Source organism: Maylandia zebra, linkage group LG15 (assembly GCF_041146795.1).
Source record: "Maylandia zebra isolate NMK-2024a linkage group LG15, Mzebra_GT3a, whole genome shotgun sequence".
Classification (NCBI taxonomy): domain Eukaryota; kingdom Metazoa; phylum Chordata; class Actinopteri; order Cichliformes; family Cichlidae; genus Maylandia; species Maylandia zebra.
Genome location: NC_135181.1, coordinates 21,749,096 through 21,891,368, shown reverse-complemented (window position 1 = coordinate 21,891,368; position 142,273 = coordinate 21,749,096). Strand labels below are relative to the sequence as shown.

General features: G+C 40.4%; 7 protein-coding genes, 3 long non-coding RNA genes and 1 pseudogene across 21 annotated transcripts; 7 read left to right on the top strand and 4 right to left on the bottom strand.

Annotated features, from left to right (window-relative positions):
* Positions 1-20,741: 20,741 nt before the first annotated feature.
* LOC143412668 (inositol polyphosphate-4-phosphatase type I A-like) lies at positions 20,742-38,077 on the bottom strand. 4 transcript variants are annotated; one of them, XR_013093190.1, is made up of 9 exons: positions 37,552-38,077; positions 37,194-37,382; positions 36,998-37,082; positions 36,463-36,646; positions 36,187-36,397; positions 23,458-28,936; positions 22,639-22,738; positions 21,496-21,540; positions 20,742-20,937 (listed from the first exon to the last, which is right to left on the bottom strand). XR_013093190.1 is itself a non-coding variant. In XM_076874109.1 (7 exons), exons 2-3 carry the CDS (start codon positions 36,673-36,675, stop codon positions 36,344-36,346), a joined length of 267 nt encoding a protein of 88 aa, XP_076730224.1. In that variant the 5' UTR covers positions 36,676-37,382; positions 37,552-38,069; the 3' UTR covers positions 20,742-20,937; positions 21,496-21,540; positions 22,639-22,738; positions 23,458-28,936; positions 36,187-36,343. The 4 variants fall into 4 exon arrangements, 1 of the variants encoding a protein (XP_076730224.1); XR_013093189.1 differs by having other exon boundaries at positions 36,463-37,082; XM_076874109.1 differs by having other exon boundaries at positions 36,463-37,382; positions 37,552-38,069.
* A 350-nt stretch (positions 38,078-38,427) lies between these two features.
* Positions 38,428-51,068, top strand: LOC143412667 (inositol polyphosphate-4-phosphatase type I A-like). 2 transcript variants are annotated; one of them, XM_076874108.1, is made up of 8 exons: positions 38,428-38,711; positions 39,084-39,169; positions 41,424-41,607; positions 41,673-41,883; positions 42,931-43,071; positions 49,075-49,174; positions 50,270-50,314; positions 50,873-51,068. In XM_076874108.1, exons 1-4 carry the CDS (start codon positions 38,589-38,591, stop codon positions 41,724-41,726), a joined length of 447 nt encoding a protein of 148 aa, XP_076730223.1. In that variant the 5' UTR covers positions 38,428-38,588; the 3' UTR covers positions 41,727-41,883; positions 42,931-43,071; positions 49,075-49,174; positions 50,270-50,314; positions 50,873-51,068. The 2 variants fall into 2 exon arrangements, 1 of the variants encoding a protein (XP_076730223.1); XR_013093188.1 differs by lacking the exons at positions 38,428-38,711; positions 39,084-39,169; positions 41,424-41,607; positions 41,673-41,883; positions 42,931-43,071 and adding an exon at positions 47,909-48,355.
* Positions 51,069-56,552: 5,484 nt separating this feature from the next.
* On the top strand, positions 56,553-64,958 carry LOC143412665 (uncharacterized). Of its 4 annotated transcripts, none has more exons than XR_013093185.1 (8): positions 56,553-56,693; positions 58,213-58,359; positions 60,953-61,038; positions 61,173-61,262; positions 61,552-61,638; positions 61,713-61,741; positions 61,899-61,943; positions 63,668-64,958. It is a non-coding gene; the product is annotated as an uncharacterized LOC143412665 (long non-coding RNA). The 4 variants fall into 4 exon arrangements; XR_013093187.1 differs by having other exon boundaries at positions 56,558-58,359; positions 63,668-63,723; positions 64,644-64,958; XR_013093184.1 differs by having other exon boundaries at positions 56,564-58,359.
* Positions 64,959-75,867: 10,909 nt separating this feature from the next.
* Positions 75,868-81,425, top strand: LOC143412781 (uncharacterized). Its single transcript, XM_076874565.1, has 10 exons — positions 75,868-76,158; positions 76,888-77,223; positions 77,348-77,617; positions 77,781-77,870; positions 78,190-78,300; positions 78,428-78,517; positions 78,609-78,637; positions 79,027-79,083; positions 79,173-79,247; positions 80,346-81,425. Exons 1-10 carry the CDS (start codon positions 76,104-76,106, stop codon positions 80,460-80,462), a joined length of 1,230 nt encoding a protein of 409 aa, XP_076730680.1. The 5' UTR covers positions 75,868-76,103; the 3' UTR covers positions 80,463-81,425.
* Positions 81,426-85,024: 3,599 nt separating this feature from the next.
* On the top strand, positions 85,025-88,903 carry LOC112432859 (uncharacterized). Its single transcript, XM_024801293.2, has 8 exons — positions 85,025-85,303; positions 85,385-85,714; positions 85,834-86,073; positions 86,662-86,748; positions 86,850-86,878; positions 86,987-87,043; positions 88,171-88,239; positions 88,429-88,903. The coding sequence occupies exons 1-8, from the start codon at positions 85,243-85,245 to the stop codon at positions 88,567-88,569; spliced, it is 1,014 nt and encodes a 337-aa protein (XP_024657061.2). The 5' UTR covers positions 85,025-85,242; the 3' UTR covers positions 88,570-88,903.
* A 715-nt stretch (positions 88,904-89,618) lies between these two features.
* LOC143412664 (uncharacterized) lies at positions 89,619-93,275 on the top strand. The gene is made up of 5 exons (XM_076874105.1): positions 89,619-89,726; positions 89,910-90,245; positions 92,069-92,167; positions 92,342-92,431; positions 92,521-93,275. The coding sequence occupies exons 1-5, from the start codon at positions 89,663-89,665 to the stop codon at positions 92,526-92,528; spliced, it is 597 nt and encodes a 198-aa protein (XP_076730220.1). The 5' UTR covers positions 89,619-89,662; the 3' UTR covers positions 92,529-93,275.
* An 11,192-nt stretch (positions 93,276-104,467) lies between these two features.
* LOC143412663 (uncharacterized) lies at positions 104,468-108,913 on the bottom strand. 3 transcript variants are annotated; one of them, XR_013093183.1, is made up of 5 exons: positions 107,835-108,580; positions 106,536-106,652; positions 105,761-105,831; positions 105,286-105,627; positions 104,468-105,035 (listed from the first exon to the last, which is right to left on the bottom strand). XR_013093183.1 is itself a non-coding variant. In XM_076874104.1 (5 exons), exons 2-5 carry the CDS (start codon positions 107,890-107,892, stop codon positions 104,944-104,946), a joined length of 609 nt encoding a protein of 202 aa, XP_076730219.1. In that variant the 5' UTR covers positions 107,893-107,954; positions 108,599-108,913; the 3' UTR covers positions 104,468-104,943. The 3 variants fall into 3 exon arrangements, 2 of the variants coding, with proteins under 2 accessions (XP_076730219.1, XP_076730218.1); XM_076874104.1 differs by lacking the exon at positions 105,761-105,831 and adding an exon at positions 108,599-108,913 and having other exon boundaries at positions 107,835-107,954; XM_076874103.1 differs by lacking the exon at positions 105,761-105,831 and adding an exon at positions 108,599-108,913 and having other exon boundaries at positions 107,835-107,939.
* A 225-nt stretch (positions 108,914-109,138) lies between these two features.
* On the top strand, positions 109,139-118,939 carry LOC143412661 (uncharacterized). Of its 2 annotated transcripts, XM_076874102.1 has the most exons (11): positions 109,139-109,276; positions 110,259-110,333; positions 110,442-110,680; positions 111,003-111,106; positions 111,221-111,483; positions 111,588-111,785; positions 111,874-111,960; positions 112,119-112,217; positions 112,428-112,647; positions 114,842-114,902; positions 116,950-117,083. In XM_076874102.1, exons 1-10 carry the CDS (start codon positions 109,174-109,176, stop codon positions 114,897-114,899), a joined length of 1,446 nt encoding a protein of 481 aa, XP_076730217.1. In that variant the 5' UTR covers positions 109,139-109,173; the 3' UTR covers positions 114,900-114,902; positions 116,950-117,083. The 2 variants fall into 2 exon arrangements, with proteins under 2 accessions (XP_076730217.1, XP_076730216.1); XM_076874101.1 differs by lacking the exons at positions 110,259-110,333; positions 114,842-114,902 and having other exon boundaries at positions 109,156-109,276; positions 116,950-118,939.
* A 448-nt stretch (positions 118,940-119,387) lies between these two features.
* On the top strand, positions 119,388-122,538 carry LOC143412662 (calcineurin B homologous protein 1 pseudogene; annotated as a pseudogene).
* Positions 122,539-132,581: 10,043 nt separating this feature from the next.
* LOC143412780 (uncharacterized) lies at positions 132,582-133,653 on the bottom strand. Its single transcript, XR_013093320.1, has 4 exons — positions 133,603-133,653; positions 133,361-133,450; positions 133,252-133,277; positions 132,582-132,657 (listed from the first exon to the last, which is right to left on the bottom strand). It is a non-coding gene; the product is annotated as an uncharacterized LOC143412780 (long non-coding RNA).
* A 4,102-nt stretch (positions 133,654-137,755) lies between these two features.
* Positions 137,756-141,159, bottom strand: LOC143412779 (uncharacterized). Of its 2 annotated transcripts, XR_013093319.1 has the most exons (5): positions 141,070-141,159; positions 140,551-140,886; positions 138,628-138,726; positions 138,080-138,453; positions 137,756-137,949 (listed from the first exon to the last, which is right to left on the bottom strand). It is a non-coding gene; the product is annotated as an uncharacterized LOC143412779 (long non-coding RNA). The 2 variants fall into 2 exon arrangements; XR_013093318.1 differs by having other exon boundaries at positions 138,080-138,726.
* Between the last annotated feature and the right edge of the window lie 1,114 nt (positions 141,160-142,273).

Genomic DNA, 142,273 nt, shown 5'->3' with positions numbered 1-142,273 from the left:
CTTACAAGTATCCTGTTTATTATGAAGCGCTCACGATTGTAAAAGCCACTGAATGTGGTTGTGATCAGAGCTGGACTGTGAGAATTTGTAATGGAAAGTACAAGAAGTTTGTAGAAGTGTGTATGTATGAACTGGAGTATCTGCTCGAAATCCACCGAGCAGCTGCTCACTTTAGTCTTAGTTCCAGATCCCTCGCCATCGTGGAGATGCTCGCTGACCTCTCTGCATTCCTTCATACATAACTGGTATGATCTGGTCCAATTTCAAATACTGTTCCAGATCATTTTCTAATAACTTCATTTCATTGTCTCAGCCACAGATGATAACTGGAGACAGACAAAGCTATAAATAAAGCTACAGTAAAATCAGCTGGTGGCCTATTGAAACCATGTCCTCCACCCTCTGGAAACATGGGACCACAGAGCTCATAGAAGCAGCATAAAAATGACGTCTACAGTGAGTCTGAGTTTGACAATGAAACAACGTCCACAACCAAATTTGGACTATAAACAGCCCGTACACGGAGACCCTACAGATGTCAACACTTGACGTTTAGTAGACATCAGAAAAAAAACGTCGCCTGACGTTCCAAAACAACCCTTCAGTGGACTGACGTGTACAAGACGTCACTCTGACGTCACCTTGCGCAGTGGGGTGCGTCGCGTTTTGTTAATTCGTGATTTGTTGTTCAAATTCTTTTGCTTTGCATCCCGCTGGTTTTCTTTCAGTGTGTCAGCTGCTGGGACAAGCTTAACAACTTTATCACAAATATTTAATAATAATTTCAGTGATTTAAAGGCAGATGACAGCATCAATGATCCACTTTCCCAAGACAAACCCTCACATGTGGGGTTCAAACCAACAACCTTTCACTTATAAACTTCTGACTCTCAGTCCTCTGCTGAACCACATTTAGCTCAACAAATTCAAAATCATCTGTGAAATGTTGTTTACAGCATCAGAAACAAACATTTAGAAGTTTTTGTTCTGTTGGATTATTGAGTTTTGTACTCACTGTGTTTTCATCCATCTGTGTTTTCTTCCCTAAAATGAGAAAAAAAAGTCAATTTAATATTAAAGTGAAAATTCAAAATCATTCAAACTTCTCATGATTAAATTTACCTTTAGTTTTTGTCCACATGTTGACTGTCACAGCTGTTATTAAAAGTGCTGCCAATCCCACAGAGACAATTATGAACCTCAAAGATACAAAATCTGAAAAAAGTGAATCAAAACTTCTAATTATTCACATGACTTCTTTGCAGTTTTCTGTTTAAATTATTTAAATTATTTATTATGTAATATTTAAATGTAAAGTACACAGTAAAGTTAAACACCTGAAAGTTTGAGGGACTCAAATTCAAAAGCATTTTCTAGTTTAAAATATGGAAAAAGGCTAAAGATGGCTGCCATGTTTACACAGTCAGCTGGTGAAAAGTTATATGAAGAGGAAAATACAGACGCACATAATCAGAGACATTTGCTTTCATTCACATTATGTGAACCAAAGTCAGTTATTCCTGTCTAAATATCTGATGAACAGAAACGTTTGAGTTCAGACGTGTGATTTTTCTCACAGACAGTGATTAAATAAATAAATATATCTCCACCCACAGCCATGATACTCAGAGACAAATATTTATGTTTAATATTTATGTTTAATACAAAAGTGAAAACATGTTCAGACCAAAAGTTTCCATCTTATGTTTCCTGTAGGATACATGTCTGACTGTCACTCAGCTAAATGTACATAAATGTAATTAAACATCTGATATAAAAATATAAAATCCAAAATAGAAACATAAAAAGTAAAATATAATTTACAAGTAAAATATATTCTACTTTTTAACTTTTTTAAAAATATTTTTAACTTTTCATTTGTTGTTTTTGTGTCACCTGAATAAATGAAACAACACAACAAAACTTTTCCATGTTTTTCATCTGTTGTAACTTCAAGCTTCAGCTGATTTTAGTCGTATTAAATAGTTGATCATGATCTCACCTGTTTCCTCACCTGAGGTCTGACGGCTGAAGGTAAACAGCTGCACTTCTCCTGTTTCAGTATCAGTCACTTCACACTTCAGTGTTTTATGACGTGATGAGTACAAAAAATTATTCTTCAGAACAGACACAGTGGCAGCGCAGTGAGTCTGTGAAGTCACTAATTGTTTGTTCTCTTTGTCCACATCTCGACCTGTAAGCAGCCACTTCACTGTGTGATGACACTGTTCATATGTCAGCACAGAGCAGCTTAACTTCAGCGTATCATTGTCCTTATGTTCAGTCACTGGTGAACATAATGTAACAATGTGAGACACAAAAACGTGTATTAGGACACTTTAACTGATTATTGTTTAATTATTATAAATATAATTAATGTGTTTTTGTTCCAAGAAGAATTTGAGCTAAAACTATTTTGATGTAAATACTCACAGGTAATAACAGAGAGACGAGCCAAAGACTGATGAACCTGAGTGTGTTTAGATGGTGTTTCTTTGACTTCGTATTGTTGACAGTAATAAAGACCAACATCCTCGACTGTGAGCTTCTTTATGAGCAGAGAACAGTTCACTGTAACACTCAGTCTGTCTGATTTAGTTTTAGCTTGTTCACCAATCTGTCCAAGTGTGATCAGCTCTACGTAGTCCCATCACAGTTATTCTGCTCATCTATCACATTCACACAAGGCAGAGTGACGTCATCTCCAACTTTCATAAACATGGAGGCTTCAGTTACAGATACTGTTGAGAAGATTGAAGAGAAATATGATAGACATTAGAATACAGCACTTTTACAGTTAGAGTGAAGATATTTTAGACACAAGTTCATAAACAGAGCATGCTCAGCTCTCTTATTTACTGTAAAGGTTGTTGACTGTAATAATATGAACAATATTTAGTTTGACTGCTATTTAAGTGTTTCCTGTATTCTTACCTGCGATCTGAATCATGAGCATCAGACATGAAAACATTTGAATCCATCTGAATTCATCCATCGTGCTTCTCTGTCTCACTTCTTTCTTGTTCTTGATCTCGACTGTCACACCCTCTGAACTGTTGACTCTGTAAGACTGTTTGTACTTCCTGTCATCAGTGAGATGTCACTTCCTCATCACAGCTTTAGGGATCCAGTTGTTATTTTTGCTGATGATAATGTTTCATAGGTTGAGTATGTCAGCTTTTCATGTGTCTGAAATTCATGATTTTTATAAACATAATTTATTGTAATGAGAAATCACATTCAGCAGGTGCACTTTGTGTCTATTCCCACAGAGCATTTGTGACAGACTGACAGTGATTTAAATACTGATTGTTAGGATGAATTGAAGATGATTAACTGATAAACAGAATCCAGTCAAGCTATTTGGTGATTGGACTCTGATGGCCTTCACGGCTGATTGGATTCCAGCTGATGAAAGAATTTAGGCAGGACCCCCCACAGTCCAGACATGGTGGTGGTTAAGATGGAGAATTGGATGGAGCGCTGAGTAACATGTCTGGAAGGGAGATTGAAAGATGAGCAGGGAGATTTAAAGTACATGAAGTGGAGGCTGATTGTCTTGAAGAAGGCCGGGAGAAAGACGATTGGACTTGACCAGTGATGTCAGCAATCAGCTGGACAGTGTTCGAAAGTGGAAGTGATGAAAAGCTCTGGCCACTAAACACCCAGGAAGTAGACAGAAGTGTGATTATAAGTCTTCCTCATTGTACTCGTGAAGGCTGAACTTAAGCTTCATGTGTTTCACTCCCTGAAAATAAACAGACGACTGAGGAAGTTGAATGTGTGAAGTTTAAGATAAATGTTTCTATTAATGCAGCTTCTCTTTCTTTAAAATGTAAGAAAATGAAAGCACATAACAAGGTTCTGTTGAAGGGTCAAACACCTCCGCCACCACAGTTGGACTTTTGATGTCTAATAGATCATTTGATTACACAGCTGCAGCTACAGAACATAAAGCAGGTCTGAGACGCTCCTCTTCCTCATTGTTGAACTGAAGACGTTTCTGAGAACTGAAAGTGTTTTGGTGAGAGTGTGGCTACAACAGCAGCAGAGCTCATGAGGTTTGACTTTATAATAACGGACAGTTAAACATCAGAAACACAAACTATTATCACAATTGTTGAACGCTGACAGTATGAAATCGGTTTAAGGGTTTAGAGAGTTTGTGTTCAGTCTTTCACAGTTGTGTGAGGAGAGCAGGAAGGAGGCAGGACAGACTCAAACTATCTGTTGGTGTTTTATTGATATATTTAAAACAGAAATTGTGACCAAGCAAGCAGAAGATGTGTACCAGGGTTGTGAAGCAAAGGTTTCTGCAAAGGACACATCTGTGCATCCTTGATTGTAACTCCTGCAGCAAGTCTCCTCTCCTCTCTTTCCTCTGAGTTAAAACATCCTTTAACATGGTTTACTTGGTTTACTGAAAATGATTTGCAGCTCACGAGCAGGAGGACACAGGAGACCTGCACACCTCCAGGACACTGCGGAGTGCAGCTCGGATCTCAGCTGACCCTTCTCACCCTGGATACAGTCTGTTTGACCTGCTCCCCTCAGGCAGGAGGCTCCGGTCCATTCGCACCAGAACCTCTCGCCATAAGAACAGTTTCTTCCCCTCTGCTGTTGGACACATGAACAATAAACGTACGACTGTCCCCGCCACTAACTCATGACCCTACGCTGTGTTCACTGCATGATTCCATGTTTTGGCACTGATCACCACCTGCACTCATGTATATATCTTTCTACGTAGCACTTTGAATTCTTATTCTCATGTATATATCTCATGTATATCTCATGCATATATCTTTCTACGTAGCACTTTGAATTCTTATTCTTACTTTTATTTTTTTCATGTCTATTTAAGCGCAATTTATGACAGCATGTTTGCACTGAAGCACCGCAGCAATTTCCTAATGTTGTAAACCTGCTCAACATTTGGCAATAAAACCCATTCTGATTCTGATTCTGATTCTGAGATGAGGAGGCACAAAATTGAAAATTGAGACAAGTCTTGGGAGTGGTGTCATTAAAGCTGCTGGTAGAGTGCTCAAGGCCTGCGCCGACCAGCTGGCTCCTGTGTTCACCAGACTATTCAACCTCTCCCTGACACATGCCTCTGTCCCTCACTGCCTGAAATTGTCAACAATAGTCCCAGTCCCCAAGTCCACCACCATCAGTAGCCTCAGTGACTACAGACCCATCGCACTGACTCCAGTGGTTGCAAAGTGCTTTGAGAAGCTGGTCCTAAAACACATAAAGGACTGCCTCCCACCCAGCTTCGACCCCCACCAGTTTGCCTACAAGGCAAATAGGTCCACAGAGGATGCAATTTCCACTGCTCTCCACTCCGCTCTGCATCACCTGGAGAATCCTGGGACATCAGTAAGGATGCTCTTCGTTGATTTCAGCTCAATACTATCATCCAAGACATTCTTATAGACAAGCTGGTAAACTTGGACTCCCCCCCTCCACATGTGCATGGATCAAAAACTTCCTCACAGACCGTTCACAGTCAGTCAAGGTTGGCACCCAGCAATCATCCACCCTGTCACTCAGCACTGGCTCACCACAGGGATGTGTGCTGAGTCCATTATTATACCCCATCTACACCAGCGACTGCACCCCTACGCACCCCTGCAACATCATCATCAAATTTGCAGACGACACCACTCTAATGGGGCTCATCACCAACGATGATGACACCGCCTACAGGGATGAGGTCCAGCGACTGTCAGAATGGTGTAACTACAATAACCTCACGCTAAACACCAAGAAAACCAAGGAAGTGGTCATGGACTTCCGCAAAACAAGAACTGACCCTCCTCCCCTCTCCATAAAAGGTGACTATGTGGAGCTCTAGTGAAGAAAGCCCAGCAGCGCCTCCATTTCTTGAGGGTGCTGAGATGGAACAGGCTGCAGACTGACCTCCTAGTGTCCTTCTACCGTGCCACTATAGAGAGTGTGCTGGTGCACGCCATCCCTGTGTGGTACGCTGGTTGCACAACAGCTGACAAGAAGAGACTACAGAGGGTCATCAGAACTGCAGAGAAGGTGATCGGCTGTCCACTCCCCTCCCTGGACTTAATTGCCAGCTCAAGATGTCTCTCCAGAGCCAGGGCAATTATAAAGGACCACCTCCATCCTAACCACCACCTCTTCAACATCCTGCCCTCTGGAAAAAGGCTCAGATCCATCAGGTGCAAAACCAACAGACTAAAGAACAACTTCTTCTCGTGGGCTGTCAGAACTCTTAATGCAAACTAAGAGTGTGTAAAGACTTCCCCAACACATCCACCCTGACACTGCTGTTGATCATCTATGTGCAATATCTCAGTCTTTCCATGTTCTGTGCAATATTTTTGGCTTATGTGCAATTATTTTGGTCCCAGTCTGTTTCAATGTTTCCTACACATACACCATGTATATAGTTCCACTCACATATGTATACATATACACTGTTTTTTATTTTATTCTATTTATTTAATTATTTATTTATTTTCCGCCTTCGTTGTATATTGGTTTCTCTTCTTACTTTAGCACCTTTGTGGTTCAGCTACCCAATTTCGCTGTGCAAGAAACTGCACAATGACAATAAAAAGCTCTAAGTCTAAGTTTCTAAGTCTCTAACAGGTGACTGTGCAAATACTGGAAAACTGAGGACCTCTGGCGGACAAAAGGAATAATACACAAAAAAGTGCTCAGACATAAACTGTGAGAGTTTAAAATTTGTTCTGCAAAAATAGAATTTCACCAAATTAATAGAAATGCATATTTTCCAGATTACATTACTATAAAAAAGAATATTCAAGATATTGATTCAGATTCTATTTAATCATCATGAAAGACATGTTATAAAACTCATACTGGACTTTTGACACTGCACATATTTCACTTACACAAACTATAAAGGCATTAAAGGCATTTAACAACAGTCATATTATAAGAGAGGATTAAGACTTGAATACACATCTTCTATCAGATTAAAATAACAACAGCGTGAAACTCAAAAACTATTAACATTGCTTTAAAGTTCTCATCTAGTTTATATTTACCTATAAAACCAGATGAGATGACATTGATAATATAACAGCAGTTTTCTCTGCTGAGTTGATGTTGCTGATCAGTGGCTGGACGACAAAAACAAAACATAATCAGAATCAGAAAAATGTATTAATCCCTAAAGAAATGATGTGGTTACACAATGATAATAACATCATAAATGTTGCTTTGGCTCATTGACCTCAGGTATTTGAATTTCTCCACCTATATTACCTCTACTCCCTGCAGCATCTCTGTTAAACCTGTCTCCCTCTCATTCACACAACTTCTCTCCAGAACACTCCTCCACCGCTACAGGCCATCTTTCACCTGTTTCTTAATGTTGTCCACAAACATAATAGACCAGAGACTCCTGCCTGACCTCAACTGTCAACCTACCCATCATCATAAAAATGAGAACAAAATAAAGAGCATAGATTCCTTTCAATACTTTGGATTTCTTTTCTTTTGACAGAGGAAAAATTCAAAATAAGATGAACAGTAAAAACAGGTAATAAATAATAAAAATAGAAGCTAAGGAAGATCTTCAGAACACAAATTTGAAACTCAAATACAACTCAAAACTCTAGGACCATGGCACTGAATCCTGTGTGCTGTTCAATAGTCTAGCAATAGCAATAGTTTTAGTTGTATGTTTTCTATCCAGCCTTCTCTTAGAGCAACTGCTCATATCCATAGCAAAGAACTCCTAGTACCAATTATATTTTCATTTAAAAAAAGGAAAAATAAGTGTATTATAATGTAGCTGGGCACTGTCCCAAAAACTGGTGTTTCTTTAAATCTGTTGGACCCATAAACAATATTCAAGAATTGTCTTTCCATTAAATGCAAATTCTTTTTTTTCAACAGCTTGAACTATGTTATTTTAAAATTGACAGTAGAGCAGAAGTCACTGCATCATTTCATCATCAACACGAACCTGAAAAAAGCTGTCTGATATATAGATAAAATAATAACAAACAAACAAACATATCACTAAACAAAACACCTTATCTTGGTTTTCTAGGTGTTGCTGATGGTGACATAGGAAACTTCAGGATCCACCTAAACAATGAAGAGAAAAACATGCTGACTCCTCAGTAATATCCATCCATCCACTTATCCTTTTTAGTGTCGCGGGGGTGCTGGAGCCTATCCCAGCTGTCATAAGGCGAGAGGCGGGGTTCACCCTGGACAGGTCGCCAGTCTGTCGCAGGGCCAACACACAGAGACAGACAACCATTCGCGCTCACATTCACTCCTGCATTCACACCTATAGGCAATTTAGATTTTTCAATTGACCTATACCTTTAGAAGTGCTTGTATGAATGGGTGAATGAGGCATGTTGTTTAAATGGCCTGCATTTGTATAGCGCTTTTCTAGTCCCTAAGGACCCCAAAGCGCTTCACACTACATTCAGTCATTCACCCATTCACACACACATTCACACACTGGCGATGGCAAGCTACATTGTAGCCACAGCCACCCTGGGGCGCACTGACAGAGGCGAGGCTGCCGGACACTGGCGCCACCGGGCCCTCTGACCACCACCAGTAGGCAAACATGGGGTTAGTATCTTGCCCAAGGATATTTGGCATGCAGCCAGGAGGCAGCCTGGGATTGAACCACCGTCCTTCTGATTAGTGGCTGACCTGCTCTGCCACCTGAGCTACAGCCACCCCTACAGTGCCCCTACAGTAGTCAAAGCACTGGGAGAGTAGAAAATTGCTATATAAGAATCAGTCCATTTACCAATTAAAAAAAAACACTGCAAAACACACAAAACAAAATAGAAATAAGAAAAATGGTAACAGACATAGGAAAAAAAACGTAAATAGGAAAAACGAAAACAGAAATAGGAAAAAACAGATTTCCAAAAGCAAAGGGAAGTGTTTCTGGGGAGACAATAACCCGACGGACCAGTTGCAGGGACGCAAAACATGCTAGGTGTGTTTTATCATGATTCATATAATACTGATGATGGATTTTTAGGCTAATAGTTAGGCTAACACATATACCACTCATCTTTTCTTTCCTCACAAAACCGATAAATCCTCCACTTCTTTTAAGTGTCTCCCAGCGCAATTCTTAGCATATTTTGGTTCCTGCAACTGGTCCGTCGGGTTATTGTCTCCCCAGAAACACGTTGTGCTTTTGGAAATCTGTTTTTTCCTATATCCGTTGTCGTTTTTCCTCTTTTCGTTGTGTTTTGTGTGCTTTTGCAGCATTTTTCTTATTGCTGGTGTTTTCTTAAGTTGCAGTGGCCTCTCAGGGCCACCGTACAACTGAGTTCCTAGTCTCCACTATGGCCTAATCTCCTCATGTGTATTTAAAGCCCCAGTTTGCTTCTGTTCTTTGTTATGTTCTATGTTCCTTAGAGGCTAGTTTGTGACTTCCAGATTTTTAGTGTTGCCTGAATTATTTTGTGTTTTGCATTTTGGCCTGCTAAGGTCAGCAATAAAGCTGCTTTTTAAGTTTAACATGGATTTGAGTTCTGCACTTGGATCCTACTTTGCCAACAGCTATCCTTGAAAATATGTCTCACTGTAATGCAACATAAACAACTCTTCATTCATCACTTTAATTTCTCAGAAATGGTGTCTCAAGATATTGCATTTGTGTTTTGACCTCTTACTTCAGGTTTTACGATTCATGGTGTGGTCTACTGATTTTATTTTTGGCCTAACTTTCTTATCTTTTGGATGCTTTTTCAGTTAGTGTCATGCATTTACAATTTTTTAGAGAATAAGAAGAAGTGTTTTTAACTCTGGGTGTAGTGGGTGATCTCACCGAGTTCTGATTGGTTTGAGTCTCTGCAGGGTTTGAACTCAGTCCCTGAAAAACAGACAATAGTGCGGCTACATCTAGTGGAAAAGCATTTCTATGAAGGCAGTTTAGTTCTTGTTAACACTCCCTCAAAGATGAGCGGTTTATTTAATTGTCTTTTTAGTGGCAGATATAGGAATATTTAATTATATGTTTCAAAACTCACAGGATTTTCATTCTTCTGCATTTTGTTTCCTGGAAAGACAAAAACAGTCAACTCTAACATTCATAGAACAACTTACAAATGTTGTATCTGTAAATGTTCTCACCTTTCATTCTTTTCCTTATGATGAGACACACAGCTGTTATCAGCAGTGCGACCAAACCAATAGCTCCATTGATGTACCACGAAATAGCTGCGATAAAGCAGACAAAACAAATTTGAAACATTTTTGCATGTTAATGTTTGAAAAACGTTTCACACCATTTAACAGCCATGATACTCAAGTGAACAATGTTTCCTGCCAAAACCACACCATCATATCAAATGTTACATCTTAAGTTTCCTATAGGATAGGTAAGTGATTTTCTGTCATCAAAATGTAAATAATATTCATTAGGAAAAAAGATGTAAACTAAAGTATGAACTCTCCTTAAAACTCTAAAAGAAAACGTGTTTTTCCTGCTTAATCATCATAATCTTACGTGATTTTGAAGGATTGCTGATTGTGTTTGGTTCTGATTTTGTGCTGCTTTCAGTTTTTCTCGCTGGTTCCTTTGTTGTGTTTGCTTCAGCTGAATAAATGACAAAAGCAAACCAAAAAGTGTGTCATTATTTCACAAGTTGTTAATGAAAAAAAGATCTTAAAAATGTAAAATCTATCAAACTAATATTTGAGGTCATCTTAAACAGTTGATCGTGAGCTCACCTGTTTCCTCACCTGAGGGCTGAGGGCTGAAGGTAAATGGCTGCACTCTTCCTGTGTCTGTATCAGTCACCTCACACTTCACTGTGTTGTATCCTGCTGAGTAAATAGGGTAATACTTTATAACAGAGAGAGAACATTTCACCTCAATAATCAATCTGTCTGGTTTAGTTGTGGCCTTTTCACCGATCTGTCGAAGGTTGATCAGCTGTGCTGTTAGTTTCTTGAAATAAAAAAACATTTAGTACCATCACAGTTATTCTGGTCATCACATTTAGACGAGGCTGAATGACGTCATCAACAATCTTCATTGAAGAAAACCAATTAAAAAAACATTAGAATACAGCACTTTTTACAATAAGAGTGAAAATCAATTTAGAAACAACTTTATAAACATGCTTCCCTGAAACAGCAGATCATGCTCAGCCGTCTTATTCATGTTATTGGTAAGTGATTGTAATAATATTGATACGATTATTATTTCACTGCTATAAAAATGTTTCCTCTATCCTTACCTACAATCTGAATCATCAGCATCAGACATAAAAACATTTGAATCCATCTGAATTCATCCATTCTGCTTCTCTGTCTCACTTCGTTCTTGTTCTCAGTCTCAACTGTCACAGTCTCTGAACTGATGACCCTTCAGGACGGTTTGTACTTCCTGTCATTTGTCATGTTTCACCACAAATTTAGCAATTTTTAGTCGTCTCTCATTTATGTTGATGATAATGTTACACAGCTGGAGTAAATCAGCTTTTCTGAAACATTTTTTCTAAAGGAAATTTATATGAAGACTTGGCAGGTTCATATTTTTGTCATTCTCACAGTTGATTTGTGACATTGATGTGTTTGACATTGAAAAGAAAATAATGAATAAAGAAGTCGAATGTGAGATATTTTTTGGAATAATGCAGCTCCCCTTTTTTAAATATTTTAAATCAGAAGGTGCATGACAGTTAATGTGTCAGACTCAACTCCTTAACCAACATAAGTGAGATGAATTGATTTTACAACTGCAGGTACAGGAAATATAGCAGATAATGCTATTGGAGTGAAACCCAACAGTTCCTCACCGTTAATCTTAAGTAATTTCCCCCTGATGAGGTGGAGAGGAAGTGTGTTCGTTACAATGTGGTGTGCTCATTTTACTGTTTTTTTAAGAATCTGCTGTTACAAGTGAAAATCTAAACAAATTAAGGGAAGGTAAGGCCCCCAAATGTTTTGGGTTCGTAGCGACACTCTTGGTTTCTGACAGAAAACGGTAAGTGGTGAGAATAGAGGCTGTGGTTCAGGGGTTATCAGCAGTAGCATTTAACAATAATCTGTGAAATTGGTAAATAAGTATGCTCATTAATATGTTATATATAATATATTAATATGCTCATCAATGTGCTCTAGTGTTTAAAACCCTAGAGTTCAGCAAATTAAATTCAACAAATATATCACGAACACCTTATTTGTGATAACCAGTGTTTCAGTCACAGGCCTGTCGGTATTATTCAAGTTACACAGTGGATTTTTTTCTTTTGGCTAAATACAAAATAAGAACAGTAAAAACAGGACACCCAAAATCAAAATCCAGCTTGACGCAAGGAAGATAAGATTAGTTAGGGAAACTATCACAGCAAAGGCAGTAAACTAAAAAGGGCAAAGGGAAGACAAGACACAAATTGGGAGGCAGAAACCGGTGAAGGTAAATACACCCAGCTCAAGGCAATCACGGCAGAGTTGGCAAAGGTGTTAGTAAAGCTACCAAGAAATGAAAGAAAACTAACCAAAATAAAATAGGAAATGAAAAAAGACAAATAAATCTAGAGACCAGACAAACACCTAATGAGCCAGGCATTCATTTAGAGCAAAACTAGTTGTGGGCAGATAACAAATGAATAGAAAAACATTTTATCTCCAGATGACATTATTGTAAGCAATAAGAAGGAAGAAACTGATACAGATTTAATGGTATTTAATGGTCAATAAACTCATGCTACAAAACCCATAACGGTCATTTAGAAATCTAAAACAAACAAAAGCCGAGCGCTACCCCCAACTCACTAATTGAATAAACAAGGGAAAAAAATGATAGAAAATAATAAGGCAGTTCTCTCTTTCTGCTTCAGTGCTTAGTTAAAAGTCAAAGTATCAACACACTAAATACAAAACTTGGCAGTTCTCTGAAATCACACACCCAGATCTGTCATAGATGGTTTGGAGGCCAAGGACGGGCCTGCTGCTGCTGTCAGCTACTGCCGGGGAGACTGCTGGAGAGGATTTTTAAAACAGCCACTTGATGATGGAACCAATCAGCAGCTGCCAGCAAAATCCAGCCACTGTGATTCAAAAGATGGCCAGAGCCGTAACAATAGGATTAAATCTATTAAACTAGATAAGATTATACTGATAATACAACAGCAGTTTTTTTCTGCTGAGCTGATGTTGTGGATCAGTGGTATCTGACAGAAACACCAGAGCCTCCAGTGCTTTCATACTTTATTGAAACATCATCTTTATCATAATGTACCTGTGAAAAACAAGCAAAAAACCCAAAACCAAATGTATCAGATTGTGAGACAAATAAATTGGCATTGTGTTTATTATTACCTGTGGTTTCAGTTATATTCTTTCCATTAGTTCTTAGTTTTCTTTTCTTTTGTGTTTTTGAGTGTTAGGTTGAAATTGTTAAATGTTACCATTATTGTACTGCCAAGGTCTCCCCTTCCATCCATCCATCCATCCGTTCGCTTCCACTTATCCTTCTTAGGGTCGCGGGGGGTGCTGGAGCCTCTCCCAGCTGTCATAGGGCGAGAGGCGGGGTACACCCTGGACAGGTCGCCAGTCTGTCGCAGGGCCAACACACAAAGACATCATTCGTGCTCACATTCACACCTATGGGCACTTTGGATTAATCAATTAACCTATCCCCACAAGCTGACAGAGGCGAGGCTGCCGGACACTGGCGCCACCGGGCCCTCTGACCACCACCAGTAGGCAACAGGTGAAGTGTCTTGCCCAAGGACACAACGACCGAGACTGTCGGAGCCGGGGCTCAAACCGGCAACCTTCCGATTACAAGACAAACTGCCAACTCTTGAGCCACGATCGCCCCAAAATTATAAACACAACAAAAGCTATTTTGCCCAAACACCTGAAATACATCTAATTAATATTTTAGCTATTTTTAGTTGTTTTAAACAGCTGATCGTGAGCTCACCTGTTTCCTCATCTGAGGTCTGACAGCTAAAGGTAAACAGCTGCACACTTCCTGTGTTAGCATCAGTCACGTCACACTTCATTTTCTCATATCTTGATGGATAGATATAGTGAGACTTCCAAAGGGTCACAGTAGTGGAGCAGTCAGTCTGTGAGGTCAGTATTTCTTTGTCATCTTTGTTCATATCTTGACGTTTAATCAGCCAATTCACGGTGTGATGACACTGTCCATATGTCACCACAGAGCAGTTTACAGTTTTTCTCAGTTGCTTTGGTGCATTTCTCACAACAGAATTGATCTCTGCACCACTACTAAGGCTCTTCTCAAAACAATTGGTGCAAACTGCAAAACATGGTGGATAACTCGCAAAAGTGAGTCACCTCATCAAAAAGAAAAGTCAGTTGCTCAAAATAAGTAGTCAATGCTTCAAAAGCAAGTCCCTTAATCAAAACAGATAATATATTCATCAAAAGCAAGTACTTATATCAAAGTGTCAGGGCTGTCACAATTACAAGTCATTACACCAGCACCTTTGGTCACAAAATCAAATGGTTTGAACAGGTTCTCATTGTGACGGATTTCTTTGTAGGTGCTTCCCAATGACTAATAATAAAAAGATTAACCTGAGACAGATGAACCAGAGCGTTTAGAGTTTGTATTTCTCCTAATTTGTACTGTAGGCATGAATAAAGACCAACTTCCTCAAATGTGAGCTTCTTAATAACCAGAGAACAGTTCGCTGTAACACTCAGTCTGTCTGATTTGACTTTGTCTGTCCAAGTGTGATCAGCTCTACTGTTGTTTTGTGTCTTGAAACAAAGGTCCATTCAGTACTGTCACAGTTATTCTGCTCATCTATCACATTTAGACAAGGCAGAGTGACGTCATCTCCAACTTTCATAAAAATGGATATTTCAGTTTCAGATACTGTTGAGAAGATTGATGAGAAATATGAAAGATAAATTAGAATGCAGCAGTTTTACAATCAGAGCGAAGATTTTAGACTCGGGTCTGTAAACATGTCCCATATTTCCCTAAAACAACAGTACATGCTCAGCTTTCTTATTTACTGTAAAGTTTATTGACCATAGTAATACTGATAATATTTAGTTTTGTTGCTAATAAAATGTTTCCTGTATCCTTACCTGGAATCAGAATCATCAGCATCAGAGATAAAAACATTTGAATCCATCTGAATTCATCCATCGTGCTTCTCTGCCTCACGTCTTTCTTGTTGTCGATCTCAACCGTCACAGTCTCTGAACTGATGACTCTTTTTACTTCCTGTCATTAGTCAGATCTCACTTCCTCACTGCAACTTTAGTCATTTGTAGTTCTTTCTTTCTTCTTGTTGGTATTGAGTATGTGAGCTTTCTCTGAAATTGATGAATACATTTAAATATTAAACAAAGATGACACAAATAAACACAAAATGCAATTCCTAAATGAAGTTGTTTATTATTAAGAGGGGAAAAACCTATATGGCCCTGTGTTAGACCAAGTTAAATGTGCGACAGTGTCAAAGTGCTATAGACAAGGGTGCAGGGATCAGGTCTCCAGGGAATCTGCAGGGAAAAGCAGGGGGAACACACTCACTCTCCTTCTGTCTCTCTTGGCGTCTCACCAGTCTCTCACTCCTCTCTCGTACCAGAATTTCTGTAAGGAACAAGGGCAGGTCCAGGGTGTCTGTACACAGGGAAACGACGTGTTAGCACAAGAGTCAAAATCCAAGAGAACTAGATTACTAGTGTCCTAGCCAGGACTTCACTAACATGAGTCAAGCAACAATCCAGCAAAGAGCAGTCTAACTTCTTCCCGTAAGTAGAGGCTGGTTAATGAGACGCAGGTGTTCACCATCTCCCAGGTATGTAGGCCAAAGGCGGGAGCCCACAATGGCCTCCGCCCAGGCGATAGAGGGAGAGAAAAGGAGAGAAAAACAATACCAAAGCCCACTTGTAGCAGAATATTTCTCAGGCAGACGGTGACACTATAGTTTTTAAACATAACAAAAATCAGACGACGACTGGTTTGATTTAACTGTGGTGATGTTTAGATTGCTCGAGTTGAAAAACCTGTTGCCGTCCAGTTTGTGTGAAGTCAGCATTACAAAGCAAATGCAACAACATATTAACAAAAAGTCCTTATATTTACTGTGATAGTTGACCTGCTGCACTCTTGGTCTTAAAGCAAATTAGTGTTGTTTTAAGCTTTAGAAAATGAGAAACAGTAATGTTAAATATATATGTATCACAATGGAGTGGACTTTGAGAGATAGTTTTATCTACTCTGCAGCATAAGCTGAAAAACCAAGGCAGGATCCATGAAGCTGAAACACGTCAGCAGAAGGAGGAAAAGGTGGTGAGGCAGGAAAAAGAGACTAAGAAGGTACCTCAGGCCACCAGGGTGGAGAGAGACTCACGGTCGAATTATGAGGTACAGTAAGCCTGAAAAGACAGGAGCGCTTCAGCTCGCTGTGTCGTTGTCAAAGAATGACAAAGAAAGAATCTAGTTGTCGTCCTGCAGAGGCAGCCCTCTCCGCCCATCCCAACCTTGCAGAAAAAGCTGGCAAATCTTGCGCCATCTAGGCCCTCCTCTGTTTTTAGCCAGCGCTCGTCTAGAACTCTGAGTAACTCATTGCAAAGACTGCAAATTTTTTCACATTTTGCCCTGTATGACAACTCTATAAATAAATAAAAATGCATTCACAGAATTGCTCAGTGTCAGCACCAAACCACCCACCACCCAATGAAATTCCCAGCCAGCAGGGTAAGATTTGTGCAAATTATAAACCTTTATTTTCCTGATCCCTGCCCTGCCTTCAGTCCCCTGTTGTGCTTCAGATGATCAACAGGAAGTGTTCAGAATGCTGTCAGCCTTACGTTGGTGTCTGAGGAAAGAGCGGTGACAACTGGAGGTTCAGATGGGTTGCACAGATTCACACGAGACCCACTACAATCTGGTGGTGCCTGACTGCAATCAGGTATTGCAGTCAGGCACCACTGAACAGCAGGGTAATGTGTGCAGGAATAAGATGCCAGAACAACAGGGATTTCTATCTTTTGTGCCAGGCTTAGAATCAGTCATTTAGAGACGCTGCTATGTTGAATTTAACCCAGTTAACCCCCAGATGTGGTGAGGCAAAGACACGATACTAACTCTGGGCTGTTAACGTGTGATCTTAATTTGATATTCGTAGTGAAGAATGTATTCAGTACAATGTTTTACAAGACATTTATTCATCTGTGCTTGTATTCAAGTTTACAGCAAATCATCTGAGAAATGCCTTTGAACTGGTGCCTGTTTCTGGGCTTTTCTTTTGTCACAAACTGCTCACAAAGAAGGACGAATGCTTTAGGAAACAAAAGCTTTGGAATGTATTCTGCAAGTACAGGTCAAACGTAATAGCCTCATTGTTTTATAGCAATGCTGAATTAACTTATGTCACTGCAGGACAGTGCAGCCAGTGGGGCTGATTGTTATAGTCACTGTGCACGACAAGAAAGCATTTGACATGGTGAACTGCTGCCACGGTTTTAGAGAGACGTCTGTTTGTTATTAGAAGTAGTTGTTCTGTTTAATTTGGGGTTTTTCTCCTTTGCTTCTGCGTAGAAGACGACCAATCTGCACATCGAGAAGCTGTCCTGTCTTCAGCTAGGAGTCCTTCTCCAGCTGCTGCACATGCTAACAGGCAAAACATCAGGGAGTAATACAAGCTTTTAATGCTTATGTGAACCACAGGCGTGCTTATAATGTATCAACCTGCAGTGAGACTGTAAAAGCAAAATCTTTCTTGATTTAATTTTCATTGCACAAATAATAACAGATTCAGGAATGTATTCAAGGAAGAGACTGGCAAAGAAAGAGTGGGATAGTCAGGGAGCTGAAGGAAGGAGTACTAAAAGGCTAGGTGCACAGCAAAGAGAGAGGTGTCACTGGCACAGGAAAAGGCTTGTAGTGAGTTGTATGTGAGGCTGGACACTAAGGAGAAAATGATTTTTAATGAATGGCAAGGCACATAAATTGTGCTGGAAGAGAGTAACCAAGTATAGAGATGGAAATGTGCTAATGTGAAGAAAGTGTGTTGAGAAGGGAGAAGGAGTACTTTGGACGAAAATTGAATTAGAGAAGGAAGTGAGGCAACTCTGAAGAGGATGGAGACGGGAGGCATAGAGAGGGTAGGAGTGAAGGCTATGATAAGGTGCGAAGAGAGTAACTGTGGTGCTGCATAAGAAAGTCCTGAGGGGCAGAGAAGTATGTGATGGGTTGAGATTACATCAGAGAGAGGCTCTGAGCCCCTTCTTGTTTGCACTGGTGATGGAGAGGCTGACAGATGAGATCAGGCAAGAGTCTCCGTGGATGATGTTTTCAGACAACCACAGAAAGGATTTGTGGATGTAGTGAAGGTGGACATGCAGGGGGTTGGTGTGACTGAGGAGGATGCTAGAAATAGAGAGATGGAGGCGGATGATCCACTGTAGCGACCTCTAAAGGGAGCAGCCGAAAGAAGAAGAAGCACAAATAATTCTAATCATGCTTTTCTTTTATTCTCAGTACTAAGCTATGTAAAGGAAGTCAAGGTTGTTTCCTCCTACAATCACTTTGGTCATGCTGTTCTTACAAGTGTGGAGGTGCCAGATGGTTTAGACTTGTTTAGATTGGTGCTCTGTCTCCCTTTATCCAAACTAAAACTTTGATGGGGTTTTTTATCTTCACTAAACACTTTTTTGCTTTGTGTTTATTATTGTGCTACTGCAAGTATTTCATATATTAGTCAGTTGATTGTTACTGTAGGGCAGCTCTAGGACAATCCTTGATGTGATGTAGCTTGCTTTTATCCAGCAGATACGACATCTCATGAGGAGGTTCGAACCCTGTACCCTGACCCTCCTGCTGACGCACAAAGTCTGGACATCCAGCAGCAGGCCCTTCTACGTGAACAACAGCACAACAGTTTCTATTTCTTTTAATATTAGAAGTCAGTTATTCATTAATGAATACAAATGGTGACTGAAGTTATTTAGACAGGACATTAAACAATAAACTTCCAATAAATTATGAACAATGTGTGACTGAATGTGTTCAGTGAAAGACTTTGAAAATATCGCAGCATAAAACCAGTGTAAAAGTACTCAGACTACTTTTGGGGGTATTTATTTGATGATGCAACCAGAAAATGTGCAGGTTGTGAGTTTAACATTTTCAACACTGGAGAAGAAGTACATGTACACAGACTAGCTAATGACAAACATTTTTTTTAAATTAACCTTTATTTAAACAGGTTGTTCATTTTTCTGAGCTTATCTGGTGTCCAGTTTCGGTGGCAGTAGCATAAGCAGAGAAGACCCAGACCTTACTCTCCCGAGCCAGCTCCTCCATTATTTGGGGGACACTGAGGCATTCTCTGCTGAGTGCTGTGATCTCCCCAACATGTCCTGGGTGTGTCCTGTCTGTCCTGGTGGGACATGCCTGGAACATCTCACCCAGGAGGCGTTCAAGAGGCACCCTTGTCAGATGCCTGAACCTCCTCAACTGGCTCGTTTAGATGTAGAGGAGTAGCAGTTAACTCGGAATGAGACAGACAGCACCTACTGCTGGGGTGGGCCTACAGGAGGGAGAGCTCATGTCGTCTCTTCAGGACACATCACTGGACCCCAAGAAGCTCTCCCCGGAGCTCCCTTTGGCTGCTGGGGTCGGCATACGTTCAACTTTAAAATCACTCTTGGTTCTTGGCTAGCTTTGTGTTAGCATCCTTTGTGTACTGATGCTTGCAAGAAGCTAAAGTTGCTTTGGCAGAATTTTCTTTCTCATATATGCACACATAAGGAGAGAGATGTTTTATAAGCTTTAGTCATCACCGTGCACTTTTCCTGATTCACACAAAATACAGCAATCTGGCACCTTCCCACAGGGTCTTGCACGAGTATTAAACATGTTCATTTGTGCTTTGGACTGTCACCAGATTTCTTCTAGAAGTTTCTTGCCAGTCAGCAACTATCTTGGCAACACCACTTGAGTTTGTGTGTTGCATGCTAACATCCTTATATGTGTAATAATACTAAAGCTTCAGCTTATGCACACACAAAAAACAAATATGGCTCCTTCGTGCAGGGTTTTCTGGTATGTTCATTTATGCTTCCCAATTAAAAAAAAAAAAAAAGAAAAAAAAAAAGAAGAAAAAGCAAAGTTCTTGCTTCTCAGCCACTGCGGCCACATCCTCACCGTTTTTTAGGCAGTTATATAAACATACTGTGAGTGAGTCATAAGCTTAAATACAATAGTTGAAGGAACAAAAACTTAATGTTTAAAAATACCAGTCAAATCTGATTAAAGTAAATAAATAATAAGTATACAATGTAGTTTTAAGACTTCTCAATGTTTCGTAACATTAATGTTCTATGAACTCGTGAGTCCAGAAATCTGAATGTCATGAAAAGTATTTATTATTCGTGTATTATTATTTTACAATACAAGGTTGTTTTTTCCTGATACTTCATGCAAACCACATTTCTCCAGGCCTGTCCTAATCAGCTTACTCAGTATCACTAGATCCAATGCTGCTCCTCCAGCAGAGCACACAAAAGTAGGAGAGACCAGAGATGCCATGGCTTAGTTAGGAGACTGTTTGCTTCAAGGCCACTAGAGGGTGCTGCCATAAAACTACAATAAATGAATTGACCTTTTGACCTGCTCACACTCTTTTATGCAAAACCCTGTTGATGTTACACACACACACACACACACACACACACACAAAGAGATTCTAGGTCTGACCAACCGTGGGCAAAAAGATGACAGTCAATAAAATTCTAAAATTTTATTTATAAACACAATGAATAGTAGTTAAAAGTCCAGTGTCCCATTTAGGTACAAAGTAAAAACACACAGTCCAAGGCCAGAGCCAGCTATGCCACAAAGCCAGTTGCACTCCACACGTTGTTCACTTCAACAGGGGTAGCAATTGTCCTCTGAGACCCACCACCCTGTAAGTAGAAAGCCTGCACAGAGCGACAAAATAAGACAATTCACTATATAATTCACAGCCCATCCATCCCAAACATATCAGATCATTAGAGGTTTTGTCACATTACATACCTGCACTGAGAGACAAAATAACACAGCAGTGTTTGTAATGTGGGCTATAAGTAGACTAGCATATCAGTGCAATCAATTACACCTGCCTCCAATTAGTCCAGCCCTTTTACAGTCATTGACTGGGTGAGAAAACACGAGCAAATCAACCCAAGAGACAAGCAGGAAGACTCTCTGAAGGCTCCTGTGGCTGCACAGGCAGTCTTACAATTACGAGGTTGGAGAGTTGTTGTTTCAAAATGTTCACACTGATTTCACATGCTCATTAACTCACAACCAGCTGACCATATATATTTCTGCTGCTGAGCTGCTTTTTGATGGAGATTTTCTGAATTTATTTTGCTACCATAAGAGCAGACTCCATGCTGAAAGCATGTGCACTGTCACTTGCAATGAGTGGCACTAATGACGCTAAATTTAATTACAGGTCATGGACAGCCTTCATAAATGCTCATATTACTCACCCACACTGAATTCCAGCACAGGTTCATCTGGGTCCTGACTATTTCCTGCAAAGTAACACAAACGTCATCAGAACATTAAGTCAGAGAAACAACATTTGGAGCTTTTGTACATGATAAATTATACTGCAGTAGTAAAACAAAGTCAAGCAGCAGTACATTTATTAAAATCACCTTCAGCTGTAATATTTAAACTGATTTAGTGTCAATTTAGATTATGTTTAGATTAAAATGAAACTAGTACCCTTGTAATGTCTTTTTAAATTAGAGGTAAATATTTGTATATTTTTTACATAATATAATTATATTTACTGGATTTTCTCTCTATTGTAGTTTAGTATTATAGTTATTACTTGTTTTTTATTGACTTGTCTTGTTTTTACAATGATTTGCTCTGAATGCAGCCTTTAAAGAAAAGACTATCTGTTCAGTAACTATCCATCAGACTGGGTCCATGTTACCAGCCAAATGGGTAATAATTAAAGTAAGTTTTGAATTACGTATATTTGGGTGTTTAGGTGACACTTTTGCAAAAAAATATATATATATAATTAGGTTTAAAAGAACTAAACATGTATGTATTTAAAAACAATAAGTGTGTTAGAATTACTACAGCAACAGCTTGTAGCTCACTGTACTATTTTTGAGCACAACTTTGGTGCTTTTGCCTCATTTTTAAATCAGTGATCCCAGTAGCACAGTCTAAGCAGAGACCTCAGTGCTTGGCAAACAATCAATAGAATCAATATAATTATTAAAAAGAAACAAAATAAATGCCAACCATATAAAAAAAAACATAAACTTAAGGAAAAAACTAAACTTGATTTTGTGTCTTTAGGCTATTGTTAACAGCAAGCATGAGGTTAGTGCATATGTATTATTATTGGAAAGATTACTGCAAAGAAAAAAAGGTTGAACCAGGAGGGGGCGATATTGCTCTTCTTACCATGAGTTACATGCAGGCTATTACTTACCATGTCACTCACATTTATTTCACAAAACAGCTGAACCCACTTAATTCGATTTAATTGTATTTATGCAGAGCTGAATCACAACAACAGTCTCCTCGAGGTGGTATAGATTGTAAGGTAGAAAGTCTACAATTAAAAAGAAAAAACCTCAATACAGTGGGAAGGAACAACTCACTTTTAACAGGAAGCACCCTCTGGCAGAACCACGGTCAGGGAGGGGCGGCCCGCTGCGACCCTTTGGGGATGAGGAGACGAAAAAGGGGACAAAAGACACACTGTGGACGAGAGCCAGAGATGAACAAGAACTAATTATTGAATGCAGAGAGGTGTATAAACACATGGTGGGAATCCCCCAGCAGGGTAGTCCCAGGGTAACTAAGGGAGGATTCATGGTCACCTGATTCAGCCCTAGCTATATGCGTTGGCAAAAAGGTAACTTTGAAACTTAATCTTAAAAGTAGAGATAGTGTCCGTCTCCTGCATTCAAACTGGGAGCTGGTTCCACAGAAGGATGATCCCCTTCTACTTCTAAATATCCTAAAAACCACAAGGAAGCCCACAGTCTGAGAGCAAACTATCAAACTACGAGGTCTTTAAAATAAGATGATTATTCAAGACCTCATGTGTGATGGGAAGGATTCTGAATTTGATGCTGGACCCACAAATCATAAAAGAGAAACACTAACTCACACACACCAGAAAGTGCCAAGAATTATAATTATATGTAATTTAGTTTTGCGTTCCTTTATAATGCTTTCAACTATACAAATAAGACACTTCATGGGGGCGCCTGAGCCTTGTAGACACAACAAATACCGAACAAACCTCATGCGCCCTGTTGTTGACAAAACGATAAAAATGAATGTGTACTTCTGTCTTATTTAGGTCATTTTTGTAGTTTTTGTAGACAGACTACTGTAATTTCTCAATAAAATGTCGCTTATTATCGCTCACTCTCAAGAACAAAAACGTGAGTAATTTCCCAGTAGCTCACCATATTTGGGATCTTCTAACATCCACACTTCATGTTTAAACGGTGGTGCGGAGGCGGTGTACCGTCGCAGGCCGGATGTAGCATTCAGCGCGGTGTGCCTTTTTTTTCAGTTGCTAAGCAACAGATTTGTCCCGCCCCTTTCGTTATGACGAGCCGGGCCAGTCCTTTGACTGGTGACGTTTCTTTGTAACGTCACCTGACGTTACAAAGAAACCTTAAACCGACCTTATATATAGACCTGGCTGTTCAGTTGAAACGCATTCACACAGCGGGACAGCAGCGCTTTAAACGTTCAAACACGGAGTTTAACACAAAACAACATTTTAGACATAAAAAACAAAAAAGTGAAATGGCAAGCTCGAACTGTAACACAATGACAAATGATGAAACAGTTCAGACCAATGGGGATAATTCTACAGTACATGCTTTGGTATCCCTCTTGAATAACTTGTTCAGTAGTTTTTCGAACAAGCAGTGGGGAGAGCTTATCTCAGGCTATCCGGATTGCTTCACCGCTAAGCGGCTTGTAGGTTTTGTAGAGGACGTAATGGACCTGTGTGAACAGTCACTAGCAGTATCACCACTGAGGTCTTCCCAGAACTCCCCTGTACATGAAAACTGTTCTGTCCACACCACTACTGGCAAAACGGTTTTGTCACGTGTGAAATTTTTGGACGATTCTGCTGAGCAGGAGTTTGATACAGCACAGAATATAGATGCTAACAGCCAAGAAACAGCTAACACAGAAGAAAGCTGTCAAAATGCTGACCAACACAGTGCTGCAAAACCAGAAAACAATCCAATTCCAGATCCCCAGCAGCAGAAATCCTGTGTTGAACATGAAGCCAGCATCCCACCGTTAACAAACGTAAGTCAAACGGAGTCATATAAAAAGATACAGCATCACAGATCTTCTGTAGACTGTGAGCCACCTGAAAAAACAGACTTTGAAAGATGGTTAGAGACATTAATTCAGGCTGTGCTTTCAAAGCTTGGTAAACTTTTAAAGTGCCCTCATTCTCACCAAAAACGTTTGTTGGATCTACTCTTGGACAAATTCAAGGGGATGGATTTGCATTTAGACCGAAAAGTGCAGAATTATTTTGACTGCATTGCTAATGCGATTTTCACTGATATTTGTGACAAATTACATAAATTGTCACTAATATCATTGGAAATGGGGAGGAGTGGGGAGGAGGATTCAATGAATTTAATGGAACAACCAATATTTAATATCATAACTACTTCAGTATTCCAAGAACACCTGTTGGCAGTAACAGTTACTGATAGACTGGAATCATATGAAAAGAAAGAAAGATGCAGATTTTCAGTGGAAATCTTTGTGGAAGGACTGATTTCCCAGGTTTCAAAAAAATCAGGCACAGTCTTCAGCATTGAAAGTGCTGAAGCTATCTCCAACCGGCTTACCATGAAAATCTGGACTGAAATCAGGGCCGGATACGACAAAATCCCACCAGAGAAGTTCAAGAAACTCAGCGAGAGGGTTTTCAAATCCCTCTGTAAAAGATGGAAGCATGCAGCGGTTATGGTGACAATCTTGCAATTCAACTTCCAAGATCTTGATGAAGATATTGTTAAAACTTTCAAAAGAAAGATATTCCCAGAACCAAGTTGCATATCTAAGTGCTTCTCATCGGTGCGGGCATTTTTTGGGAGGTGTAAGGGAAGAAACAAAGTTTCCACTTTATAGTGACATCGTGATATCAACAGCAAAATATTTTCTAAAACTCACTGGACACTTTAAATGAGCTAGTTTTACATTTAGATCAGATCAAGTCATTTTTGAAATCCCCAGGAATGGTCGCGGCAGATGGCCACCCCGCCCTGAGCCTGGTTCTGTCGAAGGTTTCTTCCTCTTAAAAGGGAGTTTTTCCTTCCCACTGTCGCCTCGTGCTTGCTCAGAGGGGTTTGTTCTTTTGGGGTTTTCTTTTTAATACTGTAAGTTGTTACCTTACAGTGTGAAGCACCTTGAAAACACCATTGTTTCCTTTGGTGCTATACAGATTGAAGTGACTTGCACTGATAACATAACTAAGCTGGAACTTTAATTTAACATCAATAAAATTATAAAAATATTACATCTTGATTTCTGCTTGTTTTCATTGTCTGTGACTTAATGAATACAAATGTGTAATTTAACAGATTTTTTCTTTATGTTAGTCTGACCGGTGACTCCACGTTGGCCTTAGGTGTTGGCGCGGATACGCTGCAGCCCCTGAGCCATTAATGGCCCAGCACACTACAGTAAAAACAAAACAACAGCCATCTGTCCAACTAGGAAAGGAAAATAATAAACTGCCTCCTTGGAGGCAACCTGACCGACTGCAATCACTCTCAGGCAGATTGATGAAGATCTGCAAATAACTGTTGTCTAATTTATAAACGCAGACAGATTGCCAACACGTCTGTTCACAATAGAGGACTGTACTTACATGGTTGCAAACTGGTTGTTATCTTGCTTATATGAAAACATTGCTTTGGAGCAATGAAACTCAAACACATTCATTTTTAAAATGCTTCAAAATGAAATTTTGAAATATTTGGCTTTATGCTTTGAAAGTGCCGTTGTGAGTGGGAGTGTGAAATCCTTACTTGATGTGTTCCCTTTGCCTTTACTGTTTTCAGTTTTATCAGTTTTCAGTTTTATTTGTCATATGCAAGTTAGCACAGGGTCAACATTGCAATGAAATGTGTTTGACGAGCAGCAGTCACTCAGCAGCATGGTACAGTAGAAGAAAATATAATAAAATATAATAAAATAAAATAAAAAATAGAAAAATAGTAAAGAGCAAAATATTAGAAAGACGTGGTAAAAGAGAAAAGATGACTAAATATATATATATGTATCTATAAATATATGTACACTAGTGATTAAATAAGAAAATCTTGAAAAGAAATATGACGGGAGGTCAGATGGGATATTGCACAGGAATGAGCAGCAGAAAATTACAGTATTACTCAGACTTTTAATAGTCATATTGTCAGTTTTGGCCGACGGTCATGGGTCACTTCCACTAAAATAGCACGAGACTGGAGTAAAATGTACTTTATTAATGAGAACACATGGTGATACAGCAAAGAATCCAACCCTTCTGAAAAGCAAATGGCTTCCTGTTATACTCTACCTGATTCAGGTGAGCATCTGGAATAGACCAAGTCTGGGGGTCAGCAAACCAAAGGGAAACAAAACCCTCCCCATAAGAAAACCACTACAATATAACCAACACGTTCTCACTCCCAAAGCGTAACATTTTACGCTAGGTGACAAATCGTCACCATATTACGTTTTTGGCTACCCACCACGTTTCTAAATGACGACCTCGGAAAAAAGAGGAAATATGAGAACTGTCTGGACTGAATCTACACATGTTTGCCCTTTTTCTTCAAATCGCTTAGAAACACGCTATTTAACATCATTAAAGTCCTGGTTAAGGTCAGGAATAAGGTTATGGTCAGGGCTAGGGATAAGGTTAGGTTTAGGGCTGGAATACAGGGCTGGAACGTCTATTACCGCGGGAGCGTCATTGAACTGGATTCCAGCCATAGCCCGCCGCGTACCATAAGAACGCCGAAGGTCTCCTTTCACGTTCCTCAGGAACGCTGCGGGACGTGACAAAACGTCGACATGTTACGCCTCGGGAGTGAGAACGGGCTGATATAACACATCATAGACATATGAAGATTTGTAACAAGTCCTATAAATAACTCCATAACATATAAACGTCAGTCTCTTCTATATACATTAAAACAGCGGTCCCCAACCTTTTTTGCGCCACGGACCGGTTTATGCCCGACAATATTTTCACGGACCGGCCTTTAAGGTGTCACAGATAAATACAACAAAATAAAACTAGTACCGATACCGGAAAAAAAGAAGATTTATTCATAACACACGTGAAAGACCCAGGAAAACAGAGTTAACGATAAAAACGATAACAAAATAACGATAAAAAAATGATAAAAACTCTGAAAACCATACATTTCACACCCGAGCCTCATCTCTCGACCAAACGACGGTCCGTGGCCCGGCGGTTGGGGACCGCTGCATTAAAACACCTTAACCACAGTTAGGTTTCAGCCCTCGCTGACTCAGAACAAAGTAAGACAATCAGAGTTCGATTGGTTTTTGCTTGTGCAGGGGAAGCCTGGTCGGATTCTCAGAGTTGCAAGCTCTACACCCAAACTCAGACAACTCCAACTCCAGCCTCCACTCGCAGCCTTTTATTGAATGAAAACAGTTACACAACCGCCCATTGTAAACCCCATATGTTGTGTGGTAAAAGCTAAGGCACTGTGTGTGTGTGTGTGTGTGTGTGTGTGTGTGTGTGTGTGTGTGTGTGTGTGTGTGTGTAAACAGTTACACAACCGCCCATTGTAAACCCCATATGTTGTGTGGTAAAAGCTAAGGCACTGTGTGTGTGTGTGTGTGTGTGTGTGTGTGTGTGTGTGTGAGTGAGAGAGAGTGTATGTGTGTCTGTATACGTGACTTCCTGCTTACAAACGTTTTAACCGCATCTCTAGTCATAAAAGGGTCATCTCCCCTCAACCTCGTATATGGCTTAACCTCTAACAGTCCACCATTTACATGGTGAGCCCATAAAGGGCAGGAAGTGAACATTCCTTACCAAATAAGGAAACCAGAATCTTATATAGATTGTGCCTGCAGTTGAAAACTATAGCTAGTAACATCCCCAACATCCTACATGTGGGGGAGGAACAGAAAATATCTGAACATACAGTTCAAGACAAGGTCCAAGCACAATAATGACAACTTTTAACAAAATCACTCCAACACACACTCCCCTAGCCTGGCACATTGGTTTTCTCCAGGAGCTCATAAGCAGGTGATTGAGCTGCTTTTACTCTTTACAAAGTGAGTACTGTTAACACTTCTCTTTTTACATATACAACTAATTTAGGTTACAGACAAATGATTAAATGTGAACAGCTCTAACACGGGTTCTTTTCCTGACACAGGTAGGATGGCCAGTCCCCCTGTCTCTTCACCTTTAACGAGTCACTTAAATAACAACCCAAAAAGCCTAATAAAGAATCACAATCAACCAGTGTGTGTTTTTCTTCATTACGGTTTTTAAATACAAATCAGTCAGTCAATTAATAAAAATACAAGTAAGGGTAATGGAACCCCTGGTCTCCATTACACACATAAATACCATAAAGACACTAAGTCGTAGAGCTCTGAACTCCTTGCTTCTATGATATTTACACTTCTTCTTGGCCTTCTCCTTCACTCTGAGTCACTCCAGGATAAACGCATCAGCTCAGACATACAATAATTAAAATATGTGTAGGTGACCGTTTGGCAGAAGACGATGTCGAGGCGGTACTGCAGTGACACGTCCGTGGCTATCGTCGGGGCGGTGTCCTGCATCAGAAGGAAGTCAATAGACTTCTTGGCTTTGTTGCTCATCATGGCGCTGTAGTCCGTGGGCGTGGCCTGCAAAAAGTGTAAATAAACCATCAGAGACCAAACACAAATATGCCTTCCAACCACTAGTTTAGACAACATCTTGCAAAGAGTGTGTATTTCAGAGTGCAGTTGTTTTTAAATTTGACAGAAACAGAAATAAAGACGGAAGAGAAGGACAACAGGGAAAGCAGAAGCACCGACACACTGAAATCTTTTAGGGTCAAGCTCCAGAACTAGCCACAAATCCTGCTGGAAAGAACCTAAAAATACTTAAAAATACTTGCAGAGATCGAATGGAGCCGTTAACGCAAAAGCCTGGTGTCAGGCATGTTCTTTAATAAATAAGAAACGAGCTGATATGTTACAGACCCCAGTCTTTACGTAAAGAAAAAGCTGACATTTAGAGCGGTCTCGCAGCAGATTTTAAAACAGTGACACTGATTTGTGGGGTTTTTGGGCACAAATTTGAACCTTTTTGTTTTATCCATGTCCTTGAACACAGCTCGTGACTTGGGCGCTTTCATATGTACACAGCAAAATCGCCAGTGTTAAATTGACACTGTGAGTGTTAAATTTAACACTAGAAAAGTGTCTATATGTGTCCACTCTTTTGAGTGTTAAATTAACACTTTTCAAAGTGTTATACTTTTAACAACGAGCTAGTGTTATTTTAACACTGCACAGAGTTAAAAATTAACACTGAGTAACACTGACCAGTGTCAAAAATATTCTACACTGGTGTTAAGTGTTAAAAATTAACACCGAATAGTGTTGGTGGTACTTTACACTAGCCCTGGTGTTAAAAAATTCAACTCTGAATAGTGTTAATTTTCTAACACTAACACTAGTGTCAGTCAAATCATTAATACCACCAGATTACAATAAACTCCCATTAATCTCTGATATCTCTACTGCTACAATTAACCCCCAACATCCACCCATTACAAAGAAATACAAGACATTAACGTTCCAAAATACTTTGTATTCAGATACACCACAAGTAAACAAGTCATACAAAATTACAGTATGGGACAATGTACATTTTGTCATCAGTGCCATTTGAAAATTGCCTATCATAAGGTCTATAGTACACCAGATCATCTACAGAGATCAGTGCAAAGACATCTAATCCATCCTCAATAACAAATGCATTTAAGTGATCATTGAAATATACTGTTGAGACCTTACAAGTTAGAAGATAAGTATTGAAATCGCTAACAATTATACTGACAATCTTACTGAACAAAGGCATCTCATTTTCAACACCAGAACAAACATACATCCCAACTTGATATTCTGTACCATAACTTTTGACCCAGGAAGTTGTAGAAACAATAGAAGAAACATCAAACATTTTATTCAGTGCTTCACTGCCTTTTAAGCTGCTGGCCAAGACTTCATTAATGGGGCCGAACTGTAATCTTTTAAAATAAAAATTTTCAAAATGAAAGGCTAATTGATTCTGATGTTTTTTTACTAGTGTTTTTGTGATATTTTTAAAGTTCTTTACAGATCTTTTGAAGAACTTGTGCTTTGCTTCAAATCTCATGCACCACATATGTATGAGTGGCCCAATTTTTCTAATGCAGCGTGGGTAATGGATCATTAGGTGGTGCTTTGGAATCAAATTCCGTTCTGGAAAGAGAGATTTGAAAGCCTTGTGATGATCGGCAATCAGATGTTTCAAATAGCAAGTCATGCCATGAGTTATAATGGATGAAAAAACAATGTTCACAATTTGAACTAACAAAAGTAGCAAGTTCCAATGTCCATCATTTCTGCAAACGATATCTCCAAAAATCAATGGGCTATTCCGCAAAAGACACCATGACTGCACAGCATTAAGCCCAAGATCTTTGCTGTTGTCATCCAGTTTTAGCCCACCTGGCCTGTTCCTTCTCTGTGCATATCCGTAGTTAAAGCTTATAATTCTCTGTGACAATGAATTCAAGGATATCAAAGAGGTCTTAATCAAGTACTGAAACACAAGCTTTAACTCATACTGCACCACTCCCTCTAGTAGATCATGCATTATGTCTACAGCATAGTTGTCTGAAATATGGAACAGCCGAAGTGAATTGAGTAAACAATTTCTTTTTACACCAAATGTTGAGGCCAAAGCAGGATTTTGTTGAATGGCACCACAGTGTTTGTAATGAAGTTCTTTGGAACGCAGTGTTAAGCCTACATGATCTTCACTAAAAACTGACTGCAACTCTGTCTTATCAGTTAAACAAAATCTACAACAATAGTTTGCACTAAATGATTCAACAAAACCAAAAATGCTATGTAAAGCCAAGTTGTCACCTGTAATCTGAAAAAGCGAACCTCTCACAGGTGTGGCTGAAAAGGGCACTTGCATTCCTTCAGTTTCTAAAATCTTTAGATCATCAACAAGTGGCTTTAGGATAGGATCAAACCCATATTTTTTTAAGTCTTCTGAATGAAAAAGGGCTACAAGATGAATGTTCATCAACACAGAATTTAACTCTGGTGGCAAATTTCTCAAAACAAAATAAATACAACCAAGTTTGTGCACCCCCTTTTTTGAGCCTAAAGGATTAGCAGTTTCAAAATCGTCATAGTAGAGCTGGATCTGGAGAGCATGTTCTTGTTGTGAGAATAAACTGTGATTTTTGAAGTAGGAGCCGTCATTTAAATCTCTGTACAATCCCTCCATGTTTAGTTTTTTTTTCTGGAAACTGCTACAAAGTTCACTGTTTCGAAACATAGATGAAAGGGATCCCATGATAGGAACGTACATGAATTTATCATTGACAGGAACTTGCCTGTATGTCCCTGTTGTTCTATCTTTGCGTACATCAAAACGCACACCAAGAACATGCTCTATGGGTTCAACTATTTTCCATTTTTGCTCAAAATATCTTATCCTTTTAGATTCTGTGTTAAGACATGAAAATGGATTTTCAAGCTGATCAAAGCAATCCTCAACTTTTTCTAAGGTTTCTCTTGATGTATCAGTTGACAAACAGTCGACAACAGATTGTTTTGCATGTGCATGGATGTCATTAACCAGTTCCTCCAATGAACCAACTAAACACTGTACAGTACTTTCAGGAACTCCTGATGATTGTACTTGAGCAATAACAGAGCTGCACATGTTCAGTATTTGCCTTTTTTCAACTGGAACCGGTGTAGTTATTGTCATGGGATGAGCCACATTTACAGGCTGTGAAACAGAGGTTCCATCGTTAGGTACAGGCTCAAAATTGTTGATGACCTCAGAGTGAACGCAGTCTCCATGTGCTCGGAATAAGTGCCGCTTGTAACCAGAGTACGTGTGAAAGATAAATGAACATCCAGGCTCTCCACAGGTCAAACGTAAAAACTTTCCTGGGTACAAACCATGCTGGAACTTCAAATGTCTAAATAACACTGAGCAACTTGTGTGGTGTATCTTGCAAATGTAACAGATGAACATTTCCAGTCAAAGTGCTGAATAGTGGATATCTTTAAACCGTACAGTGAAGACTTCCTCTTGTTTCATTGACCCGAGGACTGTCCTTCACGCTGCCAACATCAATGCCATACACTTGATGGTCTGGATGAATGTGTAGAAGTTGTCCAATGCCTTATCAAAGGACACGGCAAATTAAAAAATGTGCCTTGAAAAGTTTTGCCTTGTCAAAACCTGCATCTCCCATCTGTGTCACACAGGGAATGACCTTTTGATCTAGGACAATGTAGAAACTTTGGGTAGAAACTTTGGATGATGTTCTTTCTTTCTCCAACCCACAGGACGAATGGCTGAGTGGGGCCAGCCTTAAGAAAAGCCTCTGTGCTACCTCCCACCTGAGGGAGAGAAAGAAACCAAGTGATTCACATTAAACAAAATTGATAATCTGATGTTGAGGCATTGCTGTTTGAAATTATGACAATATTAAAATGTTTCACTCCGCGCGCACAATTATTTTTGTTTCAATGTGTACATTTAGTTTTAATAGAAACAATGACATGTCAGTCCTGCAACACCAAGCTTGTCTGGGATAGATACATCTGCTGCAGGTTGGATCACCTTGCCATCTTAAAATATCAGCCGTTGATAATTTGCATCTGTTCTCATCAAAAGAGAAATATACAATTCTAAAAAGCATACCTTGATGAATTTCATTAGGTGGTGAGCAGCATCTGATGTGCTAATCTTTGAAGACGTCCTTCCCTTAGATGATGGAGTGAAGTGAAGCAGCAAAAGAGGGCAGCCGCCTCGCAGTCCCAAACTACAGAATAGAAATTAAGATCATCACAATTACTGTCATTTAAAGGACCACAGCAGTCATTTTTCCACGTTATGTAATACCATGATGACATTTTAGACACCTGATAATTTTTCTAATAAGGCAGTTTTCCAGCGCCTTGGTATAAAAATTCATTTCTAGAGACTTAAAATCTTCTGGCCACCAAGTGAAGTAGATATCGAGTCATAACAATAGTAAGATTATGTAACTTTTTTTGTGTTCAAACTACATTAAATGTCATTTCAGGTTTAACATGTTTGTAAGCTTGTTTTCATACCATACAGAAATGAGTGATATATTGTGTTGTGGGAATTAAGCAAATGCTGTAAAGGCATGCAAAATCTACCATTTCCAACTTACACTTACCAGCCTCGTTAGAGTAACGCTGTGCAGAAATGAGCAGCTCATCCAATTCTGTACTCTGGGACAGATTTTTGCAATCTTTGATGATCCTTGGCTTGAAGAATGTTGGCCACTTTGCAAGGAACTTACCAGACACTTCCTCCCCAAAAAACAGCATTGTGAAGTCTTGGTCAATCTTAAACACAAAGTGTAACAACAGAAACAACACATTAACAAGAAAACAAACAAAGGAACCACAAAGCAGTCATTAAATTATTTTATGCCTTACCAAGCCAGGTGTATCCAGAAATCTTGGGAAAAGGTTCAGGACAGTAGAAGCTATGGCAGGTTCTTGAACCACTTTTTGCCTATGTTGAAATGTCACCTTCATGTTGTCTTTGACATGTTTCATGTCAGTTGAGTGCCTCTTCCTTGCATTTATCACCTGACAACGGCCTCACATTTGAACACAAGTTGCGAAGAGTCTTGGGGCTGTCTTGAAAAGCTGACTTTGATTAGTTCATCTCTTCTCGGGAACCAGCATATCACCACCTGCCAAGAGTAAAATAAGGTCCAGCATATAACACCATTTCTTTGCAAAATATCTAGCATGTCTAGTCCCTTTAGACTGAGTTAAAATTAATTTTGTTAAGAAAAACATCCTTGATCCATTTTTTAAGTAGTACAAGCTGTGTAACATGACTGCAATACAGTATTCTCTCAACTATCACAGGGGTTAGTAGGAACCATATTTCTATTTTATTATTTTTTATATATTTTAAGCGATAAAAACCCTCCCCACAAATATTCCTGACAATGTAGCGTTTGGTTTGTTCGTTTTTAAATTTCAAATATTGTATAACAAGACAAAACTGCAAATATGAACGCATCCCCCCCTCTCCCTCTTAACTAACCGATGCCTTTAATTGAACTACCAAATTAACACAATGGTCCTCTCTTTCTGGTCAGACACTTTGCAGCACTTCTGCTGTAATTTTATTCATATTTAACAAAATAAAAATGCAGAAATAAGTGTACACATTAGTTTTTGACTCTCACTGAACTAACAAAGCCAATCCCTCCACATGTTTGTACTCTCTTGTTACCTCGGCCAGGTCCGCGGCTCTGAACCGTGGTAATGACACCTCTGGCCAATACGCTGGGTTGTCGGGCTTGTAGCTTTACTGTCAGCGAACACAGTGTACAGTCGAATCTTAACAGCTTTCTTACAACCAGGCACTCATTTTGGCGGCAGTGGTTATTATTATATTTACATGCTCTCTTCTTCCATTTCTCATCGGTAACAGCTCTTACTTTCTCCCTCTCTCGCGCTCAAACACACAACGGGAGGGGCAGTTCCACACGTTCTCCCCGCAGCACGGACTACACTACCCATGAGGGCCGGTAACACTCTGCCCTCATTGCCTTTATATTAAATCATTTTTGGCTAATGACAAAAAAAAAGTCACTTTAAGGGCCAAATTGCATTATACTTCTTCACCTCACCTGACGTGGGTCGCAAGTGGCCTTTGGCCCACGAGTGGCCTCTGGGCCGCGAGTTTGAGACCACTGACCCTAAGGCTTTGGCAGTTTAATTCGGAAATAAATAAAAGGCATTTAATAAAAACTGTGAAATATATTAACATGTAATATTCATTACAGTCTGCCAATAGCCAGATTATGCTAAATGAATATTAGGAAAGAAACTGGTACTTTGCCGAGTTCTAGCTAGCAGTAGCCCAGCTTAACAAAAACAGTTAAAATTCAAATATGACACTTAAAGATGATGTATTTTGATATAAATACTATTTCTTTTACTAGTTATCATGTTACTTGTTCTAACATCAATCTAAAACTTAATATTTAACCGAATAAAACTTACCGCATCAGCAAGAAAAAATGGCGACCGAAGATTCTGGATTGCGAAGCTCCACAGGAAATGAAGGTGTGGTCTAATTTAACACCCACAGTGTTAAAATGCAGTAACGACTAAAATCTACACTTACACTTTTCAGGAATCAACTCCCGATGTGTTATTTTAACTCGATTAAGTGTTGAACTAACTCGGAACTCTGTTGAAATCTACTAACACTGAAAAATCAACACTGGCATTTTTGCTGTGTACCGATTCATTTAGGTTTGTGCACTGAGGCCAGATTTAGGTATTAAAAACGAGTCAGTCATAACACTTCTTACATTAGTTAAAAAGCTGAGCTTACACTAAACCAACATTTAAATTTCCCCTTGTGGGACTAATAAAGGTATATCATATCATATCATATCATATCATATCATATCATTACTAAAGTATTGCTGCAACATTGTAAAGACAAAGATGACACACAGACCAGACATAAAACACTGAACACTTTTTAAAGACGAGTCATTTAAGAGTATTTTCTCATAGAATAAAGTCGGCTGATATGGTGAAGGAAAAATCTGCTCACGAATCCTCCAACTTCTTAAAAGTAAGGAGTGACCTGAGCTGGAAATCAACATGAGAGGGATGACTCAAGAAGAAGAAGAAGCAACAAGAAAAGAAAAACAGAGTTCAGAGTGTAGTTAAGATATCAAGCTGTATCCACAATGTGTGCCAAGAAACTAAGCTTGTCTGTTGTCATGCTAAAGAAATAAAAAATCTGGAATCAGAAAACAGCCAATAACTGCTGATCAACTCACCCACTCCTCTTCGTGCCAGTCCACGTGCAGTGACGACTGGCTGTTGTGACCGCTGTACTTTGCTCTCAGCGTATCCTGGTCATTGCGGAGCACTACTTGTTCAGACTCAGCGGAAGGAGAAGCTTTGGTTGCGATGTACTCGTACTGCGTTCAGGGCCTAAATAGCTGAAGCTAGCAGCTTGCAGCCGCACACTGCCACCAGCTGACGGGTCTGAAAGGAAGAGGGTATGAATGAAATATGAAGCGTCCCCACGTAACGTCAAACACTTTTAGTACCTTGTCAACCAGACTGGCGAGCGTCCACTCCAGTCCGCTGGCCGATTGGTCTTTGGCAGCTTGAGACAGCCTCTCTGCGTAATAGCTGACCTGAGTCTTCAGCGTGTTGACGTAGGCGATGATCTCTTTGGCTCGGACAGTGTCCTGGGGTATGTGGATGATGACTGAGCTGGAGAGGGCACTACTGCAGGGAACAAAGACACACCGACACATCTGTATCCGAGCTGGGACTGAGGACACTCACCAGCCACTTTATTAGGTACATGTGTTCAAAAGCTTGTGGCAGCAATTTAGTGCATTTAGTCAAATAAAGACAATAGAGTGGCCTGCAGGTGTATATTTTTGTAATGTTTCTGTCTTATGCCTGAAATATGCTTCAGCAGGAAATATACGCTGTAACTGGAAACAACAGCATGATGGACCGGTTTAGTGTTAAGAGGTGTTACATCTGAAGTTAGAACGTAAATTTCCTGCAGAAATCTAAATCAAGCTTCAGAGGTACTGTTCCAAAAATATAGGGAGGGACGTTACCCACCAGATGTAAAAACAAACACTGTCTGCATGCACATGCCTGCTCTCAATGAGCCTAATCGTGGCTGCAAGTCACCGGGCCGTTTAACCTGCAGTTAATTGCAAAGGTAAGAAGTACATGGAAATACTGTTAAATGCTGTTGCTGAGGACGTGAATTTAAATTGTTACTCAATGCTGATACTTTATGTAGCTTTCTTACAGTATTTTCCAGATTCCGGTAATAAACAGAGTCAGATTTAGGGAGACTAGTCTTCTTCTTCTGGCATTTAAGGCTGAACGGGGAGTTGTGGTATAAAAACGTATAGTTTTGTAAAGTTGGCACAGTTGCTCAAATTAGCCAAGCATGATCGACCTTTTTAATCCCCAACCTGCTGGCAGAAATGTCCACCTATTAAAAAACACATATCTCTCTTCAGAACTATGACGCCTAAATAAAAAAACCTTAGTTTATATGGTGAAAAATTATTTGAGAGAATCTTGAAGAGCTGCTGCTCCTCCACATCGAAAGGAGCCAGATGAGGTGGTTCGGGCAACTGACAAGGATGCCCCCTGGATACCTCCTGGGCGAGGTTTTCCGGGCAGACCCAGGACACGCTGGAGAGATTATATCTCTCGGCTGGCCTGGGAACGCCTTGGTGTTCCCCCGGATAAGCTGGAGGAGGTGGCTGGGGAGAGAGGTCTGGGCTTCTCTGCTTGGGCTGCTGCCCCCGCGACCCGGCTCCGGATAAAGTGGAAGAAAATGGATGGATGGATGAATGAATCTTGAAAATGAACAAGTCTTCCAGTACAGAGTAAAATGTGAGAGTGAAAATATTGCGTGTACTTAAAACCCCTGGAGGGTCTTGGGTCGATTTGTGGCTATTTTCAAATTTTGATTACATGCCATTTGCACAGTGTTGAATGGACTATAGCCAAATTCTCCAAAAAAAAAGTTTGATATGATTTTATTTCAAAATTCAAGTCTGACTTCCTTCAATTAGCTTCAGTGGCTAAGCTACAGACAAACTTACACTATTGTGCTTAGTGGTCGATTTGTGCCCCATTGAAACCCATTATAAACGCTATTTTTCACTGCAAATTAATTATGGTCAAAGGGATCGTTGATGTTTAGCGTTCATTTTCATTTTGCAGGACGGGCCTTAGAGTTGTAATTTTTTTATTTGTCCACCGGGTGGCGCCCTTGCTCCACATTTGACCCCGGGCTGGAAAACAGCGGGCTGCTTAGATAGACCTGCGGGAAATGAAGCCTCATTTCCGGCGTGCAGCAGCGGCTTCGCCCGCTGATCGGGCGGGACAATTTTTTGGTCCCTAGGACCGTGAGAGGGTACTTTTTTTTTTTTTTTTAGTCAACAGGAAATGACGTATTTGTTGTCACGTGGTATCGGGCGTGTGTGCTGGAAAAGCGGGTCCCCGGTGATCGTGCCCCGGTAACAATGGCGTGTCCAGCGGGGTGGCCTGGGGGGGCACAGGCCACCCCCCAAACCAGACTGGCCAGCCCAGGTGCCACCCCAAAGGCAAAACAATAAAATTCAATCAAATATCAAATGTCCGATTATGTTTTCACGGTGACGCTCAGATATCCGAGTGTAAGTGAATGCAGCATCGCTTCTGCGCTATGCGCATCACGTTAGCAAAGGTAGGAGAGCCAAGCGCAAAAGATGGCACTGCAGGAAACAATTTTTCGGTGAAAGAAAATGAGGACAGAATAAATGTCCCGGTAAGTAATATCAAGTTTGTTGAGTTTAGTAAACTTCGGTGAAATTAGAATACCAAGGAAAAAAATAACACTTAAAGAATTATTGCAGCTGTGGAATATTTCAGACAGTAGGCTACTGAGGGCAGCTAACATAAGAGTTATGCGTTATAAGATATAATCTAAGTCGTAACATTGCTGTATGGAGCTGCAGATTTGGTTGCAGGTTAACATAGCTGGACTGGCCATCGGGCATACCGGGCATATCCCCAGTGACTTATTTTTTATTTTTTTTGTAATGGCATGAACAATGAGAGGTGGTGGATTGGCCAGATGCAGGTCGATGTGTAGAAATAACTCCGTTGTTTGGTGGTGACTATGACGGGGCTTCCACAGAGGCAACAGGTGGATGAGGGAAGGGGAGGCAGGAGGAGAGACCCGAAGCAGCCACCAGTCCGAGTGTCAGGTGAACTGAACTTCAGGTAAGAAGTTATGACCTGCAGTCTATCTGGGTCAGATATAAACCAAGTTTAGGTGGAGTTTATTTTCATGTTGCTGACTTTTTACTGTCAGTTGCAATAACTCATACTGCGTTCTAGCCAGTTTGACGGAGTTTTTATACAGCTGGGTGGGTGCTATGATGTTACTGATAGTGAACTTTATTTTATTCATAAGGTTAGTAGAGTTGCCAACGGCTCCTTAAAAAAATGGAATGGTCCCTCATTCAGAGAAAATATTACACGTTTCGTATTGAGCTGAGAAGAGACGCAGTTTGTCCCGGACTTTAGCTAGAATGGAAAAAAGACACAAAGCTGGATTTATTCTGTCTTTATGCTGCACAGCTGCCTCTTCTCTCATTCTCTCCCCCTCCCTCTCCTGTTGCTACTTCAATCATGAAACTGATCAATGATCAGCTGATCGGCTTTTCTCTCTTGTTTATCGCCCACTTTGCGCCAGAAAGAGGAAACCAGCAGATGTTGCGCTAAACAACAGCAGCACGTTTAAGCTTGATCGGCTGTTGTTAGAATGTATTTAATATTAATTTCTAGTATCAGCTGATGTTTGCTGGAGCCACAGCTGTAAAGCTGCTGGTCATGATGTCAGTTTAGATATGTGGTGAGAGGGAAACATGAAGATGAAACCAGGAGATGTCCTTACTGAACCATCAGAGCTGAACAGGTGATGGAGAAACAGGTTTACCTTTTAGGTGACATGAATGAGTTGAAGGGAAGTTATGAACTGTTTCTGAGAGACAAATAACACCAGGATCCTTTTTTATGTAGCAGACAGCTGGTAACTGTGCAGGGGCGGGTCTAGCAAAGTTTTGCCAGGGGGCCAGGTAGGGCATTAACAGGGAAAGGTGGGCACAAAGAAATACTTTTCTTTCTTATTCTCATTTAAAATACCTAGTTTTTATTAAATAATTATCTAAATCTTACAACCAAAGTTTTTATCTGACGTAAAATGTATAGAAATCATACATATACCAACAAGACTGTACATCACTGTCACAACAGGGTTTGTTTTCAGTCAAAGTCTTTATGGCTTTACTACCTGGTGGGTCGGTCTGTAGTAAAAATGCCCAATTCTTTTGTCCCAGTCCAGCCCTGCAGGTTAATACTGGCAGTGTCACCATGCCAGCTGACTGTATTTTATCATCAGCCAGTGTTGTTCTTTATCAATATTACCAAAGTTTACGATAAGGCAGCATAGAAAGTATTTACTTGCTTTCAGGTTTCATTCAAATGTTAGTCTTTTCAGTTGTTTCCCCACTTTTTTCCTGTTTCAAAATCAAACACCAGTTTGTGAGAAGATTATCTTCTTTTTTTAACAGGCAGATAAAGTTTTGCATTGGCATTGGCTAATTTGTCAATTGTTTGTTACAAATGTTCGTATTTTAATATTCAAAAATGTTTTTGCCCAAAACATATGTGCACTATATGTCAGTAAAAATACTATGCAAATATTGTTGTCCTTGACTGCTGAGTAAACACTGACAAAGCACTGATTGTATCTCTTGTACTTTATCAACGCAGTATCTAAAAACTTTGCACCGTAGTGGTTAAAATCTCATTCTAATAAGAGTTAAAAGTGCATTTGGTTATTAGGTTTATAGGATTATTGAATTATGGTTAAGGGTTGGTAGAATTTTTTTTTAAAACATTATCTGCCAATTAAATCTGCCACCCTTCTCCAAATCTGTGCCCCTACCTGGCCCCCCCAACAAAAATTTTCTAGACACGCCACTGTACACAGATGGTCTGAATTTGTGAAGCGAGTGGTATCGCATTTATCAAAGTCGGCTCCTCGTTGTTTTTTCTAAGCCACGATTAGGCTCATTGAGAGCAGGCATGTGCATGCAGACAGTGTTTGTTTTTACATCTGGTGGGTAACGTCCCTCCCTATATTTTTGGAACAGTACCTCTGAAGCTTGATTTAGATTTCTGCAGGAAATTTACGTTCTAACTTCAGATGTAACACCTCTTAACACTAAACCGGTCCATCATGCTGTTGTTTCCAGTTACAGCGTATATTTCCTGCTGAAGCATATTTCAGGCATAAGACAGAAACATTACAAAAATATACACCTGCAGGCCACTCTATTGTCTTTATTTGACTAAATGCACTAAATTGCTGCCACAAGCTTTTGAACACATGTACCTAATAAAGTGGCTGGTGAGTGTCCTCAGTCCCAGCTCGGATACAGATGTGTCGGTGTGTCTTTGTTCCCTGCAGTAGTGCCCTCTCCAGCTCAGTCATCATCCACATACCCCAGGACACTGTCCGAGCCAAAGAGATCATCGCCTACGTCAACACGCTGAAGACTCAGGTCAGCTATTACGCAGAGAGGCTGTCTCAAGCTGCCAAAGACCAATCGGCCAGCGGACTGGAGTGGACGCTCGCCAGTCTGGTTGACAAGGTACTAAAAGTGTTTGACGTTACGTGGGGACGCTTCATATTTCATTCATACCCTCTTCCTTTCAGACCCGTCAGCTGGTGGCAGTGTGCGGCTGCAAGCTGCTAGCTTCAGCTATTTAGGCCCTGAACGCAGTACGAGTACATCGCAACCAAAGCTTCTCCTTCCGCTGAGTCTGAACAAGTAGTGCTCCGCAATGACCAGGATACGCTGAGAGCAAAGTACAGCGGTCACAACAGCCAGTCGTCACTGCACGTGGACTGGCACGAAGAGGAGTGGGTGAGTTGATCAGCAGTTATTGGCTGTTTTCTGATTCCAGATTTTTTATTTCTTTAGCATGACAACAGACAAGCTTAGTTTCTTGGCACACATTGTGGATACAGCTTGATATCTTAACTACACTCTGAACTCTGTTTTTCTTTTCTTGTTGCTTCTTCTTCTTCTTGAGTCATCCCTCTCATGTTGATTTCCAGCTCAGGTCACTCCTTACTTTTAAGAAGTTGGAGGATTCGTGAGCAGATTTTTCCTTCACCATATCAGCCGACTTTATTCTATGAGAAAATACTCTTAAATGACTCGTCTTTAAAAAGTGTTCAGTGTTTTATGTCTGGTCTGTGTGTCATCTTTGTCTTTACAATGTTGCAGCAATACTTTAGTAATGATATGATATGATATGATATGATATACCTTTATTAGTCCCACAAGGGGAAATTTAAATGTTGGTTTAGTGTAAGCTCAGCTTTTTAACTAATGTAAGAAGTGTTATGACTGACTCGTTTTTAATACCTAAATCTGGCCTCAGTGCACAAACCTAAATGAATCGGTACATATGAAAGCGCCCAAGTCACGAGCTGTGTTCAAGGACATGGATAAAACAAAAAGGTTCAAATTTGTGCCCAAAAACCCCACAAATCAGTGTCACTGTTTTAAAATCTGCTGCGAGACCGCTCTAAATGTCAGCTTTTTCTTTACGTAAAGACTGGGGTCTGTAACATATCAGCTCGTTTCTTATTTATTAAAGAACATGCCTGACACCAGGCTTTTGAGTTAACGGCTCCATTCGATCTCTGCAAGTATTTTTAAGTATTTTTAGGTTCTTTCCAGCAGGATTTGTGGCTAGTTCTGGAGCTTGACCCTAAAAGATTTCAGTGTGTCGGTGCTTCTGCTTTCCCTGTTGTCCTTCTCTTCCGTCTTTATTTCTGTTTCTGTCAAATTTAAAAACAACTGCACTCTGAAATACACACTCTTTGCAAGATGTTGTCTAAACTAGTGGTTGGAAGGCATATTTGTGTTTGGTCTCTGATGGTTTATTTACACTTTTTGCAGGCCACGCCCACAGACTACAGCGCCATGATGAGCAACAAAGCCAAGAAGTCTATTGACTTCCTTCTGATGCAGGACACCGCCCCGACGATAGCCACGGACGTGTCACTGCAGTACCGCCTCGACATCGTCTTCTGCCAAACGGTCACCTACACATATTTTAATTATTGTATGTCTGAGCTGATGTGTTTATCCTGGAGTGACTCAGAGTGAAGGAGAAGGCCAAGAAGAAGTGTAAATATCATAGAAGCAAGGAGTTCAGAGCTCTACGACTTAGTGTCTTTATGGTATTTATGTGTGTAATGGAGACCAGGGGTTCCATTACCCTTACTTGTATTTTTATTAATTGACTGACTGATTTGTATTTAAAAACCGTAATGAAGAAAAACACACACTGGTTGATTGTGATTCTTTATTAGGCTTTTTGGGTTGTTATTTAAGTGACTCGTTAAAGGTGAAGAGACAGGGGGACTGGCCATCCTACCTGTGTCAGGAAAAGAACCTGTGTTAGAGCTGTTCACATTTAATCATTTGTCTGTAACCTAAATTAGTTGTATATGTAAAAAGAGAAGTGTTAACAGTACTCACTTTGTAAAGAGTAAAAGCAGCTCAATCACCTGCTTATGAGCTCCTGGAGAAAACCAATGTGCCAGGCTAGGGGAGTGTGTGTTGGAGTGATTTTGTTAAAAGTTGTCATTATTGTGCTTGGACCTTGTCTTGAACTGTATGTTCAGATATTTTCTGTTCCTCCCCCACATGTAGGATGTTGGGGATGTTACTAGCTATAGTTTTCAACTGCAGGCACAATCTATATAAGATTCTGGTTTCCTTATTTGGTAAGGAGTGTTCACTTCCTGCCCTTTATGGGCTCACCATGTAAATGGTGGACTGTTAGAGAGGTTAAGCCATATACGAGGTTGAGGGGAGATGACCCTTTTATGACTAGAGATGCAGTTAAAACGTTTGTAAGCAGGAAGTCACGTATACAGACACACATACACTCTCTCTCACTCACACACACACACACACACACACACACACACACACACACACACACACACACACACACACACACACACACACACACACACAGTGCCTTAGCTTTTACCACACAACATATGGGGTTTACAATGGGCGGTTGTGTAACTGTTTTCATTCAATAAAAGGCTGCGAGTGGAGGCTGGAGTTGGAGTTGTCTGAGTTTGGGTGTAGAGCTTGCAACTCTGAGAATCCGACCAGGCTTCCCCTGCACAAGTAAAAACCAATCGAACTCTGATTGTCTTACTTTGTTCTGAGTCAGCGAGGGCTGAAACCTAACTGTGGTTAAGGTGTTTTAATGCAGCGGTCCCCAACCGCCGGGCCACGGACCGTCGTTTGGTCGAGAGATGAGGCTCGGGTGTGAAATGTATGGTTTTCAGAGTTTTTATCGTTTTTTATCGTTATTTTGTTATCGTTTTTATCGTTAACTCTGTTTTCCTGGGTCTTTCACGTGTGTTATGAATAAATCTTCTTTTTTTCCGGTATCGGTACTAGTTTTATTTTGTTGTATTTATCTGTGACACCTTAAAGGCCGGTCCGTGAAAATATTGTCGGGCATAAACCGGTCCGTGGCGCAAAAAAGGTTGGGGACCGCTGTTTTAATGTATATAGAAGAGACTGACGTTTATATGTTATGGAGTTATTTATAGGACTTGTTACAAATCTTCATATGTCTATGATGTGTTATATCAGCCCGTTCTCACTCCCGAGGCGTAACATGTCGACGTTTTGTCACGTCCCGCGGCGTTCCTGAGGAACGTGAAAGGAGACCTTCGGCGTTCTTATGGTACGCGGCGGGCTATGGCTGGAATCCAGTTCAATGACGCTCCCGCGGTAATAGACGTTCCAGCCCTGTATTCCAGCCCTAAACCTAACCTTATCCCTAGCCCTGACCATAACCTTATTCCTGACCTTAACCAGGACTTTAATGATGTTAAATAGCGTGTTTCTAAGCGATTTGAAGAAAAAGAGCAAACGTGTAGATTCAGTCCAGACAGTTCTCATATTTCCTCTTTTTTCCGAGGTCGTCATTCAGGAACGTGGTGGGTAGCCGAAAACGTAATATGGTGACGATTTGTCACCTAGCGTAAAATGTTACGCTTTGGGAGTGAGAACGTGTTGGTTATATTGTAGTGGTTTTCTTATGGGGAGGGTTTTGTTTCCCTTTGGTTTGCTGACCCCCAGACTTGGTCTATTCCAGATGCTCACCTGAATCAGGTAGAGTATAACAGGAAGCCATTTGCTTTTCAGAAGGGTTGGATTCTTTGCTGTATCACCATGTGTTCTCATTAATAAAGTACATTTTACTCCAGTCTCGTGCTATTTTAGTGGAAGTGACCCATGACCGTCGGCCAAAACTGACAATATGACTATTAAAAGTCTGAGTAATACTGTAATTTTCTGCTGCTCATTCCTGTGCAATATCCCATCTGACCTCCCGTCATATTTCTTTTCAAGATTTTCTTATTTAATCACTAGTGTACATATATTTATAGATACATATATATATATATTTAGTCATCTTTTCTCTTTTACCACGTCTTTCTAATATTTTGCTCTTTACTATTTTTCTATTTTTTATTTTATTTTATTATATTTTATTATATTTTCTTCTACTGTACCATGCTGCTGAGTGACTGCTGCTCGTCAAACACATTTCATTGCAATGTTGACCCTGTGCTAACTTGCATATGACAAATAAAACTGAAAACTGATAAAACTGAAAACAGTAAAGGCAAAGGGAACACATCAAGTAAGGATTTCACACTCCCACTCACAACGGCACTTTCAAAGCATAAAGCCAAATGCTTCAAAATTTCATTTTGAAGCATTTTAAAAATGAATGTGTTTGAGTTTCATTGCTCCAAAGCAATGTTTTCATATAAGCAAGATAACAACCAGTTTGCAACCATGTAAGTACAGTCCTCTATTGTGAACAGACGTGTTGGCAATCTGTCTGCGTTTATAAATTAGACAACAGTTATTTGCAGATCTTCATCAATCTGCCTGAGAGTGATTGCAGTCGGTCTGAGTTGGACTGCAACTGTTTTGAGTCAGGTTGCCTCCAAGGAGGCAGTTTATTATTTTCCTTTCCTAGTTGGACAGATGGCTGTTGTTTTGTTTTTACTGTAGTGTGCTGGGCCATTAATGGCTCAGGGGCTGCAGCGTATCCGCGCCAACACCTAAGGCCAACGTGGAGTCACCGGTCAGACTAACATAAAGAAAAAATCTGTTAAATTACACATTTGTATTCATTAAGTCACAGACAATGAAAACAAGCAGAAATCAAGATGTAATATTTTTATAATTTTATTGATGTTAAATTAAAGTTCCAGCTTAGTTATGTTATCAGTGCAAGTCACTTCAATCTGTATAGCACCAAAGGAAACAATGGTGTTTTCAAGGTGCTTCACACTGTAAGGTAACAACTTACAGTATTAAAAAGAAAACCCCAAAAGAACAAACCCCTCTGAGCAAGCACGAGGCGACAGTGGGAAGGAAAAACTCCCTTTTAAGAGGAAGAAACCTTCGACAGAACCAGGCTCAGGGCGGGGTGGCCATCTGCCGCGACCATTCCTGGGGATTTCAAAAATGACTTGATCTGATCTAAATGTAAAACTAGCTCATTTAAAGTGTCCAGTGAGTTTTAGAAAATATTTTGCTGTTGATATCACGATGTCACTATAAAGTGGAAACTTTGTTTCTTCCCTTACACCTCCCAAAAAATGCCCGCACCGATGAGAAGCACTTAGATATGCAACTTGGTTCTGTGAATATCTTTCTTTTGAAAGTTTTAACAATATCTTCATCAAGATTTTGGAAGTTTAATTGCCAGAATGTCACCAAAGATGCATGCTTCCATCTTTTACAGAGGGATTTGAAAACCCTCTCGCTGAGTTTCTTGAACTTCTCTGGTGGGATTTTGTCGTATCCGGCCCTGATTTCAGTCCAGATTTTTATGGTAAGCCGGTTGGAGATAGCTTCAGCACTTTCAATGCTGAAGACTGTGCCTGATTTTTTTGCAACCTGGGAAATCAGTCCTTCCACAAAGATTTCCACTGAAAATCTGCATCTTTCTTTCTTTTCATATGATTCCAGTCTATCAGTAACTGTTACTGCCAACAGGTGTTCTTGGAATACTGAAGTAGTTATGATATTAAATATTGGTTGTTCCATTAAATTCATTGAATCCTCCTCCCCACTCCTCCCCATTTCCAATGATATTAGTGACAATTTATGTAATTTGTCACAAATATCAGTGAAAATCGCATTAGCAATGCAGTCAAAATAATTCTGCACTTTTCGGTCTAAATGCAAATCCATCCCCTTGAATTTGTCCAAGAGTAGATCCAACAAACGTTTTTGGTGAGAATGAGGGCACTTTAAAAGTTTACCAAGCTTTGAAAGCACAGCCTGAATTAATGTCTCTAACCATCTTTCAAAGTCTGTTTTTTCAGGTGGCTCACAGTCTACAGAAGATCTGTGATGCTGTATCTTTTTATATGACTCCGTTTGACTTACGTTTGTTAACGGTGGGATGCTGGCTTCATGTTCAACACAGGATTTCTGCTGCTGGGGATCTGGAATTGGATTGTTTTCTGGTTTTGCAGCACTGTGTTGGTCAGCATTTTGACAGCTTTCTTCTGTGTTAGCTGTTTCTTGGCTGTTAGCATCTATATTCTGTGCTGTATCAAACTCCTGCTCAGCAGAATCGTCCAAAAATTTCACACGTGACAAAACCGTTTTGCCAGTAGTGGTGTGGACAGAACAGTTTTCATGTACAGGGGAGTTCTGGGAAGACCTCAGTGGTGATACTGCTAGTGACTGTTCACACAGGTCCATTACGTCCTCTACAAAACCTACAAGCCGCTTAGCGGTGACGCAATCCGGATAGCCTGAGGTAAGTGCTTTTAACTGCTTGTTCGAAAAACTACTGACCAAGTTATCCAAGAGGGATACCAAAGCATGTACTGTAGAATTATCCCCATTGGTCTGAACTGTTTCATCATTTGTCATTGTGTTACAGTTCGAGCTTGCCATTTCACTTTTTTGTTTTTTATGTCTAAAATGTTGTTTTGTGTTAAACTCCGTGTTTGAACGTTTAAAGCGCTGCTGTCCCGCTGTGTGAATGCGTTTCAACTGAACAGCCAGGTCTATATATAAGGTCGGTTTAAGGTTTCTTTGTAACGTCAGGTGACGTTACAAAGAAACGTCACCAGTCAAAGGACTGGCCCGGCTCGTCATAACGAAAGGGGCGGGACAAATCTGTTGCTTAGCAACTGAAAAAAAAGGCACACCGCGCTGAATGCTACATCCGGCCTGCGACGGTACACCGCCTCCGCACCACCGTTTAAACATGAAGTGTGGATGTTAGAAGATCCCAAATATGGTGAGCTACTGGGAAATTACTCACGTTTTTGTTCTTGAGAGTGAGCGATAATAAGCGACATTTTATTGAGAAATTACAGTAGTCTGTCTACAAAAACTACAAAAATGACCTAAATAAGACAGAAGTACACATTCATTTTTATCGTTTTGTCAACAACAAGGCGCATGAGGTTTGTTCAGTATTTGTTGTGTCTACAAGGCTCAGGCGCCCCCATGAAGTGTCTTATTTGTATAGTTGAAAGCATTATAAAGGAACGCAAAACTAAATTACATATAATTATAATTCTTGGCACTTTCTGGTGTGTGTGAGTTAGTGTTTCTCTTTTATGATTTGTGGGTCCAGCATCAAATTTAGAATCCTTCCCATCACACATGAGGTCTTGAATAATCATCTTATTTTAAAGACCTCGTAGTTTGATAGTTTGCTCTCAGACTGTGGGCTTCCTTGTGGTTTTTAGGATATTTAGAAGTAGAAGGGGATCATCCTTCTGTGGAACCAGCTCCCAGTTTGAATGCAGGAGACGGACACTATCTCTACTTTTAAGATTAAGTTTCAAAGTTACCTTTTTGCCAACGCATATAGCTAGGGCTGAATCAGGTGACCATGAATCCTCCCTTAGTTACCCTGGGACTACCCTGCTGGGGGATTCCCACCATGTGTTTATACACCTCTCTGCATTCAATAATTAGTTCTTGTTCATCTCTGGCTCTCGTCCACAGTGTGTCTTTTGTCCCCTTTTTCGTCTCCTCATCCCCAAAGGGTCGCAGCGGGCTGCCCCTCCCTGACCGTGGTTCTGCCAGAGGGTGCTTCCTGTTAAAAGTGAGTTGTTCCTTCCCACTGTATTGAGGTTTTTTCTTTTTAATTGTAGACTTTCTACCTTACAATCTATACCACCTCGAGGAGACTGTTGTTGTGATTCAGCTCTGCATAAATACAATTAAATCGAATTAAGTGGGTTCAGCTGTTTTGTGAAATAAATGTGAGTGACATGGTAAGTAATAGCCTGCATGTAACTCATGGTAAGAAGAGCAATATCGCCCCCTCCTGGTTCAACCTTTTTTTCTTTGCAGTAATCTTTCCAATAATAATACATATGCACTAACCTCATGCTTGCTGTTAACAATAGCCTAAAGACACAAAATCAAGTTTAGTTTTTTCCTTAAGTTTATGTTTTTTTTTATATGGTTGGCATTTATTTTGTTTCTTTTTAATAATTATATTGATTCTATTGATTGTTTGCCAAGCACTGAGGTCTCTGCTTAGACTGTGCTACTGGGATCACTGATTTAAAAATGAGGCAAAAGCACCAAAGTTGTGCTCAAAAATAGTACAGTGAGCTACAAGCTGTTGCTGTAGTAATTCTAACACACTTATTGTTTTTAAATACATACATGTTTAGTTCTTTTAAACCTAATTATATATATATTTTTTGCAAAAGTGTCACCTAAACACCCAAATATACGTAATTCAAAACTTACTTTAATTATTACCCATTTGGCTGGTAACATGGACCCAGTCTGATGGATAGTTACTGAACAGATAGTCTTTTCTTTAAAGGCTGCATTCAGAGCAAATCATTGTAAAAACAAGACAAGTCAATAAAAAACAAGTAATAACTATAATACTAAACTACAATAGAGAGAAAATCCAGTAAATATAATTATATTATGTAAAAAATATACAAATATTTACCTCTAATTTAAAAAGACATTACAAGGGTACTAGTTTCATTTTAATCTAAACATAATCTAAATTGACACTAAATCAGTTTAAATATTACAGCTGAAGGTGATTTTAATAAATGTACTGCTGCTTGACTTTGTTTTACTACTGCAGTATAATTTATCATGTACAAAAGCTCCAAATGTTGTTTCTCTGACTTAATGTTCTGATGACGTTTGTGTTACTTTGCAGGAAATAGTCAGGACCCAGATGAACCTGTGCTGGAATTCAGTGTGGGTGAGTAATATGAGCATTTATGAAGGCTGTCCATGACCTGTAATTAAATTTAGCGTCATTAGTGCCACTCATTGCAAGTGACAGTGCACATGCTTTCAGCATGGAGTCTGCTCTTATGGTAGCAAAATAAATTCAGAAAATCTCCATCAAAAAGCAGCTCAGCAGCAGAAATATATATGGTCAGCTGGTTGTGAGTTAATGAGCATGTGAAATCAGTGTGAACATTTTGAAACAACAACTCTCCAACCTCGTAATTGTAAGACTGCCTGTGCAGCCACAGGAGCCTTCAGAGAGTCTTCCTGCTTGTCTCTTGGGTTGATTTGCTCGTGTTTTCTCACCCAGTCAATGACTGTAAAAGGGCTGGACTAATTGGAGGCAGGTGTAATTGATTGCACTGATATGCTAGTCTACTTATAGCCCACATTACAAACACTGCTGTGTTATTTTGTCTCTCAGTGCAGGTATGTAATGTGACAAAACCTCTAATGATCTGATATGTTTGGGATGGATGGGTTGTGAATTATATAGTGAATTGTCTTATTTTGTCGCTCTGTGCAGGCTTTCTACTTACAGGGTGGTGGGTCTCAGAGGACAATTGCTACCCCTGTTGAAGTGAACAACGTGTGGAGTGCAACTGGCTTTGTGGCATAGCTGGCTCTGGCCTTGGACTGTGTGTTTTTACTTTGTACCTAAATGGGACACTGGACTTTTAACTACTATTCATTGTGTTTATAAATAAAATTTTAGAATTTTATTGACTGTCATCTTTTTGCCCACGGTGGAGACGGTTGGTCAGACCTAGAATCTGTGTGTGTGTGTGTGTGTGTGTGTGTGTCATCAGCAGGGTTTTGCATAAAAGAGTGTGAGCAGGTCAAAAGGTCAATTCATTTATTGTAGTTTTATGGCAGCACCCTCTAGTGGCCTTGAAGCAAACAGTCTCCTAACTAAGCCATGGCATCTCTGGTCTCTCCTACTTTTGTGTGCTCTGCTGGAGGAGCAGCATTGGATCTAGTGATACTGAGTAAGCTGATTAGGACAGGCCTGGAGAAATGTGGTTTGCATGAAGTATCAGGAAAAAAACAACCTTGTATTGTAAAATAATAATACACGAATAATAAATACTTTTCATGACATTCAGATTTCTGGACTCACGAGTTCATAGAACATTAATGTTACGAAACATTGAGAAGTCTTAAAACTACATTGTATACTTATTATTTATTTACTTTAATCAGATTTGACTGGTATTTTTAAACATTAAGTTTTTGTTCCTTCAACTATTGTATTTAAGCTTATGACTCACTCACAGTATGTTTATATAACTGCCTAAAAAACGGTGAGGATGTGGCCGCAGTGGCTGAGAAGCAAGAACTTTGCTTTGTCTTTTTTTTTTTTTTTTTAAATTGGGAAGCATAAATGAACATACCAGAAAACCCTGCACGAAGGAGCCATATTTGTTTTTTGTGTGTGCATAAGATGAAGCTTTAGTATTATTACACATATGATAAGGATGTTAGCATGCAACACACAAACTCAAGTGGTGTTGCCAAGATAGTTGCTGACTGGCAAGAAACTTCTAGAAGAAATCTGGTGACAGTCCAAAGCACAAATGAACATGTTTAATACTCGTGCAAGACCCTGTGGGAAGGTGCCAGATTGCTGTATTTTGTGTGAATCAGAAAAAGTGCACGGTGATGACTAAAGCTTATAAAACATCTCTCTCCTTATGTGTGCATATATGAGAAAGAAAATTCTGCCAAAGCAACTTTAGCTTCTTGCAAGCATCAGTACACAAAGGATGCTAACACAAAGCTAGCCAAGAACCAAGAGTGATTTTAAAGTTGAACGTATGCCGACCCCAGCAGCCAAAGGGAGCTCCGGGGAGAGCTTCTTGGGGTCCAGTGATGTGTCCTGAAGAGACGACATGAGCTCTCCCTCCTGTAGGCCCACCCCAGCAGTAGGTGCTGTCTGTCTCATTCCGAGTTAACTGCTACTCCTCTACATCTAAACGAGCCAGTTGAGGAGGTTCAGGCATCTGACAAGGGTGCCTCTTGAACGCCTCCTGGGTGAGATGTTCCAGGCATGTCCCACCAGGACAGACAGGACACACCCAGCACATGTTGGGGAGATCACAGCACTCAGCAGAGAATGCCTCAGTGTCCCCCAAATAATGGAGGAGCTGGCTCGGGAGAGTAAGGTCTGGGTCTTCTCTGCTTATGCTACTGCCACCGAAACTGGACACCAGATAAGCTCAGAAAAATGAACAACCTGTTTAAATAAAGGTTAATTTAAAAAAAATGTTTGTCATTAGCTAGTCTGTGTACATGTACTTCTTCTCCAGTGTTGAAAATGTTAAACTCACAACCTGCACATTTTCTGGTTGCATCATCAAATAAATACCCCCAAAAGTAGTCTGAGTACTTTTACACTGGTTTTATGCTGCGATATTTTCAAAGTCTTTCACTGAACACATTCAGTCACACATTGTTCATAATTTATTGGAAGTTTATTGTTTAATGTCCTGTCTAAATAACTTCAGTCACCATTTGTATTCATTAATGAATAACTGACTTCCAATATTAAAAGAAATAGAAACTGTTGTGCTGTTGTTCACGTAGAAGGGCCTGCTGCTGGATGTCCAGACTTTGTGCGTCAGCAGGAGGGTCAGGGTACAGGGTTCGAACCTCCTCATGAGATGTCGTATCTGCTGGATAAAAGCAAGCTACATCACATCAGGGATTGTCCTAGAGCTGCCCTACAGTAACAATCAACTGACTAATATATGAAATACTTGCAGTAGCACAATAATAAACACAAAGCAAAAAAGTGTTTAGTGAAGATAAAAAACCTCATCAAAGTTTTAGTTTGGATAAAGGGAGACAGAGCACCAATCTAAACAAGTCTAAACCATCTGGCACCTCCACACTTGTAAGAACAGCATGACCAAAGTGATTGTAGGAGGAAACAACCTTGACTTCCTTTACATAGCTTAGTACTGAGAATAAAAGAAAAGAATGATTAGAATTATTTGTGCTTCTTCTTCTTTCGGCTGCTCCCTTTAGAGGTCGCTACAGTGGATCATCCGCCTCCATCTCTCTATTTCTAGCATCCTCCTCAGTCACACCAACCCCCTGCATGTCCACCTTCACTACATCCACAAATCCTTTCTGTGGTTGTCTGAAAACATCATCCACGGAGACTCTTGCCTGATCTCATCTGTCAGCCTCTCCATCACCAGTGCAAACAAGAAGGGGCTCAGAGCCTCTCTCTGATGTAATCTCAACCCATCACATACTTCTCTGCCCCTCAGGACTTTCTTATGCAGCACCACAGTTACTCTCTTCGCACCTTATCATAGCCTTCACTCCTACCCTCTCTATGCCTCCCGTCTCCATCCTCTTCAGAGTTGCCTCACTTCCTTCTCTAATTCAATTTTCGTCCAAAGTACTCCTTCTCCCTTCTCAACACACTTTCTTCACATTAGCACATTTCCATCTCTATACTTGGTTACTCTCTTCCAGCACAATTTATGTGCCTTGCCATTCATTAAAAATCATTTTCTCCTTAGTGTCCAGCCTCACATACAACTCACTACAAGCCTTTTCCTGTGCCAGTGACACCTCTCTCTTTGCTGTGCACCTAGCCTTTTAGTACTCCTTCCTTCAGCTCCCTGACTATCCCACTCTTTCTTTGCCAGTCTCTTCCTTGAATACATTCCTGAATCTGTTATTATTTGTGCAATGAAAATTAAATCAAGAAAGATTTTGCTTTTACAGTCTCACTGCAGGTTGATACATTATAAGCACGCCTGTGGTTCACATAAGCATTAAAAGCTTGTATTACTCCCTGATGTTTTGCCTGTTAGCATGTGCAGCAGCTGGAGAAGGACTCCTAGCTGAAGACAGGACAGCTTCTCGATGTGCAGATTGGTCGTCTTCTACGAAGAAGCAAAGGAGAAAAACCCCAAATTAAACAGAACAACTACTTCTAATAACAAACAGACGTCTCTCTAAAACCGTGGCAGCAGTTCACCATGTCAAATGCTTTCTTGTCGTGCACAGTGACTATAACAATCAGCCCCACTGGCTGCACTGTCCTGCAGTGACATAAGTTAATTCAGCATTGCTATAAAACAATGAGACTATTACGTTTGACCTGTACTTGCAGAATACATTCCAAAGCTTTTGTTTCCTAAAGCATTCGTCCTTCTTTGTGAGCAGTTTGTGACAAAAGAAAAGCCCAGAAACAGGCACCAGTTCAAAGGCATTTCTCAGATGATTTGCTGTAAACTTGAATACAAGCACAGATGAATAAATGTCTTGTAAAACATTGTACTGAATACATTCTTCACTACGAATATCAAATTAAGATCACACGTTAACAGCCCAGAGTTAGTATCGTGTCTTTGCCTCACCACATCTGGGGGTTAACTGGGTTAAATTCAACATAGCAGCATCTCTAAATGACTGATTCTAAGCCTGGCACAAAAGATAGAAATCCCTGTTGTTCTGGCATCTTATGCCTGCACACATTACCCTGCTGTTCAGTGGTGCCTGACTGCAATACCTGTTTACCAGATTGTAGTGGGTCTCGTGTGAATCTGTGCAACCCATCTGAACCTCCAGTTGTCACCGCTCTTTCCTCAGACACCAACGTAAGGCTGACAGCAAACTGAACACTTCCTGTTGATCATCTGAAGCACGACAGGGGACTGAAGGCAGGGCAGGGATCAGGAAAATAAAGGTTTATAATTTGCACAAATCTTACCCTGCTGGCTGGGAATTTCATTGGGTGGTGGGTGGTTTGGTGCTGACACTGAGCAATTCTGTGAATGCATTTTTATTTATTTATAGAGTTGTCATACAGGGCAAAATGTGAAAAAATTTGCAGTCTTTGTAATGAGTTACTCAGAGTTCTAGACGAGCGCTGGCTAAAAACAGAGGAGGGCCTAGATGGCGCAAGATTTGCCAGCTTTTTCTGCAAGGTTGGGATGGGCGGAGAGGGCTGCCTCTGCAGGACGACAACTAGATTCTTTCTTTGTCATTCTTTGACAACGACACAGCGAGCTGAAGCGCTCCTGTCTTTTCAGGCTTACTGTACCTCATAATTCGACCGTGAGTCTCTCTCCACCCTGGTGGCCTGAGGTACCTTCTTAGTCTCTTTTTCCTGCCTCACCACCTTTTCCTCCTTCTGCTGACGTGTTTCAGCTTCATGGATCCTGCCTTGGTTTTTCAGCTTATGCTGCAGAGTAGATAAAACTATCTCTCAAAGTCCACTCCATTGTGATACATATATATTTAACATTACTGTTTCTCATTTTCTAAAGCTTAAAACAACACTAATTTGCTTTAAGACCAAGAGTGCAGCAGGTCAACTATCACAGTAAATATAAGGACTTTTTGTTAATAGGTTGTTGCATTTGCTTTGTAATGCTGACTTCACACAAACTGGACGGCAACACGTTTTTCAACTCGAGCAATCTAAACATCACCACAGTTAAATCAAACCAGTCGTCGTCTGATTTTTGTTATGTTTAAAAACTATAGTGTCACCGTCTGCCTGAGAAATATTCTGCTACAAGTGGGCTTTGGTATTGTTTTTCTCTCCCTCTATCGCCTGGGCGGAGGCCATTGTGGGCTCCCGCCTTTGGCCTACATACCTGGGAGATGGTGAACACCTGCGTCTCATTAACCGGCCTCTACTTACGGGAAGAAGTTAGACTGCTCTTTGCTGGATTGTTGCTTGACTCATGTTAGTGAAGTCCTGGCTAGGACACTAGTAATCTAGTTCTCTTGGATTTTGAATCTTGTGCTAACACGTCGTTTCCCTGTGTACAGACACCCTGGACCTGCCCTTGTTCCTTACAGAAATTCTGGTACGAGAGAGGAGTGAGAGACTGGTGAGACGCCAAGAGAGACAGAAGGAGAGTGAGTGTGTTCCCCCTGCTTTTCCCTGCAGATTCCCTGGAGACCTGATCCCTGCACCCTTGTCTATAGCACTTTGACACTGTCGCACATTTAACTTGGTCTAACACAGGGCCATATAGGTTTTTCCCCTCTTAATAATAAACAACTTCATTTAGGAATTGCATTTTGTGTTTATTTGTGTCATCTTTGTTTAATATTTAAATGTATTCATCAATTTCAGAGAAAGCTCACATACTCAATACCAACAAGAAGAAAGAAAGAACTACAAATGACTAAAGTTGCAGTGAGGAAGTGAGATCTGACTAATGACAGGAAGTAAAAAGAGTCATCAGTTCAGAGACTGTGACGGTTGAGATCGACAACAAGAAAGACGTGAGGCAGAGAAGCACGATGGATGAATTCAGATGGATTCAAATGTTTTTTATCTCTGATGCTGATGATTCTGATTCCAGGTAAGGATACAGGAAACATTTTATTAGCAACAAAACTAAATATTATCAGTATTACTATGGTCAATAAACTTTACAGTAAATAAGAAAGCTGAGCATGTACTGTTGTTTTAGGGAAATATGGGACATGTTTACAGACCCGAGTCTAAAATCTTCGCTCTGATTGTAAAACTGCTGCATTCTAATTTATCTTTCATATTTCTCATCAATCTTCTCAACAGTATCTGAAACTGAAATATCCATTTTTATGAAAGTTGGAGATGACGTCACTCTGCCTTGTCTAAATGTGATAGATGAGCAGAATAACTGTGACAGTACTGAATGGACCTTTGTTTCAAGACACAAAACAACAGTAGAGCTGATCACACTTGGACAGACAAAGTCAAATCAGACAGACTGAGTGTTACAGCGAACTGTTCTCTGGTTATTAAGAAGCTCACATTTGAGGAAGTTGGTCTTTATTCATGCCTACAGTACAAATTAGGAGAAATACAAACTCTAAACGCTCTGGTTCATCTGTCTCAGGTTAATCTTTTTATTATTAGTCATTGGGAAGCACCTACAAAGAAATCCGTCACAATGAGAACCTGTTCAAACCATTTGATTTTGTGACCAAAGGTGCTGGTGTAATGACTTGTAATTGTGACAGCCCTGACACTTTGATATAAGTACTTGCTTTTGATGAATATATTATCTGTTTTGATTAAGGGACTTGCTTTTGAAGCATTGACTACTTATTTTGAGCAACTGACTTTTCTTTTTGATGAGGTGACTCACTTTTGCGAGTTATCCAACATGTTTTGCAGTTTGCACCAATTGTTTTGAGAAGAGCCTTAGTAGTGGTGCAGAGATCAATTCTGTTGTGAGAAATGCACCAAAGCAACTGAGAAAAACTGTAAACTGCTCTGTGGTGACATATGGACAGTGTCATCACACCGTGAATTGGCTGATTAAACGTCAAGATATGAACAAAGATGACAAAGAAATACTGACCTCACAGACTGACTGCTCCACTACTGTGACCCTTTGGAAGTCTCACTATATCTATCCATCAAGATATGAGAAAATGAAGTGTGACGTGACTGATGCTAACACAGGAAGTGTGCAGCTGTTTACCTTTAGCTGTCAGACCTCAGATGAGGAAACAGGTGAGCTCACGATCAGCTGTTTAAAACAACTAAAAATAGCTAAAATATTAATTAGATGTATTTCAGGTGTTTGGGCAAAATAGCTTTTGTTGTGTTTATAATTTTGGGGCGATCGTGGCTCAAGAGTTGGCAGTTTGTCTTGTAATCGGAAGGTTGCCGGTTTGAGCCCCGGCTCCGACAGTCTCGGTCGTTGTGTCCTTGGGCAAGACACTTCACCTGTTGCCTACTGGTGGTGGTCAGAGGGCCCGGTGGCGCCAGTGTCCGGCAGCCTCGCCTCTGTCAGCTTGTGGGGATAGGTTAATTGATTAATCCAAAGTGCCCATAGGTGTGAATGTGAGCACGAATGATGTCTTTGTGTGTTGGCCCTGCGACAGACTGGCGACCTGTCCGGGGTGTACCCCGCCTCTCGCCCTATGACAGCTGGGAGAGGCTCCAGCACCCCCCGCGACCCTAAGAAGGATAAGTGGAAGCGAACGGATGGATGGATGGATGGAAGGGGAGACCTTGGCAGTACAATAATGGTAACATTTAACAATTTCAACCTAACACTCAAAAACACAAAAGAAAAGAAAACTAAGAACTAATGGAAAGAATATAACTGAAACCACAGGTAATAATAAACACAATGCCAATTTATTTGTCTCACAATCTGATACATTTGGTTTTGGGTTTTTTGCTTGTTTTTCACAGGTACATTATGATAAAGATGATGTTTCAATAAAGTATGAAAGCACTGGAGGCTCTGGTGTTTCTGTCAGATACCACTGATCCACAACATCAGCTCAGCAGAAAAAAACTGCTGTCGTATTATCAGTATAATCTTATCTAGTTTAATAGATTTAATCCTATTGTTACGGCTCTGGCCATCTTTTGAATCACAGTGGCTGGATTTTGCTGGCAGCTGCTGATTGGTTCCATCATCAAGTGGCTGTTTTAAAAATCCTCTCCAGCAGTCTCCCCGGCAGTAGCTGACAGCAGCAGCAGGCCCGTCCTTGGCCTCCAAACCATCTATGACAGATCTGGGTGTGTGATTTCAGAGAACTGCCAAGTTTTGTATTTAGTGTGTTGATACTTTGACTTTTAACTAAGCACTGAAGCAGAAAGAGAGAACTGCCTTATTATTTTCTATCATTTTTTTCCCTTGTTTATTCAATTAGTGAGTTGGGGGTAGCGCTCGGCTTTTGTTTGTTTTAGATTTCTAAATGACCGTTATGGGTTTTGTAGCATGAGTTTATTGACCGTTAAATACCATTAAATCTGTATCAGTTTCTTCCTTCTTATTGCTTACAATAATGTCATCTGGAGATAAAATGTTTTTCTATTCATTTGTTATCTGCCCACAACTAGTTTTGCTCTAAATGAATGCCTGGCTCATTAGGTGTTTGTCTGGTCTCTAGATTTATTTGTCTTTTTTCATTTCCTATTTTATTTTGGTTAGTTTTCTTTCATTTCTTGGTAGCTTTACTAACACCTTTGCCAACTCTGCCGTGATTGCCTTGAGCTGGGTGTATTTACCTTCACCGGTTTCTGCCTCCCAATTTGTGTCTTGTCTTCCCTTTGCCCTTTTTAGTTTACTGCCTTTGCTGTGATAGTTTCCCTAACTAATCTTATATTCCTTGCGTCAAGCTGGATTTTGATTTTGGGTGTCCTGTTTTTACTGTTCTTATTTTGTATTTAGCCAAAAGAAAAAAATCCACTGTGTAACTTGAATAATACCGACAGGCCTGTGACTGAAACACTGGTTATCACAAATAAGGTGTTCGTGATATATTTGTTGAATTTAATTTGCTGAACTCTAGGGTTTTAAACACTAGAGCATATTGATGAGCATATTAATATATTATATATAACATATTAATGAGCATACTTATTTACCAATTTCACAGATTATTGTTAAATGCTACTGCTGATAACCCCTGAACCACAGCCTCTATTCTCACCACTTACCGTTTTCTGTCAGAAACCAAGAGTGTCGCTACGAACCCAAAACATTTGGGGGCCTTACCTTCCCTTAATTTTTTTAGATTTTCACTTGTAACAGCAGATTCTTAAAAAAACAGTAAAATGAGCACACCACATTGTAACGAACACACTTCCTCTCCACCTCATCAGGGGGAAATTACTTAAGATTAACGGTGAGGAACTGTTGGGTTTCACTCCAATAGCATTATCTGCTATATTTCCTGTACCTGCAGTTGTAAAATCAATTCATCTCACTTATGTTGGTTAAGGAGTTGAGTCTGACACATTAACTGTCATGCACCTTCTGATTTAAAATATTTAAAAAAGGGGAGCTGCATTATTCCAAAAAATATCTCACATTCGACTTCTTTATTCATTATTTTCTTTTCAATGTCAAACACATCAATGTCACAAATCAACTGTGAGAATGACAAAAATATGAACCTGCCAAGTCTTCATATAAATTTCCTTTAGAAAAAATGTTTCAGAAAAGCTGATTTACTCCAGCTGTGTAACATTATCATCAACATAAATGAGAGACGACTAAAAATTGCTAAATTTGTGGTGAAACATGACAAATGACAGGAAGTACAAACCGTCCTGAAGGGTCATCAGTTCAGAGACTGTGACAGTTGAGACTGAGAACAAGAACGAAGTGAGACAGAGAAGCAGAATGGATGAATTCAGATGGATTCAAATGTTTTTATGTCTGATGCTGATGATTCAGATTGTAGGTAAGGATAGAGGAAACATTTTTATAGCAGTGAAATAATAATCGTATCAATATTATTACAATCACTTACCAATAACATGAATAAGACAGCTGAGCATGATCTGCTGTTTCAGGGAAGCATGTTTATAAAGTTGTTTCTAAATTGATTTTCACTCTTATTGTAAAAAGTGCTGTATTCTAATGTTTTTTTATTGGTTTTCTTCAATGAAGATTGTTGATGACGTCATTCAGCCTCGTCTAAATGTGATGACCAGAATAACTGTGATGGTACTAAATGTTTTTTTATTTCAAGAAACTAACAGCACAGCTGATCAACCTTCGACAGATCGGTGAAAAGGCCACAACTAAACCAGACAGATTGATTATTGAGGTGAAATGTTCTCTCTCTGTTATAAAGTATTACCCTATTTACTCAGCAGGATACAACACAGTGAAGTGTGAGGTGACTGATACAGACACAGGAAGAGTGCAGCCATTTACCTTCAGCCCTCAGGTGAGGAAACAGGTGAGCTCACGATCAACTGTTTAAGATGACCTCAAATATTAGTTTGATAGATTTTACATTTTTAAGATCTTTTTTTCATTAACAACTTGTGAAATAATGACACACTTTTTGGTTTGCTTTTGTCATTTATTCAGCTGAAGCAAACACAACAAAGGAACCAGCGAGAAAAACTGAAAGCAGCACAAAATCAGAACCAAACACAATCAGCAATCCTTCAAAATCACGTAAGATTATGATGATTAAGCAGGAAAAACACGTTTTCTTTTAGAGTTTTAAGGAGAGTTCATACTTTAGTTTACATCTTTTTTCCTAATGAATATTATTTACATTTTGATGACAGAAAATCACTTACCTATCCTATAGGAAACTTAAGATGTAACATTTGATATGATGGTGTGGTTTTGGCAGGAAACATTGTTCACTTGAGTATCATGGCTGTTAAATGGTGTGAAACGTTTTTCAAACATTAACATGCAAAAATGTTTCAAATTTGTTTTGTCTGCTTTATCGCAGCTATTTCGTGGTACATCAATGGAGCTATTGGTTTGGTCGCACTGCTGATAACAGCTGTGTGTCTCATCATAAGGAAAAGAATGAAAGGTGAGAACATTTACAGATACAACATTTGTAAGTTGTTCTATGAATGTTAGAGTTGACTGTTTTTGTCTTTCCAGGAAACAAAATGCAGAAGAATGAAAATCCTGTGAGTTTTGAAACATATAATTAAATATTCCTATATCTGCCACTAAAAAGACAATTAAATAAACCGCTCATCTTTGAGGGAGTGTTAACAAGAACTAAACTGCCTTCATAGAAATGCTTTTCCACCAGATGTAACCGCACTATTGTCTGTTTTTCAGGGACTGAGTTCAAACCCTGCAGAGACTCAAACCAATCAGAACTCGGTGAGATCACCCACTACACCTAGAGTTAAAAACACTTCTTCTTATTCTCTAAAAAATTGTAAATGCATGACACTAACTGAAAAAGCATCCAAAAGATAAGAAAGTTAGGCCAAAAATAAAATCAGTAGACCACACCATGAATCGTAAAACCTGAAGTAAGAGGTCAAAACACAAATGCAATATCTTGAGACACCATTTCTGAGAAATTAAAGTGATGAATGAAGAGTTGTTTATGTTGCATTACAGTGAGACATATTTTCAAGGATAGCTGTTGGCAAAGTAGGATCCAAGTGCAGAACTCAAATCCATGTTAAACTTAAAAAGCAGCTTTATTGCTGACCTTAGCAGGCCAAAATGCAAAACACAAAATAATTCAGGCAACACTAAAAATCTGGAAGTCACAAACTAGCCTCTAAGGAACATAGAACATAACAAAGAACAGAAGCAAACTGGGGCTTTAAATACACATGAGGAGATTAGGCCATAGTGGAGACTAGGAACTCAGTTGTACGGTGGCCCTGAGAGGCCACTGCAACTTAAGAAAACACCAGCAATAAGAAAAATGCTGCAAAAGCACACAAAACACAACGAAAAGAGGAAAAACGACAACGGAAATAGGAAAAAACAGATTTCCAAAAGCACAACGTGTTTCTGGGGAGACAATAACCCGACGGACCAGTTGCAGGAACCAAAATATGCTAAGAATTGCGCTGGGAGACACTTAAAAGAAGTGGAGGATTTATCGGTTTTGTGAGGAAAGAAAAGATGAGTGGTATATGTGTTAGCCTAACTATTAGCCTAAAAATCCATCATCAGTATTATATGAATCATGATAAAACACACCTAGCATGTTTTGCGTCCCTGCAACTGGTCCGTCGGGTTATTGTCTCCCCAGAAACACTTCCCTTTGCTTTTGGAAATCTGTTTTTTCCTATTTCTGTTTTCGTTTTTCCTATTTACGTTTTTTTTCCTATGTCTGTTACCATTTTTCTTATTTCTATTTTGTTTTGTGTGTTTTGCAGTGTTTTTTTTATTGGTAAATGGACTGATTCTTATATAGCAATTTTCTACTCTCCCAGTGCTTTGACTACTGTAGGGGCACTGTAGGGGTGGCTGTAGCTCAGGTGGCAGAGCAGGTCAGCCACTAATCAGAAGGACGGTGGTTCAATCCCAGGCTGCCTCCTGGCTGCATGCCAAATATCCTTGGGCAAGATACTAACCCCATGTTTGCCTACTGGTGGTGGTCAGAGGGCCCGGTGGCGCCAGTGTCCGGCAGCCTCGCCTCTGTCAGTGCGCCCCAGGGCAGCTGTGGCTACAATGTAGCTTGCCATCGCCAGTGTGTGAATGTGTGTGTGAATGGGTGAATGACTGAATGTAGTGTGAAGCGCTTTGGGGTCCTTAGGGACTAGAAAAGCGCTATACAAATGCAGGCCATTTAAACAACATGCCTCATTCACCCATTCATACAAGCACTTCTAAAGGTATAGGTCAATTGAAAAATCTAAATTGCCCATAGGTGTGAATGCAGCAGTGAATGTGAGCGCGAATGGTTGTCTGTCTCTGTGTGTTGGCCCTGCGACAGACTGGCGACCTGTCCAGGGTGAACCCCACCTCTCGCCTTATGACAGCTGGGATAGGCTCCAGCAACCCCGCGACACTAAAAAGGATAAGTGGATGGATGGATATTACTGAGGAGTCAGCATGTTTTTCTCTTCATTGTTTAGGTGGATCCTGAAGTTTCCTATGTCACCATCAGCAACACCTAGAAAACCAAGATAAGGTGTTTTGTTTAGTGATATGTTTGTTTGTTTGTTATTATTTTATCTATATATCAGACAGCTTTTTTCAGGTTCGTGTTGATGATGAAATGATGCAGTGACTTCTGCTCTACTGTCAATTTTAAAATAACATAGTTCAAGCTGTTGAAAAAAAAGAATTTGCATTTAATGGAAAGACAATTCTTGAATATTGTTTATGGGTCCAACAGATTTAAAGAAACACCAGTTTTTGGGAGAGTGCCCAGCTACATTATAATACACTTATTTTTCCTTTTTTTAAATGAAAATATAATTGGTACCAGGAGTTCTTTGCTATGGATATGAGCAGTTGCTCTAAGAGAAGGCTGGATAGAAAACATACAACTAAAACTATTGCTATTGCTAGACTATTGAACAGCACACAGGATTCAGTGCCATGGTCCTAGAGTTTTGAGTTGTATTTGAGTTTCAAATTTGTGTTCTGAAGATCTTCCTTAGCTTCTATTTTTATTATTTATTACCTGTTTTTACTGTTCATCTTATTTTGAATTTTTCCTCTGTCAAAAGAAAAGAAATCCAAAGTATTGAAAGGAATCTATGCTCTTTATTTTGTTCTCATTTTTATGATGATGGGTAGGTTGACAGTTGAGGTCAGGCAGGAGTCTCTGGTCTATTATGTTTGTGGACAACATTAAGAAACAGGTGAAAGACGGCCTGTAGCGGTGGAGGAGTGTTCTGGAGAGAAGTTGTGTGAATGAGAGGGAGACAGGTTTAACAGAGATGCTGCAGGGAGTAGAGGTAATATAGGTGGAGAAATTCAAATACCTGAGGTCAATGAGCCAAAGCAACATTTATGATGTTATTATCATTGTGTAACCACATCATTTCTTTAGGGATTAATACATTTTTCTGATTCTGATTATGTTTTGTTTTTGTCGTCCAGCCACTGATCAGCAACATCAACTCAGCAGAGAAAACTGCTGTTATATTATCAATGTCATCTCATCTGGTTTTATAGGTAAATATAAACTAGATGAGAACTTTAAAGCAATGTTAATAGTTTTTGTGTTTCACGCTGTTGTTATTTTAATCTGATAGAAGATGTGTATTCAAGTCTTAATCCTCTCTTATAATATGACTGTTGTTAAATGCCTTTAATGCCTTTATAGTTTGTGTAAGTGAAATATGTGCAGTGTCAAAAGTCCAGTATGAGTTTTATAACATGTCTTTCATGATGATTAAATAGAATCTGAATCAATATCTTGAATATTCTTTTTTATAGTAATGTAATCTGGAAAATATGCATTTCTATTAATTTGGTGAAATTCTATTTTTGCAGAACAAATTTTAAACTCTCACAGTTTATGTCTGAGCACTTTTTTGTGTATTATTCCTTTTGTCCGCCAGAGGTCCTCAGTTTTCCAGTATTTGCACAGTCACCTGTTAGAGACTTAGAAACTTAGACTTAGAGCTTTTTATTGTCATTGTGCAGTTTCTTGCACAGCGAAATTGGGTAGCTGAACCACAAAGGTGCTAAAGTAAGAAGAGAAACCAATATACAACGAAGGCGGAAAATAAATAAATAATTAAATAAATAGAATAAAATAAAAAACAGTGTATATGTATACATATGTGAGTGGAACTATATACATGGTGTATGTGTAGGAAACATTGAAACAGACTGGGACCAAAATAATTGCACATAAGCCAAAAATATTGCACAGAACATGGAAAGACTGAGATATTGCACATAGATGATCAACAGCAGTGTCAGGGTGGATGTGTTGGGGAAGTCTTTACACACTCTTAGTTTGCATTAAGAGTTCTGACAGCCCACGAGCAGAAGTTGTTCTTTAGTCTGTTGGTTTTGCACCTGATGGATCTGAGCCTTTTTCCAGAGGGCAGGATGTTGAAGAGGTGGTGGTTAGGATGGAGGTGGTCCTTTATAATTGCCCTGGCTCTGGAGAGACATCTTGAGCTGGCAATTAAGTCCAGGGAGGGGAGTGGACAGCCGATCACCTTCTCTGCAGTTCTGATGACCCTCTGTAGTCTCTTCTTGTCAGCTGTTGTGCAACCAGCGTACCACACAGGGATGGCGTGCACCAGCACACTCTCTATAGTGGCACGGTAGAAGGACACTAGGAGGTCAGTCTGCAGCCTGTTCCATCTCAGCACCCTCAAGAAATGGAGGCGCTGCTGGGCTTTCTTCACTAGAGCTGATGTGTTTGTGGACCAGGATAGGTCCTCGGATATGTGGGTGCCGAGGAACTTAAAGGAGGACACCCTCTCCACATAGTCACCTTTTATGGAGAGGGGAGGAGGGTCAGTTCTTGTTTTGCGGAAGTCCATGACCACTTCCTTGGTTTTCTTGGTGTTTAGCGTGAGGTTATTGTAGTTACACCATTCTGACAGTCGCTGGACCTCATCCCTGTAGGCGGTGTCATCATCGTTGGTGATGAGCCCCATCAGAGTGGTGTCGTCTGCAAATTTGATGATGATGTTGCAGGGGTGCGTAGGGGTGCAGTCACTGGTGTAGATGGGGTATAATAATGGACTCAGCACACATCCCTGTGGTGAGCCAGTGCTGAGTGACAGGGTGGATGATTGCTGGGTGCCAACCTTGACTGACTGTGAACGGTCTGTGAGGAAGTTTTTGATCCATGCACATGTGGAGGGGGGGAGTCCAAGTTTACCAGCTTGTCTATAAGAATGTCTTGGATGATAGTATTGAGCTGAAATCAATGAAGAGCATCCTTACTGATGTCCCAGGATTCTCCAGGTGATGCAGAGCGGAGTGGAGAGCAGTGGAAATTGCATCCTCTGTGGACCTATTTGCCTTGTAGGCAAACTGGTGGGGGTCGAAGCTGGGTGGGAGGCAGTCCTTTATGTGTTTTAGGACCAGCTTCTCAAAGCACTTTGCAACCACTGGAGTCAGTGCGATGGGTCTGTAGTCACTGAGGCTACTGATGGTGGTGGACTTGGGGACTGGGACTATTGTTGACAATTTCAGGCAGTGAGGGACAGAGGCATGTGTCAGGGAGAGGTTGAATAGTCTGGTGAACACAGGAGCCAGCTGGTCGGCGCAGGCCTTGAGCACTCTACCAGCAGCTTTAATGACACCACTCCCAAGACTTGTCTCAATTTTCAATTTTGTGCCTCCTCATCTCAGAATCAGAATCAGAATCAGAATGGGTTTTATTGCCAAATGTTGAGCAGGTTTACAACATTAGGAAATTGCTGCGGTGCTTCAGTGCAAACATGCTGTCATAAATTGCGCTTAAATAGACATGAAAAAAATAAAAGTAAGAATAAGAATTAAAAGTGCTACGTAGAAAGATATATGCATGAGATATACATGAGATATATACATGAGAATAAGAATTCAAAGTGCTACGTAGAAAGATATATACATGAGTGCAGGTGGTGATCAGTGCCAAAACATGGAATCATGCAGTGAACACAGCGTAGGGTCATGAGTTAGTGGTGGGGACAGTCGTACGTTTATTGTTCATGTGTCCAACAGCAGAGGGGAAGAAACTGTTCTTATGGCGAGAGGTTCTGGTGCGAATGGACCGGAGCCTCCTGCCTGAGGGGAGCAGGTCAAACAGACTGTATCCAGGGTGAGAAGGGTCAGCTGAGATCCGAGCTGCACTCCGCAGTGTCCTGGAGGTGTGCAGGTCTCCTGTGTCCTCCTGCTCGTGAGCTGCAAATCATTTTCAGTAAACCAAGTAAACCATGTTAAAGGATGTTTTAACTCAGAGGAAAGAGAGGAGAGGAGACTTGCTGCAGGAGGTATAATCAAGGATGCACAGATGTGTCCTTTGCAGAAACCTTTGCTTCACAACCCTGGTACACATCTTCTGCTTGCTTGGTCACAATTTCTGTTTTAAATATATCAATAAAACACCAACAGATAGTTTGAGTCTGTCCTGCCTCCTTCCTGCTCTCCTCACACAACTGTGAAAGACTGAACACAAACTCTCTAAACCCTTAAACCGATTTCATACTGTCAGCGTTCAACAATTGTGATAATAGTTTGTGTTTCTGATGTTTAACTGTCCGTTATTATAAAGTCAAACCTCATGAGCTCTGCTGCTGTTGTAGCCACACTCTCACCAAAACACTTTCAGTTCTCAGAAACGTCTTCAGTTCAACAATGAGGAAGAGGAGCGTCTCAGACCTGCTTTATGTTCTGTAGCTGCAGCTGTGTAATCAAATGATCTATTAGACATCAAAAGTCCAACTGTGGTGGCGGAGGTGTTTGACCCTTCAACAGAACCTTGTTATGTGCTTTCATTTTCTTACATTTTAAAGAAAGAGAAGCTGCATTAATAGAAACATTTATCTTAAACTTCACACATTCAACTTCCTCAGTCGTCTGTTTATTTTCAGGGAGTGAAACACATGAAGCTTAAGTTCAGCCTTCACGAGTACAATGAGGAAGACTTATAATCACACTTCTGTCTACTTCCTGGGTGTTTAGTGGCCAGAGCTTTTCATCACTTCCACTTTCGAACACTGTCCAGCTGATTGCTGACATCACTGGTCAAGTCCAATCGTCTTTCTCCCGGCCTTCTTCAAGACAATCAGCCTCCACTTCATGTACTTTAAATCTCCCTGCTCATCTTTCAATCTCCCTTCCAGACATGTTACTCAGCGCTCCATCCAATTCTCCATCTTAACCACCACCATGTCTGGACTGTGGGGGGTCCTGCCTAAATTCTTTCATCAGCTGGAATCCAATCAGCCGTGAAGGCCATCAGAGTCCAATCACCAAATAGCTTGACTGGATTCTGTTTATCAGTTAATCATCTTCAATTCATCCTAACAATCAGTATTTAAATCACTGTCAGTCTGTCACAAATGCTCTGTGGGAATAGACACAAAGTGCACCTGCTGAATGTGATTTCTCATTACAATAAATTATGTTTATAAAAATCATGAATTTCAGACACATGAAAAGCTGACATACTCAACCTATGAAACATTATCATCAGCAAAAATAACAACTGGATCCCTAAAGCTGTGATGAGGAAGTGACATCTCACTGATGACAGGAAGTACAAACAGTCTTACAGAGTCAACAGTTCAGAGGGTGTGACAGTCGAGATCAAGAACAAGAAAGAAGTGAGACAGAGAAGCACGATGGATGAATTCAGATGGATTCAAATGTTTTCATGTCTGATGCTCATGATTCAGATTGCAGGTAAGAAGACAGGAAACATTTAAATAGCAGTCAAACTAAATATTGTTCATATTATTACAGTCAACAACCTTTACAGTAAATAAGAGAGCTGAGCATGCTCTGTTTATGAACTTGTGTCTAAAATATCTTCACTCTGACTGTAAAAAGTGCTGTATTCTAATGTCTATCATATTTCTCTTCAATCTTCTCAACAGTATCTGTAACTGAAGCCTCCATGTTTATGAAAGTTGGAGATGACGTCACTCTGCCTTGTGTGAATGTGATAGATGAGCAGAATAACTGTGATGGGACTACGTAGAGCTGATCACACTTGGACAGATTGGTGAACAAGCTAAAACTAAATCAGACAGACTGAGTTACAGTGAACTGTTCTCTGCTCATAAAGAAGCTCACAGTCGAGGATGTTGGTTTTTATTACTGTCGACAATACGAAGTCAAAGAAACACCATCTAAACACACTCAGGTTCATCAGTCTTTGGCTCGTCTCTCTGTTATTACCTGTGAGTATTTACATCAAAATAGTTTTAGCTCAAATTCTTCTTGGAACAAAAACACATTAATTATATTTATAATAATTAAACAATAATCAGTTAAAGTGTCCTAATACACGTTTTTGTGTCTCACATTGTTACATTATGTTCACCAGTGACTGAACATAAGGACACTGATACGGTGACGTTAAGCTGCTCTGTGCTGACATATGAACAGTGTCATCACACAGTGAAGTGGCTGCTTACAGGTCAAGATGTGGACAAAGAGAACAAACAATTAGTGACTTCACAGACTCACTGCGCTGCCACTGTGTCTGTTCTGAAGAATAATTATTTGTACTCATAAAACAGTGAAGTGTGAAGTGACTGATACTGAAACAGGAGAAGTGCAGCTGTTTACCTTCAGCTGTCAGACCTCAGGTGAGGAAACAGGTGAGATCATGATCAACTATTTAATACGACTAAAATCAGCTGAAGCTTGAAGTTACAACAGATGAAAAACATGGAAAAGTTTTGTTGTGTTGTTTCATTTATTCAGGTGACACAAAAACAACAAAGAAACCAGCCAGAAAAACTGAAACAACCACAACAATTAAGACGCTTCTAAAATCAGGTGATGTTACTAAAACAAAGTTGACCAGAAATATTTATTTATTTTTCAGTTCAAAGTGGCCTTTTAATGTGATTTACTGCACATGAAAAATACTTTCTCTCTTTTTTTAACTTCTAATTTCAGATGATACAACAGCAAAAACTGTGGAAAGTGAAAACACGACACCAAACAACAAATCATCTGCAGATTCACAACATGGTAACTCAACCATGTGACTGCAAATGAAAAGTTAAAAATATTTTTTAAAAAGTTAAAAAGTAGAATATATTTTACTTGTAAATTATATTTTACTTTTTGTGTTTCTATTTTGGACTTTATATTTTTATATCAGATGTTTAATTACATTTATGTACATTTAGCTGAGTGACAGTCAGACATGTATCCTACAGGAAACATAAGATGGAAACTTTTGGTCTGAACATGTTTTCACTTTTGTATTAAACATAAATATTAAACATAAATATTTGTCTCTGAGTATCATGGCTGTGGGTGGAGATGTATTTATTTATTTAATCACTGTCTGTGAGAAAAATCACACGTCTGAACTCAAACGTTTCTGTTCATCAGATATTTAGACAGGAATAACTGACTTTGGTTCACATAATGTGAATGAAAGCAAATGTCTCTGATTATGTGCGTCTGTATTTTCCTCTTCATATAACTTTTCACCAGCTGACTGTGTAAACATGGCAGCCATCTTTAGCCTTTTTCCATATTTTAAACTAGAAAATGCTTTTGAATTTGAGTCCCTCAAACTTTCAGGTGTTTAACTTTATTGTGTACTTTACATTTAAATATTACATAATAAATAATTTAAACAGAAAACTGCAAAGAAGTCATGTGAATAATTAGAAGTTTTGATTCACTTTTTTCAGATTTTGTATCTTTGAGGTTCATAATTGTCTCTGTGGGATTGGCAGCACTTTTAATAACAGCTGTGACAGTCAACATGTGGAGAAAAACTAAAGGTAAATTTAATCATGAGAAGTTTGAATGATTTTGAATTTTTATTTTAATATTAAATTGACTTTCTTCTCATTTTAGGGAAGAAAACACAGATGGATGAAAACACAGTGAGTACAAAACTCAATAATCCAACAGAACAAAAACTTCTAAATGTTTGTTTCTGATGCTGTAAACAACATTTCACAGATGATTTTGAATTTGTTGAGCTAAATGTGGTTCAGCAGAGGACTGAGAGTCAGAAGTTTATAAGTGAAAGGTTGTTGGTTTGAACCCCACATGTGAGGGTTTGTCTTGGGAAAGTGGATCATTGATGCTGTCATCTGCCTTTAAATCACTGAAATTATTATTAAATATTTGTGATAAAGTTGTTAAGCTTGTCCCAGCAGCTGACACACTGAAAGAAAACCAGCGGGATGCAAAGCAAAAGAATTTGAACAACAAATCACGAATTAACAAAACGCGACGCACCCCACTGCGCAAGGTGACGTCAGAGTGACGTCTTGTACACGTCAGTCCACTGAAGGGTTGTTTTGGAACGTCAGGCGACGTTTTTTTTCTGATGTCTACTAAACGTCAAGTGTTGACATCTGTAGGGTCTCCGTGTACGGGCTGTTTATAGTCCAAATTTGGTTGTGGACGTTGTTTCATTGTCAAACTCAGACTCAGTGTAGACGTCATTTTTATGCTGCTTCTATGAGCTCTGTGGTCCCATGTTTCCAGAGGGTGGAGGACATGGTTTCAATAGGCCACCAGCTGATTTTACTGTAGCTTTATTTATAGCTTTGTCTGTCTCCAGTCATCATCTGTGGCTGAGACAATGAAATGAAGTTATTAGAAAATGATCTGGAACAGTATTTGAAATTGGACCAGATCATACCAGTTATGTATGAAGGAATGCCGAGAGGTCAGCGAGCATCTCCACGATGGCGAGGGATCTGGAACTAAGACTAAAGTGAGCAGCTGCTCGGTGGATTTCGAGCAGATACTCCAGTTCATACATACACACTTCTACAAACTTCTCGTACTTTCCATTACAAATTCTCACAGTCCAGCTCTGATCACAACCACATTCAGTGGCTTTTACAATCGTGAGCGCTTCATAATAAACAGGATACTTGTAAGAATAAATCATATATAATGCAAATGCTCTTTTAAACTTATTAAACACATTGTACCCCTTTTAAAAGTCATTCCATTTTTTTCTCTAAAGGCTTAAACCATTATTATTTTAAATTTTAAGAAGGATTTCAAAAATGTGTAATATTTTAACACATTTCAATAAATGACCATTTTAACCTGGTTACAAACAAATAAGTTGATTAATTGAAATAAATGAACTAGTTTAAAAAAACAGGAAAATGTCAAACAACATAAACAACCCACATGCACTGAATAAATAAATACGCTAACACATAATAAATCATGTTTGTTTATAAATAATCTGTATTCATATGTGTCATGTTGATAACAACAATGTTGATATTTGTAAATAAAAGATTACATCTATTAATCATGTACATTTCCTGTCATAGACGTCCTCAGGTGGTGGTGGTGAAGGGCTGGGGTGGGTACTCCCTTGCAGTCTTGGGATGTGCTGCATTTTGTGCTCATGGCTGCAGGTGCTCCTGGTTGGGTGGCTGGGCTCTTCTTCCACTTGCAGGGCCTGGAGCCCAGTTTTTGGCTGGGTCTCTTCCTGGTTGGGAGTGGTCTAAGCCCCCCGTGGCTGCTTCACTCTGTTGGGTGGGTTGGCCTGCATCAGTATGTCCCAGTTGTCTCTCTGGGGCTCTTCAATGCACGCAGGCCCTTTTTTGGAGATGGGGGGAAGGGGGCATCAATTGCTGGCTGAAGCTTGTCTCAGACTCAGGCTAGTTTGCTAGTTTGACCTTTTTGTGTGTGTCTGTTGTCAAGTGTGAAAATAACTGTGGTTGGGATGCAGTCCCATGACTTGGGACTCATCTAAATGCTCTCAACTGGTATTTGCAGTGGGAGCAACAGGTGGGGGGCAACAGGTGCTCTTCAGGCACTGTGGTGCTCTGAGGCGTTGTCACTGTAAACTCAGGTTAGCAGTTGGTTGCACCCTGTGGAGGGTGTGGGGAATGGGGTGCTTGCTCAGCCAATTGTTAGCTGTCTCTCTCACTCTTGGGGTAGTCTTCCAGCTCCCAGTCTTATATTTCCATGAAGGTGTGTGTGTGTGTGTGTGTGTGTGTGTGTGTGTGTGTGTGTGTGTGTGTGTGTGTGTGTGTCTCCAGTCACTGTGTTCAGGAGTCTGACGGTTTGAGGGAAGAAACTGTTTCGCAGTCTGGCAGTGAGGACCTGAATGCTCTGGTACCTCTTGACAGAAGGCAGCAGAGTGTAGAGTGTGTGTGTCAGGAGGGGGGCGTGGGCTGCACAGACAGCAGTGGGTTGGGCCATTCATGTGTCTTTGCCGCCTGTACTGGGCGATGACAACCCCTCCTTTTTAATTACATCTTTGCAGCTAATGACACATCACCATGCACCATATAGTGGCTGAATAATGACAAATATACCTTTATAATCTTATTTTGTTGGGTAATAATCACTAAAAGCAGAGTAATGGATGCCCAAAGATCACAAAATTTAGACTTGTCAGATGGTATTGATGTGTGAGAATGCCATTTTGTTTTTTAAAGGTGTGTAATAATGAAAACGATGGAGCAGTAAACTGTGAAAATGTCTGCTCTTCTGATGGAGTTTGACTGACCGTGCTGCTTCTGTCAGACCCACTGACCAAAAACATCAATGTCAACATCAACTCTTGTTTTGTAGTTGGACAACCATGTTAACATTCATTTTATCTCTTAGTTAGAACACCTCTGTGCAAATTATTTTTTGTTCAGTTGTTAAAACCTATGTGTTCTTGTTATGGACAATTTTAGTTGACTCCAATGTTGAGGTCTGAAAGGGATGGTAGTGCTTTTTTGGAGCACCTGACCAGCTCCTCTTCAGCAATTTATTTTTTGCCTCTGTGGAGCTTTCATTGACACCGTGATTTCTTCAGAATGGGACTGGTAACACTGGCTATAACTCATGCTAGTTTGTCTTTATATCAACTATATCAGTAATAAATGTATCTGTTTTATGCTTTACATCTGTTCCTTTGCATCTCGTATTTGTTGATGAGCTTATTGGGCTTTGAATATTAGTGTACACACATAATGTAATATGCAAATAAAGAAATAAACAGTGTTGAATAGTCTCATCAGGATGCTTTCAGAAAGAAAACTTTCAGGGATCACTAAAAAGGCAACACTCAAATGCAGGACTCGATCATAGAAGTTCAGGCCATTTATTTACATTAAATTAGAGTTCAAATAGAAGATCAACACTAGAGAAGTTCTTGGTTTCTACAAGTTAGTGTTTTCCACAAGTCCACACAGATTCTCTTCTAAGAACACAAACCAGCCCACTGCTCTCCAGCAAGAGTTTCTCCAGCAGAGAAACGAGCAGAGCAATCCAGCAAAGATGGAACAACTCCCTTTTAAATAAAAATAGAAGTGGAACATAAAATGAGGAAGTGACTAAGGAAGTGAAATGTTGGATTTTTCTTAGTAGAAGCACTATTTTAGTCTTACTGACCGTAAGAATGATCATAGCCTGAAGACTAATTTCTGGGGGGGATGCATCTGCCTATGGCCCAGTGGCTGACAGCGTGGACAACAACTTGCTCCTGAACACCGTAAAGACCAAGGAACTTGTTGTGGACTTCAGGAAGAAGGCAGATGACATCCTGCCAGTCACCATCAACAGGGTCTGTATGGCAAGAGTCTCAGACTTCTGCTTCTTGGGAGTCAACAGCAGGAAGGACCAGACTTGCCAAACACACACTCCTGAGGTTGTGAAGAAAGAAAGAAAGAAAGAAAGAAAGAAAGAAAGAAAGAAAGAAAGAAAGAAAGAAAGAAAGAAACAAACAAACAAACAAACAAACAAACAAACAAACAAACAAACAAACTACTTTCTGAGGGTTCTCAGACAGAATAACATCCCTGAGAAACTGTTGGTGTCCTCTTATCGCTGCCGGGGCCGGTCCGTGAGTCATTTGGTACCTAGCCGCGAGAGTTGAGACTCAGGTGTGAAGTTTATGGTTTTCATGGTTTTTATCAGTTTTATCTTCTTTTTTCTTCATCATTTTTATCGTTAACTGGGTTACCCTGGGTCTTTCCCTGTGTGTTATGAATAAATCTTCTTTTTTTTGGTACCGGTACTGGTTTTATTTTGTTGTGTTTATCCTCGACACCTTAAAGGCCAGTCCGTGAAAATATTGTCGGACATAAACCGGTCCGTGGCACAAAAAAGGTTGGGGACCGCTGGCCTAGCAGATAGTCAGCTGTCCTCTCCCCTCACTTGAAAAATTGCACAGCTCCCATTGTCTCAAGAACATTAATTGAATCCTTCAAGACCCAGCTCACCCTGGTCATGTACCGTTTGAATGTCTACCTGAAACTAACAGACTAAGCAACAGATTTTATCCCCAAGCAAGCCATCACCATGCTGAACACTACTGAATTAGGCAATCAGATCCAATACAGCTTTCATGTACAATGTAACATTGTTACAACACAATCTCAGGTTTACACATTTGATGCTACGGTTACCACTGGTCTTTACATCAGCACCAGCAAACAAGGTAAATCATTGAGAACACAGTCTTGATCACTGTCATCAGCATGGATTCTGTTGTTTAATAAACACTGAAGCAATATGCAATATGAGTTTGCACAAGACAGAATGTCACACTGCACAATGTAATGTCATTGCTGGTACAAGTACATATTTCTATATATGGCAGTGGACAGGAAGTGTGCTGTGGCTTCAGTGGAGATAAACCTCTACAGCACATATTTTTATATCCTGTAGATTTACTCTAATTTACCTCAATTAAAGTAAGTAAGACTGCTGTCTCAGTTTGGTTAAAGAAGGATGTATGTTCATTTTTTCTTTCATATCTACACGTTTGTAAAAACTAAGGGAATACATATGACCTACCAACATTAAAAATAACCACAGCGTGAATGAAGAGGAGACAGGAAGTAAAGAAGATAGACATTTGTCTTTGACAAGTACAACAGAGTTCGCAAGTTGCAGTTATGACAAGATGAACAAAAGGCGATGATTGATCACAAATTATTCAACATTTCTCTGTTTTTGTTGCTTCTTTATTCAGGTAAGGTAACCTTTACAAATACTCTAAAACATAATTTTTACTTAATATCAACAACAAATTTTAAAAATACATTTTCAGATCTGAAAATAAACAAAGACACTGCATATTAGAGTAAAGACTTTATTTTAGTCCAGTCTCATTATTTATATTTCTTTACTTTTTAAATCAACAGTAATTGCACAAAATGATGCGATTTATGCGAAATATGAGAACTGTTTAGGTAAACCACCCTAAAAAATTTCTATTTCATGTATTAAACCACAAAAAGCATATAAAGTGCTTTGAGAACTCAGAGTAGAAAAACGCTATATAAGAACTAGCCCATTTACCATTTGATATAATATATTTTTGGCCACTGTGACCCATGGGACACTGTTTTCCCTACTCAGCATTTCTACTTCAAACCAGGCTCACAGTGCATTATGCATAATGCAACTGTAGGAAAGGAAGATCTACATGTACCTACAAGTATTAAAATGTTTGGGGGGGGGGGGGGGGGGGGGGGGGGGGGTGCTTCTGTTTAAAGGTAAAGATACATTTAACATGTAACAAATTTTTTCCAACTTCTTTTCAAATTTACTTTATTCTGAAATCTTTATGTAGACAGCTGTGCTTTTGTTACAGCAAAACTGAGTTTGGTGCACACATTTTTTTCTGTGCACAAGAATGTAAATTATCTGCATTTGCACAAGTAATGGTAATATTTTTGTTTCTCTTTCATGTTCTCAGGAGCACTTAGTGAAGATCTTTCGCTTGCCTTCACTGTCAGAGATGGAGATAAAGTCACTTTGCCTTGTAAAAATCGGTTCAACATTCATCACAACTGTGACACTATCACCTGGATCTTCAGAGATTCAAGAGGCACACCAGCAGTAGAGCTGGTTAATCTTGGACAAATCAAAGAAGAAGCCAAATCAGACAGACTGAGTGTTACAGCAGAATGCTCACTGGTTATAAAGAAGGTCACAGCTGAGGATGTTGGTCGTTACACCTGCAGACAGTTTAGAGGCAATCCAGGGAGACAGCAAGGTCCAGATGCTGTGGTTTATCTGTCTGTTGTTGTCAGTAAGTATTTACACCACAATATATTTTAGTTCAAGTGGTGTCATTGGAACAGCATATTTTCATTATATATGAAAATAAATATGTGTTCTTGCTTCGTTTTTCTCTTGCAATTCATCTTCACCAGTGACCGAAAAGAAGAACGCTGATAAAGTAACTTTAAGCTGCTCTGTGTTGACATTTGATCGGTGTAGACACAAAGTGAAGTGGATCCATAACAGAAGAGATCTGGATAGAGATTACTCAAATTTAAAAACATCACAGTCTTCCTGCTCTGCTACTGTGACATTTCTGAACCTTACATATGGTCACATATCAAGTTCTGACTTTAAGTGTAGCTTAAAAAGAACAGAAAATAACAAAGAGCAGCTTTTTACCTTCAGCCATCATTCATCAGGTAAGAAACCAGGAGAGGTTCTGAAGAGCTTATTAAATGAATTCACATTATTTTGTCTAAATACCTAAGATATTATCTTGTTTTATTAATCTGAAGATTTAATTGACTGAATATACAGAAAGTTTTCTAATGAAAGGGCCACTGAATTTTGTTTTTTGTTCAGGTGAAGAAACAAATACAGCAACAACAGTTAAATTAAACACAATGACTACAATAAAAGTGCTGGAAATGGATGGTTCAACAAACTTACCAGGTAATGTCAACAATATTCTGTATCAATTTTTCAGCAAAGTCTTTTTCTTTCTGAATTTTAGGAGAAAATGTTTGTTGTTGTTAGTGAATGAGCAAAGTTTAATCAAAAGTCATTCAGACTGGTGTTAGTAATGACTTCATTTATGGGTTTTAATTTACAATATTACATATACAAAGCAAACTCTTACAGCTTCCTAATGAGTAGTTGCCAGAGTTTTGTTTCTTTGTTCAGATGAAGATACATAAACAAATCATTTAACTGTTATAGAACATACAGAATGAAAGATCCTTTCAATTTTATTCTTTTGTTTTTGGTGAAGAAATATATGCAGCAGCAACAATTAAATTGGAAATAATGACTGAATCTGGCATTAAAGGAGGTCTGACAACAAAACAGCTGAAAATCATGAATGGTTTGAGAAAATTACCAGGTAATGGCAACAATATCTCTCTCTTTCTACAACTTCAGTAAATATTAAAGGCATGCTCTGATATTTCAGATGATGTACTTAAACATACATTTAAAATATACTTTTCATGTTTTCACTCTCTTCCCAGACTGGTCCTGGTACAGGCTTGCCATTGTGGCCCTGGGTTTAGTAGCACTTATAGCAGCTGTTGTTGTCGTCAGCATCTGGATAAGAGCTGGTGGGATTTATTCACATATAAACAGAAAGGTTGATAAACCTGGATTCTGTTTGTGGAAGTTAAAGTTGACTCCTTATTTTCTATTTTTTAGGGAAAAAAGCACAGATGGATGAAAACATGGTCAGTTTATTAATCAGAATGAAACAGATAATTTTAGATTTTTTCCTTCATTTGTGCCACGAGAACAACAAAACAGCACGACACATTAGGACAAGACAGATAATAAATAGAAAATTAAGCTGGAATGTCTGCAATAAAACAACCTTTCCCAATAACACAAACATGTCGGATTATACAGAAATTTTAGAGCTCACAGTTCTCCTCATGAAGAGGCGGCACTCATCAGGATCAAAACACTAATTCATGGCAAACCTGATAAAAGCTCACATAAGGATCAATGAATATCCATATCTATGCCATATATATATATATATATATATATATATATATATATATATATATATATATATATATATATATATACACACATATTTGCCTGTTTGTTTCAGGAACAGAATTTAAACTCTGCAGTAACTTCGTCTGCTCCAGGAACCATTCAGGAATCTGTGAGATCAAACATGTATTTGTTCACTTATATGTTGAATCTGCATTTTATACATTACTGAGCAGTCTTTATGTTGTCTTCACTGTGCAGGCTGATCTTCAAGATGTTGTTCTCTACGCCTCCCTCAGCTACACCGAGACCACCTACAGGTGTCCAGGTCTTCAGGTAATTTGATTGTTAAGGTGGCGGGGTTTCTCCTCCTACTGATCCCTGTCGGTAGTTACTGCTTACCCATTGGTTTTAGGGCACATGGCTGGAAGATCTGGCGTAGTTATTGACCTATCTCCTGGGGTATCCTCTGGTGCAACACGTTCTCACTCTTTAAGCAGAGGAACCCTGGCCAAGCATCCATATATAGTAAGGAGTAAGAACCTTGTGGCAGGGCGTGGTCTGCAGTGCCGCTGCAGGGGTGGTGGATGCACCTGAGTGGCAACACACCTCGCCAATTTAAAGTGTGGGCTAACTCCTGTCGTGGTTGTTGGTGTGTCAGGCTGTGCGCAAAGAAGCTGCAGCTAAGGGTTTGTACAGCAACCAATGAATAAAGATAATGCAAAGCATGTTCATGTAGTGGGGTCTGCTGTGGTTACATTCCTAGACAGCCGGCCTCTGGCTCAAAGCTTTTCAGTGAAGTGAAAATATTGAACATGGACATTTTTGTGTTTTTCTGAAATAGTTATGTTATGGTGTGCAAGAGGAAATTATTTATGTTTGATTTAAAGAAAAACCCTTGGGAAATTTTGACAAAAATTTTACATTTCATCGAGAGGCTAGTAATTTTGTCCTTATCTGTTCATATGTAAAAACAAAAAATATTAAAATAAAAAGAAATTGGCTCACAAGAGGAGCCGTAGAGAGTAGAATTCTTCTTGGTAAAGTAAGGCAAGGCAAGGCAAATTTATTTGTATAGCACAATTCAACAACAAGGTGATTCAAAGTGCTTTACAGAAACATTAGAAACAAAAACAAATAAAAAGCATGATTTAAAATTGATTAAAACAAGCAAACAAACAAACTAACTAAACACACACATTTCACACCTGTTCGCACGATCTGAACCCTTATCGTAAGGGGAGCTACCAGTCCTTCTGTGGACGAGCTACTTTCTATTTTAAATTCCCTGAATTTAAAATACTCTCTAGACCCAGCTGGGGAGCTACCCAGTAAGTAAATGTGTTTGTAACAAAAGGTTTGTTAAAGCTCCCAGACAGGGCAGGTTAGGAAACAAAAAGGAAAAAAAGAAAAAAGCTGTGTATTCTTTTTCAGGTTCCCCATAAAGAAGATGAAGAAGGTGAAGCTTTGACCTACATTATATGTTCAGTCTCTTCTCCTGGACCTGCTCCCAGCAACCTCTATGCTAGCATCAACAAACCAAAAGACTAAAAAACAGGAAAAAACACAGAATCTCTTTTTCTTTGATAACTTCTTCTTTCTTTCCATTCTTGTGTAATGAAAGACGGTTTCTGTTTTGTTAAAGTTCCCAGGATTTAACAACAGTGATAATATAATCTGTATTTTAATTTTTAATTTCTAACCCAGAATGTTGCACTATATTTTTTCATAGATTGTTTATTGCTTTATCAGTGTGCATATATGTGTTTGTATATCTGCAGTTTAGGCCTGATGATTTTATGATATTAAAAAGTGTTTTTCCATTATGTAAAATCCCAAGCAGCCAATAAAGGCTCCAGCACGTGAGTTTTATTGTCACGGTACTGGGTCTCTGACCCAGTGTTTTTGTTGGTTTTAGTTATGTTCTTTGTTTATTGTAGTTCATGTATAGGTTTCCTGTTACTTTGCCTTCCCCGTGTCCCGTGTCTAGTTACCCTTGTCTCCATGTTCCTTCTGCCTCCCCAGTGAGTTGCGTCTTTTGTCACTCCTGTCTCTCTGCTCCGTTTTCAGTTTGTTCAGTGTCAAGTCAGCGTCTTTGTGTTATATTTCCTGTTACTGTGACGTTCCCTTGTCTCATGTCAGTGTTTGTGGTTTTGCTTTGGTCTTTTCATGTTTGATTACTCCCACCTGCACCTTGCTCTTGTGTCTCATTCCCTCGTTATCCCTCAGTGTATTTAAGCCCTGTGTTTTCCTTGTTCTGTGTTGTGTTGTACGGTGTGTGTTTACCTGTGTGCACCTCTGTGTGCTTAGTTTATTTTTCCAGTGTAGTTTTGTATTGTTTCTCCCAGCCAGCAAATAAAGCTGTGTTTTTTTGAGTTTGCCCTTTGCCTCTGTGAGTCTGCATTTGGGTCTTCTCTTACCAGCACACAGCTAGTTCATGACATTTATTGTTATATTTTGTTTATTTTAAATAAAAATTGGTATATATGTATACATAGTTATTATATATATATATATATATGCAAATTCATTGCCTCAAGCAAATAAGCAATGTTTGCTTAAGATAACTACATTAGGACAACTTATCCATTCATGAATTACATTTTTGTCATATTTTATATTTGTATTTTGAAAACAGTAGCGATGTCAGCTACCATTTCACACACTTCACATGGGATTTTGTTGGTTGAAGGACCCTAATAGACTCTAGAATTGTCACCATAAGCGCTGCCTGTCTGTTTCGTATGAGCATAACAGTTCAGGCTCGGCTGTGTTGCATGTGTGTCAAGAAAGAAGCAAGCATGAAGAAAAAGGAAGTGTACCTAATAAAAGAAGGAGGAAAGGAACAAGGTTTATCTGGCAATAATTAATACATTGGGAAATAAAAATTAGCAGAAAAAACTTGTAAGATTTCATTTTATTTTTCTGATTCTAAATGTTTGGTATTGACATCCAAACCATTATAAAGGCCAAAATATAATCTCAGTAAACAGATGAGTAGATTAAATAATAAGTGTAAGTAAAAGCAATAATAATCTGCCATTACAGTTTTTTCTGATTGCTTAAGCACATTTTTTGTAACTATTGGCTAATTTTGCAAAACTCTTCACACAAATAAGAAAACCTGTCACCCAATAATCAAAACATTGTAGTTCTCTTGCAAAAGCAAACACAGCTAGATTAACTCTTCACACCTTCATAAAAATGGTGTTTCCGTATCAAACAGTACACACAAGCCATCATCTACTAAGCACACAATGCACCAACTGCACACTGATGGTATGAATATAAAACACATCTGGCCTTTGCTTTCTCTGTGCACAAGGTAGGCTATGTCAGTTTGAGCTCATACTTCTGTCATAGATCCATAAGCATAGAGGGAGCCAAACTTCAAGTACTGGTGTTTATTCAAACACATCAAAACAAACACAAGTGTTTATTTCCAAGTATAGGATTATTTGCAATCGCCATAATGACTATAAGGGTTACTTGGTCTGCAGTGAACATGCTTCCTCTGCCCCCAGCATCTGGTCATCTAGCAATTCTGTAAAGTAACAATTTCAGTATTTTTACATCAATGGTATTGGTGTGTTTCTCATTGGCATATGGCAGTGCTACAAATCTTTGTGCGAAGTGACTGTACTAACCGATTCTCATTTCAAGATGTCCTTATGGTACTTGCTACAGTGTAGCGGCTCGAGTTAGGCTGGACCCGTTGGCCAGCTACCCTCAGGGTCATTCCACGGTTGATTACATGGTCCACTATTGTAGCTCTGATGTCATCAGCAATTCTATTTCTTACTCTTCTTACCCTTCCTCTCCCCCCTCCTCATCTTCCTCTCCCCCCTCCTCATCTTCCTCTCCCCCCTCCTCATCTTCCTCTTGCTCCTCCTTGTCCTTGTTGTCCTCTTCATCCTACTTCTTCACCTCCACGTCCTCTTCCTCGGCCTCCTCTACTTCTCACTCTTTCTGCTCCCTCCATTGTACTCCGCACACACAGCTTACCTGTATTATAGTGCTTAGGCTGATTGCAAAGTGAACTAATTATCTAAAAAAGTTTTCACATGTGAAAGTGTGCCAGACGGTTGGCAAATTAGTGTTAATGATAGCCATACATGTGTATACTTTGCTAGGAGTGTGTTGGAAATTTGGTAATTGAGTGTTGTGCAGTGAATTGTGCCTACAGTTTTGCAAAGTGTGTGTTACAAAATTGCAAACTGAGTGCAAAGCAGTTTTTGTGCTTTTAGTTTTGCACACTCAGTGAGTGGTTTTGCTATAAGTCTGAATAGTTTTAGAGATTGTGCTACAGGAATCACAGTTAGGGTTTAAGCATTCAGAAAAAACTGTAAATGTTTTTATTTTCCATAGTTTGTTCCAATAACGGTATAAATTTGTCTTTCTTTTTTTCCACAGTGATTAATTTGCCTTGTTGCCATTTTTATTGACTTCAGCAACATTGTGCAGGGGAATTAGAGCATCCATTTGCTGTTGCTATATGTGAAGCTAGCCTTAAAGGCAACTGATGACGGGCTTTCTGTCTCCCATTCAGTTATCCACTCATCTCTCTTAAAGTAGAACAATCTTGACTCAGGATAAAGAAAGAAAAACTCCAGACGTGTGAACGGCACCTCCTCACGACACATCCCCACGTTAACAGTACATCAATCTGACCCCGCTCCCTAAAAGATCATCGACTGCGCTTCAGCTTCTCAGTTAAGCTTGTATGTAGTGAAAAATCTACTGTCTACAGTGGTGAGTGATTATATTAAACAAGGGTTTAAAGATTGTGTGTACTTTTTATAAAGAGGGTTAAGAAGTGGATGTCAATGTTATGTGACATGAACAAGTTTCCATTAGAGCACTGAAATACCAGCTGTTTCGATATTAAATTTGCCTTTAGGAATTAATCTGTAAGTGCTTGAAATGTAAGCTTTATTTAACGTTGTTTTGTTGTTGTTTTTTCCTAAAAGAATTATCCGGTTTTTAACATACGGATAAAAGGCACTACTGTTCAACGGAAATCTTCATTTTGTGGGCTATTTACTGTGGCATCATTTAATTTGAGTTTTAGTGGGAATTTTTTGTATTTAACTTACGTTAAAAATGGTCAAAGTAACTTACTCTTTTTAACGATATTTGAAATGGTCGCTAGCAGTTATGTTCTCGCCACTGCCTGTTACCATTATGGGTGTAAAGTATGGAGGACCACAAGAGCCACACACATTGAAATAAAGGATTCTACTTAAATGATGAATTGTAGAACAAATTCTGCATCTGTGAATTCATTTTAACTAATTTAACCCTCTGAGGTCGCGGGACGCGTCAAAATCACATGACCAGTTTAAGAGGACACAGCTACAAGATGCAGCACGTCAGAGTCTCCATTTCAACTTGGGTCAAAAGTGCGGAGTTCAAGCTATATACCAGTTTACCATGTCAGCCAATCAAAAAAAAAATGATAAGGCAACATGTGACATTTGGTTGTTTAGGGAGAAGGGGAAGTTTTTAGGGGTGACACCCGCAACGGACAGCGGGCGAGCGAAAGAAAGAGAGAGAGCGAGTTTTCATATGTGAGACATTAGTGACGTTTAGCGTGTTTGGAGGCTAGAGTTAGTTTACCTGCTCTGTTATGGTAACTGTCTTGATTAAATAATATTTTTATATTTTTAAAAGCATATCAATTAACAAAAACATTAAAGAGTGTTTGAGAACGTTTATCCAGCCATGATTTGAAAGCATATAGCCCACATTTTAACAGACTGGTGTAGCAGTGAAGATGTTTAATCTGCAGTGAAAGTAATATAATAAAAGTCACATGTTGTACCAGCTGTTCCAGTGAAAGGTTTGTCCCATTAGCTTGTCTATATACCTTTTAAGTTACATTTCATCAAACAGTCCTGAGAATCCACACAAATGATCTTTTTATATATTACAGTCCAAAGTGAATGCAGATGGTCTCCTGCAGCTTTAAAATATCTAAAGGACACTGAGTGTGGAAACGATCTGTGTTTCTCTTTTTGGTCATCATTAAGTGCTAAAAATTCTGCTGCTGATGTACTCACATTCCTACTAAAAGACTTCCCTTTTTCTTCTCAGAGGAAAAACTATTTCAGAAATGCAATGAGGAACCAACACGTGTTAGAGCTAGAAAGAAAACATCTTATCTGTTACAGCTTGGACATCAACAGCAGATAGTTGTCCTCTTCACCTGGCCCTCTATATCAGCATAATATTAGCATAAATCACAGGAAGTGGACACAGCATCTCTACAAGAAGGACTATTTCAGAGATTAATTTTTAATGTGAGAAACAGGAAGGAGAAAGACGGAGAATGGCTGAATTCAGGTGGATTCAAATGTTTTCATCAGTGATACTAATGCTTCAATTGTCAGGTAAGAATATTTAAACGTTTATAAATGAGATTACAAAAGCTTAGTTTGTTGACATTATTGATTTTATTCTTTTCTTCACAGCAGCAGCAGCTGACTACTCTGAGTTTATTATCAGGGATGAAGGTGAGGTCACTTTGTCATGTGAAAATGTGACAGATGATCAAGATAAATGTGACAGAACTACCTGGCTCTTAAGTCAGTCAAATAGAGCCGTAGTAACACTGTTTGAAAACGGGAAGATTCACCAAGGGGTCAAAAATAAATCAGACAGACTGAGTGTTACAGCAAAATGTTCTCTGGTTATAAAGAAGCTCACAGCTGAGGATGTTGGTCAGTACACCTGCAGAAGGTTCAACAAATCAGGACAAAAAGAAGGTTCAGACTCTGTAGCTGAGCTGTCTGTTGTTAACCGTGAGTATTTCCATCATAATGTTTTCAGATTATTAGAACATCAAACTGAAACATTACAATAACTATAACTACAGTGATGATTACTGTAAATGTTATTCTTGTTCTCTCTTTTTTAACAGTAACTGAATATAAGGATGATGACACAGTGACATTGAAGTGCTCTGTGTCCACATATAAAGAATGTAAATACACTGTGAAGTGGTTCTATGGTAACAAAGACCTGAGGATGTCACAGTCTGCCTGCAGTGTGACCTTTGCAACATCTGATCATATTTACACATCCAAGAACTCTGAGATGTTGAAGTGCCAAGTAGCACATGGTGGAAACGTGCAGGAGTTTATCTTCAGTCAATCTTCTGGTCAGAGAAGGGATACGTAAACATTTCAGTCCTTACAATAACTTCATCCTGTTATAAACAAACAAAGAACTTTTTTGGGGATATGATCATAGAAAAAGTGCTTGTATGATTGGGTGAATAAGGCGAGTTGTATAAAGCGCTTTGAAGTCAGGTAAAGTAGAAAAGCACTGCAAAAGAAGCACAATTTAACAGACTTCAGAAGCCCGTTCCTACCAACAGTCAGCGTTGGATTCTTATACACGATACACTTACTTCACTTCAGCAAGTTCCCAAAAATAAGCTGTAAAAGAAAACATCCTGTGGAGATGTATTAATGGAAAGAAGGAAAAGGGGAAGTCAGCTTAATGAGGCTGCTGTTCATTTTCTGTTCCAGTTTATAAAAAAGCTTATTTTTTAAAAAACATTTCTGTCAGTGAAATAACATTATAACCAGAACAATATTTCTTTGTTGGTCATTTTAAGCAAATACAATGATCTTAACCGAGTAATTTTATACAACCTAAAACACATTTGATTTTTATACATCAGGATTTTAAAAAGACAAGAACCTGCAGACATAATGTGTTTAATGTTTTTCTTTTTCTTCAGGTGTGTGGAAGTTTATTGTTGTAGCGCTGGGGTTAACAGTACTCATAATGAGTGCTTTCATAGGCATCATATGGAAGAGAGTTAAAGGTGAGAGCTTTCACAAGACTGAGCTTTCATCACCAGGGAGACTGCAGAAACCAGGATGGACTTTCATTCTAAAAGCTTGAATTGATTTTTCTTTTTTTCAGAACACAAATCACAGATGAATGAAAATGCTGTGAGTTATAACACTTTCATGCTATATACGAGTAATCAGTCTTTCTCACTGATGTGATTATAGTCTGCTGTGTTTATGAGGCTTCTTTGTCTGTTTTATTTGTTCCAGGAACTCAGTTTAAACCCTGCAGTGACTCTGTCTGCTCCAGGAACCATTCAGGACTCTGTGAGCTCAAATACTTACTCACCACTAGGGATGGGTATCGTTTAGGTTTTATCCGATACCGGTGCCAAATCGGTACTTTTGAAACGGTGCCGGTGCTTAAATGGTGCTCAAACCGGTGCTTAAAGAATGGAGAACACAAAATTGGTCCAAAAACCTCTCATGTTCAGCTGGTTTTTTGTAAAAAGATAACAATGTTAGCCTTTTCTGCAGCTATGGGGCATATATGGTATCACTCTTGGCTGGAAGCAGTGCTTAAACAATGGAAAAAACACAAACTTTATCCAAAAACCTCTCATGTTTAGCCGTTTCCCTCTTTTTCTTTGGTCATTTTAGCCTTTTTGGCCAGAGTGAAGGGAGTATCTGCCATCAAACAAGAAGACAGCCGCATGTAGCTACGATGGTGTTTGCTAGTTCACCTTACATGCATTAATTTAATAACGTGGTTAGCCTACTCAACATAAATTACACACGAACAACATTAAGCTACTCACGCAGAGACGAACGGCTGCTGCTGCCATCATCATCCTCATCATTTCTGCTACACTGGCAGGGCTAGGGGCCAGGACTCTACTCTTCGTGTTTTTGGGGATGTTGCTAACTCCGGGTCTGACAACAGGCACCACACCCGCAGTAGATGTGCTTGGTGTGAGGTCTCGCAGCAAGCTATCAAATACAGCGCATTTCTGGCCTTTTAAAAAAAAACCGCTATGCGTCGCCAGGTATTTCATCGGATTTGAGGTGTTACCTCCTTTGACAGTATCACAGTATCAGCTTAAAACACTTGTTGCAGGCTGCTGAGTTTGCATATTTTGCTGTGAAGTACAGCCAGACTTTTGACCGCTTCGCCTTGGACATTTTTAATCTGTAGCTCTGCTCTAAAAGAATGTACGTACCTGGGCCCGCCTACTATCCTCGGAAACGTAAAATGATTGGCTAGAAGTGTATCACAGCTCAGGAAAAAAAAGCACCGAAATAAAGCACCGAAATGTGCGCTGCTTTTCGGTCTGGTTACTACCGTTTATGGCACCGGACACCGGTACCCATCCCTACTCACCACTTGTATTTGTTCTCCCATATGTTGAATCTAAGCATTACTGAGCAGTCTCTATGTTGTCGTATCTGTGCAGGCTGAATCTGAATACGCTGTTCCCTATTCCTCCATCAGCTACACTAACAACACCACCAGTAAAGCTCAGGTAAGCTGTCCTGTTGGTTATTCAGGTGATGTCAGTTAATAACAATAAAAATTCCCATGAAAGAGCAAGGTAAATGTTGATATCTGAGTGTTAAGAATAAATATTAAGATTATAATACTATTATCATATCTGCCTTACCCTACATTATTATGGTCTTAATTATTTTGTTTTTTGTGTATTCATTTTCAGGTTGTGGGTCAAGATGATGATGAAGATGATGACACAGTGACCTACATCACCATGAAAAGTCACATCACTTCTGCTGCACCCTCCAGTGATCCCAGCAGCCTCTATGCTGCCGTTAACAAACCAGTGAGAGACACGTGTTGACGAAACAGCTACAGCTCATACAAGCTTTCTTACGTTACACTGGTTATGGTTGCGCTCAGGCCCTTTTTAACCTGTTATTTGTATCAGATTGTGTAAAAATGTTTCTGTTAGGCATAAGTTCTCCATGTTTAACAAAAAGGATATTATACTGCTCATTTACATTTCTAACACAGAATGTTGCACTATGTTTTATCCATAAATTGTCTCCAGTTTGACAAAGTTCAGAATTTATTACTGTAGCAATCCCTTTATCCAGAAGGGGGTGCTGTATATTCATTATAACAAAATGTGAAGCAGTGGAAGAAATAATCTAACATCCTCAGACATAATAAAAGTCACATGTTACATCAGCTGTTTCTGCTTGCAGTCATTTAAACATCTATATCTCAGAACTGTTTGAGTGTGTGTTTCAAAGCTGAATTAGTTAATTATTCCGTATTCAACAATATAGAATCACAATGGAAAACAACAAACTTCATTTTTACATTGGGCTATACATCCTGTGATTAACACTCCTCTAAATCCCTGTGCTTTGTGAAAATCATCTCTTTGGGATTTATGATCCTGCAAATTTGTTCGTCTCTGTAAACTTTTCGATTGGACAAATGGGAGAGAGGGGTTTCACCCACTCAAGATGCATTTCCTGCTACTCCCTCTGCTCGACGCAGCAGGAAAACTGTTATTGCACCACACAAGGAAAAGAAAAAACATGGTTTTCAAAGTGTGTGCTGCTTCTCATTGCAATTGTATCTGTGGCGTCTGATACGAGCCCTTTTGGTTTGGCGGTGTGCGTAAACTCTGAGCATTATGATTCAGTTTCTCATATTGCAGAAGTAAATAAAGTAAAGTGGACAGGACAACCAAACCTTACTTAACTATCTAAGAGATTAATTTTAGGAGTCACTTTAACAACAACTGGCTGTTAATAAATGAGGAACATGGAAGCTGTGACAGTCTGGTTGTGTAAGAATAATGGCAGAAATGTGAGAAAGAAAGCTGAAAGTCATAATGAGGAAGTCATAGATCGAAAACTACAGGAAGAAGACACGCTTATGCTTTACAAAGCCTGAGAAGAAAGGAGAGACTGAGAGACATGATGGTTACATTTAGATGGATAGAAATGTTTCTGTTCTTTGTACTCATGCTTCAGTTTGGAGGTAAGGATGATTTTTACACTGTACATCGTCTTAGGATTTGAAAACTATTCTTCTTTTTAATTTTAGTAATATCATTTTTATTTAGCACACAAAGCTGTGGTGTTTCTGTGAACAATGAAAACTGAGTTTGATGCACTCTTGAAAAATGTAGTGTTAACATTTTTGATTCTGTCATGTTCTCAGGAGTAAATAGTGGAGATCTTCCACTCTCCTTCACTGTCAGAGATGGAGATAAAGTCACTTTGCCTTGTGAAAATCTCATCAACAATCATCACAACTGTGACACTACTGTCTGGCTCTTCACTGATTCAAGAGGCACACCATCAGTAGAGCTGGTTTATCTTGGACAAATCAAAGAAAAAGCCAAATCAGACAGACTGAGTGTTACAGCAGAATGCTCACTGGTTATAAAGAAGGTCACAGCTGAGGATGTTGGTCGTTACACCTGCAGACAGTTTAGAGGCAATCCAGGGAGACAGCAAGGTCCAGATGCTGTGGTTTATCTGTCTGTTGTTAGTAGTGAGTATTTGCAACACTATATTTTTGAGCTCAAACCATCCTGTTAGAACAACATGCTGACAAGTTACATTTTGAAAAAAGGAAACTTATATTTATTTGGTATTTCTCTTGAATTTCATCTTCACCAGTGACTGAACACAAGAAAGCTGTTGAGGTGACTTTAAACTGCTCTGTGTGGACATATGAACGGTGCAAACACAAAGTGAAGTGGATCCATATCAGTGAAGCTCTGGATAGAGATTACTCAAATTTAAAAACATCGGAGTCTTCTGCTCTGCTACTGTGACATTTCTGAATGATGCATCACTCATATATCAACTTATGACTTTAACTGTAGCGTAACAACAGAAGGAAAAAAAGAGCAGCTTTTTACCTTCAGCGCTCAGTCATCAGAAACCAGGAGAGATTCTGAAGAACCTTTCAAAATAACTTTGCATTAATCTGACTAATTACCTAAAATATCCGCTCATTTTATTGATCTGAAGCTTTACAGTTTTTTCTGATTTCTTAAGCACATTTTTTGTAACTATTGGCTAATTTTGCAAAACTCTTCACACAAATAAGAAAACCTGTCACCCAATAATCAAAACATTGTAGTTCTCTTGCAAAAGCAAACACAGCTAGACTAACTCTTCACACCTTCGTAAAAGTGGTGTTTCCGTATCAAACAGTACACACAAGCCATCATCTACTAAGCACACAATGCACCAACTGCACACTGATGGTATGAATACAAAACACATCTGGCTTTTGCTTTCTCTGTGCACAAGGTAGGCTATGTCAGTTTGAGCTCATACTTCTGTCATAGATCCATAAGCATAGAGGGATCCAAACTTCAAGTACTGGTGTTTATTCAAACACATCAAAACAAACACAAGTGTTTATTTCCAAGTATAGGATTATTTGCAATCGCCATAATGACTATATGGGTTACTTGGTCTGCAGTGAACATGCTTCCTCTGCCCCCAGCATCTGGTCATCTAGCAATTCTGTAAAGTAACAATTTCAGTATTTTTACATCAATGGTATTGGTGTGTTTCTCATTGGCATATGGCAGTGCTACAAATCTTTGTGCGAAGTGACTGTACTAACCGATTCTCATTTCAAGATGTCCCTATGGTACTTGCTACAGTGTAGCGGCTCGAGTTAGGCTGGACCCGTTGGCCAGCTACCCTCAGGGTCATTCCACGGTTGATTACATGGTCCACTATTGTAGCTCTGATGTCATCAGCAATTCTATTTCTTACTCTTCCTACCCTTCCTCTCCCCCTCTCCTCATCTTCCTCTCCCCCCTCCTCGTCTTCCTCTTGCTCCTCCTTGTCCTTGTCGTCCTCTTCATCCTACTTCTTCACCTCCACGTCCTCTTCCTCGGCCTCCTCTACTTCTCACTCTTTCTGCTCCCTCCATTGTACTCCGCACACACAGCTTACCTGTATTATAGTGCTTAGGCTGATTGCAAAGTGAACTAATTATCTAAAAAAGTTTTCACATGTGAAAGTGTGCCAGACAGTTGGCAAAATAGTGTTAATGATAGCCATACATGTGTATACTTTTGCTAGGAGTGTGTTGGAAATTTGGTAATTGAGTGTTGTGCAGTGAGTTGTGCCTACAGTTTTGCAAAGTGTGTGTTACAAAATTGCAAACTGAGTGCAAAGCAGTTTTTGTGCTTTTAGTTTTGCAAACTCAGTGAGTGGTTTTGCTATAAGTCTGAATAGTTTTAGAGATTGTGCTACAGGAATCACAGTTAGGGTTTCAGCATTCAGAAAAAACTGTAATTGACTGAATTTAGTTTCCTAATGAAAGGTCCACTGAATTTTATTCAGGTGAGAAATCAAATACTGCAACAACAATAAAATCAGAAACTACAACTGGAAACACAACAAAAGAGCTGGAAATCATGGATGATTCAACAAAATTACAAGGTAATCAACAATATTCAGCTTTTTTTTTTTCAATATTTCTATATTTTAGAATGAAATGTTTTAATTTCAGATACATGTTTTTTTTCCTCTGTATTCATCTACATTAAAAAACAAAAACAATCAGAAAATGACATTTAAAATATTATTTTCATGCTTTTCATGCTCTGTCTCCAGGCTCATGCTGGTACAGGCTCATCATAGTGCCTCTGGGTTTAGCAGCACTTATAGCAGCTGTTGTGGTCATCAACATCTGGACAAGAGCTGGTGAGAATGTTCACACATAAGCAAGAAGGGTTGATAAACCAGACATGAAGCTCTGAAGAAGCACGGGTTTATGATTTTGTATTTTACAGGTGTGTAAAGATGGTGAACAATGAAAAAGTCCAGTCTACTGAAGTAGCTTGACCAACCCTCCAGCTTCTATCAGATCTCACTGATCAGCACATCAACAAGCTTTATATTTGCACGAGGAGCAGAAGCTTTTAAAAAGAGAATCGTTGTTTTTGCCTTAGTCACAGTTTGGACAACAATTTGAAATCTTGATATGATCTTTTTAGAACCACAGTGACTTTTCTAAAATACCTGCCTGCATCAGCGGTAAAAAGCTCTTTCTCCTTGTACTGTGTTTTTTGGAGGTGTACATTGTTTTTCATCAGTTTTCAGCAGGCAGGGGTAGCTTTTGGTGGTTTTCTGGACCACAAAAATAGAAACACGTTTGACATGTTGTTTTCTCTTTCTGCAGAAGCCTCCTGTACAGCATGGTTGTTGTAAAAAGAAATACACGTACAAATATTTTTCTTTTACATCTGCATTTGCTGATCATTTCTGAATTTGAAAAACATGCTCTCACTATTATTTCCAAAACACTCCTGTTGGCACTTGGGTAATAGATTTCAAAGCCATTTTTCATTTCTTTCTTTTTCAGCTGCAGAAAGTTAGTTTAGAGTTTTGAGCTTAGTTTTATGAGCCTGAGCCTGGATACAAAGTCATTTGTATGTGGTCGAATCTGGTCTGCGCTCAAATGAGTTTTGATTGATGATGATGTAATCACACACACTGTTATCTTTAATGAATTTGAACATAATGCAATCTTTAAAATAAATAAAAATTCTAAGCAGAAAGTCTGTTTTGCATCTCTCACTTCAGTCACTTTTGGTGTCTTGTTTCCAATCTTTAACTCTCATGTTATTTTAAGAACAACCACTTCTACCTGTCCCATTTCCATAAGTACACCCTATCTTCGTTCATTTCTCTCCTTTGAACTCTTTGACAACCCTTCCCAGCATCCTGTGACTGGTTTGTGCTTTCATGACTACAAATGTAAATTTGGATTGGATTTTTGCCCTATCCTGTTAGCTTCTCTATTTGACTTTAAAGTACATTTAAATATGCCATTCAGCCACAACTTTGAGACCTGCCTGTCACAGTCAGGCTGCAAAGCTGACTGTGTGAATAAAGGAGGTGAACCCAAGTGCAGACACTCTAAAACAAAACTCAAGCTTAACAGAAAGCGAGACGTTTATTAAGGCTGGTAAGACATTGCAAAACAAAAGGCAGAGGTGATGCTAAACAATAACCTAAACTGGGGAAATTAAAGATAAACATAAAAAACCCAAACCATGACGTGGATACGTGACACATGATAGATGGAACATGGTGGTGCAAAGGACAAAAGACAACCTGACACTGAACAAAGTAGGACAGAGGACTTCAGTACACACAGAGATAATGAGGGGATGTGGAACAGGTGGGAACACAGCTGGGACAAATCAGACCTAACGAGACAAGGAACACTGCACATAGGACAGGGACTTTCACAGTAAAACAAGAAACAGAGTGGAATCCAGACATGGCAACACAAGCTTGACAATATGAACAAGAAGACAAGAAACATGACAGACTAACACAGATGACTTAAGTAAAACATAAACTAAACTTAAGGTAACCAAATGATAATCCTATTACATAACATATTTAAAGGAATAACTTAAAGACTCAAAGCACTGCCCAAAAGCTTATCTCCATCTATACAAGGACAAGTGACCTCTGAGGAAGTTAGAGGAAGCATGAATAAAAACATATCTGTGATATCTGAAACAACTCTTTGGACTGTCTGCAGTGTTTATGTGGCAGCTTTGTGTATCCTATCTCATGTCAAGGCTTTCATTGGGGAGTGTGAACATTTCATTCTGTGGATTGCATTGCTCTACTGAAAATAAATCTCTTGTAAACTGGTTCATTCATTATAGAAGGTGATAATTTATACTTTGCATGTCCCACTTCTAGTAAACTTTTCCACTAAAAAGCATAATTGGATACTGAAATGTTTAAACATAAAGAATCATTCATCTTCTGCAGCTTTAAAATATCTAAAAGACACTCTGTGGTTTTTTGACCTGTGTCTGGTCGTCATTAGAGGTTAAAACCTGCAGAGTTATGCTGGGGCTGTCGTATCCACATTTGCACCAAAGCACTTCCCCTTCAGTTCTCAGAAAGAGACACTTAAATAAGATGTAATGAGTACCAATGAAGTGACAACAGTTGAGCCTGTGAGTTTGTTGCCTCTGCACATCTATGCAGATTAATGTTTCTACCCTGTTGGCCTTACTTTCAGTCACGAATAAAAAAAAGAGAGAATGAAATTTACAGTAATCTTCCAGTTTGTGTTTTAATGAGACAGTCTGAGCTGAAAATTATATGATTGAAATGTTTACTATTAATAACATAGGCATGAGCCACAAAAAAAACAACAACAATATGTTGAACTTTCTGAAAGTGTAATAACCAACACCCTCAGCTGTGAGAACAGTTTGCTGTTACACTTAGTTTAAATGTCTAAAGGACATTTAGTGTGTGAAGCGTCTGTTTCTGATGGTAACACTTCTACATTCTCACCAACTCTGCCCCTTCACTTCTCAGAAAAACAACACTTCACAGACACAGTGAGGGACCAACAAGTATCAGAGCAAGAAGACGTAATCTTACCTTCACAAACGGACAGTGGGATTATCATAAGTCACTGAGCAACATTCGGCTGTCTGTTCTACGTGCTCGTTTTAGTTTTACAGGGTTTGATGGCCTGCAGTGACCTTTGACCTCTTTAATATTGTTTCGTTCCCCAGCCATTTTATAAACAACAGAAATTGTCAGAGAAAGGACTTCCTGAACAGTTAGCGTGAGATAGTGAGATAACAACCACAGGAACCGCCACAGGGAGCACAACTTTAAAGTCTGCGACTGTCATTACTGTGAGAAACAGGAAGGAGAAATACCGAGAAGCATGATGGCTGAATTCAGATGGATTCACATGTTTTTATCAGTGATACTAATGCTTCAATTAACAGGTAGGAATACAGATACGTTTATAAATGAGATTACAAAAGTTTACACTGAGGACATTATTATTATTATCATCTCAGCAGATTCTGAGTTCTATGACTGTATTACCTCACTAATAACAGGGAAGCTGATACACTTATTTTTCAGAAGCTCAAGAAGAAAGTGAGAAAAGAGAGACTATGAGAAATGATGGTTAAATCGATTTAGCTTAAAGTGTTTTTATTGCTGTACCTGTGCTTCAGTTGGTAAGGATACATCCAACATGTGTATAAGAGAAAGATTTAAAAACATTTCCAGCTCAGTGCACTAGTGAAAATGAAAAAGATACAAATGCATACATGTGTGCATAACTGTGCAAAATTATCTGTGCTCTGACATGCAGTGTTACCTTTTTGATTCTTTGTCGTGTTCTCAGGAACACTAAGTGGAGATCTTTCACTCTCCTTCACTGTCAGAGATGGAGATAAAGTCACTTTGCCTTGTGAAAATGTGATGAAGAATCATCACAACTGTAACGCTATCAACTGGCTCTTCACTGAATCAAGAAGCACACCAGCAGTAGAGCTGGTTAATCATGGACAGATCAAAGAAAAGGCCAAATCAGACAGACTGAGTGTTACAGCAGAATGCTCACTGGTTATAAAGAAGGTCACAGCTGAGGATGTTGGTCGTTACACCTGCAGACAGTTTAGAGGCAATCCAGGGAAACAGCAAGGTCATCACAAGCACAACAAGAGAACAAGAAAACAATCCATGATGCAAAATTAATCCAAAACATAATAAACTCAAAATACTGGGTCCAACGGACACAGAACCGTGACAGCTACATAGTACTTCAGTTAGAGTCATTGACCTTTTTTTTTTTTTTTAACAATGTCCATATCTACTCCACTGATTAAAAAGGAGCATAGCCTCGAATGAATAGCCAATTATATGACCCTTGTCCAACATTTAATGGTTCAATTCATTGCCATTTTTTCCCCATTCGCAGTTTTTTACATATATTTTATAAATTAATGTGCACAGTTTGTGTTGTTAGTATCTTTGTTAATTATCCCGTTTGTCTTTTAACCCTAACATGAAGCACTTTAGTCTTTCAATCAGTTTTTGTTTTCTCAATCTTATAGAATATTTCTTACATTTAAACACAAAACTTTAGGCTGCTTTGGGGATGAAGAGCCATACAGAGAGGAATTAGGCTAGTAACAAATGTGCAAAAATGACCCATACAACTCATGTGCAGTGATTTTTGTGTAACTATTATTAAAAATTGACACATCACCAACTAATTAAACATGAATGACTCAAACAGATTTTACACAGATGTGATGACTAACTGCTAAAAGGTTTTCTGTGGATACAAATGTCTACAAATATTTGTGACATTCTTTTCTTTCACTTACAGATTGGTAAAAAATGTGTGCACGGGTTACCAGACACACACAGGTTACATTATATTTGTGTGCAGTTTTAACATTATATAGTATATTGTTATTAAAAATGATCTAATTTAGTAGCCATAGCCACTACCTTAACAAAACAGACAGGTAAAGTGGCTATCAGGTAATTGCTAATGAGCAGCCAGGTTAACATTTATGTTAACTCTTCAATATTTCAACACTATTAAAACAGGAGCTTTACTCACTGCTGAAACCTCACTGTTTAGCTGCTAGTGAGGGGCGGGGCTGTGTGCCTGTCTGTGGTGATGTGTCAGTTGAAGGAGGCGCTGTTGGTCTTTTTAGTATCAATTATTATCTACTGACTTTTCTTTCTTTTAAAAATCCTCTTTTAAGACTCTGACTGTGCAGGCTTTGTTCAAGTGCTGTTGGAAAACTTGGACATCTGAGCTTTCCTGTGCATTTATGCATAGTGAACTGGTACTTATACAGAACCTTCCTATATTCAAGTTGAGCATTAAATAGCTTTCTACTACAAGTCATTATTCTACCAGTCACACACATTTCTGCAGTGCTCTAATCTGAGCATTTTTATCTGTTCACACACACTCACACTATAGCCTATAAAGGCAAATTAATGTTTTGGATAAGTTAAAGTAACAAGTTGTTCTTGTCAAGAGAATACAGCCAGTCCAAAATGTAGTGCACAGACCACAGAAGACAATTTCTGTTGGGGGAAAACTCTGTAAAAAACCCAGGAGAAATAAAGACACAATGAGACAAAGTTACTTTCTTTATCAAACGTGTACACGGGTGAGCTGCTAAGAACAACTCACACCATGCACAGTGGCTTGGTAATTTTTATAGGCACAGAGCACAGAGACAGTGAGAACAGGATAACAAATAATAAACAGATAAAATAAAACAACTCCATATATGGTGCTAGTCTCGTCAGCAGAGAGCTAGGGAAGATAAAACAATCTAAAACAATGTGTCCCAGAAACAAGATGTCTTTGCTGGGAAAGTCTAAAAAGATAATTCTAAACTAATCTAACCATAGGGAGAGGGCAGACAAAAGGCATCTTTGTACATTTAAAAGAAGGTAAAGAAACATAGAATCATTTTTTCCTGTAACATTCCCTCCTGTTTTAACTTATTTTAAATGTATACAACAATTGTCTGTGAAGGTTATTTATTAAGTATCTTAAGCAATTTTTTAATTTTCAAAATGTCAGCATAGCAGAAATGGAAGTCATTTGGTCTAAAGAATAAAACAAAAGAAAATAATAAAAAGAAAAACATAGTAAATGAAAATCATAGTAAATGAAATAACAAGTGGAATAAACAAGAAAAAATAATAAAACTAAAGCTACAAAAAATAAAGGATAAAAACCTTATATTTTAAAACGAAAACTACAAAAAATAAAAGGATGAAAACTAAAATGAAAACTTTGTATTTAAAAATGATGAAAACCTAATATGTAAAATGAAAACTTCAAAAAATACAAGGATGAAAACCTTATATTTAAAATGATGCAAACCTTAAATTGAAAACTTTATATGTAAAATAATGAAAACTTCATAATGAAAACATCAAAAAATAAAGGATGAGAACTTCAAAAAATAAAAGGGTGAAAACCTTATATTGTACCTGCATAAACTACTAATGTGTTAATCAGTGCATGATCACTTGACAAGTCATTTTTAATCACCACGTCATTTATTAGCAGCTAGTACAAGTTCTCCTCTAACAGAATTGCAACGGGATGTTGTTCTTCTTGAGGCACGGCAACATAAGCAGTCATTGTAGTTGTTATCATCTTTGAAATCATTACTCTTAGGCATGGCAACACACACAACATTAATATGAGCAGTGCTATCATGATGAGACCTAGAAGGAAAAATGGCTTTGCTACAGCAGCCAGCCATGAACCGCTGAACAGCCAGTCAAGCCAGCCTTGTGCTGTAGCTGCTCCAGGTGTGTGGTCAGTGACATATTTTTGCAGAGCGGTCAAATTCTGCAAAGCTTCATAAATGCCTCCTCCAGTTTCGTATCCATCAGGGATAAAAGTGCAACATGTTTCCCCGATCAGCTTGCAAACTCCTCCTTGTGATGCTGTTAGCAGGTCTAGTGTCAGTCTGTTCTGCAGCACCATCGTTCTGATGGCCTTCTGTTCTCCTGCTAAGGCCGTTCCCAGGGCCTTAGTTAAGTTGATGTGTCGTAGCAGAGCATATCGGTTGATTTCCACGTGATCCCGCACCTCGGCAACTCCAATGCCGGGGATCAAGCTCTGTAAGAATTTCACTCCTCCTCAGATGCGAAACTCTGGTTCCTTTACTGCTTGGTGCCGTCCGTGCACATCCTGTCTGGTAATGAGTCTTTGTTTGTAGTATCATTCGGTAGCTGTAGTTGGAGCGACAGTTGAGGCTCATCAGTGTCGCGTTACTGGCACAGGTTTCGTTGAGTGAACAGTCAATACACTTCCTCTCGTTCCTCGGTGGGCAGAAAGTGTATTTGCATAGCAGTCAGTTTTATTATTCAAGTGAGCTGTAGTGTTCATAAACTGCCACCAGAAATTAGTAGCATAGCCATGGGGAAACTTGGTGTACTTTCCTTTGTCATACAGTGTCTGCCTTTTCTTCATATAGCGTGACTTATTGTCCCTCACGGAAGCAAAGATGAGGAGCCCGGCCATGGTCAGGGCCGCTGCAGTTGTTAAGAGCCACCACCTCATGACGACGGGACACACCCTCCTGTCGCGAGTAGACCCCCCGGCCAGGAAAGCTGACCCCTCCACCGGGCGAGATCACAACAAGTGGGCAAGCCTGCTGTCAGCTGTGTTTAGATGGCTTCACTTACTGGCTCTGATGGATGCAAGATGGTCGTTCCGCTATTTTGCAAGCTCCAGTTTTTCCTTTGGAGCACTTTGATCAGAACCCAGTCACCGGGCTGTGATCTGCAAGACACTTGATAGACATCATTACATTCTTCGTCATTTACAATCATCTCTTTATTTTCCTACAACTTAGACATACATTTTGCTACTGAAATTGTATCTGCCTTTTTCACTGGGTAGATTTCTGGCCACTTTGAGAATACATCTATAACCACTAGGGTGTATTTTGACCCTTGACATTCGCTTAGTTCAATAAAATCCATATGAATTGTGTGAAAAGGATGAGGCGGAGTTGGAAAACGGCCTCTTTGTGGTCGCAGGTTACCCTGAGCATTATATTTTTGACACGTCATGCACGTTCTGACAAATTGTTTTGCTGAAGTTTCAAAATTTACAGTGTAGAAATGAGAGTTGACAATACAGGTCATTCCCCCCGATGACAAATGCGTACAGCCATGAGTCACTAATGCCGCCATCTTGTGGAGCGATTTTGGCAACACTGGCTTGCCATAACACATCATTAAATCGTTTGTCAGAACTGCACCGTGTTTTAGCCATTTTGCCTGCTCTGCTGTGCTTGCTGCTTTTTGTTCACTTTGCAACACATCCAGTGGAATCTGATGTGTGTTTACTGCCATCAATGTCATGTTTGTCTTTTGTGCCGCCTGTTTTGCGGCTCTGTCAGCAAAATTGTTGCCTGTAGTAATAAAAGAGCTATCAGTTTTGTGTGCTGCACATTTACACAATGCGAGTTGTTGTGGTAAATTTATTACAGTCAGCAGGCGTTGTAAGAGGCTGGCATGCTGGACTGGTTTACCGGTTGATGTAATCATTCCTCTGTTTTGCCAGAGCTTTGCAAAATGATGCACAGCAGAGAAAACATACTGGCTGTCTGTATAAACGTTTATTTGTTTGTCTTTGTGGATTTCACATGCACGAATAACAGCTATCAGCTCAGCGCTCTGTGCAGAATATGAAGAAGAAAGTGGTTTTGCTTCTATTATTCTACTGTCTGTGGTTACTGCGTAACCTACACAATTTCGGCCTGTGCTGTAAGGTCAAATGCTGTTCTCCTAGCTTCCACACTTGCTGATCATAAGGTGGATCTGGGCCTGGAGTTTGTTTAAATCTCAGAATGTTGTGATACTCGGTCGGTTTCTGGCACTCAGGTGTAATACCAGAAAAGAATGGCATGACTGCTATCTTAAGTTTTGTCAGAGCGTCTCTACCTAGCAAATTTACTGGACACGACGGGTCATATATGCATTTAATAAAGCACCTGCGGCCACTTGCTGTGTGTACTAGTTCTAAAAGGGCAGTTAATTGTTGTACAGTTGTGTGGCCTGAAGCTGACTTTACAACTAATTTGTCCTCTACTCCTACAATCTCGTGGGAAGTGACCTTCCTCTCCACAGTTCTAGCAGGCGTTGTCTCTATGTTATCTGCTGTTTCTGCATGGCTGTCTGCGGCCTTGGTGTTTGTGACTTTGCTCGCCTCTCTGTTCCTGATAGCCACCTGCGAATTAGTGTTTTAGTCTGTTGTCAACAGTCAGCCTTATTTTTAAGTTACAGAATGCTTCTCCTTTTTTTTTTTTTTTTTTTTTTTTTGTATGGGAGAATAGATGCAACTCTACATTTTCACTTAAGGCAGTTTTAGATAATTTCTAGTTCTTCAAACAATGCATGGATCTCACACATTTCAAACTTTCAAGTTACGGTTGTTTCCCATTTATACAAATATATATATTTAACTTTGCATTGCTCACAGCTCATAGCTCACAGCTCTAAACCTAGGCATTTTTCAATCATATGCCTAATCACTATGTGTCATTGTGACTCTCAAGTATTGTCACAAGTTCGTTTAAAATCGTTTCCAAAACCAACAAAATAATCAAACAAAAACAAAAAACATAAACGTGTCAGGACACAAAAGAAAAAGAAAAATGCTGCCACCCGAACAAGGCAGAAGTCTACATATGTTGGCTTTTAATAGCATGCAGCTTGTAACATGGTAGACTAATGTGCCTGTGTTAATTCAGCTCCATATTATTGTGTGAAGTTGCACTGGGTTGGGAGTGGTTTTGTGGTTGTCACATTTTTGGTGAGCCAATGGCTGGAATGGGGTTGGACTAATTAGAGGCAGGTGTACTTGATTGCACTGATACACTGGTCTACATATAGCCCACACTACAAACACTGCTGTGTTGTTTTGTCTCTCTGTGCAGTCCAGGGCCTATTATATGCCACAGCCTAAAGGCAGCAGAGTTCCAGAGGCTTGAGTGACCACTGACTATATGCTTGCAGGGTGGTGGGTCTCCAAGGACAACTTCTAACCCTGTTAAAGGCAACATGTGGGGTGCAACTTGGCCGTGTGGCATAGCTGGCTCTGGCCTTGGGACTGTGTGTTTTTATACAATTCATAAGTGGGACACTGGACTGTTTTATCTTTTATCTCTTGATATATTTTTCGTCAATAAATTATCTTTTAGAATTTTATTGACTGACATCTTTTTGCCCATGACTGAAACGGTTGGTCAGACCTAGAGTCTTTCTTTGGGCAGAATAGCAGCTTCTGCTATAAAAGAAACAAATAAATAAAAAGAAAAGAAAATGTGGAACATGCTCATCAGCTTAGCAGTGTCTACATATTTAATTCAGCTTCTCAATCCTGTAGTTTTAGCTGTTGTCTACAGGGTTTTGCTTATTGGTTGTTATTATAGGTGTGCTCTATATCTCAGCAATGTGTCATTCTAGAATGATAAGTTTCAAGCTGGTCAAGTGCCTCTATGCACTTCATTAGTTTAGTTATTCTCTGTATTGTCTTCATCTCACATGTCATTACACTGAGTTTCAGCAAACCTTAAGCTTGATGCAGACTACTGCTTAACAATTATCCACCTCACATCATAACCGATTAAGGTGCCTCTTCATATTAATATTATGTCATTGTTAATATTATCCTCTTTGTCTTATATAACAGCAATAGCATATTATAATATTTTATCAGTGTGTACCACTATACTACTACTGAGCCAATTTGATAGTTAGGATCATCTTATTCAGCAAACAGATAATTTTGAATTCATCCAATCTGCGGTCACATTTGTTCTCTCTGTTGCATGGCGGACCAGGCAGTTCTATTATAATATATTATTTATATTTTATTTTGTATCCATCAAGGGCTTCAGATGACCTGCAGAATCATCCTTTTCCCAGGGTGGAGACAGTTACCTTTTCACACACTGTCCTTGGCTGAACAGTGACACAGCCTTAATATACTTTATTTATGTTATTAAAATATTTTCGTGTGAATTATTTGCTTTATATTCATTTTATACATTGTGGGCATGGTCATCATGCCAACTGTGTTTCAATGTTAATATCACTTTACAGGTTGTTATCCTTGCTATTATTAATTTCAAATACTCTAAAGATAATTTCTACTGTAACTTTCCCTTTGTTTATCTTTATTTCGTACTTTTTATATTTATATCTACTCAGTGGGGTCTGTTTTCAACCCTTTTAAACTACTACAAAACTACTGTGATCTCTAGTTTTCACTTAATAAGGGATTATTAAGTTCTTCCTGATATGGGTGTCGCTGCACATGCGGCTGCAGGAATGAGTGATGGTTTACTAAAAGGATTGTGGACACTGCACAGTGTCTCGTCTTCTGGTTTTACTAAACTGGCAGTTGGATTCTGTTCTTCTGACTGTTTATATTTTGTTTTCTTAAATCTCTCTCTGTTTTTGTCCGGCGTCTGGACTTTTTCTTTTCTCACCACTGCTCGTCAGCAGGAATGAGTTTTAATTTCACTTGCTTGATTACCCGTCTTATTTATGTATTTACTTATTTTTGTTTAAGTAATATATACACGATACAGCTGCTATCACCTTCGCTGGTATTAGAGACGAGAGTGGTTGCTCACACGCCCTTCTACTTTCGGACTATTTCCAAAAGCGGTGTGAACTTTACGAGACGGAACTCGACCGTTCTCTCAACTCACCAGCACGTCAGTGAATAGCAGTAAAAGAAAAACACAGTAGGAGCAGCTCAGTCTCTTATTGGACCGTGAAAATTCAGCTTGCTCCGTTAATTAAACCAATACACACACACACATTCACATTCACACCTATTCGCGCGATCGGAACCCTTATCATAAGGGGAGCTGCCAGTCTTTCTGTAGACGAGCTACTTATTCCCTAGACCCTGTCTAGACCCAGCTGGGGGAGCTACCCAGAGCTCCAAACCTAACCCACAGAAGTGGGGAGCTACCAGCCGACGAGCTACTTTAAACCCACAGAGGTGGGGAGCTTCCAGTCGCGACGAGCTACTTTCGCTATTTTAAATTCCCTGAATTTAAAATACGCTTTTACGCAAGATTGTGTCAGTGTGTCTGTATCTACCTGGTCGGTGTCGCCGGGTCTGGTCCACCTCGATCGGGCCCCACCACCGTGGGTCGCTTTCTAAGACGTTGGCCAAGACCCGAATTTAACGCTCTTGGTCTTTTTCCACACACCTGGTGTGTGGGCTGTCGACAGGCGAACAACGTGGACTGGTCACGGAGATGGGACACGATGGAGGTGCTCCGGCTGCGAAGGACCAAGAAATGTTGGGGGAAAACTCTGTAAAAAACCCAGGAGAAATAAAGACACAATGAGACAAAGTTACTTTCTTTATCAAACGTGTACACGGGTGAGCTGCTAAGAACAACTCACACCATGCACAGTGGCTTGGTAATTTTTATAGGCACAGAGCACAGAGACAGTGAGAACAGGATAACAAATAATAAACAGATAAAATAAAACAACTCCATATATGGTGCTAGTCTCGTCAGCAGAGAGCTAGGGAAGATAAAACAATCTAAAACAATGTGTCCCAGAAACAAGATGTCTTTGCTGGGAAAGTCTAAAAAGATAATTCTAAACTAATCTAACCATAGGCAAAGGGCAGACAAAAGGCATCTTTGTACATTTAAAAGAAGGTAAAGAAACATAGAATCATTTTTTCCTGTAACACTTTCTGTCTACAGAGTGTAAATAGAAATGGTTGAATGAAGAAATCAAACAGTAGTTTCTCTGATAATCAAAGCAACAATCAACCAAAAGCTTCAGATAACTCATACTGACTGCAGTAAACAGAGTTACTTTGGAAGAAGAGAAAGTGGAGTGGCGGAGTCTTCATTGTTTTCTGTGCCAATGTGGAACAAACCTCTGATGGTTTTCAGCCATCCCTCTGCAGAGGAGAAACACAACAGTGAGTCAGATCACAGAGTCCTGGTAAATGCATGAAGTCACATGACTCCGATTAAGGTGACTGCTCTGTTTATTTTCTGTCAAAGTATACATCAGTTCTTGTGTTTTTATCACACTAACAGCATTTTCATGTGAGGTCACTAACCTTCACAGAAATATAACTGTCAATATTACTAATGGACATGAATGTGTTCAGCAGGAGCTTTTAGGTCAAATTCTCTTATACTGACCATGAACCAAGAGCACCACCACTTGCTGCTCCAGGGTCTTTCCCTCATTGTCGCAGAAGGTGCAGATGTAAACACCTCCATCTTCACAGCTAATATTTCTCAGAGTCAGACTGGCATTTCCTGAAGTCCGTGGGTCTTTCTTCATCTCTGTGTGGCGTCGAAACGATTTGTTGTTTTTATGATGCTGTGTCCGACCCTGCTCATATACGATTGCCTTGACTTCTTTATCTTGGATACGTTTCCACTCCACTATGATGTCCTCTCTCTTACATTTTTTGGATTCAAAGGGCAGCAGGACACTTTCTGCACCCTCTGTCACGTCCACTGCTTTGAGCTGGCAAACTGAGAGAGCAGAGAAGAACATCAACTGTAGCAAACAGCAGCAGTAAATCACTTTTTTTTTTTTTAAAAGAAACGTCTTTCTATAATGTGGATAACAGCAGGCTGTGTGGCTTAGTGGAGATCACATAATCACCTATTGCACGGAAGACTGGGAGGGGATAGAGATCTGTGGGAAGACTGTTTCAGGAAAGGCGTGCCAAAAATCTGTTAATCAGATATGTAAAAAAAAAACAAAATGAAAGAACCATAACCAATGTGTTAATTCATCCTATCATATATTCAGGTTTTATGTGTGAAGATAAAAGTATAGGATACATATAATGCCTGACTGGTGCTGGATTTATTGATATCTGACAGAAAATGTCTGTCTTCTCCATTCAAGGTTAAAGACGTCTTTTTTTTTTTAGTTTGAAATTTATTTTTTTTCCCACTTCATTCTACATGTCTTTGACCTCTTGTAGGAGATTTTATCAGTATAGCATTCCTCCATGAATATGTTTGCTTCTTATCAAGGGCAGCTTTTGTTCTTTTGAAGGCAACTGCACGGACAACATTCATAACTTGAGAAACAACATCAGTGAGGAACTGAAGGCTGAGCTTTTGGGTATAAATTAGTCTTCTTCCTTTAGGGGTCTCAAAATGGATCATCTGCCTCTTACACCAAACACCACATCTATAGCACTCTCTCTTGGCATGAAGTCCTACTGCTGCTCACTGATCAACACTCTTCTTCTTAGCCTAGCATCAACAACTATTTCCCATATCTTCATAGTATCGCTCTGTAGTTACTGAAGCTCTGCACATTTCCATTGTTCCTGAAAGTCAGTACCAGTACGTGTCATCAGATTTTAAATTGAAACTCTCAACATCCCCACAGGAGCTGGCCAGGTCTGCAACACACACACTACCTGCAGTTTTCTTCATCCTTTTATATACAAGGCTCATGAAGACAGCAACAGCAGCAGCCAAGAGAACCAGGGGAATCAGGACAGCTGGGACAACTTTGACCCAGACTGGAGAAGGTCCTGTAAAAAACACAAGCAACCTGAACATCACCCACAGTAGTTTCACTTGTTCCAGCAGTATTTTAGATTTCTGAAATTTTAAATAATGATTTTTCATATTCGATAGGGAAATGTGGCATCCTGCAGGATTCCACTTTGGGACCTATTTTGTTTTGTTGTTTTGACTGCCAGCAAGAAAAAGGACTGGCATGTTTTTGTCTAAACTTCTAGCTTACTTATCAGACATGTATATTGTCTGTTTGTAAATTATATCGATGAACACTGATTTGTAAATTATTATAATGCATTAAATGATCAAGATTAAATGTTCTGCTACTCTGTTCTTTTTGTAAGGCTACTGTTTTGTTTTGTTTTTTGCTTTTTATCACGCTTACCTCTTTTATTCAGAGGTAAGCATGATACGCGAGTGTCTGGTTTGAGACTTATTGCACCATGTATAAGCTATCTGAGACGAATGAGAATCCCTCCAAGAATCGACTAAGTTGAATCTTTGTGCAAACAGTCTTATGAATGAGTTAGAGTCTGAACTTCTAGAAGGCCATCTGTCTAAATAGCTGTTAAACACTGTATTAAAGTCTCCACCAAAAATAATAAAAGAATTGGGATATTTAGATAGGCAGCACGATGGCACGGTGGTTAGCACTGTTGCCGCACAGCAAGAAGGTCCTGAGTTCAATTCCACGATCAGGCCGGGGTCTTTCTGTGTGGAGTTTGCATGTTCTCCCCGTGTTTGCGTGGGTTCCCTCCGGGTACTCCGGCTTCCTCCCACCGTCCAAAGACATGCAGCTTGTGGGGATAGGTTAATTGGAAAATCCAAATTGCCACTAGGTGTGAATGTGCGAGTGAATGTGAGTGCGAATGGTTGTCTGTCCCTGTGTGTTGGCCCTGCGACAGACTGGCGACCTGTCCAGGGTGTACCCCGCCTCTCGCCCTATGACAGCTGGGATAGGCTCCAGCGCCCCCCGCGACCCTGAAAAGGATAAGCGGAAGCGAATGGATGGATGGATGGATATTTAGATAACCAGCGCAGTAGGCGCTCCTCCAACCTATCAAAATATAGTTTATTCTCCCTCTGACAGTTAAAACCATACACATTGACTAAAACATAGATAGAGTGTGCAGCCTCAACTATTAGAAAAATGTAATGACCATCTTTATCTATGTCAGAATTCAAGATTTTACCATTAAATCTTCCTTTAAGTATGCAGACACCAGCAGCATGCTCTGTACCATGGGACATCCACAGATCATCTCCCCATTGCGATCTCCAAAATGTTTTTTCTTGTTCTGTTGAGTGAGACTCTTGTATAAAACAGAAATCTGAATTGAACTGCTTGCAAAACAAAAAAATAGCCTTACGTTTAACATTGTTTCTTAAACCTCTTGCATTTAAAGAAATAACAGACAAAGACATAATGATAGTAACAAAAATTAAAAGTGACAAATAAGAAAAAGCTTAGACCAAGTAAATGAAGAACAGTTGAATTGGGAACCTGGTCACTTAAGAGAGTCCTATATAAGATGAGAACTGCAACCCCTGAGTAAGGAAATTGTGAACTTGAATAATAATAGGAATACAATAGCCTAAAACAATAAAACCAATGTGGTAAAAAATAAATAAATAAAATAAATAAATGCTTCACATATGAGCATTGAAAGGGAGCTTAATAGAAATTTTCTTGCTCCATTTAAATAACTAATTATTCAAAAAAAGAATAAAAAAAAACAAACAAACAAAATAAAATAAAAAGAAGCTTATCCAGCTTGCTCATAACATTTTCAGCAAAAATATTGCAGCCAAACTGAAGACCAATAAACTTATAACAAATAAACTGCATCAGTTTAACTCTGATCGATTTATCAGTCCAACAACAAAAACAAACAAAAAAAGAACGGCAGTGAAACCAAGTTAATCTTAAGATACTTCAGTTTTCACCTCAAAATACCTTGGATCAAGTTATAGGGGTGGAAAAATCTCTTTTCCCTCCACGAATGCACGACCTCCTACGAAGAACGCCAGCTTGTTTTCTTTGCGCGCAGCTTCCACAGACGGCCAGAGTCTGTTTCTTCGGGCGCGGTCGTCAGGAGACAGATCCTCAGCCAGCTTTAGGTTGTTACCTTTCAGGTAGGTGGACTTCTTAGCAGCGCGCCAGACAGCATCGCGGTAGATCCTGGATGTAAACTGAATGATGATTCCCCTGGGTTGGTCGTTGTTGGACTTCTTGGGACCGATGCGGTGGACGGTGTCAACGACGTCGGGGAATTTATCTTGCATCTCCGGCAGGACTGATCTACAGACTTTGAGTACCTCCTGCCGCACGTCCTGCTTGTCCCTCTCGGTCAGACCGTAGAGCTTCAGATTCCAACGGCGTGAATAGCTCTCCAGGTGAGAGATGCGCTTTTCCTGTGCTTCAGCGATTGCTTTATATTTTTCGAGCTGTGCCTCAACACTGACAACTCTGCTCTTCATATCATTTAACTCAGCACAGACAGCATCAAATGACTCCTTAACAGCTGTGATATGTTCAGTGTTCTCTTGGACAGCTTTTTTCATCTCGGAGATGGCTATGGAGTTGTCACTCACCATTTTTTCAAGAGTATCCGACCTCGAGTTAATCAACATGGTAAGTGATGAGAGCTGGGAGAGAACCGTAGATGTCTCCGTATCCGCAATTTTTCTTAGCTTACCAGCGGGAGAGGCGCATGGAGTGATAGGGAGAGGGGGAAACTCTTCTTCCATCCGTGAATACTGAAGCGGTTCGGAAACTGCCTCCAAATAGTCGCGCATGGAGTCGATGAGAGTATTTTTAGTGTCGGCGGGCATCTCAGTGGCGAGAGAAGACTGAGCAGCTTGGCTAACATTAGCAAGCTTGCTAACGGAGCCGCTGTTAGCATGCAACTTCTTAGAATCGGTCTTTCTCGGTTTGCTCATTTTGGTTCACAAATAGATACCAAAATGAGAAGTAAAGGATGACTATTGCGTAGGCGTAAATAAAGTCTCTGTTCACTGTGTGTAATATATATTTTAAAAAGGCCAGGTTCGCAGAGCTCAGCGATACGTGACTGCTCAGAGCGCCATCTTGGGGGTCTCTCCATCACTGGGTGTCGTAAAAGGGGCTACACATCGATAGTAGAAACATTGATCGGCAACCCTCTGATAGGTCGGCGAAAATGTCGAAGGAGAGCGCTCGGTATTTTTCGGCAGCAGAGCAAGAACTCTTGAGTGAGGGATTTCAGGAGTTTCAGAGTTTATTTAAAACGCAAGGGAACACTGCAAAGGCTGCAAAAGCAAGGAGAGAGGGCTGGCAGAAAGTTGCTGACAAATTAAACACGTAAGTAATTTAATAATAACAATAATAATGGAGTGGATTTATATAGCGCTTTCCAAGGCACCCAAAGCGCATGACAATGCCACTATTCAGTCACTCTCACATTCACACACTGGTGGAGGCAGCTACGGTTGTAGCCACAGCTGCCCTGGGGCAGACTGACAGAAGCCAGGCTGCCATATCGCGCCATCGGCCCCTCTGGCCAACACCAGTAGGCGGTAGGGTAGCCTTGTATTTATCCTGTGCGCTCTCTTCTGTTTACATGATCATATGTCAGACACAGTGCCAGCTAAAGCAGTCAAATTTGACCTAGCAGCAGCTGGACTTGGAGAGAAACGGATTTCATTCCAAGGTGATGCTACATGTCATTTGTTAATATTTCAAGATTCAGTTTAACTACATTTTTACTCTTATATGTACCATTTTTGTAGTAATGTACAGCAAGTAATGTGTTTTACAGGAAGGGATGATGACCCAGAAGTGGTCAAGGCAATGATTGAGGATACCTTCCCTCAGCTGAAAGACACAGGAGGGTTTGAACTGCTGAGAATCTCGGGTACAACACGAAGCCGTAACCTGTGCACAATCCCAAGCCCAGACACTGGATATACAGTGCGATATCTCCGCAGTCCGTTGAGTGGAATTGGACAAGCTTTGATCTATATAAGGCCACTGCAGAAAAGTATTGATTTGGAAGACGTGAGTAATGACTAGGGTCACAATATGTTATTTGCATGTATTAATAAACTAGTTCAAATGGCTAGCTAAGCTCAACTATGTGTCAAATCACTTTAGCTGTCAGCTGGTTAGAAACATGACTGCATATGAGTAATAATGGTTCTGAATGTGTATGTAAGCAATTGTTAGAAAAGGTTTAGAAGGAGATATGTCATTTTGTGTTTACAATTTGTTTCTGCTTCTCATGTTGGCAAATGCGATTGCAGAACTGTCAAAATATTTTTTATCACAGTATGCACCAAATGTATATTAAATATATTTTTTATCTCCATATTCTCTGTAGAGCCTGACAACCCTCCAGCAACAAGGACCCCCCACAAAATGCCTGAATTGTGACATTAACATTCCTTTAAATAAAATGAAAAACCACATCACTAAATGCACAAGGTAAGGAACATCTTTGATTTTCTATATATTTTAGTATATAGTGTGGAAACTAAGTAAGTCCACTTTATATATATTGGTGATGGATGCTGAAATCTCTGCCAATCCCTCTCACAGTTCATTGAGTGGTGCTGAACCTCAGTCTGTTACTGAAAGTCAGGCTAGGCAGACTCGTAGTACAACAGCAAGGTCAGAGGTCCCATCCTGTAGCAACAGTGATGCCTGGAATCTGTCCTGCGGGGTAGAGGAACCAGATAGTATCATCTTGGAATCCACCATAACCTCAGCAAGAGCAGAGCAATCATCAAGTGATATGGTGGTAGTGCAGGAAGATGCATCTCATCAAGATGAGGAAAAGTCACTTCTAGGGGAAAAACCAGGTAGTGACAGGAATTAAGTTAGGAAGATACCAGACAAATGGCAAAAAATACATATATTTTATTTCTTTTGATTCATGTGATCCATACAAATGTGTACCTTTCAGAGTGGAAATGTGAACAAGATGCAACCAGAGCAGCCTGGCTCTACAAGTCCGAGTTACTTTCAAAGTATGAGACCAGAAAGGCAGTAGTCCTGCAAATGGACTTGCGGGAAAGTATTGTGGATCAACAGAGATCACTTATCTCCCTCTACAAAGCTCCAAAGGTAGAGTGGGCGGGCCCTGTCAGCTGCAAACTGGAAGGTATTTTTTCTGTATTGTGAAAACATTAGAAATCCAGTGACTGACTAATCCGAAACTTCACAAGTTCTTTTCTTCTTCTTCCTTTTAGGGGATGTTGCTGTTGGAGAAGGGGTGAAGAGATTCTTCTTCTCAAAGGCAGTTTCTCTAGTACAGTCTGGTTTGCATTTGAATTTTGGTATGTATGAAACTAGACTGGGCACATGTATAGTGGATTAAATAAGAGAATATTTCATCATGTAAAGAAAATGTATTTGTTATGTAAATGAGTTAATTGTGTTAAAATTACTGCCTGGATTTCTCATACTCACCATAACCTAGCTGTACTCTTTTCAGGGAACACAGATCTTACAAGACTGTTTGACGGTGAGCCAAAACACTTGACTCCGTCCACTTCTCAGACCTTGCTTGAGAGTGACATGTTTTTGGTGGCAGGTAAGAAAGTTATGTACAGAAATAAGAGGAATAGTAATTTAAAATAATACATGTGCAGCACTAAAGGAAAAAGCATTACTTGTGTTACATTATCCTAACTGTAACCGTAAAGATGAAAACTAGATTGAATACAGTTACAAAACTGTTTGTCTTTACCCCCATGCAATGTTAGTGAATTTATTATGTTTTATTTTTATTATTTATTATTAGGAAGAATAATGGGACATTCATTCATTCATGGTGGACCGTGTGTGTCTGGTATAAGTCCTGCAATCATCCATGTCCTTTTTGGTGGCTCACCTGAAACAGCTACAGTTCAGATTGAGGATTGCCCTGATATTGATTTCGTCTCGAACTTAAGAACTGTAAGTTTAATGCATCCTAATGTATTTCCGGAGCCCTATCCCGAACGATTATCGCCAGAAAACAGGTCAGTAGAAATGTTAAATACTATTTGTGATAAGGAAAGTAGGCTGATTAAAAAGTCCTGTAAAAAATATATGATAGAATGTCGTGATGTGACCAATCGCATGCTACCACTATGGAAAAAAGGACCCGAGCCAGACGTAAATGCTTTAAATCAAGCCAGTGTAGGCTCTAGTAAATCCACTGCAGAAAAAACTAGCCTTATATGCCCATCCGTTCAACCTACGGCTCCGCCGCCTTATGATGAAAAGACAGAATTAATAGCTGCTGCGGCGGCTGCACGTCATCAGCGCGTATATCCTGATATAACAGCAGAATCCCAAAAGAGTGAGGAAGGCACTGAAATGACACCTAAATCAGAAGAAGATGACTGGTTTAACCTAGATCAAAGACAGGAACGAGAATACACTGAACGAGAAAGAGAGTTACAGGAACATAAAAAGCAAACAAAACAGTTAATGGCAGAGTGTGAGGAAATCATGAAAGATCCTTTAACTGAACGTACGGAAGCTGAACTGCAGCAAGCAGTTTCCGTCATAGATAATCATGTTCAGCGCCACACTAGAGTAGCAAATGGTTTAACTGTGCCAAAAGCAATAACTAACACCAGAAATTTAATAAGGAACTACTTAAAGCAGAAAAAAGAGGAAAAAACTCAAGAGGGCCCCCACAAAAACACCCGTTATAAAGAAAAGCAGGGATCACAATTTAATGACGTCAGCCCCTCCCTTCCGTTCATGATAATAGGGGACATGTGTTGCATTCAACCCCCTAAAATTTCAGAGTTAGCAGCAACCATTAAAGAACTTCCCGATCCTCTACAAAATCCTACAGCCTTTGTTTCTGCATTACAGAGAAGTACCAGATACCACCACTTGGGTGGGCCTGACTATAGATATATATTATGTCAACGAATTCCAGGTGTGACTGAATCTCAGCTTATTGAAGAAGTAGAGGAACTAGACCCTAAAAATGACCAAGCAGCCAACACCACCTCGTTTTTGTGGATAAACGATGACAAAATCACAGCCTTTTTTCAAAATCTAAAGAAATTTCTGCTCACAATGTCTAGAGATAAAATTGATTTAAATGCAGTAACCATGTGTAAGCAAAAGCCAGATGAATCCATTCTAGTTTTTATGAAACGTTTCACACACTGCTGGACTAATGAGGCATGCATGCCTGAAGGAGGAAATGATCAGATTTTCATAACAACATTCTTAAACAATATTCATCCAGAATGTTCACAACTATTGAAGCTGACTGCCACTGATAATCTCTATGACATGAAAATAAAGAACTTTATCACACTTGTCAAAACAAAAGCTGGTGCAGATCTTTTCCCCAACAGCACGAAGGCTAAAAGTGTTAAGATTATGTTGAATTTTGATGTTGAAGGCTCAGAGGAAAGTGAAAAAATGATGTATGCAGGGGCCCCGCCCCCTCAACAAGCGCAGCAGGGAGATTTCAGAAGGAGAGATAGGAGTGGAGACGTATGTTTTTACTGTGGAAAAATAGGACACTGGAGGAGGGAATGCAAATCAGCAGCACATAGGTCTCAACCACAAAACACAGGACCAGCTCCTGCCACTAGGCGTCAGCAGAGCTCTTACAGACAAGGTAACTGGCAACGCAGACAGGAATCACATCAAAATAATGGCCCCTTTGCACTTAGGGAGCAACCTTATAATCCACATTTTAATCCCCATCCATATGATAACGAAAGACTGGACCAACCATAGGGAGGCCCAGGTGAAGATGAGGGACAGTGTGAAGCACTACACACGATGCTGCATTTGCAATTGTCCCGTAACACAGAAAGCTTGCCCATGTTAGATATAGAAATAGGTGAAAAGATTTATTCCTTTTTAGTTGACAGTGGAGCCACTAAAAGTTCACTGTCTGGAAAATTCTATAGTGGGCCTGTTTCCTCTGTGTGCATCAACACCATGGGAATAAACGGAACTCTAGTGCAATGCCCCAAAACTCATTCTCTAAAGACACGCTGGGGCCCAAAACCAGACGAAATTACATATCATCCATTCATAATTATTCCAAACTCGCCTGTGAATCTATTAGGCAGAGATTTAATGGCAAAAATGAACTTGTGTATTTCATTTAACACAAAGGGTGAAATGTTTGCAGATACTGATAACAGCTATGTTTTCTCTGCCCTATGCACCGACACCATGGAGAAGGAACAGCCTCTGTGTCAGCTGGACGCCTCAGCGGAGAATGAACTCAATATCCATCTGACTGGTATCCCACGTCACACTCTGTGTCAAAAACATATGCAAACACCGTTACCAGGTAGCCCCATGCCTGGAAGCCACATATTTGTTTCTCTCACACTGTTCAACAACATGATAACTGCACACACCAGTGAAGGCCGAACAGTGGTTTTGTCACATAACTCAGACATAGGCTATGACATTACTGCACCATGTCGACACACAGATCTAACCTACCCCATACACTGTACTATCTCTGCTGTCACATTGCCAGCTGAATATCAAAACATGACATTATGGTCAAGAGGTGAGAATGATGTAGGATTTATTGACTGTACACCTTATCATGCTCAGCTGAAAAACAACAAGCCGGTATATGTCAAGCAATATCCCATTTCCACTGAAAAAGCCGCAGCCTTAGACATCATCATAGGAGATTTATTGACAGCTGGAGTAATAAAGCCCACAGTATCTCCATATAACACTCCTGTCAATCCTGTGCCAAAGCCTAACAAACCTGGCGTATGGCGTTTCACACAAGACTTAAGGCAAATTAATGCAGTCATTATGCCTCTACCTCCTCTTGTCCCAGATGTCCCCAGCATACTGACATCTATTCCAGCAACAGCCACACATTTTACTGTGGTGGATTTGTGCTCCGCCTTTTTCTCAGTACCTGTGCATGAGGACACACAGCCGATATTTGCTTTTACACATAGAGATAAGCAGTACACATGGACTCGCTTACCCCAAGGCATGGTAGACAGCCCTGCGGCTTTCTCAATGGTGGTACGTGCTACCCTGGACGGCTTCATTCCTCCAGAGGGCTGTACTCTGATCCAGTATGTAGATGATCTCCTCCTCTGTGCTGAAAGTGAAAAACTATGTCAAACTGCCACACACATGCTACTCTAGCACCTCCAACAGACTGGCCACAAAGCATCAGCAAAGAAAATGCAGTACTGTCAGACTTCTGTTCAATATTTGGGATTTACACTGTCTCACGGACAACGTTCCATGACTACAGACAGGGTCAAAGCTGTGACCTCTGTCCCTAAGCCCACTACACAGAAGGAAATGCTGTCTTTCCTAGGCATGGTGAACTATTGCAGACAGTGGATACCAGACTGTTCTTTTCATGACCACATTCTGCGTGAATGCTGCAAAAAAGACAAGCCTCCTCGAATACTGTGGTCCACAGAAATGACTGCCTCTTTCAATGCATTACAGGGAGCGCTGACCTCCGCCCCTTGTTTGGGTCTGCCTGACTACCACTTACCGTTCCACCTGTACGTCACAGAGAACGGCACAACCTGTGCAGGTGTATTGGCCCAAGAGCATGGCTGTGGCTACCGTCCAGTAGCCTTCTACTCAAAGGTGCTGCCAGCAGTAGTTCAGGGGATGCCGGCCTGCCTGAGAGCAGTAGCAGCTTGCTCTATCATGATAAGGGACTGCGAGAAGCTCACACTCTCACATGACACTATTCTACACACCAATCACCAGGTCACGACCATTCTAGCAAACATAACTACACAACACATGACCGCACAACGTCGCTCAGGTTATGAAGCTACACTGACTTCAACAGCAAATCTCACTATAAAAGCAAGCAGCACACCCAATTCGCCAGCACACTTACTCATTCGTATGCTGTGTTCCTCTGACCGACAGGATGGTTCAGACGACCCTGACGATCATGATTGTATGACACGTATACAGGAATCCACAGCACCACGCCCAGACTTAGAGCAGACACCAATCCCAGACTCAGTCATTGTTTATGTGGACGGGTCCTGTTCAAAACCAAATGACAACTCATTTCTTTGTGGCTATTCGGTGGTGACATTGCCTGACATCATACTAGAGGCTCACTCATTACCATTTCACTCAGCACAAAAAGCAGAGCTCATGGCTTTAATACGCGCCTGTGAGTTACATGTGGATAAGCGGGTAACAATTTACACTGATAGCCGTTATGCATTCGGTGTGGTGCATGACTTTGGCACATTGTGGAGACAAAGAGGATTTAGATCTGCTGATGGAAAATCGATCGCTAATTCTGACCTTGTTCAAAGACTTTTGCAGGCTATACAGCTGCCATCGGCAATTGCAGTTGTTAAAACGAAGGGGCACAGCACGGCTGACACAGACGAAGCAGTGGGAAATGCTCTTGCAGACGTAACCGCGAAAGCAGCTGCTGCCTCACAGCAACCACCCAGAAAGGAAGTATTATCTTTGCCTTTACAGCTGCCACTTGTCACGCTCCCAGACTATTTAGAAACAAATGTTGACCTAAAATTCATACAAGAGCAAGCCTCTGCCTTAGATTACACTTACTGGGAAAGTAATGATTGTACCTTAGATAACAGAGACGGCTTATACAAAAACCTTGAGGGTTTGATTGCCCTCCCATCTTCACTACTGCCAATCCTTGTCCGCCATTTTCACGGTGTGAGTCATGTCGGACAAAGAGGGGTAATAGGAGCAATAAAATCAAGATTTGTAATCGAGAAAACATCACACGCAGTAAAACGCATATTAGCAACCTGTCTAACATGTGCACGAACTAATGTAGGAAAACCAAAAGCAAAACATCAGCATTTACCACAACCAGATTTCCCATTTCATACATTACAAATTGATTTTACACACATGCCAGCACAAGGAAGCATCAAGTACTTACTGGTAATAGTGGACCAATTTAGTAAATGGGTAGAAGCTTATCCAACATCAAAAGAAACTGCAGAAGTAGTCTGTCAAAAGTTGTGCAATGAAATAATACCCAGATTTGGAATACCTCACCAAATTAACAGTGATAGAGGACCTTCATTTACATCAGAAGTAATTCAAAAGTGTGCTAAAACTCTAGCAATAGACTGGAAATATCATGTACCATACCATCCTCAGAGTTCAGGAGTTGTAGAAAGAATGAATAGGACCATAAAAAATCGCCTGACTAAAGCAATGATAGAAACAGGAATGACCTGGATCAAACTACTTCCTCAAATCCTCTGCGAGATTAGAATGACTCCATCCGCAGCAACCAAATTATCTCCATTTGAAATAATCATGGGAAGACCGTTTCCAACACCATGGTCAGCCTCCAGAGGGGCACCGCTATTGGAAGGGGACATAGACACTGCATTGTCTGACTATGTTCATAACCTGGTAGAAACACTGAATAATAACTATCAGAAAGTTTGTCTCTCTCAGCCTCTCCCTTCCATAGATCCAACCCATCCGTGGAAACCAGGAGATGCGGTGTTGGTAAAGTCGCTAAAACCAAGGGCACTCGGGGAGGCCGCGTGTTCCAGCCCCCAGACTGTACTTGCAGTGACGAGAACCAGCATCCTAACAGACGGACAACCTCAGTGGATTCATGCCAGCAGGGTTAAGACCAGCCCCACCAAACCACCTAAGGCGTCGGATCAAGTAGATGACGACTCAGGCGAGCCAACGCCCGGATCCAATCCACCTACACACACACAATCACTGATTAACACACAACGCCTGAAAGAACAACAACAAGGTACTCGAACATCCAGCAGGAACAGAAAGCCTAGAGTACCACACAATGTCTAACCTGATAAAGATAGACTCGTTTCATCCTGATAATGGAGAAAATGAAATGCCCATTGTCATCACACGACGCTTATACGGTGTCTCTCGAACCTGGGACCAGGCCAGGAGACGACTAAAGAACTGTCTTTTTTATATATTTAGGTTATTAATCATATCTACTGCATTAACCTTAGGATTTTTATTTACTATTTCGTATTGTAAAGTGCAACCCTGTTCACATTTCTGCAAGCCACATTCTCAATGATAACCCATATAGCTACTAGTACAGCTACTTCAATGTATTTGCAATTAGCACAAATTGATCCTGAGGATGTGCCAGATGTTACCAATGATGTTCCTGATGTGTATATTGAACATTAGGTTGTGAACTATTACATTTTATGATTTGCTTTTTATATTATGTTATTACATTTGTGATTTTTCCTTTCTATTTGAGTTATTATTTTTAAAAATAATAAAAGAGGGGAACTGTTAGGTATTTTAGTACCATGGTAGCATTTACTGGATATTGTTTTATGCAGGAAAACTCTGTCATTCAATAAGGCCCCTTTGTTTTAGTTATTTTTCTCTTTGACCCAAGAATTGATGTGTGAGAATCACAGGCTGGTACAAGGTTGAAATACCACAGAGATCACTCCCTCAGCTACATTAGTTTCTTAATCTTTTAGACGCCTGTTGAAGGCCAAATGGTTTGTTTCAGTTTTCACTAATGAAAGAACTCTTTGTTTTGTGCCTTGAAAATATGTCGCTGAGATAATCACAATTGTAGCTGAACTGATACACTACACAAAGGATGCTTCTTCACCCAAGGGCAGGAAGACGCTCCCTTATCTTGGTCTGTACTGGTTTAAACTGATAGTCTGCTGTCTCATGAATTTTACCCTCTATATAAACTGTTGTACTTGTGAATAAAGTTGAGTCACTTTGGGAAGACAACCTGAAGCAGTCTCTGTTTTCTTGTTCTCCCAAGCTGCTCCCGAGCTCGTACTAACACGCTGAATGGCATGCTTGAATATTACTTGAGAATATATTTGACTGTGTTACAGACTAAGGGACATTCTCTGCTGATAGGTGAAGGTACATTCTCTGCTGATAGACGTCCACGCCTCGAAGGAAGTCGATCCACGGATTAGGCCCTGGAAACCGTTTCCTTCAGTTAGTTAGCTTTTTTGCTAACTTTAATAGAGACACTTGGAGAGCTTGCGCAAGACGCCTTAGCGAATCATCTCAATTGTAAAGTTCCGTTAACATCTCACCATGGGATCCATAGTGTCCAGATTACTCAGCAGATTACTCAGAGAAGAGGAAATTGAGGACATTGAAGAAATTAAGAAGGAAACTGGCTTTTCCCACAGGAAGATCACTCACCTGTACAGACGTTTCACCAGCCTGGATAAAGGGGGAAACGGCACCCTCAGTCGAGATGATTTCCATAGAATCCCCGAGTTGGCCATCAACCCTCTGGGAGATATAATCACCAACGGATTCTTTCCTGAGGGAGAGGACCAGGTAAATTTCCGGGGCTTCGTGCGGACCCTGGCTCACTTCAGGCCAATCGACCAAGACAACGAGAAGAACAAGAACCCCTCAGCTACAGAGCCCCTGAACAGCAGAACAAACAAGCTGCTTTTTGCTTTCCGTCTATATGACCTGGACAGAGATGGCAAGATCTCCCGAGATGAGCTCCTGCAGGTCTTGCGGATGATTGTTGGAGTCAACGTTTCAGATGAAGAACTCGGCAGCATTGCTGATAGGACCATCCAGGAGGCTGACACAAACGGAGATGGCTGCATTTCCTTCAATGAGTTTATTAAGGTCATGGAAAACGTGGATGTGGAACAGATGATGAGCAGCTGGTTCCTGCGATAAAGTTTCATTATTGTTATCTTTTTTTTTTTTTGTAATTTGTTTGTGATAAAGTTGTATGAAAGAGTTAGGATAGAAAGTGTTACACAAGTTATTTGAATGTTGCTATTTAAACTATTTTGTACATTTTGTAAAGCATCTCGTACCTCTGCTTTATTGCTGTTGATGCCAAAGAAACACATCAATACATACATCTACATTCAATGCTGGCATTTACAACTTTTAAGGTGATTTTAGACCTTGTGATTATGTTTGTTTGTTTGTTCACCTAAATGAAAAAAGAAGATTCAGTGGCCCTTTCACTAATAAATTGTCTGTATAAATTGTCTGTCAGTTAAAACTTTAAGTTGTTAAAATAAGCAAATAATGTGAAGTTACTTTCAAAATTTTATCATAATCATTAAAATCTCTCCTCCTTTCTTACCTGATGAATGAGCGCTGAAGGTAAAAAGCTGCTCTTTGCCATCTTCTGTTGTTACGTTACACTTAAAGTCAGAGTTAGATATGTGACTGTATAAAGAATTTACAAAAGTCACAGTAGCAGAGCAGGACGACTGTAATGTTTTTATGTTTGAGTAATCTCTATTCAGACCTTCACTGTAATGGATCCACTTCACTTTGTGTTCACAATGTCCATGTACCTGCACAGAGCAGTTTAAAGTCACCTGATCCCTGCTCTTCTGTTCAGTCACTGGTGAAGATAAACGCAAGAAGAATTAAAAAGTATGAATACATTTCTTTTCACTAAATGTAATGTTTTATGATGTTGCTCTAACAACACAGTTTGAACTTCAACATATTGTGGTGTAAATACTCACTGATGACATCAGACAGATAAACCACAGCATCTGGACCTTGCTGTTTCCCTGGATTGCCTCTAAACTGTCTGCAGGTGTAACGACCAACATCCTCAGCTGTGACCTTCTTTATAACCAGTGAACATTCTGCTGTAACACTCAGTCTGTCTGATTTGACTGTTTCTTTGATTTGTCCAAGATTAACCAGCTCTACTGCTGCTTTTCCTCTTGAATCAGTGAAGAGCCAGGTGGTAGTGTCACAGCTGTGATGGTTTTTGATCATGTTTTCACAAGGCAAAGTGACTTTATCTCCATCTCTGACAGTGAAGGAGAGTGAAAGATCTCCACTTAGATCTCCTGAGAATATAACAGAAAAAAAAAAACAATACTTGTCTGAACGGAGACGATTTACATTCTTATTACAAAAGAACTAACAAAAAACTTGATTTGGGTTGTCAAACAAAAGCACAGCTCTCTTGGATTTCAAAATAAAGTAAAACTCAAAAGAAGAAAAAAAATCTCTTACGTGTTACATGTATCCTTACCTTCAAACTGAAGCACAAATATAAAAAAAACACAGACCATGTAATACATCTAGATACACGGAGAGCTTCCTTTAATTAGTGAATCATAATGTCCTCATAAAGACTTTCAGCTTACTCTTAACAACCAGTTCAAAACAAGTTCAGCTGATTTGCTCCACAAAGACTCCAAAGGAGGAATATAAAAATAAATGCAGAAAGCAAACAGAAAGTATCACAGCATAAAAGCTAAAGTAGGTAAAAGAAAATTGATGTAGAAATTACACCTAATAATTGAGACAAAACAAGAGTTTGGTGACTATTGTAACTGAACATACTTATCAATATCAGACGTCTATCATTAAGACAGTGAATTATTCAAAACTACTTCATGCATCTGTTAATCTTAACAATAATCTATTCAGTAAGTTAGATGCTGATAAAGTGTTACAGTAGGAAGAGGTTTTCAAAGCTAATTAATTTTCATAGCGGAAAATGTGTGTTTGAAATTTGTTGTTGAGATTAAGTAAAATAGCAAAAAGGTTTTAGTTGTAAATAAAGGTTTCCTTACCTGAAAAAAGAAGCAACAGAAACAGAGAAATGTTGAAGAATTTGTGTTCAATCATCACGTTTTGTTCTGGTTTTCCTTCTCATTTTGTCACATCTATAACTGGCAAACTCTGTTGTACTTGGCAAAGACACATATCTAGTTTACTTCCTGTCTCCTCCTCATTCAGGCTGTGGTCATTTTCAATGTTATGGTTATTTCTTGTATTTATTTTTTAATGTAGATCATATGAATTCCCTCAGTTTTTCAAATGTGTAGACCCCTTCTCAACCAAACTGACAACTGCAGTCTTACTAATTTTGGTGGAGGTAAATAAGAGTAATTTTATAGGATATTAAATAATGTGTTGTAGAGTTTTATCTCCACTAAAGCCACAGCACACTTCCTGTCCACTGCCATATATCAAAGTATGTATTTGTACCAATTGTCTTGTGCAAACTCATATTGCTTGTTCAGTGTTTAACAGAATCCATGTTGGTGATGGTAAGCAAGACTTTGCTCTTAATGATTTAGCTTGTTTAATTCATTTTTAATGAGCAGCAGCAGAGCGGGGGAGGTGTTATCCACAAATGACCAGAATAAACATAAGTGGGAATATTTTGTATTTTAGATTGCTTTACTTTCTTGCAACCTAAAAAAATGTATTTAGTTCTCAGGTCCTAGTTGCTTTGGCTTTATTCCTCCCTTAGTGTAAAAGCTAGTTCTGTTCATGTGGATGCAGTGGCAGGTTTTCACATTTTCAGTGCCACTCATTCAAGTGACTGCTTTAGTCTCATCCTTTCCCCATCCTTATAACACTGGATTTGCATAATGACTGAAACTAGCACCCCTGTTTACCTTTCTCATTTCCTGTCTTATTTTGTTGAGCATGTGTTTGTATAGGAATTTCTTTTACTTATGTATTAATCACATTATTTTATTGTATAATGCCTTGGTGCCACTGGATTTTAACATGTCTGACACCCATACTGTAAGACAAATGGTGGAGGTGTTGTAAGGAAGTGTGAAGTATCTTGGTGTCCACATCTCCTCAGACCTGACATGGGCTGCCCACATTCAGGTCCAGACCAAAAAGGCTAGGCAGCGCCTGTATCACCTACGACAACTGAGGAAGTTCAGGGTCTCTCCAAAGATCCTCAGGATTTTCTATACAGGCGCTGTGGAGAGCATCCTCACACAGAACATGACATCGTGGTTTGGGAACAGCTGTGTGAAGGACCAAAAAGCTCTCCAGAGAGTGATCCGTACAGCAGAACGCTGCTGCAGGATTGCTCTCCCCCCGCTTCAGGACACCTACACCAGGAGATGCCGGACTAGAGCAGCGCAGATACTGAAGGACCCGTCCCATCCTGACAACAAACTGTTCCAACTTCTGCAATCTGGTAGAAGGTTCCGCATCTTCCGGGCAAGGACAGAGAGACTCAAGAGGAGCTTCTATCCCCAAGCCATCCGTGCCCTAAACACACACACCCGCCCTCTCACATCATCTATAATTGACTGAGACAGGACTCTTCCAGACACTAAACCAAGGCACAATGTACATTTCAATTCCTTTAATTTTAAATATGTTTATATTGTCTATCCTGTAAAATAGTCAGATGTCTATTCATATTAATGTACAGAATTCACCTGCTTGCTGCTACTACTGCACATTCACCCAATGTATATATATATATATATAATGTTCTTCCTCTACATCCCCCCCCCCCCCCCCCCCCCCCCCCAATTTTTGCACATGTCGAGGAGCGTGTCAGGCTACATTTCACTGTGTGTTATACTTGTATAACTATGCATGTGACAAATAAAGAACCTTGAACCTTGAACCTTGAAGGGAGTGTGAACCTTAATGTGTGAAACAGCTGTGTACTGCCTTTTGTTCCTGAAGAAGGTATTTAACTGAGAGCCATGCTGGGCTCAGTGAGACTCTGCTGACCTGCCCCGCGGTCATGTAGGCTCTCCACAAGCTTGGTTTTCTGTTCTTTGTGTGTTTGGATTAAAGAATGTTAGCTACCGCTCACCGCTCGTCTGCAGGCTTTATTTAAATGGAAAACCTCCACAACATGTTCCATGTGTGCATTGTCTTGGGTTTTGCTTCCTTTGTTCCTTTGTTTTCCTTTACTCCAAAGTGACCTTATCTCCGTCTCTGACAGTAAAGGAAAGAGAAAGATCTACTAAGAATATGCCAGAGAAGTAGAAATGTCACCATTACTTTTCAGAGTGCAGATTAATGACATACTTAAGCAGAGAGAGTTTGAATTTGGATGTTTATTTTTTCATCTTTTGGACTGCAACTATTTTAATTTGCTTTGCTTAAAGAAACATCACTGGCATCTTATTTACATAAAGAACACTCATTTATGAAAAAATAAAATATGAAAAAAAAAGTTCTTCATTTTCTATTGTATTGTTTTTTTAAACCAGTTAGTGTATGTGTCTATTTGGTAGCTTAGTTTCTTGCAATTATTATACAGCACCCCCTTCTGGACAACAGTAATTGTTACAAAAATAAATGAAGCTGGTTGTTACATGGGGAACTTCAGCCTAACATCTTCCATTATACACTCCAGTAGACATAAAACTAATAACAAAACAGTGATGTTGATTGAAAAGTGTGTATCCAAAACAAAAGCCAAACTTTTATTGGGGCAAGGAAAAAACCAACAGGGACCAGATAACAATATCCATCAAACAAAGCTGAATATACAACAGGAAATCTCATAAGCAGACAGACAGTAAGCATCGAACAGAATGAGTGGTTACACCCACAGGAAATGAAAGGGAAACAAACACTGCCGCAACTAATCGATTAAGCAAGTATACACTCCAGCAGCAACGTGTGTTTAAATACACAACAGGTAATGAAGGAAGGTAAACTAGATGGGAAAACAAACACTGCTGCGACTAATCAAGGAGGCAAATACAAAGGAAGTGAAATTTATTAGAAAGTGCAGGCAACAAAAATAAAACTGTAAATAAAAGAGAACAATCCAAAAAAGACAGAACAGAAAATATAATAGAAAATATAATATATAAATCTAAATAATATAATATCCAATATAATTCCAAACTGAAAACACTGTTGTTGGGTTTCCTATTGTTGTATTTTGTCTATACACCCTTGTGGTTAAAAAAACACCTAAGGTCCAAAAACGTTTGCAGGTTCAGGGAAAGTTCATTAGTCCTGGTTAAAGTAATATACTTGGGTATGGTTGTGGTCATGACTGTAACTTTACTGAACAACTGTTTTCACTGACTTCACAGATGACAATAAGCTTGTCATGTAATGAAATAAATGTATTTGTTCAATGTTATTGATCTGATCAAGGTCTAAATAATCCAACACTAAACTTTGATCGGAGCAGGTGCTTAAATCTGTTCAACACTGACCTGTGCTGTTATTTACTTTTTTGGGCCACTCTCCAAGTCAGTCAATGGGAAAAACATCCACCGTCCACCTTTTCCACCATGTGTCACTTTGCACTTCAAAATCTCCAACAATTGTTGGATTGGTAAATATGATCAGATGTTGTAAAGGTCACACTAGCTGAGCAGGTAGACTGTGATATCCACACGCCATTGTCATTGTTATATAGTCATTTCACAGTGTATTTGTATTCTTCATATGTGGACACAGAGCAGTTTAATGTCACTGTGTGTGTAGCCTGTGTGTCCTTTAGATATTCTAAACTTGCAGTGGATATTGTCTCCTTTCACTTTAACTCTCATATGTATGTGTCCTGATTTATGATCAATCTCAGGTGTCTTGAACTGAATTTCTTCATTTAGATAAGTTTAAGATAAGAGATAAGATAAGATAGAACTTTATTAATCCCTCGGGTGGGTTCCTCTGGGAAATTCGACTTCCAAAGAAAAGCACAGCAACGACCGAAGTTACAGTTACAAAAAGAGAATTGTTATATATACACACACACACACACACACACACACACACACACACACACACACACACACACACACATATATAAATACAGAGACAAATATAAATAAAATATACAAAGGGGATAAATAGAATAAATAGGAATAAAAAAAATAAAAATACAAGTGAATTGCACATTTCAAGTATTGAATCTATTGCACCGTTGACTATTTACAAAAGTATTGCACAAAAGGTATTGCACAGTGAGGTGAAGAGGCACTACAGCTTAGTTGTTCCCCCCTCCTTTGTCCTCCTGTTTCCCCTCCCTCTCCCCTCCAGAGAGGAGTTAAACAGTCTGATGGCGTGTGGGACAAAGGAGTTTTTAAGTCTGTTAGTTCTTGTCTTGGGGAGAAGCAACCTGTCACTGAACAGACTCTTCTGATTGTTTATGGCCGTGTGCAGAGGATGCCCAGCATTGTTCATAATGTCCAGCAGTTTCTTTAATGTCCTTTTCTCTGCCACTGTCACCAGAGTGTCCAGCTTCATGCCGACCACAGAGCTAGCCCTCCTGATCAGTTTCTCCAGCCTGGATGAGTCCTTCTTTGCTGTGCTGCTCCCCCAGCACACCACAGCATAGAAAAGTACTCCAGCAACCACCGACTGGTAAAACATCCTCAGGAGCTTCCTGCAGATGTTTTTTTTTTTTTTTTTTTTTTTTTTTTCTGCCTGTCCCATTTGGTTCTTTAGCCATCAGAATTGTTGTCTGAAGACCAACAAGGATACCCAATGGATTTACTTTGCCAAATGGATCATCGTGGCATTGCCGTATTGGTCCATTTGGTCGATCTTTGTTTTTATTATTTATTATATTTTATTTTCAGATGTTACAGACGGGACAGACATGAGTGAGGGATAGGAAAGGAAGAAAGAAAGAGGAAGGAAAGGAAAAACAGAAGGGGAGAGGGACAGTGAGAAAGGGGGGGAGAAAAAAAATAAAAATCTCCTGGATCACCTGTTGAGAGAAAAATAGAAAACAAGCAAAAAAAAACAAAGCAACATACTAAACACAACACCATCGCATTAATCTAGCTAAGTGTAAACAGCAGTAAATACTAAATATTCAATGTTGTTGTGCAGCACGCAGGACAGATGTGCTTCGAAGTAGCGGCCAAGAAAGGTGTAATTTGGGTCTACGAGCAGTGAACACCCGTGTGTACACCTGTGTGGATCAGCATGCTTGTATTCCAAAGGTTTCTCCATGTAACGATCTGCTAGGGAGTGTGGGGGGGCCACAGCCCCGTCCTCCAGGGTGTGAAGCGGGTATGGAGGAGGTCAAACTCTCGACATCCAGAGGCCCCCAGAACACAAGAGACCATGGAAGACCAACAGAGGGGCAGCCGCGGAGCAGAAGCCAGGGGGAGTTGCAGTGACGCGCCCATGAGCTCCGCCGGCCCCCAGCTGCGCCTGAGTGACCGAGCCCCAGGCCGAGAGGCCGGGGGCACCCCACCTCCGAAGGGGCCCGAGCGAGCCCCAGGCTCCAGGCCCCGATAAGCAGCCGCCAAGGAGTGAGCCAGTGTGTACCTGGACGCCCACCCCCAGACACAAAGAACCACCAACGCACCGACACCTGAGGGAGTCCGCCACCGGCAGGGGAAGTGGTGGTGGGAGATAGGCCTCCAAACCTTGGAGGGCCTGAGGTGTCCCCAGAGAGGTGGCGTCTGATACCCAACCTGACATATAGACCCAGACATACAGGCACACACAGACACAAACATTCATTCCCACCCTCATGCTCTCATGTGCACTTACTCCACACTCAACCAACGTGGAGACAGACATAAAGAGACGCTGTACACACGATCACACTCCCCAAGCGTACTCTACAAACCGGGTCTAGGTACCCTTGCCCCTGGAGGGGGGAACTGCACCCAGACCCAGGTGGTGTTACCCTTTTCCCTGCGGTGGGGAGAGGCAGACCACCCCGACTCCGTAGCAGCAGGGAGGCCCCACACCCCAGACCGCAGTCGGACGGCCAACTCCTCCTAGCCCTCCCGCTCCAGCAGGCCGCAGAGAATGGGGGTGGGAGAAGATTCCAAACCTCCCTCCACCCGCTCATTGTAGTGTTGATGCATGTGTTCTAAGGTGCAATTAAAACCCAGGAGGGCATGGAGCTACCTGCCAAGGAGCAGCAGGTAAGTGCATGGTCCCTCCTGCTAGCCCTCAATGTCTAAGTGTATTTAAAATTGAGAGGTGGGCAACGACGCCAGGGGTGAGGTGTACACCCTGATGGTAATTTGGACTCCGTGATTGTTCCCACCCCCAAGATCCTAAATGTATGTGTAATGAGAGTGTGAATAATGTGAATGTCTAAGTTGTGGGATAAAATTGAGGCAGAGGCAGCCAGAAGGGGACGGGGGGGGGACGGGGGGGGGGGGGGGGGGGGGGTAGCCTCCTCCGCACCCTGGTGACATACCCCTACTCCAAGGCCTGCATGTGTGGGTGGTTGTGGTGGAGCGGGAAGAGGGAGGCAGCTGGAGATGGGGAGGGAAGGAAGGGAGGGGCAGGTAACCCCTCCCTGGGGCCAGCTCCCCCGCTGACCCCAGTAGGCACTCCCATACTCCGCGACCCGCCAGGGAAAGGGGGCTCAGGCCCAACCAGACCGGGGCCCAGTGCAGCAGCGCCCCCCGGCCCCACAGAGCCCGGGACAGTCCACCCAACCCCACCACAGAGAAAACTGCACCCACCCCACCATCCACTCATCTTCCAGACTACATAAGACAGTAAACGCCCAGGCTGAGATCTTCCTCCACCTCTCCTGTATCTCCCCCTCCTGCAGAGAGAGTTCCTGAAGAGAGGAGAGCTCCTGCAAGATGTGACCATCTCCCCCACCAGTTGAAGAGCCCCCCAGGTGGCTCGACGCACCGGCGGCACCCTGCTCCAGGGCCGGGCCCCCATGCACCCACCCGCCCACAACCCCGGCAACACACCAACCAGGACCCAAGCCCCCAAGGCCCGGCCCGGGCCCCGGCCCAGAGACGGAGCACCCCTAGAACCTCACGCCCATCCCGGACCCACCCAGGGCCAGCCAGGCTACCAGGTCAGTAACCCACGTCCATCAGCACAGACCCTCCCCTAGCCCCGCTGCACGCAGCCGCGAGGAAACAGTCACCTGAGAGCCAACAGAGCCCCCAACCGGACATGACCGCTACCCCGGGTTGAGCCCCCCAAGGAAGTTGCCTCTGGGGAACCCCCCGACGCCCCAAGCCTGTCCCTACCCCCACACCGATCACAACAGTGAAGGCGGGACCAAACTATGACCCCCCACCCCCACTAGGTGATGGAGCTGATAAAAGGAGCCCAGAGCAATTGATCTGATGTGGTGGCAGAGGCTGTATCAAGACTAATGTAATCTAATAGATAATTTCTATATTGGTTAGAATTAAGATTATTTTTATTTTTCCAGTTCATGAGGACTGTTTTCTTGGCTATGCATAGGGCAGTGAAGATCATATGGGCTATATTCTTTTCTGAAGTGACATTATCTAAGCTGCCCAGTAAACACACTAAGGGGGAAGTTGGAATGTTACATTTCAGACACTTTGATAAGTCTTCACATATCTCGCGCCAAAACTTTTGCACTGGTGGACAGAACCAAAGAGCGTGGATGTAATTGTCTGGTGTATTGCCTTGACAGTGTGAGCAGTTGTTGGAAGATGTAAAGCCCATCTTGAACATCTGATGACCTGTATAGTGCACTCTATGAAGTATTTTGTATTGTATTAATTGCAGACTGGGATTTTTAATTAATTTAAAGGTTTTTGAGCAAATCTGAGACCAGAAGTTTTGGTCTAAGCTGACTGATAAATCTGCTTCCCACTTTGCAATAGGAAGGGATATTGATTCATCTAATTTAGAAAGTGTTCTGTATATTTTAGATAATAATTTGGGGGATTTAAGAGTAAGAAAATGTGCCGCACTTAGTGGTGTTTGTAATTCAACTTGACTGAGGTTAAATTTCTTTTTTACTATGGATTTAATTTGTTGATATTCTAAAAACCTTGTCTTGTTGATCCCATATTGTGCAACTAGTCTGTCAAATGGAATAAATTCTGTTCCCTCTAATATATGTTCTAAGTATTTAATTCCTTTACAACTCCATTCTGGGAAATTAATCATATTATTGTTTTGTAATATGTCAGGGTTATTCCAGATAGGTGTACGTTTGCATGGGATTAATGAAGACTCCGTTATTTTTAGAAACTCCCACCATGCTGTCAGAGAAAAGCTGATGTTGATACTTTTAAAGCATTCATGTCTTTTGATGTTTGAGCTAATAAATGGTAGGTCTGAAATCTCTAGATCCTTGCATAGTGCCTGTTCAACATCTAGCCAAGGCTCAACTAAGAAGGTATGTTTTAACCATTCTGAGATGAACTGAAGCCTGTTGGCTAAGAAGTATTGATGAAAATTAGGCAGATCTAATCCTCCTCTATCCTTGGTTCTTTGTAGCGTTTTTAAGCTGATACGCAGGGGTTTATCTTTCCAAAGGAATTTGGAAATATATGAATCCAGAGATCTGAACCAATCTTGTGATGGTTTGTTAGGGATCATCAAAAATAAGTAATTTATTTTTGGCAAGATCATCATTTTTATAGTGGCGACCCTTCCCATGAGTGATATGGGTAAAGATTTCCATCTAGTCAGATCGCCTTCTACTTTCTTTAGAAGTGGGATGTGGTTTAGTTTAGTTAAGTCTGAAAGCTTAGGAGAGACATTAATACCTAAATATTTAATATTTCCGGATTGCAGTGAGGCAGAGGAAGAATTATGGAAGGAGCAGTTAATGGGGAGAACTGTAGATTTTGGCCAGTTAATTGAATAATCTGAAACTCTTGAAAACCAGTTTATTAGAGTAATTACCTCAGAGAGGTTGGTTTGTGTGTTTTGCAGAAAAAGCAACACATCATCCGCATAGAGACTGATTTTATGTTCTATGTTCTTACATTTTATGCCCTTAATTGTTGTAGCCTGTCTAAATGCTGCTGCTAGAGGTTCGATAAAAATTGCATCCCTGTCTGGTGCCCCTCAGGAGACAGAAGCTGGAGGATGTCTGGTCATTTTTTCTGATACGAGCTGTTGGGGAATTGTATAATATTCTTATCCAGTTTATGAAAGAGTTTCCAAAACCAAATTTGTGTAAAGTTGCAAATAAAAATTTCCAGTTAACTCTGTCAAATGCTTTTTCTGCATCTAGAGATAATATTATGGCTTCGATGTTTTTATCGTATGAGTAGTCTATTAAATTAAGTAATCTACGAGTGTTTGTTGAGGAGTGCCGACCTTTTATGAAACCAGTTTGGTCAGGATGAATTAAGAGGGGGGTCATTTTCTCTAATCTCTTTGAAAGAGCTTTGCAGATTATTTTAAGGTCTACATTTAAAAGAGAAATTGGACGATAGCTTGAGGGAAATACAGGGTCTTTCTGCAGATGTTTAAAGACCTCAGCCTCCTGAGGAAGTACAGTCGGCTTTGGGCTTTTTTATACAGGTGCTCTGTGTTGCATGACCAGTCCAGTTTATTGTCCACCCACAGCCCGAGGTACTTGTACTTGTTGACCACCTCCACCTCCTCCCCATCTATCTGAACCGGCAGTGGACCTTCTCTGGACCTCCCGAAGTCCACAACCAGTTCCTTAGTCTTTGAGGTGTTGAGTTGCAGGTGGTTTGTGTGACTCCATGCGACAAAGTTCCTCACCAGACTTCTGTACTCCTCTTCCTGATCATCCCAGATACACCCCATGATGGCCGTGTCATCTGCATCTGTTTAAGCCCTTTGTGAAAAAACCTGCTCACCAGAGGGAAGGTTTGTTGTCAGTAGAGAAATGCAACCAACATAATAAAACTTTCTCATTCATTCATGTAAAATTGTGTTTTTCATACAGGTAAAGACATATCCTCCCACTCTGATGCCTGATTCCATTTAATCCTGCTTTTGATGCTTAGAGTAATGAGACACAAATGTTTGAATAATTGTTTATGGAAAAAATGAAACTAAACTTATAAATTACTGCAGTTTTAGAAAATTTACAGGCAAATAGCAAAATAAACACATCTATGTACATCATTTCAAAACTTTGAACAAAAGATAAAATAAAACTGAAAGCCTTTCAAATGTTACAAATTCTGCTCTTTAAGCACTCACACAACTGCTTCCTCCTTTTAAACTGAGCAAACCGATAATTCTTATAGGGACGAAGCTTTTTCACAGAAGCAATGACCTGATGATTAAGTTTCCTTTTTGTTTACTCTATGGTAGCATAGAGGCTGCTGGGATCTGTGGAGGAAGCTTTCACAGTGGAGTAGGTAACTGTCTCATCACTCGCACATTTATCCCGAACCTGGAAGCACACAGACCACAGGATGTTTCACCACATGTAACACAACACAGTGAAAACATCATTTACTAATGCACCGATGAAGCCAGAAACATATCATATGCATTACTTTATTTTCACTGTTAGCCTTGTTGGTGTAGCTGATGGAGATGTAGGAAACACCATCTTCATGATCCGCCTACACAGTAAAGAAAACATGATTACTGCCCTCTGAGATGCAGGAGGATCTACACTGACCCGTCTCTGCCAACGATGTCAAAATTTGTTACCACTTCTTTTGGCTTAGTTTGACAGCAACAGTTCACTTCCCTTCAGTTTGAAATCTATCTCTTGCACAGTCTCATGTTGTAAAGTTAGTTTTATAATGTTGAAGAACAAATGCAAACAGCAGAAGTTGTGAGTTTGACCTTATTATTTTCTAAATGACTGAAGGATTTGAAGTCAAGCCTGAATAAATATATGCATTACATCAGTGCAACTTCCAGTTACTTTTGAGTGTTTAAACATCTGCAACAATCATAGATAGATAATGACATAAAACACATAAAATGCAACACAAAAGTCCAACTACCAGTACCATAGGGTCTTTTTTGTGACCAGAAAGGACTTTGCACATAGGCTGAGGTCATTTTTGGAGTTAATAATTATAAAATCAAAGCAAAAATGAATTTTGCACCCTCTTTTTTCTTTTCTTGATCTTTTGCTGCACCAACCACTGCATCACTTCTGATCTAGAATTAAAATGTTTAGTAAAGATTATTTTTAAACTCACATTTTCATTGGCTTGTGTTTTGGTCCCTGAAAAGAAAAGAAAAACAGGATTACACACTTGACCACAGAGAAGATTCAGCTTTAATATTTAATGTGGGATTTTCTCTCACCTCTCTTCAGTACAATCAGTTTCACAGCAAAGATTAAAAGTGCTGCTGAAATAACAGCCACGAGGATGTACGGCCACACCAGAGCTGCACCTGAACACAAATATCTGAAGCTTTTCATTTACTGTTCAATGTCTAAGAGGTAGAAAAGTTGCAAATATGACATGCATGTGACTTAACAAAAAACTATTCAATCATTGCTTTGAACCCCCCCAAAAAAAAACAAAAAAAAAAAGAAAAATCACCTGGGTCATCAGTCTGTGATGTTGTTCTTGATGTTCTTGTTGTTCTTGTTGTTGTTACTTTTCTTGTTGTTGTTGTTGTTGTTGCTGATGTTACTGTATCTGTCACAGGCTGAGTCTCCGACCCAGCACTTTGAGCTTTCTTTGTATTGTTCTCATTTTTTGAGATGTTGTTAGTTTTGTGGTATTTCCTATTTGCCTTTAGTTTAGGCAGTTATTGTTCCTGGGTTTTCTGTTTGAGTTCTTGCATTATTCATCACGTATTTGGTATGTTAAGTTTGTATTGTCATGTCTAGTTTTAGTGTTTCCTGTTTTATTCTGACAGTGTCATGTGTTCTTTGGTCATTGTATTTAGTTTCACTCCTCCTGGTCCTGTCATTAGATTCATGTCAGTCAGCTGTTTCCTCATGTGTCGCCACTTCCCCTGATCACCTCATGTCTGTATTTAAGCCTTTTGTTTTCTTCATGCCATTGTCAGTTCGTCTGTTTATTCTCACCAGAGTCATAGTCATAGCCTGTTTATTTTTCCACCTCGGTCATAGTTATAGTTTTTGGTCTTAGTACCTTTAGTGTTTTGTTTCTTAGTGTTTTGTCAGTTCAGTGTTTTGCTTCTTAGTGTTTTGCCTGTTTGCTTTGGTCTCTTGGTTCATTTCCTGCCGTCATCGCAATAAAGGTTCACTTTTCTGTTAATCATTACTATTCCTCGTCATCATCTGCTTTTGGGTCCTGTTTCCGCACACATCGGCGCACCCCGCCGTGACAGAACGAACTGACCAGTCATGGACCCAGCGGATTCTGCTCTCACCGAGTGTCTGGAGGAGACTGCTCGGATCCAAGCGATCCTCGACCGCTTCTTTACAGCGCCCGATTTGAAGAGCAAGCTAGTAATGATCAACGCTGCTGAAGCTATTATGGAGAGGGATCCCCGCCTTCTCCAGCTCCCGGACTCACCTGCCATCGTTGATGCCTTTACGAGGATAAAGGAGATGCTGCAGGCCCAGGGACTGTCGAGTCAGGAAATGGCTTCCAGCACCCACCAGTCACAACAACCCCACAATCAGTCATCTCCATTGCTGCCTCCGGAACCTGAGTGTGTTTGTGTCAGTTCGCTGAGATTCGCCGCAGCGTCACCACCTCTCAGCTCACCAGTTTCCACGCCCTCATCACAGTCTCGCCATACTCCTGTCACAGTTCAGCGCGAGGAAGCGCCGCACACCATAGACTTGGACGACGACGAGCGCCAGTCTATATTCTGCGCTCTCTTGGAGGAGGAGCTCCGGTGGAAGCCGTGGCTCATTCCGGAGCACGAGCACTCTTTCCGGGGAACTCGACTGGCTCTCGGGGGACCTCGGAGTTACCAGGGACTTCCACCCATCGCTCCGCCGTCTTCCACTCCTAAGAAAAAGCGGCGTGCGCGCCACCGACGCTCCGTATCACAAACGCAAGTGAGTGATTACATTTTGGCTCCTCATGTTTTCTCTCAGGAAGTTGTTGAAATTGACACTACTTTTCCGGTTAATGAGCCCGGCTATACAGAGACTGTTTGCCCTGGAAAAGCTAGCCATCAGGCTCAGCTAAGCTGCTGTGGTACTGCTATCCAGGCCGGTCTGGAGCCAGAGACGGGGGTACAGCTGGTGCGGCCAATTTCAGTGTCAGCCGGAGGGCCCGGGGAGCCCGTCCGGCCTCATGCTTCATCTGCTGGAGGTTCAGGAGAACCCAGCCAGCTTCATGTCTCGTCTGCTGGAGGTTCGGGAGAACCCAGCCAGCTTCATGTCTCGTCTGCTGGAGGTTCGGGAGAACCCAGCCAGCTTCATGTCTCGTCTGCTGGAGGTTCAGGAGAACCCAGCCAGCTTCATGCTTCGTCTGCTGGAGGTTCAGGAGAACCCAGCCAGCTTCATGCTTCGTCTGCTGGAGGTTCAGGAGAACCCAGCCAGCCTCATGTTTCGTTTGCTGGAGGTTCAGGAGAACCCAGCCAGCCTCATGCTTCGTCTGCTGGAGGTTCAGAAGAATCCAGCCAGCTTCATGCTTCATTTGCTGGAGGTTCAGGAGAACCCAGCCAGCTTCATGTCTCGTCTGCTGGAGGTTCGGGAGAACCCAGCCAGCTTCATGTCTCGTCTGCTGGAGGTTCGGGAGAACCCAGCCAGCTTCATGTTTCGTCTGCTGAAGGTTCAGGAGAACCACATCAGCCTCGCCATGTCCAGCCTCACGCCACGTCTGCTGGCGGGCCCAAGGAGCCCGTCCAGCCTCACGCCACGTCTGCTGGCGGGCCCGAGGAGCCCGTTCAGCCTCACGCTTCGTCAGCTGGAGGGCCTGAGGAGCCCGTCTGGCCACCTTCTGCTTCACCACCTGTGGCTGCCTCACTGTCACCTGGTTCTGCCTCTGCTACGCCAGGACCAGCTCCAGCCTGTGCTTCGTCAGCCGCAGCTCCAGCCTGTGCTTCGTCAGCCGCAGCCTCAGAGTCTTCGTCCTCGCCTGGTCCGGCTTCAGCCTCAGAGTCTTCGTCCTCGCCTGGAGCAGGAGCAGCTTCTGCATCAGCTGCTCCTGCTCCACCTGGTCCGGCTCCGGCATCAGCTGCTCCTGCTCCACCTGGTCCGGCTCCGGCTTCAGCCTCAGAGTCTTCGTCCTCGCCTGGTCCGGCCTCGGCTTCAGCCTCAGAGTCTTCGTCCTCGCCTGGTCCGGCTTCTGCATCAGCTGCTCCTGCTCCACCTGGTCTGGCTCCGGCTTCAGCCTCAGAGTCTTCGTCCTCGCCTGGTCCGGCCTCGGCTTCAGCCTCAGAGTCTTCGTCCTCGCCTGGTCCGGCTTCTGCATCAGCTGCTCCTGCTCCACCTGGTCCGGCTCCGGCTTCAGCCTCAGAGTCTTCGTCCTCGCCTGGTCCGGCTTCTGCATCAGCTGCTCCTGCTCCACCTGGTCCGGCTCCGGCTTCAGCCTCAGAGTCTTCGTCCTCGCCTGGTCCGGCTCCTGCATCAGCTGCTCCTGCTCCACCTGGTCCGGCTCCGGCTTCAGCCTCAGAGTCTTCGTCCTCGCCTGGTCCGGCCTCGGCTTCAGCCTCAGAGTCTTCGTCCTCGCCTGGTCCGGCCTCGGCTTCAGCCTCAGAGTCTTCGTCCTCGCCTGGTCCGGCTTCTGCATCAGCTGCTCCTGCTCCACCTGGTCCGGCTCCGGCTTCAGCCTCAGAGTCTTCGTCCTCGCCTGGTCCGGCCTCGGCTTCAGCCTCAGAGTCTTCGTCCTCGCCTGGTCCGGCTTCTGCATCAGCTGCTCCTGCTCCACCTGGTCCGGCTCCGGCTTCAGCCTCAGAGTCTTCGGCCTCGCCCGGTCCGTCCTCGTCAGAGTCTTCGGCCTCGCCCGGTCCGTCCTCGTCAGAGTCTTCGGCCTCGCCCGGTCCGTCCTCATCAGAGTCTTCAGCCTCGCCCGGTCCGTCCTCGTCAGAGTCTTCAGCCACGCCCGGTCCGGCCTCTGCCTGTGCTTCTGCTACGCCCGGTCCGGCCTCTGCCTGTGCTTCTGCTACGCCCGGTCCGGCCTCTGCCTGTGCTTCTGCTACGCCTGGTCCGGCCTCTGCCTGTGCTTCTGCTACGCCTGGTCCGGCCTCAGCCTCTGCTTCTGCTACGCCTGGTCCTGTGCCCTCCAAGCCTCGGCCGGTACGCCTGACACTTGGGCGCCGCCGCCGCCTTCCGCACGGCCGGCCACCTGAACTGTTTCTACGCCGTTGCCGTCCGCACGGTCGGCCGCCTGAACTGTTTCTACGCCGTTGCCGTCCGCACGGTCGGCCCCCTGAACGGTTTCCATGTCGCCACCATTGCCGTCCGCACGGTCGGCCCCCTGAACGGTTTCCATGTCGCCACCATTGCCGTCCGCACGGACGGCCCCCGGAACTGTTCGACCATGGACTTCTGTGCCGTCGGCCTCCGGGCCGGCCCCCTGATCACATGAACTATGATTTTCTGGACCGTCACCCTCCGGGTCGGCCCCCTGAGGAGTCATGAACTGTTCCCTGCGCTCCTGTGATTTTGATGGACGTTTTGTTTTTGGTTTTTTTTGGCCTTGTTTCTGATCAAGTGCTGTCTGCGTACAGACTGGTCTTCCCACACGTGTATTCATTAAAATCATTGTTTGACCAAGATCTTCTGGACCTGGTTGTTTGTACTCTCCTTCCTCAATGTTTGAACCTTAACAGACTGTATGATGACTTTATAAAAGTAACAGCAGCAGAGCAGGACGACTGTAATGTTTTTAAATTTGAGTAATCTCTATTCAGACCTCCACTGTCATGGATCCACTTCAGTTTGTGTTTACACCGTTCATATGTCCACACAGAGCAGTTTAAAGTCACTTGATCAGTGTTCTTCTGTTCAGTCACTGGTGAAGATTCGAAGAAAAAAGCAAACAAACAAACATTTAAAAAAAAAATAAATGTAAGGTGTTAGCATATTGTTTAGTTGTTCACAGCTTGTAAGTACTGGTGGTCTGGTGTGGTATAAATACTCACTGATGACATCAGACAGATAAACCACAGCATCTGGACCTTGCTGTTTCCCTGGATTGCCTCTAAACTGTCTGCAGGTGTAACGACCAACATCCTCAGCTGTGACCTTCTTTATAACCAGTGAGCATTCTGCTGTAACACTCAGTCTGTCTGATTTGGCCTTTTCTTTGATCTGTCCATGATTAACCAGCTCTACTGCTGGTGTGCTTCTTGATTCAATGAAGTGCTTCTTCAGAGCTTCATGTCTGGTTTATCAACCCTTCTTGCTTATGTGTGAACATTCTCACCAGCTCTTGTCCAGATGTTGATGACCACAACAGCTGCTATAAGTGCTGCTAAACCCAGAGGCACTATGATGAGCCTGTACCAGCATGAGCCTGGAGACAGAGCATGAAAAGCATGAAAATAATATTTTAAATGTCATTTTCTGATTGTTTTTGTTTTTTAATGTAGATGAATACAGAGGAAAAAAAACATGTATCTGAAATTAAAACATTTCATTCTAAAATATAGAAATATTGAAAAAAAAAAAGCTGAATATTGTTGATTACCTTGTAATTTTGTTGAATCATCCATGATTTCCAGCTCTTTTGTTGTGTTTCCAGTTGTAGTTTCTGATTTTATTGTTGTTGCAGTATTTGATTTCTCACCTGAATAAAATTCAGTGGACCTTTCATTAGGAAACTAAATTCAGTCAATTACAGTTTTTTCTGAATGCTGAAACCCTAACTGTGATTCCTGTAGCACAATCTCTAAAACTATTCAGACTTATAGCAAAACCACTCACTGAGTTTGCAAAACTAAAAGCACAAAAACTGCTTTGCACTCAGTTTGCAATTTTGTAACACACACTTTGCAAAACTGTAGGCACAACTCACTGCACAACACTCAATTACCAAATTTCCAACACACTCCTAGCAAAAGTATACACATGTATGGCTATCATTAACACTAATTTGCCAACTGTCTGGCACACTTTCACATGTGAAAACTTTTTTAGATAATTAGTTCACTTTGCAATCAGCCTAAGCACTATAATACAGGTAAGCTGTGTGTGCGGAGTACAATGGAGGGAGCAGAAAGAGTGAGAAGTAGAGGAGGCCGAGGAAGAGGACGTGGAGGTGAAGAAGTAGAATGAAGAGGACGACAAGGACAAGGAGGAGCAAGAGGAAGACGAGGAGGGGGGAGAGGAAGATGAGGAGAGGGGGAGAGGAAGGGTAGGAAGAGTAAGAAATAGAATTGCTGATGACATCAGAGCTACAATAGTGGACCATGTAATCAACCGTGGAATGACCCTGAGGGTAGCTGGCCAACGGGTCCAGCCTAACTCGAGCCGCTACACTGTAGCAAGTACCATAAGGACATCTTGAAATGAGAATCGGTTAGTACAGTCACTTCACACAAAGATTTGTAGCACTGCCATATGCCAATGAGAAACACACCAATACCATTGATGTAAAAATACTGAAATTGTTACTTTACAGAATTGCTAGATGACCAGATGCTGGGGGCAGAGGAAGCATGTTCACTGCAGACCAAGTAACCCATATAGTCATTATGGCGATTGCAAATAATCCTATACTTGGAAATAAACACTTGTGTTTGTTTTGATGTGTTTGAATAAACACCAGTACTTGAAGTTTGGATCCCTCTATGCTTATGGATCTATGACAGAAGTATGAGCTCAAACTGACATAGCCTACCTTGTGCACAGAGAAAGCAAAAGCCAGATGTGTTTTGTATTCATACCATCAGTGTGCAGTTGGTGCATTGTGTGCTTAGTAGATGATGGCCTGTGTGTACTGTTTGATACGGAAACACCATTTTTACGAAGGTGTGAAGAGTTAATCTAGCTGTGTTTGCTTTTACAAGAGAACTACAATGTTTTGATTATTGGGTGACAGGTTTTCTTATTTGTGTGAAGAGTTTTGCAAAATTAGCCAATAGTTACAAAAAATGTGCTTAAGAAATCAGAAAAAACTGTAAAGCTTCAGATCAATAAAATGAGCGGATATTTTAGGTAATTAGTCAGATTAATGCAAAGTTATTTTGAAAGGTTCTTCAGAATCTCTCCTGGTTTCTGATGACTGAGCGCTGAAGGTAAAAAGCTACTCTTTTTTTCCTTCTGTTGTTACGCTACAGTTAAAGTCATAAGTTGATATATGAGTGATGCATCATTCAGAAATGTCACAGTAGCAGAGCAGGAAGACTCCGATGTTTTTAAATTTGAGTAATCTCTATCCAGAGCTTCACTGATATGGATCCACTTCACTTTGTGTTTGCACCGTTCATATGTCCACACAGAGCAGTTTAAAGTCACCTCAACAGCTTTCTTGTGTTCAGTCACTGGTGAAGATGAAATTCAAGAGAAATACCAAATAAATATAAGTTTCCTTTTTTCAAAATGTAACTTGTCAGCATGTTGTTCTAACAGGATGGTTTGAGCTCAAAAATATAGTGTTGCAAATACTCACTACTAACAACAGACAGATAAACCACAGCATCTGGACCTTGCGGTCTCCCTGGATTGCCTCTAAACTGTCTGCAGGTGTAACGACCAACATCCTCAGCTGTGACCTTCTTTATAACCAGTGAGCATTCTGCTGTAACACTCAGTCTGTCTGATTTGGCTTTTTCTTTGATTTGTCCAAGATAAACCAGCTCTACTGATGGTGTGCCTCTTGAATCAGTGAAGAGCCAGACAGTAGTGTCACAGTTGTGATGATTGTTGATGAGATTTTCACAAGGCAAAGTGACTTTATCTCCATCTCTGACAGTGAAGGAGAGTGGAAGATCTCCACTATTTACTCCTGAGAACATGACAGAATCAAAAATGTTAACACTACATTTTTCAAGAGTGCATCAAACTCAGTTTTCATTGTTCACAGAAACACCACAGCTTTGTGTGCTAAATAAAAATGATATTACTAAAATTAAAAAGAAGAATAGTTTTCAAATCCTAAGACGATGTACAGTGTAAAAATCATCCTTACCTCCAAACTGAAGCATGAGTACAAAGAACAGAAACATTTCTATCCATCTAAATGTAACCATCGTGTCTCTCAGTCTCTCCTTTCTTCTCAGGCTTCTAAAGCATAAGCGTGTCTTCTTCCTGTAGTTTTCGATCTATGACTTCCTCATTATGACTTTCAGCTTTCTTTCTCACATTTCTGCCATTATTCTTACACAACCAGACTGTCACAGCTTCCATGTTCCTCATTTATTAACAGCCAGTTGTTGTTAAAGTGACTCCTAAAATTAATCTCTTAGATAGTTAAGTAAGGTTTGGTTGTCCTGTCCACTTTACTTTATTTACTTCTGCAATATGAGAAACTGAATCATAATGCTCAGAGTTTACGCACACCGCCAAACCAAAAGGGCTCGTATCAGACGCCACAGATACAATTGCAATGAGAAGCAGCACACACTTTGAAAACCATGTTTTTTCTTTTCCTTGTGTGGTGCAATAACAGTTTTCCTGCTGCGTCGAGCAGAGGGAGTAGCAGGAAATGCATCTTGAGTGGGTGAAACCCCTCTCTCCCATTTGTCCAATCGAAAAGTTTACAGAGACGAACAAATTTGCAGGATCATAAATCCCAAAGAGATGATTTTCACAAAGCACAGGGATTTAGAGGAGTGTTAATCACAGGATGTTTTCCATTGTGATTCTATATTGTTGAATACGGAATAATTAACTAATTCAGCTTTGAAACACACACTCAAACAGTTCTGAGATATAGATGTTTAAATGACTGCAAGCAGAAACAGCTGATGTAACATGTGACTTTTATTATGTCTGAGGATGTTAGATTATTTCTTCCACTGCTTCACATTTTGTTATAATGAATATACAGCACCCCCTTCTGGATAAAGGGATTGCTACAGTAATAAATTCTGAACTTTGTCAAACTGGAGACAATTTATGGATAAAACATAGTGCAACATTCTGTGTTAGAAATGTAAATGAGCAGTATAATATCCTTTTTGTTAAACATGGAGAACTTATGCCTAACAGAAACATTTTTACACAATCTGATACAAATAACAGGTTAAAAAGGGCCTGAGCGCAACCATAACCAGTGTAACGTAAGAAAGCTTGTATGAGCTGTAGCTGTTTCGTCAACACGTGTCTCTCACTGGTTTGTTAACGGCAGCATAGAGGCTGCTGGGATCACTGGAGGGTGCAGCAGAAGTGAT

Coding starts and splice junctions, on each gene's coding strand:
- LOC143412661 (XM_076874101.1), top strand. CDS start 109,174: ATGTTCAGTGTTCTCTTGGACAGCTTTTTTCATCTCGGAGATGGCTAT. Junction 110,681..111,002: donor AAAGTATTGATTTGGAAGAC/GTGAGTAATGAC, acceptor TATTCTCTGTAG/AGCCTGACAACCCTCCAGCA. Junction 111,107..111,220: donor CACATCACTAAATGCACAAG/GTAAGGAACATC, acceptor TCCCTCTCACAG/TTCATTGAGTGGTGCTGAAC.
- LOC143412667 (XM_076874108.1), top strand. CDS start 38,589: ATGCAGCATCGCTTCTGCGCTATGCGCATCACGTTAGCAAAGGTAGGA. Junction 38,712..39,083: donor AGGACAGAATAAATGTCCCG/GTAAGTAATATC, acceptor GGGCTTCCACAG/AGGCAACAGGTGGATGAGGG. Junction 41,608..41,672: donor TCGCCAGTCTGGTTGACAAG/GTACTAAAAGTG, acceptor TCTTCCTTTCAG/ACCCGTCAGCTGGTGGCAGT.
- LOC143412781 (XM_076874565.1), top strand. CDS start 76,104: ATGATTGATCACAAATTATTCAACATTTCTCTGTTTTTGTTGCTTCTT. Junction 77,871..78,189: donor TGGTTCAACAAACTTACCAG/GTAATGTCAACA, acceptor TTTTTGGTGAAG/AAATATATGCAGCAGCAACA. Junction 79,084..79,172: donor CAGGAACCATTCAGGAATCT/GTGAGATCAAAC, acceptor TTCACTGTGCAG/GCTGATCTTCAAGATGTTGT.
- LOC143412668 (XM_076874109.1), bottom strand. CDS start 36,675: ATGTGTCGGTGTGTCTTTGTTCCCTGCAGTAGTGCCCTCTCCAGCTCA. Junction 36,398..36,462: donor TCGCCAGTCTGGTTGACAAG/GTACTAAAAGTG, acceptor TCTTCCTTTCAG/ACCCGTCAGCTGGTGGCAGT.
- LOC143412664 (XM_076874105.1), top strand. CDS start 89,663: ATGATGGTTACATTTAGATGGATAGAAATGTTTCTGTTCTTTGTACTC. Junction 90,246..92,068: donor TTATCTGTCTGTTGTTAGTA/GTGAGTATTTGC, acceptor AATTTTATTCAG/GTGAGAAATCAAATACTGCA. Junction 92,168..92,341: donor TGATTCAACAAAATTACAAG/GTAATCAACAAT, acceptor CTCTGTCTCCAG/GCTCATGCTGGTACAGGCTC.
- LOC112432859 (XM_024801293.2), top strand. CDS start 85,243: ATGGCTGAATTCAGGTGGATTCAAATGTTTTCATCAGTGATACTAATG. Junction 85,304..85,384: donor ACTAATGCTTCAATTGTCAG/GTAAGAATATTT, acceptor TTTTCTTCACAG/CAGCAGCAGCTGACTACTCT. Junction 87,044..88,170: donor CAGGAACCATTCAGGACTCT/GTGAGCTCAAAT, acceptor GTATCTGTGCAG/GCTGAATCTGAATACGCTGT.
- LOC143412663 (XM_076874104.1), bottom strand. CDS start 107,892: ATGTCCCATGGTACAGAGCATGCTGCTGGTGTCTGCATACTTAAAGGA. Junction 106,653..107,834: donor ACTTAAAGGAAGATTTAATG/GTAAAATCTTGA, acceptor TGTTTTTTACAG/GACCTTCTCCAGTCTGGGTC. Junction 105,628..106,535: donor AAGGATGAAGAAAACTGCAG/GTAGTGTGTGTG, acceptor CTGCTCTCTCAG/TTTGCCAGCTCAAAGCAGTG.